Raw genomic sequence first — 144,179 nt, 5'->3', positions numbered from 1 at the left:
TGAAACTTTAATATGACATTCCTTATAGTCATTTGTACTTTTGTGTGTATGTTATTATAATAGCATAAAATCTAATGTTATATATATTGATACCGTTCATTTCAGAACTCTACGTGTTACATAACATTTCATTAAAATTATAGATAAATTATTATTTAATCAAATCGAAGTCATCATAATGTTAGTCGATAATACTTAATACAATCATAACTAAAACAAGATTTATAGTTTCACTGAAAGTGATTGATTTATAATTTTTCTACCCCATAAATATTCTTAATGTTGTTTCAAAATAAAATAGTCAATTCTCTAATAAAGGAAAGTAAATGACTTATCTTAAACATTTATTATGTCAACTATTATTATAATTTTTGTTCTAAATTTAATTTTATGTATTAACTTAAAAAATTTTTATATAAAAACTAACATTAATAAAATACATGAATTTTCAATTGAGTTTTAATGAAATCCATAAAAAATTCATGTGTCATAAGCTATAACATTCCAATTGACACTCATAAAAAATTCACAGTTTTAATAATGTAACATACAATAATATTATTTTATATTAAATTCATATACAATATTTTTATTGTAGTGTAACTTTGTCGCAACAATGAATGATCATACACATATAAAAGAAGAAGTATAAAACACACAAATTTAAAACTGTTATTTACAACTCTTTAATCATAATATGAGATGACATGCCTTTTCAAAATATATTCTTCATTTGGTATGTAAGACCGGCAAGCATATTTTAATGTTATTTCTTTTTTTAAGAAAAAAATATTTTTCAGAACTTTATTTGTGTTCTTTAGAAAGAATAGTCACTTAGAACTGCTTCAATATCCTTTATTTTCTTGATAACGTACAAATTCACGCTTTTATAATTAATTCAATTATAAGTCGGTATCAAATTTTAATGAGAATATTATATAGGTGAATCAAGTAAGCTCGGAATCATCATTAAAATTTTATACTATATGGGTGATCAAGTATGCTCGGAATCATCATTGAAGTTTCATACTACATGTTGAATCTATAGATCATGAAGAATTAGGATAAGATTTTTGTTATTAAAATGAATGTACAATCATACTCAATATAGTATTTAGTTGGATTTCAACACATCAAACTAAATATGATTATGACCAAATTAATGTATGTATTTAGCATGAGTATTATAGACAATTATGAAGGCATAGGTCTAAAGATAATGATTAAAAAATCATGTAAAACAATGTAGTATTAGGTCATTATAGATCATTTTCTAGTCTCATATCCCGTCATGGTATGAGATGGTTTAAATGATCAAAAGAGTTATTCATGTTAATTTAAGGCCTCATAGATTGATCACTCCGGCAATAGTTAATTTAGGACTTTTTTGATTTTTTCCCTACTTTATTAGACCCTTAAGGTACGTCATTTAGACCCTAAATCATGAGGTTTTAGTCAGTTTATGTCTAGAAACATAACTAGAACTTAGCTAAGTCAAATCATTAATTTCGACATAGAAAATTAAAAGTGACAGAGGAGAAAAAGTGGGTTTGTTTATCCTTCCAGTTTCGAGTGTCTTCTTGGATAGTTATAGCGTCCCATAGGCGCGAGATGTACCTTGTGGGGGGGGGGGGGGGGCTCGAGATGAGACGACAAATGCTGCGAGATGAACATCAAGAACTCTAGTACGAGAACGCAACAATGTATGTGGGATTTCACTAGTGGTTCCTTTCACCAATTGGGTCCCTAAATTTCATTCAAATTCTTGATTCCCTTATAATGATTAGACATAGGATTTCTAGAACTTCAGCAGATTATCATGAATTAGTTAGTTATATGTTTCAAATCATATTACCATGTTATTACTCAGTTTATTGCATGAATTTCAGAACTTTAGCTATGTATTTCTTTAGTTCCCGAATTACATATGCTAGGTCAGATATATCAGTCGTTCAGTTATACATGCCTCTGTTATTAATGCATCATTATCAGATTAATTATTGCATTCTCAGTTTGCATATTCAATTTGAGCTATCTAGTATTTACCAAAACTCTGTCATAATCGGTTAACCACTTAATTCATTGGGAGTAGTATAATACTGAGTTGGACTAGAATTCAGCGTACCCAAATAGTCCGAGAATTACTAGCCAAGTAGGTTGTAAGTCCCCATTATGGGCATCATTTTAGTGATCACGCATCATGCCTTTATTCCTCGATGAGGCGTATACATCGGACTCTCAAAATTATACTTGCTCTTATGTTTTTAGAACATACTGATTCTGTGGTTTGAGATTAGTGCTCAAAACTTAATCATAGTTTCCCTGCTTGCTTCATTACACAAAGCTATTACTTCTGTCCGAAAACTAGCCGAAGGCTCTTTACTTGTTTAAATGTGAAAACATTTGTAACTTTTAGGGATTACTTAGTTCCCTTATAACTTTTGAGATTGAACTCAACCCTTTACTCTTGCTTAAGTTGTAACTCGAGTCTTAAAACAACGTTAAAAAGGTTTGTTTAAGAAATCACTTTGACTTGCTTCTTAAATATTAGACTTGACTCTTAACTTATTTGACTTTGATCTTAACTTTCCTTGAATGGGAATATAAAAGAGATAACCTTGCTAGGATAAGAACCACTAACACTTTTACACTCAACCCTCGAAACACCAAGCATTGCTAAAGTCACAGTCTTAGCATTACAATCAAGGACAACGTGATAGGAAGAAAGCCAATCCATACTCTGAGCTGTCAACAGTCTATACTGAATCAATACGAACTTGCTCCATTGAATCTCTAAGCAAATCTGTATCAAAAGAGTCCATCTCCGCCGAATCGAACCAACCAATCGGAGATCTACACCTTTTGCCATACAACGCCTTAAATGGGGCCATCTGGATACTAGAGTGATAACTGTTATTGTAGGCAAACTCTGATAAGGATAAATGCCGATCCCATCTAGCACCAAAATCAATCACACAGACTCGAATCATATCTTCCAATACCTGAATGGTCCGCTAAGATTGCCCATCGGTCTGAGGGTAAAATGCTATACTCATATCTAACTGAGTACCCAGACCATGTTGTAATGCCTTCCAGAAGTGAGAAGTAAATAGTGAACCTCGATCTGATATGATAGAAATAGGAACTCTGTGTAGTCGCACAATCCGAGTGATATATAGCTCGACTAACTTTTCTGTCGTATACTTCACCCGAACCGGAATGAAGTGGTCAGACTTGGTCAGCCTATCAACAACAACCCAAATAAAGTCATAACCACCCACTATGGTAGGCAAACCCATAACAAAGTCCATAGTAATTCGCTCCCACTTCCAAGTAGGAATAGGCATCCTCTGAGATACACCCCCGGGCCACTGGTGCTCACACTTGACCTGCTGGCAAATCAAACACCTTGAAACAAAGTCTGTAATATCTCTCTTTATCCCACACCATCAGTAATGCTGACTCAGATCATGATACATCTTCGCCGCTCCCGGATGGATGGAATACCGAGAATAATGGGCCTCTTCAAGAATCAATCTAATAAAATCGCCTATCTTGAGCACACAAATCCTGCCTCCGATCCTCAAGACACCATCAGAATCAAGGACAACCTCCTTATCTTTCCCTCTCAATACTTTGTCTCGAATGAGACATGTTTTCATCATTAAACTGGTGTACACGGATCTGCTCGACTAAAGAAGACCGAGCCTCAATGAAAGCAATCATCCCATCATTCTCTTATGAAATCTCCAATCGGAAAAGACTGTTAGCTAACATCTGAACATCTCTAGCCAATGGTCTCTCCACAATACTAAGAGATGCAAGACTCCCAATGCTAGAAGTCTTCCTACTCAAAGTATAGGCCACAACATTGGCTTTCCCCGGATGATACAAAATGGTCACATCATAGTCCTTCAGCAACTCAAGCCATCTCCGCTGCCTCAAGTTCAAATCCCTCTGACTAAAGATATACTGAAGAATCCGATGATTAGTGAAGATCTCACAATGCACTCCATACAAATAATGATTTCATAACTTAAGTACAAATACCACAGCCGCCAACTCCAAGTCATAAGTAGGGTAGTTCTTCTTATGGGGCTTCAATTGCCTAGAAGCATAAGCAATCACTTGTTATTCTTACAATAACTTGTATTTATGAAGTTAATGAACAGAAACAGAAACAAGATGAAGTAGAAAAAATTTAAAATAGAAGAATTAATCCGAGTCCACAGAAACTACTGTGTGTCCTTAAGAAATTTAATCCCCTCACTGTACCCAAGGTTATTGATTAATTTCTCCCAAGATAAAACGGATTAAACCTGTTAAAGAAATAGCGGTACCTCAAACTTCTTTAACTTCAACGAACTGAAGAACAATAACAAGTCACACAGACTCAATCGATCGACAACTTTGATTTTATTTGAGAGAAAAATAAATGCAGAGAAAGAAAAAATTTTCAATGATTAAAAAAAAATAAAAAATTGACTTCCTTTTATATCCATTTTCAGCAAGGAACATGTCTGTTCAGTGAAATCTGTTCAGACCTATTTTATCCAGAAAGTTGTGTCTTTTGGAAAAAATAACAACTTTTCGAAAAATTGTGTCTGTTAGGAAAATAACTACTTTTTGAAAAGTAACGACTTTTCGAAAAGTAACGACTTTTCGGAAAGAGTAACAACTTTTCGAAATGTTACCGTTACCTGCAAATTTATAAGAAATGACTTTTCATTTGCACTTTGCAAATGTCTTTTCATTTTCTCTCCAAAGTAGTTCCCTCACTTTTGATATTTTCTCTTTTCTTTTCCCATTCACACTTGCTAAAACCCAACAATCCCCCACATGAATGGGGAAGGCTATTGTTAAAACATATGCACGAAAAAACTTGTGTGTCTTGTAGGTAAAGGTTAATCGCATCTGGATAAGTAGGTTTCCCTTTAAACTTTCCGTAGTGAACATATATCGGATATACTCGGTCAATCGGTAGATTTGATATCTTTGAACCGTCGAGCTTTGGTGTATACCTAGACAACATATGTCACACAATCAACCCTTGAACTGTTCTTAGTTCTCATTGTTTTGTTCGTTTCAGCCATGAACACATCTTGGATAGTAAGTGCTTAAAGAACTGGCCTTACCGGATTCTCCTTGAAGCGGCTTACACTTCACACTTACATAGGTGATTTCTAAATGTGTTATCCCATAGATACACCATTTGATATTCCTTGTATCAAACTTAGAAACCATTAAAAAGTCCTTATGTCTTTATCCTAGTTACTAAACATTGTCTCATCATGAGAATGGACCATAAAATGATAATAATATTTTATTTTATTTTTCCTTTGACAATGTTGAACCTTCATCAATGACTTTGTTTTATCTCCTTGAACCTAGATCTTGGGATCTCCAGTCTTCTTGGTAGAGTTACCGCCACGATGACTTGTTCTCGGCCATAGTCCCATTCCCGTCGATGATTTCTCAACTCCCTCTCTATTTAGGCCTTTTGTAAGTGGATCCGACACATTATCTTTTGACTTTACATAGTCAATTGTGATAATTCCACTAGAGAGTAGTTGTCTCACAGAGTTATGTCTTCGTCTTATGTGACGAGACTTGCCGTTATACATAATGCTTCCAGCCCTTCCTATTGCAGCTTGACTATCACAATGTATGCATATAGGGCCATTGGTTTGGGCCAAAATGGAATATCTTCTAAGAAATTCCGGAGCCATTCAACTTCTTCACCTGCCTTGTCTAAAGCAATGAATTCAGACTCCATTGTAGAGCGAGCTATACATGTTTGTTTGGATGATTTCCAAGATATTGCTCCTTCACCAACAGTAAAAACGTATCCACTTGTGGATTTTGTTTCAGTTGACCCAGTAATCGAATTTGCATCACTATATCCTTCAAGAACGGCTGGATATCTATTGTAATGTAAAGCATAGTTTTGAGTGTCATCTAAGTATCCCAAAACTCTCTTCATTGCTAACCGATGATTATGATTAGGATTACTTGTGTATCGAATCAGTTTACTGATAGCGCAAGCTATGTCTGGTCGTGTACAATTCATGACATACATTAAGCTTCCCAATATGCTAGCATAGTCCAATTGAGACTGACTTTCACCTTTATTCTTTGCAAGATGAAGATTTACATCAATTGGAGTCTTTGCCCTTTTAAAATTCAAAAATTTTAATTTTTCAAGTATCTTTTTAATATAATGAGTTTGAGACAATGCTAGACCGTTAGGAGCTTTAAGAATTTTAATTCCTAATATCACATCAGCAACTCCTAAATCTTTCATATCAAACTTACTAGCAAGCATACGCTTTGTAGCTTTTATATTAGCAATGTCTTTGCTCATTATAAGCATATCATCTACATATAGGCATAAAATAACTTCCTGATTTGGAGTATCTTTAATGTAAACACATTTATCACATTCATTGATCTTAAATCCATTTGACTACATGGTTTGATCAAACTTTGCATGCCATTGTTTTGGTGCTTGTTTTAGCCCATAAAGTGACTTAATAAGTTTGCACACTTTCTTTTCTTTACCAGGAACTACAAAACCCTCAGGTTGTTCTATGTAAATTTCCTCTTCAAGCTCTCCATTTAAGAAGGCTGTTTTCACATCCATTTGATGAATTTCAAGACCGTATACTGCAGCTAGTGCAATTAACATCCTAATTGATGTAATCCTAGTCACTGGCGAATATGTGTCAAAATAATCAAGACCTTATTTTTGTCTAAAACCTTTGACAACAAGTCTTGCTTTATATTTGTCAATAGTTCCGTCGTCTTTCATCTTCCTTTTAAAGATCCATTTTGAACCCAAGGGTTTGTTCCCTGGAGGAAGATCAACCAACTCCCAAGTATGATTGCTTAAGATTGATTCAATTTCACTATTAACAGCCTCCTTCCAAGAGGTTGAGTCGCTAGACAACATTGCTTCCTTGAATGTTTGAGGCTCACTTTCAAGAAGAAATGTTACAAAATCTGATCCAAATGAAGTAGATGTCTTTTGACGTTTACTGCGTCTTGGACTTTCTTCATTTTGTTCATTCTCTTTTGGTTCTTCTCTGGGTTGTTTAGATCCCCCACTAGATGACTCAAGTCTAGTTTTATACGGATAGATATGTTTAAAAAATTCAGCACTATCTGATTCCATTACCGTATTATCATGAATATCCGGATGTTCGGACTTATGAACCAAAAAACGACATGCCTTACTGTTTGTGGCATATCCAATGAATACACAATCCACAGTCTTAGGTCCTATTTTTACCCTCTTAGGTATAGGAACTTGGACTTTGGCTAGACACCCCCACACTTTGAAATATTTCAAATTGGGTTTTCTACCATTCCATTTTTCATATGGAATTACATTTGTCTTTGAGTGAGGCACTCTGTTAAGTATCTGATTTGCTGTAAGGATAGCTTCCCCCCACAAGTTCTGTGGTAAACCTGAACTTATAAGCAATGCATTCATCATTTCTTTTAAAGTTCGATTATTTCTTTCTGCAATTCCATTAGACTGAGGAGTGTAGGGAGCAGTAGTTTGATGGATTATTCCATTTTCTAAACATATTTCTGCAAATGGAGATTCATATTCTCCACCTTTATCACTTCTGATCATTTTGATCTTTTTATCTAACTGATTTTCAACTTCAGTTTTATATTGCCTAAATGCATCTATTGCTTCATCCTTACTATTTAGCAAGTAGACATATCAATATCTAGTGTAATCATCAATAAAAGTTATGAAATACTTTTTCCAACCACGTGATGGTGTTGATTTCATGTCACAAATATTAGTGTGAATCAATTCTAAAGGATTTGAATTCCTTTCAACAGATTTATAAGAATGCTTAGCATACTTAGATTCAACACAAATTTGACATTTTGATTTATTGCACTCAAATTTTGGCAAAATATTTAAGTTAATCAGTTTTCGCAAGGTTTTGTTATTAACGAGTCCCAAACGTTCATGCCATAAACATTTAGAATCAAGCAAGTAAGAAGAAGCAAAATCTTTATTCATATCAACTGCAATTACATTGAGTTTGAAAAGGCCATCACTAAGGTAGCCTTTTCCTACATACATATCATTTTTGCTTACTACTACTTTATCAGAAACAAATACACATTTAAATCCATTCTTGGTCAGAACTGGAATTGAAACTAAATTCTTTCTCAATTCTGGAACATATGAGACCCTATTCAAAGTCACCACCTTGCCTGATGTCATCTTTAATAGGACTTTGCCAGTTCTTTCCACCTTTGCAACAGCGAAATTTGCCATAAACAATTTTTCATCTGTAAGTGCTGGAGTATATGATGAAAATAATTCTTTGTTGACACAAACATGGCATGAGGCACCAGAATCTATCCACCATTCTCTTGGATTTCCAACCAAGTTACATTCTGAAAGCATTGCACAGAGATCGTCCATTTCTCCTTTGGATTCAGCCAAGTTTGCTTGATCCTTCTTTTTCTTTTCCTTCTTAGGACCCCGACATTCATTAGCCCTATGACCATGTTTACCACAATTAAAACAGTTTCCATTGAATTTCTTCTTAGGAGGATTGCTTTTTGGACCATATGCTTTCTTTCTTTTCTTTAATTTTGTGGAATCTTCTTCAACAAAATTTACTCCAGATATTGCTGAATTACCACGTGACCTCTTTTCTGCAGCCTTATTATCCTCTTCGATTCTCAACCTTACTATGAGATCTTCAACAGTCATCTCCTTGCGTTTGTGTTTCAAGTAGTTTTTAAAGTCCTTCCACAATGGAGGTAACTTTTCAATAATTGCAGCCACTTGAAAAGCATCATTCACAATCAATCCTTCAGCAAGGAGATCATGGATTATGACCTGCAATTCTTGAACTTGGGTGACGACAGACTTACTGTCTATCATCTTAAAGTCCAAAAATTTTGCCACAATGAATTTCTTCATTCCGGCATCTTCTGTTTTGTACTTCTTTTCTAAAGCATCCCAGAGTTCTTTTGAGGTTTTTGCATTGTTGTACACATTGTAAAGATCATCTTGCAGACCACTCAAAATATAATTTTTACACAAAAAATCAGAGTGTGTCCATGCTTCTGTTACCAAGAATCGTTCATCAGCCGGAGTTTTATCTGACATAACCGGAACATTCTCATTGATGAACTTCTACAGACTCAACGTAGTGAGATAGAAGAACATCTTTTGCTGCCATCTCTTAAAGTCGACTCCAGAAAACTTTGCAGGTTTCTCAGCCGGTGCTAAGGCAGCATTTGAACGATTATGTGCAACCGTTGTTGTTGCAGCACTTACTGTTCCAGCATTTGTTTGACTTGAATTAGTCATTTTTTTCTGTCACAAATGACAGATAAATTAAGTATTTAAAATACTAACAGTAAAGAACAAATCTTTACACAAACTGTTTCTGATTTAACGATAAAGTTTTTATATTCTTTTAATCGTTAATCGAATGAATTTTACAAATTCAAGCAGAGTAGAAAACCATAAAGGTTTTAATCTCCAGAAACCTCAAATACAGAAACTGTCTAAATTTCTTAAGATTGTTATCCTTACAATAACTTGTATTTATGAAGTTAATGAACAGAAACAGAAACAAGATGAAGCAGAAAAAATTTAAAATAGAAGAATTAATCCGAGTCCACAGAAACTACTGTGTGTCCTTAAGAAATTTAATCCCCTCACTGTACCCAAGGTTATGGATTAATTTCTCCCAAGATAAAACGGATTAAACCTGTTAAAGAAATAGCGGTACCTCAAACTTCTTTAACTTCAACGAACTGAAGAACAATAACAAGTCACACAGACTCAGTCGATCGACACTTTGATTTTATTTGAGAGAAAAATAAATGCAGAGAAAGAAAAAATTTTCAATGATTAAAAAAATCAAAAATTGACTTCCTTTTATAGCCATTTTCAGCAAGGAACATGTCTGTTCAGTGAAATCTGTTCAGACCCATTTTATCCAGAAAGTTGTGTCTTTTGTAAAAAATAACAACTTCTCGAAAAATTGTGTCTGTTAGGAAAATAACTACTTTTTGGAAAGTAACGACTTTTCGAAAAGTAACGACTTTTCGGAAAGAGTAACAACTTTTCGAAATGTTACCGTTACCTGCAAATTTATAAGAAATGACTTTTCATTTGCACTTTGCAAATGTCTTTTCATTTTCTCTCCAAAGTAGTTCCCTCACTTTTGATATTTTCTCTTTTCTTTTCCCATTCACACTTGCCAAAACCCAACATCACTCTCCCCTTCTGCATCAACACACCACCCAATCCATCTCCTGAAGCATCACAATACACTGTAAAGTCTACACCCTCCTCAGGTAGAGTCAACACAGGAGCTGAAGTCAACAAAGTCTTGAGTTTTTGAAACCTCTGCTCACACTAATCAGACCACTGAAAACGCACATCATGTCGAGTCAATTTAGTTAATGGAGCTGCAATAGTAGAGAAACTTTGAACAAATCGTCGATAATAGCCTGTTAATCCAACAAAACTCCGAATCTCAGTAGGTGAAGTAGGTTGCGTATAGCCTCTAACTGCCTCAATCTTGGCCGGATTTACTCTAATACCCTCCTTGGACACCACGAGTCCCAAGAATGCCACAGAAGTAAGGCTTAGTGCCCGACTCTAAATCAATAGCAAAATCGATATCCCTATCGAGAGGAACACCTGAAAGATCAGAAGGAAATACATCGAGAAACTTCTGAACCACGGGAACAGAATCCATGGGAGGTGGTTCAACACTAGTATACCGACTAAACGGTAAGTAAGACAAACACTCCCTCTCCACCAATATCTGAGCACGGATAAAAGAGATAACCTTGCTAGGATAAGAACCACTAACACTTTTCCACTCAACCCTCGGAACACTAGGCATTGCTAAAGTCACAGTCTTAGCATTACAATCAAAGACAACGTGATAAGGAGAGATCCAATGCATACCCAAGATAACATCAAAGTCTACCATCTCCAGAATGATTAAGTCTACCCAAGTGTCATAACCAGCCAAAGAAACAAGACAGGATCGATACACTCGATCCACCACTAAGGGATTATCCACGGGTGTAGAAACACGAATAGGTACATTCATGATATCACATATCATAGCAAATTCAGCAGCAAAATACGTAGACACATAAGAGAATGTAGAACCTGGATCAAACAACACAGACGCAGGTCGATGACATACTGGGATGATACCTGTAATAACAGCATCAGAGGTCTCTGCCTCAAGTCTCCCTGGGAATCATAGCAGTGGCATCCTCGTCCGCCTCCAGCTTGGGTGATACCTCTACCCCCACTCAGCTGAGCTGCAACACCACTACTAGAAACTCTATCACCTCTATCGAGCCTAATATATTTATTATGATGTAAATTTGTATTATTTTTATGTATTGAGTGTTTAAATTTTTTATTAAATTAAAACATTAATCAATTGAAAAAAATATTTTGATGGTATGCATCGCACACCTCATTCTTTTGCACATGATATACGTTATGTCATTATGATTCATCACTGTATATTCTATAAGAAAATTGTGAATGCTAAATTTATTCCTTAGTTCATTCATATTTTAAGTTGAATCGTCAACTTCTCATGTAGAATTAACTTCATTTTATTTCAGTTTTCTTTTGCATATGATTTAGTATTACTTTTTTTGGTATTCATATACAATAGATATTGTATAATTATTTGGATATATCATACGATTCATCTTGTTCACTCGAACTTTATTTATTTGTTATGATATTCACATTTATCTAGTTATTGATGTTATGCCTTGCGAAATATTGATTTAATAACAAATGATGATTTTTCTTGGTGGATAGATGTTTGATTGGTTTTGTAGGCATTTTTAGTTATACAAATTTGGATCAAGATAAAAAAAAAAAAAAACTTAGAAAGAAAATAGGGATGACGCATAAACTAGACGTGTAGGTACTCATGGAGGCACACACTTCGGGAGTTGAGGTGACTATTGCTATACTTTTCTAGGTTGAAAATAGGTTAAGGCTTGAGATACAATTATCACATTTACTATTTTGATTTTTATTGACACAATGTTATTTTATTTAATTCAGCATCTACTTATCTTATGTATCTACATATTTTGCTACGTACCTGGATATGATGTGTGATTCCTTAGTAGTGCCTATACATGTTTCTACTCATGTATATGATTTATTAGTGGTGTATTGATATAGTGTTATTATTTTGTTGGAGATGATACATGGGTGGACCTTATCATTCTTGATATGGTGACATTTGATGTGATTTTAGGTATGATATCATTTTTAGAGCAAGGAGGACGGTAGAGAAGGAGTGTTTGACTTACTTAATGGAACACATTCGGATACTAGTGTAGCGGAGTAAGATGATGTCTTTTAGAAGAAAAATGACTTAAATTCACCTCATAACTTGTTCTGAAAAGTCAGTTATACGCTTAAGCTGTTATGACAATTTATTAGACACTCAATCTTGTATAAAGTGAAATTAATACCCCCTTCCGAAATAATACCAATTTGTGTGTGAAAAATGTGTTATACATATATTTTGACATGTACATAAGATTATTTTAATTTTTTAAAATCATTTCTCTTAATATTTTCTTAGACTTTTGCAAAAAAAATAAAAACCTAGACTTTCTTCCTCTTCTCACCTTACATTTCTTTCTTGTTAAAATTTGTTCTTCTTTCTTCTTCGTTATTCATAAATTTAAGGTAAAATAAGAAACTTTAAGAGATAATATGACACAATAAGATGATGATGAAATTTAGTGATATTGGTAGCGGCGATAGGCGATGGGCAACACTATTGTTTCCGGCAAAACAAACAAAACTTTTGGATTTGTAAAATTTCTTTTGAAAATTTTGATAATTATAGATGAAAATCAAACATTTCATTAGTGTTCTTTGTGTGTAAAATCAAATATGCTATTGATGGCTTGAGACAAAAATCAAAGATTTTAGAAAATTATTTTCTTCCGTGAATTTTTGAGAAATATAGGCAATGAATCATGAATTTTACGCATAAATGTCATAGGATTTTTAATAGAAGTCATTGATTTCTCATAATTTTTCCAGCAAATCCTTCGGCAAATTCAAATAAAAATCATGAACCTTAAGTTAAAATAATTAACTTTCCAATGAACATAAACATCTTCCCCAATATTGTTTTTCTTCTTTTAAAAGTTTTTTTTTTTAAAGATAGTGTGATGGATATTTGAAGAAATCATCAATGGTAACAAAGAATTTGTAAAGAAGAAGAACTTTTGAGGTCATCAATAAAAATATTTTAAAAAATGACATAATTGATATATTTGAAATTATAGTACTTAATTATATAATGACCAATAAAATAGTGCCACGTGTTAAAACGTGTCATTTTAACATAGATTTTGTTCTTCTCACGCACTTTAAAAAAAGTGAAGAAACTTTTTTTTCATGCCATCTTCTAAGGTGGTATTAGTATCACCTTGAATAAGATTAGGTGTGTAATATGTCATCACAATAGTTTAAGCGTGTAACTTATTTTTCGTAACAAATTCAAGGCTGAATTTATGTTTTTCCCCTTTTTACTTTATCACGAGTTCATTTATTTTGATAGGTACATTTTCAAGAATTAAAAAACTTACAATCTAACTATAATTTACAATTATCCCTTATTGGAGGAATATTAAATGAATTGACATGAGTATTTACTATAAAACTATTGTGATAAACTAATTCGAAATTTATATAGGTTGAAAGGTACACCTTTGTTAAAAAAAAGGTACAACTAATTACTGTAATAATATCATTTCCTATTAACTCATAATATATTACTTTATTATTGTTTCGTAATTAACATAAAAACTTAAAACCACATTAAATTTATACAAACAAAAATTTTAGAACATAGAAGTCAAGCTTCATTTATTAGCTAATAATTAATTATTTGATTATTGTTTTACATAAATGATAAAAGGAAAAATTGTAGGAACTAGAATAAATAGTTCAATAGAAATAAATATATAAAAAATTATTAAAAAATAATTTTAGTTTGTTAGTGCTAATTGTCTTTCGAGAAATGAAAATTTAAAAAAGAAAGAAAATATTCCCACAATATTTAGATTTTTATTATAAATTAACTAATATAAATAAATTGGAGAATATCTGTAATAACCAAAAAAAAAAGTATAATTAATAAGTAAAACAAAGCAATAACTCTCATATTTAATTGTCAAGTTTCACTTCATCAAAGTTGATAATAGATGTGAAATCTGTAAAGCTGCCTCAAGCCTATAAAATCCTTCTATAGTCTTGACAATTCATAAGAATAATTCAGTTTTATCTCTCAAACTGAAAAAAAAAACAGGTGAAGTTGTCATTTTTTGGGTAAAATGTTTATGTTTTTTTACCTTAACTACTAATATTTTTGTATTGTTTTATTTTTTATTTTTGTTCTTCAGGATGTCGACTCATCTGGAACAGATCGAGTGTCCTATATGTAAGGAAACTGTTCGTGGCTATCAAGAGTTGATGATTCATGTGAATTCTCATTCAGACACTGAAATGGAGGAAAATGTTGTAAATGGTTCAAACAACTTAGGTGAACCATTATCAAGATCTTCAGAATCAGTCCAACATGTAAGAACCTTGAAAGATAAAGAAATTAATTGACAATCAAAATAACCACCGTTATTTACTTGTCTTTGATGTGTTAGAGATTTTAATACTAATATAAATATGCTTTTAAATCAACAGGAATTATTGCTGCTACCGACATTGATGGAACCACCACCATCATTCTCATATAATACTCGTTTTATTAGAGGTAACGATGATGACAAAGGTGTGCATATAAATCAACAACTACTATCACTGTCCTTATATGACACCAGCCCAATTAGAGTTAGCAATGAAGACGGAGATGTCAATACTAAACAACAACTACTATCATCATCACCTTCATCATCATATCATCTTCTCTCAGTTAACGATAATAACATACGCGTGGAAAAAAATAAATTGCAACAAATGATTCAATCGACAAGAAAGACTGATGCAGGAGATTTAAGTTCAATAGTTATTGGCCCAAATGAAACCCCTCCAAAATTTGAAGGATCATATAAAAAGGAGGTAGATTTTCCCATTTTGGATAAATCTGATCCATTAGAGTTGGAATTCAAGCCTCGACTAATTTGTGATAATGAATCTAGTGAGGTGGATCTAAGTTTAAAGCTTTAAGGCCAAGAGTATCATTACCTAAATCATTTGCTTCCTTTTTTATTATCGTAAGTTGTCTCAACCGTCAGTTATTTGGATATTTTTGTTCAGGTTTTTAATCATTTACAAACTTGTATTGCTCTTGAAACTTTAATATAACATTCCTTATAGTCATTTGTACTTTTGTGTGTATGTTATTTTAATAGCATAAAATCTAATGTTATATATATTGATACCGTTCATTTCACAACTCTATGTGTAACATAACATTTCATTAAAATTATAGATAAATTATTATTTAATCAAATCAAAGCCATCATAATGTTAGTCGATGATACTTAATACAATCATAACTAAAACAAGATTTATAGTTTCACTGAAAGTGATTGATTTATAATTTTTCTACCCCATAAATATTCTTAATGTTGTTTCAAAATAAAATAGTCAATTCTCTAATAAAGGAAAGTAAATGACTTATCTTAAACATTTATTATGTCAACTATTATTATATTTTTTGTTTTAAATTTAATTTTATGTATTAACTTAAACAAATTATTATATAAAAACTAAACATTAATAAAATATATGAATTTTCAATTGAGTTTTAATGAAATCCATAAAAAATTCATGTGTCATAAGCTATAACATTCCAATTGACACTCATAAAAAATTCACAGTTTTAATAATGTAACATACAATAATATTATTTTGTATTAAATTCATATACAATATTTTTATTGTAGTGTAACTTTGTCGCAACAATGAATGATCATACACATATAAAAGAAGAAGTATAAAACACACACAAATTTAAAAATGTTATTTACAACTCTTTAATCATAATATGAGATGACATGCCTTTTCAAAATATATTCTTCATTTGGTATGTAAGACCGGTGAGCATATTTTAGTGTTATTTCTATTTTTAAGAAAAAATTATTTTTCAGAACTTTATTTGTGTTCTTTATAAAGATTGGTCACTTAGAACTGCTTCAATATCCTTTATTTTCTTGATAACGTACAAATTCACGCTTTTATAATTAATTCAATTATAAGTCGGTATCAAATTTTAATGAGAATATTATATAGGTGAATCAAGTAAGCTCGGAATCATCATTAAAATTTTATACTATATAGATGATCAAGTAAGCTCGGAATCATCATTAAAGTTTCATACGACATGTTGAATCTATAGATCATGAAGAATTAGGATGAGATATTTGATATTAAAATGAATGTACAGTCATACTCAATATAGTATTTAGTTGGATTTCAACACATCAAACTAAATATGATTATGACCAAATTAATGTATGTATTTAGCATGAGTATTATAGACAATTATAAAGGCATAGGTCTAAATATAATGATTAAAAAATCATGTAAAACAATGTAGTATTAGGTCATTATAGATCATTTTCTAGTCTCATATCCCCTCATGGTATGAGATGGTTTAAATGATCAAAAGAGTTATTCATGATAAGTTAAGGCCTCATAGATTGATCAAGTCTAATATATTTACTTATGATGTAAACTTAGATTATTTTTTATATATCGAGTGTTTAAGTTTTTTATTACATAAAAAAATTGATCAATTGAAAAAAAAAAGTTATGATGGTATGCATTGCAACTCCTCATTCTTTTGCATATGAAAAAAGTGTTGATGGTATGCATTGCAACACCTGTCTTAAACTCTTTATCTAGTTATTGATGTTATGCATTTTGAAATGAGGATTTAATGAAAATGGATATATTTACTCACCGATCAGGTAAATTTTCAATTGTTTGTCTTATATACATATTTGAATCGTGATAAAAAGAATTAGAGATGAAAATAAGATGTGAAAAGTATCTTTTATGTAAGGATTATTCATGATATAAAAATAATTAATTTATTAGGATTGAGAATTTTTACTTTGAAAAAATAAATGAATTTAGAAAACGTCGAGTAAGATATTCTTTTAGTATACTATGATTTTATTTCTTTAGGTAGGTATATTTTTTAAAATTAAAAAGCTTGCGATATTATTTTGATCTTCATAATTACTCATAATGAAATAATAATAAAAGATTTGCCATAATAAAATTATTGTGGTAATCTAATTCCAAATTCATCTAGACGGAAAGGTTTTAAAAAATAGAAAGTAAAAAAAATGAGAAAATATTTATCACATAGTTGTTAGAAATATTTTTAACAAGTTAACTAATATATATAAATTGAATAGTATATCTAAAAGAGAAAAAATATCAATAATTTTTAAATTTTGATTATTGAACTCTCACTTTAATAAACTTACTATTATAAGATATATGAAATATAGCAGTCTGAAGGTGAGTAGTGCACTCGTCTATAAATTCTCCATACTACCTCTAGAGTTGACATGCACAATTCATTCTCATCTCCTTGTTCAGGACAAATTATATAGATGAAGCTCACTGCTTTTTAGGTAAAAAATTATATTACTTGACCTCAAATATTAATATGTTTATATTTTGTTCTTTACAATGTCAACTCATCTATCATTACTCCAATATCAATTTTCTGATCAAATTGTTTATAGTTATCAAGAACTATTGAAACAAGTTGAATCTCATATAACACACCAATATATGGAGATATACACTATGGAAGATTCAAACATACATAGTTTACCGTTATCTAAACCTACATTATAACACCCCGTATCCAAAAATAGACTAGATTTCATCTTTTCAGAAATTGATGGTGCAATCTACAGTCGCCACCTATGGACCGTAGTCTGACCTACGACCCGTACTATGGGTCCGTAGTTCACCATTGTAGCTCCTACCAAAACCAAACTCAGAAAATTGGCTAAGTCTCATCCCACGGTCCGTGTCCGTCGATCAAGACCCCAATACCCAGCCTCTGACATGAACCATGATCAACCAGTATAGTCTATAGATGGACCTAAAAATCGTAAGTCTGACCGTACGTGATGGTTAGCAGTTAGTTTGGGGGAAATTGATGATTTGGTCAACTTCAAATAGTCATAACTCTAAGTCCACTGAGTTCTCTAAAATCTGACCACCAAGTAAAAAGTTATGCTCATTTTTAGTGAAGGTCTATCGAGCAGACCTGATCGACAGACCCAACTTAAGGACCGTTCATCGATCAATCCGACAATAGTTAATTCAGGATTTTTTTTGTCTTTTCCTACTTTATTGGACCCTTAAGGTACGTCATTCAGACCCTAAATCATGAGGTTTTAGTCAGTTTAAGCCTAGAAACATAACTAGAACTTAGATAAATCAAATCATTAATTTCGGCATAGAAAATTAAAAGCGACAGAGGAGGAAAAGGTCAAGAACTCTAGTTCAAGAACGCAACAAGGTATGTCGGATTTCACTAGTGGTTCCTTTCACCAATTGGGTCCCTAGATTTCATTCAAATTCTTGATTCCTTTATAATGATTAGACATAGGGTTTCTAGAACTTCAGCAGATTATCATGAATTAGTTAGTTATATGTTCCAAATCATATTACCATGTTATTACTCAGTTTATTGCATGAATTTCAGAACTTTACCTATGTATTTCTTTAGTTCCCGAATTTCATATGCTAGGTCAGATATATCAGTCGTTTAGTTATACATGCCTCTGTTACTAATGCATCATTATCAGATTAATCATTGCACTCTCAGTTTGCATATTCAATTTGAGCTATCTAGTATTTACCAAAACTCAGTCATAATTAGTTAACCACTTAATTCATTGGGAGTAGAATAATACTGAGTTGGACTAGAATTCAGCGTGCCCAAATAGTCCGAGAATTACTAGCCAAGTAGGTTGTAAGTCCCCTTTGTGGGCATTATTTTAGTGATCACTCCATCATGCCTTTATTCCTCGATGAGGCGTATACATTGGACTCCACATTTAGCTCATGTGGTTTTATTCTCGGTTATTAGTAGCTTCCACAGTTTAATCAGACTCTATTGCATTGACCATATTTACAGTTTAATTAGTATTCAGTCTCAGCATGTTATAAATTTGTTCATTTCATCCAGTGAGCTCAACATTCGGTATATCATGTTCAGAATATTAAACTTGCTTTTGTGTTTGTTCAGTTATGGATTATTCCAGCTTTATACTCTATCCTACATATTTAGTACCTTTCAAGTACTAACACATACGTGCACTTTATCTTCTCATGATGTAGGTTAAGGTTCTCAGCATTCAGATCATGCTTAGATCGATTCCTGATCTCCAATTCAGCAGAATTAGTGGTGAGTCATCATTCTCCGAGGACAATAGTCATGAGTTTATTTTTAGTATTTTTAGTCGTTTAGTTTCAATTTCGCTAGACTTAGTTGGGGTCTGTCCCATAATTTCTAGTCAGTTAGAGGCTATTTTCAGACATAGTTAGTTTCAGCTTAGTATTGAGTTAATATCTTCTTTGTATTGAACTGATCAGTTTACATATATCTCTGTTATAGTATATGGATATTCCTCATCTTTTCATTTTAATTATGATTTAACGGATGCATCAGTTTATTATCTTTAGTATGTTTATGATCATGCTAGCAGGGTTAGCTTGGGATCACTTGTGGTCCTAGGTCCCAAGTCCCGTGTCCGCGTCTCGGGGGTAGCTTTGAGCGTGACAAACTTGGTAAGAGCGTTAGGTTTAAGTGTCCTAGGATGCCTGAAAAGCCGCACTAAGTAGAGTCACTTTCATGGGTGTGAAGTGCACCACATCTAATGAGAAGGAGACTACAAAGTGTTTTAAGAAAATCCCCACTTTTTTTTACTTTTATCGTGCGTATGATATGATCTAATTCCATTCTAACTCGACGTTCTACATTTCATATCATGTCTCCTCGTAGAGCTAACACCAGGATGCAAACGCAGCTCCTCCAGTCCCTGACAGGAAGTCTCCAATGCTGAGTTCAGGAACGCCATTCAGATGTTGGCTCAGAGTGTGGCCAACAAGATCAATAAGATTCAAGCTCCTATAAATGCTAATGGTGGATCAGCAGGAAGGGTTCGTGACTTTTTTGGGATGAAGCTGCGTGAGTTCTTAGGATCGCAGACTAGTGAGGATCCTCAAAAGTTCTTGGATGAGATCAAGAAGATCCTTGGTGGTGATGCAGGTAACTAGGAATGATCGGGTTGAATTGGCATCATATCAGTTGAAAGATATAGCTCACATATGGTACACTCATTGGAAGGAGAATAGGGGTACATACTATCACACCCCGAGCCTACACTCTAGGCGTAGCCGGCAACTCATGACCATTTCTGGTCTTGATGGAACCGTTGATGTCGCTTACTTAACTCAGTTGAAGACTCAAACATAAGATATAACTTAAGAGTAGCTTTTAAAATAGTACTTATCCAACATGACAACTTCAAGTCTATGCAAATGAATGAAAAGAAAACCAAACTAACACAATCTATCTATCAAGCCTCTAAAATTACTAAGATAAATGTTGGGATAATCCCCACAACATATGATAACCAAAAATATCTGAAAAAACAATAAAAATGAGTCCTACGGATGCAAGGAGGCTTACCACTGACTCTGAGTTGCTCACTGGATCAACGGCACCCCAGTCATTGATCCTAGTTATATGCATCTACATCATAATACGATGCAGGCGAACTGAAATCAGTACATTGAATGTATGAGTATGTGAGTTGGAAAGCTAAAACAAACTTAAAGTAGAAAAGGAGTAAGAAGGAACACTTATCTTGGCTATGTTCAACTCTTGAATAACTATTCATTGTAATATAATGTAATTTAAAAGTAAACACAATATAAAGAAAAGTTGACTGAAAATATGTTGTAAACTCTGTATGTATATATGGAGACAATAAATCTCTGAGATATATGCAAAAATACAAATAACTGATGTATATGAAAATACAATAACTTCTGTGGGAACTTCTCTAGACAACAACCCTCACTTAAGAGCTATAGTGATGATACAGTGCTACTCAACCCTTGCTGCTCGGCCATCCTAACCTTGCCAGAGTATAGGATCTAAACTGCCTAATGGATCCACTAGTAAACTGCGAAAAGGGTTCATCAAAAAAGTATGACCCTTTTCTACCCATGATGTCTACATGGTTTTCATGGAGACTTAAGTTAATCTGAAACTCGCACCCCACATAGATGCTAAATACTACTCCCAAAATTATACTGGTTCTTACGTTTTTAGAACATACTAATTCTGTGATTTGAGATTAGTGCTCAAAACTTAATCACAGTTTCCCTGTTTGCTTCATTTCATAAAGCTATTACTTCTGTCAGAAAACTAGCCGAAGGCTCTTTACTTGTTTAAATGTGAAAACATTTGTAACCTTTAGGGATAATTTAGTCCCCTTATAACTTTTGAGATTGAAATCAACACTGTACTTTTGATTAACTTTTAACTCGAGTCTTAAAACAAAGTTAAAAAGGTTTGTTTAAGAACTCACTTTGACTTGCTTCTTAAATTTTAGACTTGACTCTCAACTTCTTTGACTTTGATCTTAACTTTCGTTGAATGAGATTATAGATTCAAGGATCATGATCTCATGTTTATGATTGATTTCATGACGTGTAGATATACGTTAGAGTGTTTGAATCAACTAGGAATTATAGGTACATCACTTAGAAACTCGTACGAGAAGATAAGGGAAAATATGAGATCACCATGTGACCTTAGCGCTTTGAGAGGTGCGGAACGCTAGAGACTGATGAACAGACACTGTCCTCAGGCACTCTGGCTGGCACGGCGTACCTGAGTCTATCCTGAGGGGCTCTGGTTGGCGCAGCGCCCCAGGGCCTTTTTGATGGGATTTTCGATTTTTCTTCATTGATTTTCATCTCTAAACCTTCTAAACTTCCCACAAATCTTTCCCCAAACACTTAGGATCACTAAATTCTAAATCCCAATAGTTTAGACTCATAATACAACCCGAAAACACAAATCAAACAACCAAAGTTATATTACAACTCAGCCAAAAAATAATTCAACAGTTTTTCATCAAGAACTTCAATGTTCATCATTCAATCTACTCTAATTTCGGTAAATTAAACATATTGTTGTGTGGGTGGAAGAATCCAACAGAGAAAGATCTCAAAAAGCTCGATAGGTATCACCCCCCACGAATTCCACTCGTGAAACCTTAACGTTCTTGAAGGATTCTTGATCTTCCTCTTCTCTTCTCTTCTCTTTTCTCCAAAGCCTAAGCGTATTCAACTTTTCTAAAAATTAATTAAGCTTAGTTTTACCCCTAATAAACTCTTTGAACAAATTAGGAAATTGTATACTGAAAAGACCACTTTACCCTTACTAAAATCCGGATTGGACTTTTCTCAGTCCAACAGCCCGACTTCCGAAAGGCATATCTCCCTCATACGGTATCAAAAAAGCACAAACTCGGCGGGATTGGAAAGTTATCTCCAAGGGATTTCCAACCATTTAAAGAACCGACTCTAACTCATCTTGAGCTAAAAGTTATTGCCGTTTGAAAATGACCAAAATCACTTTTTAAACTTAGGAAATTTTCTAGATTTTATCTATTCTTTCAAAAAATAACTATTTTTAGTTTCTTTGTTTAATCCCAGATATTTCAAGTTACGAGATGTTACAATATCTCTCCCTTGGGAATATTCGTCCTTGATTGAGAACTATTTCTCTAAGCTAAAGGAGTAACGTCATTTCATCTCTTCAACAAACAAAAGCAAGTAATGACATGCTTACACATACTCATATATAATTCTAAGAAGAGAATTTAGTACCTTGATTTGCATTCTCTCCGAATTCAAAGAGATGTGGATATCTCTTCTTCAAATCCTCTTCAGCTTCCCAAGTTCCTTCTTCAACAAATTAGTTCCTCCAAAGGATCTTGACTGATGCAAGTTCCCTTGTTCAACTAAGTTTCTCCTTCTTACCAAACTTCAGTGATGAATATTTGAAGAAATCATCAATGTTAACAAAGAATTTGTAAAGAAGAAGAACTTTTCAAAAAAATGTAAAAGCTTTAAAGAAAATGAGGTCACCAATAAAAATATTAAAAAATGACATAATTGATATATTTGAAATTATAATACTTAATTATATAATGACTAATAAAATAGTGTCACTTGTTTAAACTTGTCATTTTAACATAGATTTTCTTCTTCTCACACACCTTAAGGAAGGTGAAGACACTTTTTGTGTCATGCCATCTTCTAAGGTGGTATTAATATCACCTTGAATAAGATTAGGTTTGTAATAGGTCATCATAATACTTTAAGCGTGTAACTAATTTTTCATAACAAATTCAGGGATGAATTTATGTGTTTTCCCTTTTTGGTATATCACGAATTCATTTATTTTGATAGGTACATTTTCAAGAATTAAAAAACTTACAATATAGCTATAATTTACAATTATCTCTTATTGGAGGAATATTAAATGACTTGACATGAGTATTTACTATGAAACTGTTGTGATAAACTAATTCGAAATTTATATAGTTTGAAAGGTACAGCTTTGTAAAAAAAAAAAAGGTACAACTAATTACTGTGATAATATTAATTTCTATTAAAGCATAATATATTATTCTTATTTTTATTTCGTAATTAACATAAAAAATTAAAACCACATTAAATTTTATACAAACAAAAATTTTAGAACTCAGAAGTCAAGCTTCATTTATTAGCTAATATATTTAATTATTTTTACATAAATGATAAAAGGAAAAATGGTAGGAATTAGAATAAATAGTGCAATAGAAATAAATATATAAAAAAATATTAAAAAAATAATTTTCGATTGTTAGTGCTTGTTATCCTTCGAAAAATGAAATTCAAAAGAAAAAATATTTCAACAATATTTAGATTTTTATTATAAATTAACTAATATAAATAAAATGGAGAATATATGTAATAACCAAAGAAAAATAGTATATTTAATAAGTAAAACAAAGCAATAACTCTCATATTTAATTGTCAAGTTTCACTTCATCAAAGTTATTAATGGATGTAAAATCTTTAAAGCTGCCTCAAGCCAATAAAATCCTTCTATAGTCCCAACAATTCATAAGAAAAAATTAGTTTTATCTCTCGTTCTGAAAAAATAAATAGGTGAAGTTGTCCTCTTTTAGGCAAAATATTTATGTTCATTTACCTTAAATATTAATAATTTTGTATTGTTTTCTTTTTTTTCCAGGATGTCGATTCATCTAGAACTGATCGAATGTCGTATATGTAAGGAAATTGTTCGTGGCTATCAAGAGTTGATGATTCATGTGAATTCTCATTCAGACGCTGAAATGGAGGAAAACATTGTAGATGGTCAAAGTACCTAGGTGAACCATTATCAAGATCCTCAGAATCAGTCTAACATGTAAGAACCTTGAAAGACAAAAAAAATAATTCACAATCAAAATAACCTCCATTATTTATTTGTATTTGATGTGTTACAGATTTTCATACTAATACAAATGTGTTGTAAATCAATAGGAATCATTGATGCTACCGACATTGATGGAACCACCACCATCATTCTCATATAATACTCGTTTTATTAGAGTAACGATGATGACAAGGGTGTGCATATAAATCAACAACTACTATCACTATCCTTATATGAAACCAACTCAATTAGAGTTAGCAATGAAGGCGGAGATGTCAATACAAACCAACAACTATTATCACCATCACTTTCATCATCATATTGTCTTCTCTCAATTAACAATAACAACATACGCGTGGAAGAAAATCAATTGCAATAAATGATTCAATCGACAAGAAAAACTTATGCACGAGATTTAAGTTCAGTAGTTGTTGACCCAAATGAAACATCTTTAGAATTTGAAGGACCATATAAAAAGGAGGTAGATTTTTCCATTTTAGATAAATCCGATCTATTACAATTGGAATTCAAGCCTAGACTCATTTTTTATAACGAAACTAGTGAGGTGGATCTAAGTTTAAAGCTTTAAGGTCAAGAGTATCATTACCTAAAACATTTGCTTCCTTTTTTATTATCGTAAATTGTCTCAACAGTCAGTTATTTGAATATTTTTACTGAGGCTTTTAATCATTTACAAACTTGTATTGCTCTTGAAACTTTAATATGACATTCCTTGGAGTCATTGGTTCTTTTGTATATATATTATTACAATAACATAAAATCTAATGTTATATATATTGATACCATTCATTCCAGAACTCTATGTGTTACATAACATTTCATTAAAATTATAGATAAATTATTATTTAATCAAATTGAAGCCATCATAATGTTAGGCAATGATACTTAATACAATCATAACTAAAACAAGATTTGTAGTTTCACTAAAAGTGATTGATTTATTATTTTTCCACCCCATAAATATTCTTAATGTTGTTCCAAAATAAAATAGTCAATTCTCTGATAAAGGAAAATAAATGACTTATCCTAAACATTTATTATGTCAACTATTATTATAATTTTTGTTCTATATTTAATTTTATGTATTAACTTACACAAATTATTAAATAAAAACTAACATTAATAAAATACATGAATTTTCAATTGAGTTTTAATGAAATCCATAAAAAATTCATGTGTCAAAAGCTTTAGCATTACAATTGACACTCACAAAAAATTCACAGTTTTAATAATGTTGTAACATTCTAGAAAATGTACTTGTCTAATTACGAGTCTATTAGGTTTTAAGAATATGTATTGGGATACATTGGCATTCCAATGGTTACTACTGAGTATATTGGGCATGTTAGAGAATGTTGGCTTAAGGGTATTAACCAATTTTTATGTATCAAGTAACTGAAGATATACTTTGATGTTGAAATGCACCAATCCAAGCTTGTTCAGGAATTGTACCTGCAATGAAGACCCTAAGCTAAAAAAATTTATTTCATAACTTGCACACATTAGGTACGAGGCATCCAAGTGTCAAGTCTATGTACCATAATACATGATCATTTAAAATGATTATTTAGATTTAGCAGTACCCAAGGACATCGTGAGGATCCTAGGGACAAGAAGGGAACTTTCTAAGTGCAACTATAGAGTGCACCACTAGGAAAGTGCACGGCAACACATGTGCAAGCACATGTGATACCACCCCAGAGACCAAGCGACCAAGCCCAACGGATTTGGTTAGGGCAGTGAGGCGGTTAGCGCGAGTCGGGTCAAGCCACGTGGGGCCGAGCTTCCTAACCAATCCTAGGATCTAACTAATTTACCTAACTAGCTAACTAACCTAATACTAACTAAAATGATTTAACTAGTGTTCCCGAAAATATAAGACCTAACCGGGTGACATTAGCAGAGTAGCTAACTAAAGAAACATCCTAGTACCTAACCTAGGATGGTCCAAAAGGGTTGGTTATGGTCCTAGTGACTTAGGGGTATTTTAGTAATCACCCTAGGTTACTTAATTAATTAAATTAGCAACTCAATTAATTAATTTAAATTCATGGTCAAACTCGAGATACTTAGAAAATTTTTAGAATTTTGCTAAGTCAGATGCTCTCCTATTTTTAGTCAATTTAGAAAGGGCGTTTTAGTAATTAGCTATTGATTTATTTAATTAAGTTATTTATCCTAATTTGAATTAATCAATATTCAGTTCCTAAGACTTAGACTCACATTTATCTAGTAGAAACCCATGACTGAAAAACAGTGAACAAACGTGAGAAAAACAGAAAAATACTCTCGGTTCTCCTTCGGCAATTTCAAGGCAATTCTTCAAGATTTTCGTGCAAAGTACAGGGTGATCTTCGTAGATTCAATTCAACAATAAGGTATGGATTTTATCTCTTGTATTTATTTCCCCGAGATGTTTTCAAACGTTTTGAATTCAAGAAACCGAAACTAGGGTTGTTCCCAATGAAATTGTCGAATGTTTATCTCCCTAGTTCTCCCTATTCCCAATTCTAGTAGTATGTATGATGCAAATCTCGAGCATGTTGTTGGTATGTTGTGCTAACTGATCATTATGTGCAGGTTTCTGTGATTTGATAATATCGAATGAGACCTATAGGTTAGATATGTATGATTAGAGTATCATTTACAAGAGATAAGAATGTTGTAATGCCTAATTGTGTTCGAGAAGATGAAATTGTTATAAGTCGTTTATGAAATTCAGTTTACTTTTGAAAGGAATGAAGGTTTAGATTACTATCTGTGTTTACAGTAGATATGTTTGTAAGTGTTTGGAATGCAGTGTCTCCAAAAAGAATAAGAATGATAATCAAAGCTAGTTAATGAATCTTCAATGCCAAATCAACTTTATAGCTTGGCCAATCTAAGCACTGAATTTTTCTTATGATCTAATCAAATATTAAAAGTTGGCTTGCTTAAAATGATGATATTACTATAGTATGTACATAAAGTTAATTGACTTGGATAGTTATAATATCATGACAAGCATTTAGTGAAAGTTTGGTTTATGCCAATAAATTGGCCAACAACATTGTTTCCAAAATATGTAATAGAATTGGCCAATGACTAAGTCATACCAATCTTATATGGACAATGTAAATTATGATGTTTCTTGTAAGGCCAAATACATGTTAAATATTGACTTGACAAGATGTAGCTCAATGAACTCATATCCTAGGGTATGCCAATGATTGGGACAAGTCCCAAAATACCCTATCTCTATGAACTTGTGAACATAGTATCACATTGAATAAGTCCTTATAACTTTCATAAACATTGGTACAAGACTACCTAATAACATTGAACAAGATAAGGTGAGTAATGAAAGAACTAAAAGCTTATGAGTTATGAATTGACCTAGAATGGGGTGTTAAAGGAAGTGAGACAATTCTCATTTGCACCTAAACAGTTATGTTAAAGATACTCACATAAGACGGTGTTAGAAATCATGAGACAAGTCTCATTCACATCATAATGATAATGTATGATTTAAGTTCACATTAATCAAGTGTAGAAATAAATGACAGGTCATCCATTGAGCTAAAGCATACCTCATACTAGAAGAAAGCTTCCATAGTGTTTGAGTCAAATCTAATAGTTTTAAAGTATAATAAATTTAGATAAGCACTGATAGACTAGTAATGAGCTTGTGCAAGCACATGTAATCCTCATGAGATGAGACTACCACCAAGATAGATAAGGGTCTCCAAATTCTCTTAGTCTTTGAACTATGTCGCTAGTACAGGTTACTAGCTAGTGGATCCACCTAAGAAAGCTAGGAAGTTTCGGTTTCACTTTGGACGCTGAACCACCTCTTTTCAGTGTAGGGAAGACACTGGATTTCATGTTAGACTAAGTAATGATGTAAATCATTCTTAGTCATTGCACAGAAAGATCCCAATCGAAGTCTAAAAATAATATCCTAATTCAACATAGCATGTTCGAAGTGAACATGAGATCAAAAAAGAAGAAATGTAAGTTCAAAGTGAACTAAGTTAGCAAAAGCATAAGTATATTAAATCATCAGTGTTTGATAAGAATGAAGTTTTAACAGTTATTGACTTGTGCCAATAAAGGGAGCAACATAATGATTCATCAACTGGAGTATAAATATATGCCCCAACATCTTTATATTATGCAAATGATCAAATAATGGGCATAGCCAATAAAGATTGGATTATATAGACTTCATGCCCAATTTAACAAGAATAGAAAGAATAACTTATGAGTATGGTAGTCAAATCATTTCCTTAGTCTTTTTGATTACTTACCTGGTTCATTGTAGCAATGGGACTACGATGAATCATTGCACTCGTAATTAAAACATAGGATCAAAGGAGATCATTGAAATAAATAACAAAAAGAAGATAAGACTAAAAAATAAACTAAGTTTGGGAAAGGGAGCTCTCGGACTAAGGGGAGCAAAAATATTAAATTTTGCTTGAGTTGTTCTAAAATTATGTTCATGATTCCAAGGTCTTATATTCATATAGAAAATGAGTTGTGTTATTTAAATGCATGAAAATATGTCATATTCATAGCATAATTCATAAATAACGAATTAGGAAAGTGAAGTGACTTCACTTTCAAAAAATGGCATGTTGTTATAGGAAGAGCTTTCCTTGATCATTCATAGTCCTTATGTTTTATGTGCATACACCCATACTTAGTACAAGTGTGTACTAACCCATATACAATTACTATTTTTATAAGTGTAGGTCCTTGAAGAAGATTGAAGATTAGTTGAAGTTGTTTGGACTAGTACCTCCGACTTTGGTAGGTCCATTGAGTTTGAGGATGCCTACGCTTTATTTTCTAGCTTTAGTAGATTATACATAGCTAGTGGATGTTGTCCCTAGTGTTCCCTTCCAAACATTTTTTCAAGCTTTTGTATTTTAAGGCCGGTTTGGCAACTATTAATGATATTATGAGTTATCCATTTCAATTGGTCCATTGTTATTTTGAGTTGTTAGTATATCACTTTTATGCAAGAATTATATGAAGTCTACGTACACTTCATTGAATTTAAAAAGTTTTGAATTTTTTGGCTAAATTTAACTGTATGATTGTGATGAAAGCTAAGAAGAGGCTTGTTTGCGACCTCTGGGAGGTTAACGACGCCAGTCTCATCTAGGGTCTAGGAACTGAGTGTGACGAAATTGATATCAGAGCATGAGTTTAAATTAACTAGAAACTAAGGATCAAAACAACCACGTTGCGTAGTTTCTAGCTTACGGTTGTGAAGTGCACCATAACCATGACTTAGAGACTTAGTGATGTTAAAAAGTCTCCCTTCTTCTACTCTTTATTGTGTTGTGTAGAGCTTTGACATTTGTGTCATTATAGCATATAACTTCCTTTTTGTATGTGCGTGTAGAAAAATGAACAGAAGAAGAAATGCAGGCAGGAGAGTTGCAGAAGCAGCTGGTGGGGGATCCTCCAGTCTACTTCGGGTTCTGAACCAATGAGGATCCCTGGAGTTTGTGGATGAGGTCCAAAAGATTCTCTGTGCTGTGGGTGTTAATGAAGAGGAGAAGGTTGAGTTTGCTGCATACCAGCTCAAGGATGTGGCTCAGGTATGGTACAAGATGTGGGTAGATGGTCGAGCACCAAGAGAAGTCCCCATCACTTGGAACATTCTGAAGACTGCATTCCTGAGAGGTTATTTCCCAGAGAGAAGAGAGAGGCTAGGGTTGAGGAGTTCATCAACCTACATCAGGGAGGTATGTCAGTAAAGGAATACTCCTTGAAGTTTGTTAAACTTTCCAAATATGCTTTTTCCTTGGTGTCCGGTAGCAGGGATGAGATGAGAAGGTTTATGACTGGTGTATCGGAGGATCTGGAGGGGGAATTTCAGGCAGCCATCTTGAATGATAACATGGACCTTGCTAGGTTGATGGTACATGCACAACAGATGGAGGAGAGTCGTCAGAGGAAGAGAGGCCGAGAAGGCAAGAAGCCTAGGCCCTCGGATCAGGCTGGTTCTAGCACTGGTAAGAGTTCATTTAGAGTCCAGGACAGGCCTAAGTTCAAGAAGGGGAACCAGAACTTAGGTAATCCTACTCCTTCCAGGAACACTAATGCCAAATGGTACAAGTCTGGCCCCAAGAAAGGCAATGATAGAAATGCCAGCGTGACAGAAATTTGTGTGGTAAGTGTGGTCGTTTTCATGGAGGTGAGTGTATGATAGGTTGTAATGCCTGATATGAGTGAGGCAAGAGTGGGCATATGATCAGGGACTACCCACATGTGAAGAATCAGGCCAAAGCAGATACTCAGCCTCGGCTTAATCCTACTGCTGCAGCCGATCCTGCCAAGAGGAATAGGTTCTATGCTTTGAAAGTTAAAGAGGAGCAAGAGAAATTAGATGATGTGGTCATTGGTACATTGTATGTCTTTTCTTTTCCCGTGTATGCATTGTTTGATCCAGGATCCACCTTGTCTTTTGTTACTCCTTTAGTAGCTAGTAAATTTAACTTGCTTCCTGAGATCTTGCATGAACCTTTTTTAGTTAGTACTCCCATAGGAGACAGCATTAGAGCTGAAAGAGTATATAGAGATTACCCCATAACTGTTCTTGATAGAGATACCTATGCTGACCTAATAGAATTAATCATGCTTGAATTTGATATAATTTTGGGTATGGATTGGCTCCATAAATGATATGCTACTATAGACTGTCGAAACGGGGTAGTAAGCTTTAAGTTTCCTAATGAATTAGATCTGGAACGAGAAGGGCGTAGTTCAAATCCAACAGGCCAAATAGTTTCTCATCTTAAAGACAATAAGATGTTATCTAAGGGGTATTTATACCACTTAGTCATAGTCAATGACTTAGAACATGAAGTTCCTTCCATAGACTCTGTGTCCATAATGAATGAATTTCAAGATGTCTTTCCGGAGGATTTACCAGGAATCCCTCCTGAACGCGAAATTGACTTTGGTATTGACATAGATCTCAGCACCAAACCAATTCTCATTCCTCCCTATAGAATGGCTCCAGCTGAACTCAAAGAGTTGAAGTTGCAGTTAAAAGATCTACTTGATAAGGGCTTCATCCAGCCGAGCATATCCCCATGGGGTGCTCCAGTGTTGTTCGTTAAGAAAAAGAATGAAACCCTTAGAATGTGTATCGATTATCGGCAACTCAACAAAGTCACTATAAAGAACAAATACCTCTTCCCAGAAATGATGATCTATTTGATCAGCTCCAAGGTTCAAGTTTCTTTTCTAAAATAGATCTTCGGTCAGGGTATCACCATCTTAGAGTGAGAAAAGAGGACGTTCCTAAGACTGCCTTCCGTACTAGGTATGGTCATTCCGAGTTTCTTATCATGTCATTTGGTCTCATAATGCACCAGTCGCGTTTATGGACCTTATGAATAGGGTCTTTCGTGAATACATTGATTCTTTTGTCATAGTATTCATAGATGACATCCTCATATACTCTAATACCAAATAAGAGCATGAAAAACATTTGAGAATGACATTGCAAGTACTCAGGGAATATATTTTGTATGCAAAATTTAGCAAATGTGAGTTTTGGCTGAGTTCAGTGACCTTCCTTGGTCATGTGGTGTCCGACCATGGTGTAGAGGTTGATCCAAAAAAAATTGAGTCAGTAAAGAATTGGCCGAGACCCCTCACTCCTACAGACATCCAAAGTTTCTTGGGTTTGGCTAATTACTATCGCAGGTTTGTTAAGGGTTTTTTCGATATTGTTGCTCCATTGACAACTTTAACAAAGAAGAAGGCAAAGTTTGAGTGGTCTAAAACTTGTGAAAAGAACTTCCAAGAGCTCAAAGACCGACTCACTTCAGCCCCAATTCTCACATTGTCCAGGAGTGTTGAAGGGTATGTGGTGTACTGTGATGCTTCCCGAGTAGGTTTAGGATGTGTTCTTATGCAGGATGGAAAGGTGATTGCATATGCATCAAGACAGTTGAAAATTCACGAGAAGAATCACCCTACCCATGATCTTGAGTTAGCTGTTGTGGTATTTGAGTTATAACTTTGGAGACATTACTTTTACGGTGTGCATGTTAATGTATTTACTGACCATAAAAGTCTTCAATATGTTTTTACACAGAGAAAATTGAATCTTTGTCAGATAAGATGGCTAGAGCTGCTAAAGATTATGACATTAGTGTCCACTATCACCCAAGTAAAGCCAATGTAGTGGCTGATGCTTTGAGCCGATTAAGCATGGGCGGTGTGTCTCATATTGATGATGAGAAGAAGGATTTGGTTAAGGAGCTACGCCAATTGGCCAGGTTAGGTGTATGGCTGGTAGATACACCAAGTGAGGATGTTTCAGTTCATTCCAGTTTTGAATCCTCATTTGTTGTAGATGTTAAAGCTAAGTAACATCTCGACCCAAAACTCGTGGAGTTGAAAGACACAGTGTTGAGTAAGCTGAATGAATCATTCTCCCTAAGGGGGATGGTATGCTTAGATACTAAGGCAGACTGTGTGTGCCCAATATTAATAATCTGAAACCTAATATTACTGCAGAGGCTCATGGCTCCAGGTATTCCATTCATCCAGGTTCCACCAAGATGTATCATGATCTCAAGGAGATCTATTGGTGGGAAGGTTTGAAGCGAGATATTCCTAAGTTTGTGGTGGAGTTCCTCAATTGCCAACAGGTTAATGGCAAACACCTTAAGCTTGGAGGTCTTACCCAGTCGATTGAGATCCCAACATGGAAGTGGGAGGCTATTAATATGGACTTTGTGGTTGGTCTGCCGAGGACCAGGAAACTACATTATTCTATTTGGGTCATTTTTGATAGGATGACTAAGACTGCTCACTTCATCCCTTGAAGTCTACTTACAGGGCTGAAGATTATGCCAAGCTGTATATTGATGAGATAGTGAGGTGGCATGGGATCCTTATATCTATCATTACGGATAGGGGAGCCTAATTCACTTCTCACTTTTTGAGATCATTCCAAAAGAGCTTGGGTACACAGGTGAAGCTCAGTACTTCTTTTCATCCTCAAATAGATGGACAAGCAGAGTATACCATTCATACCCTTGAAGACTTCAAGGGAGTTGGGATGATCACTTGCCACTGATTGAGTTCTCTTATAATATTAGCTACCATTCTAGTATTGGGATAGCACCTTTTGAAGCACTGTATGGCAGGAGATGTAGGTCCCCAGTTGGGTAGTTTGAGGTAGGAGAGTCTTCCATCTTTGGCCCTGAGACCATACATGAAGCTATGGTAAAGGTGAGAATGATCAGGGATAGATTGGCTACTACTTACAGTCATCAAAAATCATATGCTGATAATAGGAAGAGGGATCTTGAATTCGAGATAAGTGATTAAGTCTACCTGAAGATATCACCCATGAAAGGGGTGATGAGGTTTGGTAAGAAAGGGAAGTTCAGTCCGAGGTATGTAGTCCTTATGAGGTCTTAAAGCGAGTAGAGAATGTTGCCGATGAATTGAAGTTACCAAATGACTTGGCTTCTGTTTATCCAGTGTTTCATGTTTTGATGCTTAAAAATTGTCTAGGTGATCCAGCATCCATCCTGTCTGTTGAGGGGTTAGGAGTTGATGAGAACCTTTCTTATGAAGAGGGTCCACTTGATATTTTAGATCGCCAAGTGAAGTAGCTGAGGAACAAGTAGGTTGCCACCGTAAAGGTGTTATGGAGTAACCACCTTGTTCAGGGAGCAACATGGGAGGCCGAGGCCGACATGAGATCCCGTTACCCATACTTGTTCAGTTCTTGAGGTTAGATATACTCTTCCTAAGTCTGATTTTGTTTATGAAACTCTAAATTTTAGTGCATTAGTCAGTTTTTGTGTTTTAAGTCCATAATTGTGTGTTTTATACTTGCACTATATGAGTTAATATAAGTTCATTTTTGCATTCATGTTGCTGTTTTTATAAAGCGTTGACATGATTATTGTGTCGCTTGAGTTGTGATGTGCATTGAGTTAAAGTGAGATTGAGATGGAAGTTCCTCAATCTCAGATATGAAGCTTCAGATAAGCTTTGAGTGATGTGCATCATCCAGAGTAAGTTGTGAATCAAATATTCACAAGGAGTAAAGTTTCAAGTATGTTAATGTGTTTTTGGAAAATACCCTCTTGATTCAAATTGATGTGTAGTGTCATTCGGAGACGAATGTTCCTAAGGGGGGGGATAATGTAACATTCCAGAAAATATACTTGTCTAGTGAATAGTCTATTAGGTTTTAATAATATGTATTGGGATACATAGGCATCACAATGCCCAATATTGAGTAATATTGGGCATGTTATAAAATATTGGCTTAAGGGTGTTAGCGAATTTTTATGTATTAACAAGTATCTTAAGATATACTTTGATGTTCAAATGCTCCAATCCAAGATTGTTTAGGAATTGTACCTGCAATGAAGACCCTAATCTAAAATTTTTGATTTCATAGCTTACACACACTAGGTACGAGGTATCCAAGTGTCAAGCCTAGGTACCATAACACATGATCATTTTAGATTAAGAAGTGCCCAAGGACATAGTGAGGATCCTTGGGACAAGAAGTTAACTTTCCAAGTGAAACTACAGAGTGCACGGCAACACATGTGCAAACACATGTGCTACTGACCGAGAGACCAAGCGACCAAGCACAACCGATTCGGTTAGGGCGGTTAGGGGGCCGACATGCGTTGGGTCAAGCCACGTGACGCCGAGCTTCCTAACCAATCCTAGGATCTAATTAACTTACCTAACTATCTAACTAACCTAGGACTAACTAAAATGAACTAACTAGTGTGCCCGAAATCCTAAGACCTAACCGGGTGACACTAGCCGAGTAGCTAACTAAAGAAACATCCTAGTAGCTAACCTAGGATGGTCCAAAAGGGTTGGTTATGGTCCTAGTGACTTAGGGGGTATTTTAGTAATTACCCTAGGTCACTTAATTAATTAAATTAGCAACTTCATTAATTAAATTAAATTCACGGTCAAACCCCAGACCCTTAGCAAATTTTCAAAATGTGGCTAAGTGAAATGCTCTCCTATTTTTAGTCAATTTAGGAGGGGCATTTTTGTAATTAGCTAATTGATTTATTTAATTAAGTTATTTAGCCTAAGTTGATTTAGTCAATATTCAGATCCTAAGATTTACACTCACATTTATCTAGTAGAAATCCACGACTGAAAAAAATAATGAACAAATGTGAGAAAAACAGAAAAATACTTTCGATTCTTCTTAAATGATTTCAAGGCAATTCTTTAAGATTTTCGTGCAAAGTACAGGGTGATCTTTGTAGATTAAATTCTACAGTAAGGTATGGGTTTTCTCTCTTGGATTCCTTTTCGCGGGAGGCTTTTCAAATGTTTTGAATTCAAGAAACCGAAACTAGGGTTGTTCCCAATGAAATTATCGAATGTTCATCTCCCTAGTTCTCCCTATTTCCAATTGTAGTAGTATGTATAACACAAATCTTGAGCATGTTATTGGTATGTGGTGCTAACTGATCATTATGTGTAGGTTTCTATGATTTGATAATGTCGAATGAGACCTATAGGTTAGATCTGTTTAAGTTGAGTATCATTTGAGATAAGCAATGTTGTAATGCCTAATTTTGTTCGAGAAGATGAAATTGTTATAAGTCGTTTATGAAATTCAGTTTACTCTGGAAAGGAATGAAGGTTTAGATTACGTTTGTATTTACAATCGGTATGTTTGTAAGTGTTTAGAATGCAATGTTTCCAAGAAGAAATAAGAATGAGAATCAAATCTAGTTAATGGATCTTCAATGCCAAATCAACTTTATAGCTTGGCCAAACTAAGCACTGAATTGTTCTTATGATCTAATCAAATATTAAAAGTTGGCTTGCTTAAAATTATGATATTACTATAGTATATACATAAAGTTAATTGACTTGGATAGTTATAATATCATGACAAGTATTTAGTGAAAGTTGGGTTTATGCCAAAAAAATTGGCCAACAACATTGTTTCAAAAATATGTAATAGAATTGGCCAACGACTAAGTCATACCAATATTATATGGCCAATGTAAATTATGATGTTTCTTGTAAGTCCAAATACATGTTAAAGATTGACTTGACAAGATGTAGCTCAATGAACTCATAACCTAGGGTATGCCAATGATTGGAACAAGTCCCAACATACCCTATCTAAATGAACTTGTGAACATAGTAGCACATTGAATAAGTCCTTATAACTTTCATTAACAATGGTACAAGACTACCAAATAAAATTGAACAAGATAAGGAGAGTAATGAAAGAACTAAAAGCTTATGATTTATGAAATTGACCTAGAATGGGGCGTTAAAGGAAGTGAGACAAGTCTCACTTGCACCTAAACAATTGTGTTAAAGATACTCACATAAGAGGGTGTTAGAAATCGTGAGACAAATTTCATTCACACCATAATGATAATGTAAGATTTAAGTTCACATTCATCAAGTACAGAAAAGGATGCCAAGTCATCCATTGAGTTAAGCATACCTCATACTAGAATAAAGCTTCCATAATGTATGACTCAACTCTAAAAGTTGTAAAGTATAGTAGATTGAGCTAAGCACCAATAGACTTGTAATGACATTGTGCAAGCACATGTAAGCCTCATAAGATGAGACTACCACCGAGGTGGATAAGGATCTCCAAATTCTCCTAGTCTTTGAACTATATCGCTAGCATAGGTTACTGGCTAGTGGATCCACCTAAGAAAGCTAGGAAGTATTCGGTTTCACTTTGGCCGGTGAACCACCTCTTTTCAGTTTGGGGAAGACACTGGATTTCATGTTGGCTCACATGATCTATGTCGTTTAAATGCTAAAGATTTCTCTAAGAAAGTAAGAAAGAAAGAAATAAAGATCTAGGAAGATGAGGGGTGTTCGAATAGGATGACCAAAGGGTGAGGTTAGACTAAGTAATGATCTAAGTCATTCTTTGTCATTGCACAGAAAGACCCCAATGGAAGTCTTAAAAGAATATCCTAAGTAACCTAGCATGTTCAAAGTGAACATGAGATCAACGAAGAAGAAATGTAAGTTCAAAGTGAACTAAAGCATAAGTATATCAAATCACCAGTGTTTGATAAGAATGAAGTTTTAACAGTTATTGACTTTATGCTAATAAAGGGGGCAAAACATAATGACTCATCAATTGGAGTATGAATATATGCCCCAACATCTTTATATTATGCAAATGATCAAATAATGGGCATATCCAATAAAGATTGGATTATATAGACTTCATGCCCAATTTAACAAGAATAGAAAGAATAACCTATGAGTACGGTAGTCAAATCACTTTCTTAGTCTTTTGGATTACTTACCTGGTTCATTGTAGCAATGGGACTACAATGAATCATCGCACTCGTAATTAAAACATAGGATCAAAGGAGATCATTGAAATACATAACAAAAAGAAGAAAAGACTAAAAAATAAACTAAGTTTGGGAGAGGGAGCTTTTGGCCTAAGGGGAGCAAAAATATTAAATTTTGCTTGAGTTGTTCTAAATTTATGTTCATCATTCCAAGGACTTATGCTCATATAGAAAATGAGTTGTGTGATTTAAATGCATGAAAATATCTCATATTCATAGCATGATTAATAAATAACGAATTAGGAAAGAAGTGACTTCACTTTCTAAAAATGACATGTTGCTATAGGAAGAACTTTCCTTGATCATGCATAGTCCTTATGTGTTTATGTGCACACACCCATACTTGGTAAAAGTTTGTACTAACCCATATACAATTACTATTTTTATAGGTACAGGTCCTTAAAGAAGATTGAAGATTAGTTGGAGTTGTTTGGACTAGTACCTCCAGACTTTGGTAGGTCCTCTTGAGTTCGAGGATGCCTACGCTTTATTTTCTAGCTTTAGTAGATTAGACGTAGCTAGTGGATGTTGTCCCTAGTGTTTCCTTTCAAACATTTGTTCATGCTTTTGTATTAAGACCGTTTTGGAAACTATTAATGATATTATAAATTCTTCATTTCAATTGTTCAATCTGTTAATAGATGGTTGTTTATTTTGAGCTGTTAGTATATCACTCTTATGCAAGAATTATATGAATTCTAAGTACACTTTAGTAAATTTAAAAAAAATTATATTTTTCCGCTAAATTTAACTATATGATTGTGATGAAAGCTAAGAACAGACTTGTGTGCGACCTCTGAGAGGTTAACAACGCTGGTCTCATCTAGGGTCTAGGACCCGGGTGTGACAAATGTAACATACAATAATATTATTTTGTATTAAATCATAGAAAATTATTTTTATTGTAGTGTTACTTTGTGGCAACAATAAATGATCATACACATATAAAAAAAGAAGAATAGAACAAAAATAAATGTACAAATGATATTTACAACTCTTTAATCATAATATGAGATAACATGCTTTTCCAAAGTATGTTATTCATTTGATAGGTAAGACTAGCGAGCATATTTTAGTGTTATTTCTTTTTTTAAGAATGAATATTTTTCAAAACATTATTTCTGTTCTTTAGAACGATTAGTCACTTAGAACTGCTTCAATATCCTTTATTTTCTTGATAACATTCAAATTCACACTTTAGAGAGAAAATTTGTATATGATTGTATAAAATATAATTAATTCAATTATAAGCATGTGTCAAATTTCAAAGAGAATATTATATAGGTGATCAAGTAAGCTCAGAATCATCATTAAAGTTTTATACTGTATAGGTGATCAAGTAAGCTCGGAATCATCACTAAAGTTTCATACTACATGTTAAATCTATAGATAATGAAGGATTAGGATGCGATATTTGATATTAAAATGAATGTACATGCATGCTCAATATAGTATTTATTTGGATTTCAACAGATCAAACTAAATATGGTTATGACCTAATTTATTTATGTCTTTAACATGAGTATAATAGACAATTATGAATCCATAGGTTTAAAGATAATGATTAAAAATCATGTAAATCAATGTAGTATTAGGTCATTATAGATCATTTGCTAGTCTCATATCTCGTCATGGTATGAGATGGTATAAATGATCAAAAGAGTTATTCAAGTTAAGTTAAGGCCTCAGAGATTGATCAAATCTAATATATTTACTTATGATGTAAACTTAGATTATTTTTATGTATCGAGTGTTTAACTTTTTTAGAATAAAAAAAATTGATCAATTAAAAAAATGTTATAATGGTATGCATTGCAACACCTCATTCTTTTGCATATGAAAAAAAGTGTTATAATGGTATGCATTGCAAAACCTCTCTCAGACTCTTTATCTACTTATTGATGTTATGCATTTTGAAATGATGATTTAATGAAAATGGATATATTTACTCACTGATCAACTAAATTTTCAATTGTTTGTCTTAGTTACTCATATTTGAATCGCGATAAAAAGAATTAGAGATGTAAATAAGATGTGAAAAGTATATTTTATATACGGAACATTCATGGTATAAAAATAATTAATTTATTAGGGTTGAGAATTTCTACTTTGAAAAGATAAATGAATTTACAAAACGTCGAGTAAGATATTCTTTTAGCATACCATGATTTTATTTCTTTATGTAGGTATATTCTTTAAAATTAAAAAGCTTGAAATATTATTTTGATCTTCATAATTACTCATAATGAAATAATAATAAAGATTTACCACAGTAATATTATTGTGGTAATCTAATCCTAAATTCGTCTAGATGGAAAGGTTTTTAAAAATAAAAGGTCAAAAAAGGAGAAAATATTTATCACATAGTTATTAGAAATATTTTTAACAAGTTAACTAATATATATAAATTGAATAGTATATCTAAAAGAGAAAAAATATCAATAATTTTTAAATTTTGATTACTGAACTCTCACTTTAATAAATTTACTATTATAAGATATATGAAATATAGCAGTCCTAAGGTGAGTAGCACTCGTCTATAAATTCTCCATACAACCTCTAGAGTTGACATGCACAATTCAATCTCATCTCCTTGTTCAGAACAAATTATATAGATGAAGTTCACTGCTTTTAAGGTAAAAGTTTATATTACTTGACCTCAAATATTAATATTTTTTTATATTTCGTTCTTTACAATGTCAACTCATCTATCCTGCTTTTAAGTTCACTGATTGTGAATTTTATGATCAAATAGTTTGTAGTTATCAAGAACTATTCAAACAGGTTAAATCTTATAAAACACACCAATATATGGAGATATACACTATGGAAGATTCAAACATACTTAGTTTACCGTTATCAAAACCTATATTGTAACACCCCGTATCCAAAAATAGACCAGATTTCAGGTTTTCAAAAATTGCAAGCGCAATCTACAGTCGCCACCTAGGACAGTAATTTGACCTACGGCCCCTACTGTGGGTTCGTGGTTCACTATTGTATCCCCTCCCAAAACCCAGCTAAGAAAATTGGCTAAGTCTCATCCCACGGTCTGTGGTCTGTGTCCGTGGATAAAGACCCCATTACCCAGCCTCTGACATGAACCACGATCGACTAGTATAGTCTGTAGATGGACCTACAAACTATAAGTATGACTGTAGGTGATGGTTAGCAGTTACTTAGGGAGGAATTGATGATTGGTTCAACTTCAAATGGTCATAACTCTAGGTCCACCGAGTTTGCTAAAATTCGACCTCCAAGTAAAATGTTATGCTCATTTTAGTGAAGGTCTATCAAGCAGACTTGATCGACAGACCCAACCTATGGACCGTCCATCGATCACTGCGACAATAGTTAATTCAGGGGTTTTTGGTCTTTTCCTACTTTATTAGACCCTTAAGGTACGTCATTTAGACCCTAAATCATGAGGTTTTAGACAATTTAAGCGTAAAAACATAACTAGAACTTAGCTAAGTCAAATCATTAATTTCGATATAGAAAATTAGAAGCGAGAAAGGAGAAAAAGGTCAAGAACCCTAGTTCAAGAACTCAACAAGGTATGTGGGATTTCACTAGTGGTTCCTTTCACCAATTGGGTTCCTAGATTTCATTCAGATTCTTGATTTCCTTATAATGATTAGAAATAGGGTTTCTAGAAATTCAGCAGATTATCATGAATTAGTTAGTTATATGTTCCAAATCATATTACCATGTTATTACTCAACTTATTGCATGAATTTCAGAACTCTATCTATGTATTTCTTTAGTTACCGAATTACACATGCTAGGTCAAATATAACGGTCATTCAGTTATACATGCCTCAATTATTAATGCATCATTATCAGATTAATTATTGCATTCTCAGTTTGCATATTTAGTTTGAGCTATCAAATATTTATAAAAACTCAGTCATAATTAGTTAATCACTTAATTCATTGGGAGTAGAATAATACCGAGTTGGACTAGGATTCAGCGTACCCAAATAGTCCTAGAACTACTAGCTAAGTAAGTTGTAAGTCCCCTTTGTGGGCATCAGTTTAGTGATCACGCCAGCATGCCTTTATCCCTCGATGAGGCGTATACATCGGACTCCACATTTAGATCATGTGGTTTTATTATCGGTTATTAGTTGCTTCCACAGTTTAGTCAGACTCTATTGCATTGACCATATTTATAGTTTAGTTAGTATTCAGTCTCAGCATGTTATAAATTTGTTCATTGCATCCAGTGAGCTCAACATTCGGTATATCATGTTCAGAATATTAAACTTGCTTTTGTGTTTGTTCAATTATGTATTATTTCAGCTTTACTCTATCATACATATTCAGTACATTTCCAGTACTAACACATACGTGCACTTTAATTTCTCATGATGTAGGTTCAGGTTCTAAGCATTCAGATCATGCTTAGATCGATTCCCAAGCTCCAATTCAGAAGAATCAGTGGTGAGTCCTCATTCTCCGGGGACAATAGTCATGAGTTTATTTTCTTTAATTTTAGTCCTTTAGTTTCAGTTTTGCTAGACTTAGTTGGGGTCTGTCCCAGAATTTCTAGTCAGTTAGAGACTATTCTCACAAATAGTTAGTTTCACCTTAGTATTGAGTTAGTATTTTCTTTGTATTATACTGATCAGTTTACATATATTTCTGTTATAGTATATGGGTATTCCTTTTCTTTTCATTTTAATTATGATTTAGCTTCTACATCAGTTTATTATCTTTAGTATGCTCATGATCATACCAGCAGGGCTAGTTTGGGATCACTTATGGTCCCAGGTCCCAAGTCTCGTGTCCGCGTCTCGGGGGTAGCTCAGAGCATCACAAACTTGGTATCAGAGTGCTAGGTTTAAGTGTACTAGGATGACTGAAAAGCCGCACTAAGTAGAGTCCCTTTCATGAGTGTGAAGTGCACCACATCTAATGATAAGGAGACTACAAAATGTTTTAGGAAAATCCTCACTTTCTTGTTACTCTTATCGTGCATATGATATGATCTAATTCCATTCTAAATCGACGTTCTACGTCTCAGATCATGCCTCTTCGTGGAGAACGCAGCTCCTCCAGTCCAAGATCAGCAAGTCTCCAATGTTGAGTTCAAGAACACCATTCAGATGTTGGCTCAGGTGTGTCCAACAAGAAAAATAAGATTCAAGCTCCTACGAATGTTATAGGGGATCAGTAGTAGGAACAGTTCATGACATTGTTAGGATGAATCTGCCTGAGTTCTTAGGATCGCAGACTAGTGAGGATCCTCAAAATTTCTTGGATGAGATCAAGAAGATCCTTTGAGGTGATGCAGGTCACTGGAAATGATCGGGTTGAATTGGCATCATATCAGTTGCAAAATATGGCTCATATATGGTACACTTAGTGGAAGGAGAATAGGGGTACAGATTGTCAGAGCCCGAGCCTACACCCTAGGCATGGCCAACACCCAATGATCATTTCTGGTCTTAAGGGAACCCTTGGTCTGGCTTACTTAACTCAGTTGAAGACTCAAACATAAGATATAACTTAAGAGTAGATTTTAAAATAGCACTTATCCAACATGGCAACTTCAAGTCTTTGCAAATGAATGAAAAGAAAACCAAAACTAACACAATTTGTCTATGAAACCTCTAAAAGTACTAAGATTAATGTTGGGATAAGACTTACAACATTAAATAACCAAAAATGTCTAAAAAAACCATAAAAATGAGTCCTTCGGATGCGAGGAAGCTTACCACTGACTCTGAGCTGCTCACTGGATCAACAGCACGCCAATTGTTAATCCTAGTTACATGCGTCTACATTATAATACAATGCAGGCGAACTGACATCAGTACATTGAATGTATGAGTACGCGAGTTGGAAAGCTAAAACAAACTTATGATGGAAAAGGAGTAACAATGAACACGGCTAAGTTCAACTCATGAATACTACCATTTCAATATAATGCAATTTGAAAGTAACAATAAATCTATGAGATGTTTGTAAAAATACAAATAAATGATGTATATAAAAATACAATAACTTATGTGGGAACTTCTCTAGTCAACAACCCTCACTTAAGAGCTATAGTGATGATACGGCATTACTCAGCCCTTGCTGCCCGGCCATCCTAACCTTGCCGGAGTATAAGACCTAAACTACCTAATGGATCCACTAATAAATTGCGAAAAGGGTTCATCAAAAAAGTATGACCCCTTTCTACCTATGATGGCTACATGGTTTTCATGGAGACTTAAGTTAATCTGAAACTCGCACCCCACATCAATGCTCAATACTACTCCCCAAATTATACTGGCTCTTATGTTTTTAAAACATATTGATTCTATGGTTTGACATTAGTTCTCAAAACTTAGCTTTAATAGTTCTCTTGGAAATCATAGTTCCTCTGCTTGCTTCATTTCATAAAGCTATTACTTCTGTTTGAAAACTAGTCGAAGGCTCTTTACTTGTTTAAATGTGAAAATATTTGTAAATTTTATGGATTACTAAGACCCTTTATAACTTTTGAGATTGAACTCAACCATTTACTCTTGCTTAACTTGTAACTCCAGTCTTAAAACAAAGTTAAAAAGGTGTGTTAAAGACTCTTGGAAACTTTAAGAACTCACTTTGACTTGCTTCTTAACTTTTAGACTTGACTCTTAACTTCTTTGACTTTGATCTTAACTTTCCTGGAATAGGATTATGGATTCAAGGATCATGATCTCATGTATATGGATGATTTCATGATGTTTAGATGTACTTTAGAGTGTTGAAATCAACTAGAAATTATAGGTAAATCACTTAGGAACTCGTACGAAAAGATGGGGGGATATATGAGATCTCCATGTGACCCTGGCACTCTGAGAGGCGCAAAACGCCAGAGCCTGAAGAACAGACACTGTCCTCAGGCGCTCTAGCTGGCGCGGCACACCAGGTTCTGTCCTGAAGGGCGACCCAGGGCCTTTCCGGTGGAATTTTCGATTTTTCTTCTCCAATTTTCATCTCTAAACCTTCTAAACTCCCACATATCTTTCCCCAAACACTTAGCATCACTAAAATTCTCAATACCCAATAGTTTAGACTCGTAATACAACCCGGAAACACAAATCAAACAACCAAAGGTATATTACAGCTCAACCAAAAAGAATTTAATGGTTTTTCATCAAGAACTTCAATATTAATCATTCAATCTACTCTAATTTTGGTGAATTAAACAAATTATTATGTGGGTTGAACAACCCAACACAGAAAGATCTCACATACATCGATAGGGATCACCCCTGACGAATTTCGCTCATGAAACCTTAGAATTCTTGAAGGATTATTGATCTTCCTCTTCTCTTCTCTTTTCTCCCAAGTCCTAAGCATATTCAACTTTTCTAAAACTTATTAAGCTTAGTTTTACCCCTAATAAACCCTTAAAAAGAATTAGGAAATTGTACGGTGAAAAGATCACTTTACCCTTACTAAAATTCGAATTGGACTTTCCTTAGTCCAACAGCCCAACTTTCAAAAGACATATCTCCCTCATACGGTATCAAAAATGCCCAAACTCGGCGGGATTGGAAGTTATTTCCAAGGGATTTCCAACCATTTAGAGAACTGACTTTAACTCATCTTGAGCTAAAATTTATTGTCGTTTGAAAATGACCAACATCAATTTTAAACTTGGGAAATTTCCCAGATTTTATCTATTCTTTCCAAAAATAACTATTAGTAGTTTCTTTGTTCTAGATATTTAAAGTTACGAGATGTTACAATATCTCCCCCTTGGGAATATTCGTCCGTGATTGAGAACTATTTCTCTAAGCTAAGGGTAGTAACGTCATTTTATCTCTTCAACAAACAAAATCAAGTAATGACATGCTTACACATAGTCTTATATAATGCTAAGAAGAGAATTTTTAGTGCCTTGATTTGCATTCTCTTCGAATTCAAAGCGATGTAGATATATCTTCTTCATATCCTCTTTAGCTTCCCAAGTTCCTTCTTCAACAAATTAGTTCCTCCAAAGGACCTTGACCGATGCAAGTTCCCTTGTTCTCAACTAAGTTTCTCCTTCTTACCAAACCTCAGTGATGGATATTTGAAGAAATCATTCATGGTAACAAAGAATTTTGTAAAGAAGAAGAACTTTTCAAAAAAATGTAAAAGCTTTAAAGAAATTGAGGTCAACAATAAAAATATTTAAAAATGATATAATTGATATATTTGAAATTATAATACTTATTTACATAATGACTAATAAAATAGTGTCACGTGTTTAAGCTTGTCATTTTAACATAGATTTTCTTCTTCTCACACACCTTAAGGAAGGTGAAGACACTTTTTATGTCATGCAATCTTCTAAGGGGGTATTAATAACCTTGAATAAGATTAGGTGTGTAATAGGTCATCACAATAGTTTAAGCGTGTAACTGATTTTTCATAACAAATTAAAGGTTGAATTTATGTCTTTTCCCTTTTTGGTATATGAGTTCATTATTTTGATAAGCACATTTTCAAGAATAAAAAACTTGCAATATATCTATAATTTACAAATATCTCTTATTGGAGGAATATTAAATGACTTGACATGAGTATTTACTATGAAACTGTTTGTGATAAACTAATTCGAAATTTATAGAGGTTAAAAGGTATTCCTTTGTAAAAAAAAAAAAGGTACAACTAATTACTGTGATAATATTATTTTCTATTAAATCATGATATATTATTCTTATTATTGTTTGGTAATTAACATAAAAAATTAAAACCACATTAAATTTATACAAAAAAAAATTTTGGAACTCAGAAGTCAAGCTTCATTTATTAGCTAATAATTAATTATTTTGATAGATTATTTTTACATAAATGATAAAAGGGAAAATGGTAGGAATTAGAATAAATAGTGCAATCGAAATAAATATATAAAAAAAATATTGAAAAATAATTTTAGTTTGTTAGTGCTAGTTGTCTTTCGAAAAATAAAAATTCAAAAAAGAAAGAAAATATTCCAACAATATTTAGATTTTTATTACAAATTAACTAATGTAAATAAATTGAAGAATATATGTAATAACCAAGGAAAATAGTATATTTAATAAGTAAAACAAAGAAATAACTCTCATATTTAATTGTCAAGTTTCACTTCATCAAACTTATTGATAGATCTAAAATCTGTAAAGCTACCTCAAGACTATAAAATCATTCTATAGTCTAACAATTCATAAGAATAATTCAGTTCTATCTCTCGTTCTGAAAAAATAAATAGGTGAAGTTGTCCTTCTTTGGGTAAAATATTTATGTTCTTTTACCTTAAATATTAATATTCTTGTATTGTTTTCTTTTTTATATTTGTTTTTCAAGATGTCGACTCATCTAGAACTGATCGAGTGTCCTATATGTAAAGAAACTGTTCGTGGCTATCAAGAGTTGATGATTCATATGAATTCTCATTCAGACGCTGAAATGGAGAAACGCGTTGTAGATGGTTTAATCAACTAGGTGAACCATTATCAAGATCTTTAGACTTAGTCCAACATGTAAGCACCTTGAAAGACAAAAAAAAAATTAATTCACAATCAAAATAACCACCATTGTTTATTTGTATTTGATGTGTTAGAGATTTTAATACTACTACAAATGTGCTTATAAATCAATAGGAATCATTGCTGCTACCGAGATTGATGGCACCACCACCATCATTCTCATATAATACTACTATTATAAGAGGTAATGATGATGACAAAGGTGTACGTATAAATCAACAACTACTATCACTGTCCTTATATGACACCAGTTCAATTAGAGTTAGCAATGAAGGCGGAGATGTCAATACAAATCAACAAATACTATCACCATCACCTTCATCATCATATCGTCTTCTCTCAGTAAACAATAATAACATACGCGTGGAAGAAAATCAATCGCAACAAATTATTCAATTCAGAAGAAAGACTTATCCACGAGATTTAAGTTCAATAGTTATTGAGACAAAAGAAACCCCTCTAGAATTTGAAGGACCACATAAAAAGGAGGTAGATTTTTCCATATTGGATAAACCTGATCCATTACAGTTTGAATTCAAGCCTCGACTCATTTGTGTAACGAAACTAGTGAGGTGGATCTAAGTTTAAAGCTTTAAGCCCAAGAGTATCATTACCTAAAACATTTGCTTCCTTTTTATTATCGTAAATTGTCTCAACCGCCAGTTATTTGGATATTTTTTCAGGTTTTTAATCATTTACAAACTTGTATTGCTCTTGAAACTTTAATATGACATTCTTGGAGTCATTGGTTCTTTTGTGTGTATGTTATTACAATAGCATAAAATCTAATGTTATATATGTTGATATCATTCATTCCAGAACTCTATTTTGTTACATAACATTTCATTAAAATTATAGATAAATTATTATTTAATCAAATAGAACTCATCATAATGTTAGTCAATGATACTTAATACAATCATAATTAAAACAAGATTTCTAGTTTCATTGAAAGTGATTGATTTATAACTTTTCCACCCCATAAATATTCTTAATGTAATTTCAAAATGAAATAGTCAATTCTCTAATAAAGAAAAATAAATGACTTATCCTAAGCATTTATTATGTCAACTATTAGTATAATCTTAGTTCTAAATTTAATTTTATGTATTAACTTACACAAATTATTATATTAAAACTAACATTAATTAAATACATGGATTTTCAATTGAGTTATAATGAAATCCATAAAAAAAATTATTGTGTCGGAAACTATCACATTCCAATTGACACTCTGCAAAAATTCACAATTTTGATAATGTAACATACAATATTTTTATATTGTATTAAATTTATAGACAATTATTTTTATTATAGTGTAACTTTGTCGCAACAATGAATGATCATACACACATAAAAGAAAAAAAATAAAACACAAATAAATTTACAAATGTTATTTACACTCTATAAACTTAATATGAGATGACATGCTTTTCGCAATTCTTCACTTAGTCTATAAGACCGGCGAGCATAACTTAGTGTTATTTTTTTTTAAGAAAAAATTATTTTTCAGAACTTTATTTTGTTCTTTAGAACTATTAGTCACTTGGAAGTGCTTCAATCTCCTTTATCTTATTGATAACGTAGAAATTCACACTTCAAAAAGAAAAAGTGTATATTATTGTATGTAATATGATTAATTCAATTATAATTCGATGTCAAATTTCAAAGAGAATAATATATAGGTGATCAAGTAAGCTCGGGGTCGATGGTAGGAATGAAAAACTGAAATTTTGAAGTTGAAAATATTTTTTTTAAAACAAACTTAAAATTAATATTTGGGGGTGGGGTGGGGTTGGTGGGGCTATAGGGAAGTGAGGTTGGGGTAAGGGGTGGGGGTTTGAGGTTAGGGGTGAAAAATGGAATTTTTAAGTTTAAAATATTTTCTAAAAATAAACTTAAATTTCTTCTTCTTCTTCTTCTTCTTTTTTCGGGAGGGGGGTCGAGGGTAGGGGTAAAAATGTTTTGCTTCATAACATACATACCCTAAAACATAGTTAATGCACTTTAAGCAATTTCAATACTAGTGCATGATTCGCTTATTTATACTACTATTTATTATCCAATATAAAATTAAACAAGTAAAAAATATAATTATAATTAAAGTCATCAATATTGTCTAGGCCCGTTGGGCTGGACTGGCCTAATCCAGGATTTAACTGAATGTTTTTCAGAGCCCATTTAAGAAAAAAAATTTCTATCTCACCTAGATAAACCTACTGATTTGTGGGGCTTGAGAAATATAGGTAGGGGCGGCCAGAGGCGGATTTAAATTCAACCAAGGGGGTTCATCCGAACCCCCATCGTCGAAAAATTACACTAAATATACACGATTAAATTTTAAATATATGTATATATATATGTCATGACCAGAATCTACACCCCAGACGAGACCGGCGTCGTTGACCTCTCAGATGTCGCAGACAAACCTACTTACGTCATTCTTACTTTACATACGTTAATTAGCGGAATATTTGACACTTTTTGTTTCTTAACATACTTATAAAACATTCTCATTAATATGTAATTGTTAACCATCAACCACCTAACATTAAGAGATAAGCAACTAAAAGAAATAGTTCAATTCTTATTAAGTGTAAAATTCTCAAAATGGCACCAATACATAGTCTGAATAAAAACAGGAAAGAAACGCTAGTGGAACATGCTCCACTAGCTCAACTCTAAAACTAATCTAGAATATAAAACATCAGCATCCTCGAAAGCATGAGGACCTACCAAAATCGGGATGTCCGGATAACTGCAGCGATGATCCTGTAGCTCTATCGCCCACCTGTGCCTGCACCTAAAATAGTAGAGTTTGTAAATGGTTAGTACATACTTGTACTAAGTAAGGGTATATGCAAGCACACACCAAGGACATGCATAAGAAAGAATAGCTCTTTCCTAACAACATGATTTTTGGAAGTCAAGTCATCGGACTTGCCAAATTGAGATTAGGAAAGTTTCCAAATTCGGATTAGAAAAATTAATGAGCTTTACGAATTTGGAATAGGAAAGTCAAATACCTTTCCAGATTTGGAATAGGAAAGTTATGCCATGAGAATAACATGCATCATCATACTTATCTTATTGCACACAACAAATAACATCTTACACTTAGCACATATCATATTGCATGTAGAACATAACATCTTTCATATCATTCATTCATATGCCATGAGACCTTGGAATCATGAACTTAACATTAAGACTTCCCAGAAATGAGGGCTCAACATATGGGACCTCAACTAGGCAGTCTGCTTTAGCAAACAAAGAGTCTGCTTCGTTCATTTATACGTACTCCATTTCATTTCATTCATAGGACAGTGTAAACACCAGCTATACCTAGGATCTAGTTTAATACTTTCATCGGGTTCATTGTGCAATGACCAAGAATGACCTAATTTCATTACTTGAGTCTAACTCACCTTTTGATTATCCGATCCTAAAACCTTTGGTATCATTCATTTCATTATGTGCATCATTTGAGGCTAGCCTCATTCATTTATTGAGAACTTTTACTTTAACCGGCATAGATCATGTGAGCATCATGAAATCCAGTGTCTCCCCCACACCGAAAAGAGGTGGAATCACCGGCCAAAGTGACCCAATAACATGCTAGCGTACATGGGAATTGAACCCCGCCAGATCCCTATATTGGCAGTATAGGTTTGAAGACTAGGAGATATAAGGAGACTCAGCCCGGCAAGTCAGACAGTCTCATCTCATTAGAGTTACGTGAACCTCCGTCCTTCCCGAAAGAAGGCATCACCATTCATATCTAGTCTATCGGTTCTCAGTATAAAGTTCCATTACATTCATCTCATACATCATAGAAGCTGGCTTCTGGTATGAGGACATCATAGCTCATTAGACGATTTCTCATCTCATCATTCGTATTAAGTTGTTAAGCTCAATACTCTCATTAGAGTGTTCATAGAGACTGGTCTCTTTATTATCTTACACTCTCATAGGTGAGTACGTATTGGTAACATTTACTTAGGCTCATTTGAGATTGCTCTCATCATTTACATTAGCCTCTTATCATGTTCTTACCACATTCATCATCATTAGCACCTTTGCTTTTCATAGTTACTCACCTCTTATTATGCGAATTGTTCATTCATATGCCAACGCACTTGCCAATTTGGTGTATCTTACACTCATCCTTAACCCTTCTAGGGTTCATCATTTCATTACATACATCTTAGGTTCACTTACTTTTGAAAGTATGTTAGACTTATGTGTCTATATCAAGCAATAGGGCTTCATTCATAGTTCGTTAAGTGATTCTTACATTCCTAAGATTATGTAGTACAAGACTTATGCATCTTTTATATATGCCAAGATCTTGATTTTGATCTAAGTAGGTGGCATTATTCTTGGATATTTTGTTCACGTATGACTTATGTATCAATACGGAAGTTTGGGAAAGGGAACCCAATTTCGAATCACTTGGATATCATTTACATTTTTCATTGATTATTATTTTTTATATCCATAACATTATAGCTCTATATTTAATCCCAACATTAACATCATATAAATAATTTTCTAATTGGTCTTCCTCTTAAGTTGGGCGAAGGGTTGTGGGTTCGAACCCCTACAACCTCTTTTTATTTTTCATTAATATTTTATTGCTCATTTTCTCCCAAACCAAGAGGTTGTGGGATCAAACCCCCACAGCCCCTTGTATTTTTGTTATTTATTTCGCTGGAATAAGGAGGTTGTGGGTTCGAACCCCCACATCATCCTTATTTCAACTAAATTTGCTAGAGGCTTGGGATCCTATCTTATTTTTCATTAAATCTTCCTTAACTAGGCACCTTGGCAGTGAGGTTGTGGGATCGAATCCCGACAGCCTAACTTTGTTTCTTAATTAATTTAGCCTTCTCCTTTTCCAACCTTGAGGTCGTGGATTCGAACCCCGCGCCTCAAGTTTTCTTTTCTTTATTTTTCACCCCTTTCACGCGTGCGTGGAGGTCGTGGATTCGAATCTCATGCCTTCCATTTATTTGTTTAATTTATTTTTCTCCTGTTTCTCCTCCTGTTCGCGAGTTCAATTACTCCAGCCCTGTTTTTCGTTTTCTTTTCTCGCGAAACCAGTAGCTAAAGGGTTCAATTCCCCTTAACCCCCTTCACGTTTTTAGACTCCTTAACATGTGAGTTCTTGGGTTCAATTCCCCTTGACCTCAATTATTTTATTTTCATGTTAAAACCCCATATTTTTAACCTCATTGTTGACCGAAACTAGAGTACACAAATCTGGAAATTTAATCCCAACTTTAGCTTCCTTTCATCAACCTTTTTATGTTAGTTTCTTAGGGTATTTGATAAAGCTTTTAGTGTATATGTAGGTGTAGTTCAGTAGTTACTTTCATCAAGAGTTTTTCTCTCAAAATCAATAACTTAACACCCCATAGGAACATAACAATTTGCCCAATCTTAGCACATAAAATACAAGAAATAACATGCCTTACACGTCTCTAAAACAGTGGCCAAAACACACTGCCAAACGTGCACACACACACTTCCTTTTTTCGATCACACCTTGATTTTCATCTTCGTGATTTTAAGCACATAAACATATTCACATTCAATACAAAAACATCATACATGCCTAAATATACCAGCACACAATACTAACCTATGAAATCATTGGGAGTTAGTGAAAAGGACATGCAACGGGGAATAACCTTAGTTTCGGAGTGAATATCTTGAATCATAAGGGGTCTCTTGGAAAATGGACCAAGAGAGAAGAAACCCATACATTAAGTTGCTTCTTCAAACGTGAAGTTCTTGAAGTTGTTTTTGCAGAAGCCAATGTGAGAGAGAGAATGATGAACGTGAGAGAGGTCGTGAGAGAGAGAGATTAGTAAAATAATAGGAGTTTTAGTTTGGGAATTAGTCAAACTCGGACTCCTTATTAATTTAAATAAAAACCAGATTAAATTAGCTTAGTGAAAGGACCATTTTCCCTTAAAATCTCAGATTTTAAATAATAAATAAATCACCTTAAGTATTTATCATGTTCATTTTCTTGGGGGGGTGTTACAATATATAACGTTGAACCCCTTGAACATACACCAAAGGCGTATCTCAGTGGTGTTGGGGGTTCAGGAATCAGCATTGAGCCTCGCAAGGTCGCAAGTTCGAATTATAATGGAGGCATTTTTTTATCAGCTTATATTTTAGGTGTTTTAATTGTTTTATTAAATAATAATGGAATCAGAAAAATGATTTTAGTTCCAAAAAGTTAAAATCCCGATAGGAAATTTGGGTTTATTAGTTTAATTACTAATTACAAAGTTAAATATTAAAAACTTTTTTCTTCTTTTAGGATTTTTCCACATTTTATTTTTCATCCTCTTGTCTTCCTTACCGTTGCTCGTTGGGCGCTGGACCTACTTGTTGCTTCTATTGTATCAGTCGTTATTAAAAACTTGATCTATTTATGTTTTTAGATGTACTAATTTTTTTATCCGACCCATTTATATCCTTTAGACCCATTTATTTGTGGGTATTATTTATATGATTAATTTTTTTTGAACCCCCTTGATGAAAATCCTCCCTCCGCCACTAGGATCGGCCCGTAGGCCGATAAAAAATTAATTAAAAATATGATATAATATTAAAATTTAAAATTAAAGATAGTCCAAATTCAAAACAATTAGGTTAATATTTCTATTTAGATATTTATATTTTGCTTGAAAAAAAAACTTAATGAATATTATAAAGATAATTTTATTTGTGAATTTGATTAACAAATAGTAACATAAAGATCATGTAATATTTTTTTGTCGATATTTATGATGATATTTGTAAATTATAATTTATAATTTAATTTAATAATTATAAAAAAATAAGTTGGCCCGACAAGCCTGTAGCATAGGTATTTGTGGGTTGGGCCGACCATTTTCTGGCTCACACCAAAATGGGCTAGCCTGGCCTGACCCGTAAAATGTCAAAACTTGTATGCATTAGCCCGGATGGGGTGTCTAGCCCATATTGACAGCTCTAATTATAATTAACAAAAAATGTACTTTTGAAATAGATTATTTTGGAAGGCCAAAAACTTCACATTTTCAATTATAGAGAAAAATAATTAGTTTCATAGAAAAACATAAAAAGGAAGAGAGGTTACAATATATTTGGTAATATCATGAATTTTGAGTGAATAAATGTTAGAAACTTAACTCATTTGGCTAATTCATATTTTACGCGTATTACCCATATTTTATGGATTGTCCGACCATGGTGTAGAGGTTGATCCGCAAAAAATAGAGTCAGTAAAGAACTGGCTGAGACCCCTCACTCCTACAGACATTCGGAGTTTCTTGGGTTTGGCTAATTAGTATCGCAGGTTTGTTAAGGGTTTTTCGATATTGTTGCTCCATTGACAGCTTTAACAAAGAAGAAGGCAAAGTTTGAGTGGTCTAAAACTTATGAAAAGAGCTTCCAAGAGCTCAAAGACCGACTCACTTCAGCCCCAATTCTCACATTGTCCAGGAGTGTTGAAGGGTGTGTGGTGTACTGTGATACTTCCCGAGTAGGTTTAGGATGTGTTCTTATGCAGGATGGAAAAGTGATTGCATATGCATCAAGACAGTTGAAAATTCATGAGAAGAATCACCCTACCCATGATCTTGAGTTAGCTGTTGTGGTATTTGTGTTATAACTTTGGAGACATTACTTGTATGGTGTACATGTTAATGTATTTACTGACCATAAAAGTCTTCAGTATGTTTTTACACAGAGAAAATTGAACCTTTGTCAGATAAGATGGCTAGAGCTGCTCAAAGATTATGACATTAGTGTCCACTATCACCCAGGTAAGGCCAATGTAGTCGCCGATGCTTTGAGCCGATTGAGCATGGGCAGTGTGTCTCATATTGATTATGAGTAGAAGGATTTGGTTAAGGAGCTACACCAATTGGCTAGGTTAGGTGTACGACTGGTAGATACACCAAGTGGGGATGTTTCAGTTCATTCCAGTTTTGAATCCTCATTTGTTGTAGATGTTAAAGCTAAGTAACATCTCGACCCAGAACTCTTGGAGTTGAAAGACACAGTGTTGAGTAATCTGAATGAATCATTCTCCCTAGGGGGGATGGTGTGCTTAGATACTAGAGCAGACTTTGTGTGCCCAGTATTGATAATCTGAGACCTAATATTACTGCAGAGGCTCATGTCTCCAGGTATTCCATTCATCCAGGTTCCACCAAGATGTATCATGATCTCAAGGAGATCTATTGGTGGGAAGGTTTAAAGTGAGATATTCCTAAGTTTGTGGAGGAGTTCCTCAATTGCCAACGGGTTAAGGCCGAACACCTTAAGCCTGGAGGTCTTACCCAGTCGATTGAGATCCCAACATGGAAGTGGGAGGCTATTAATATGGACTTTGTGGTTGGTCTGCCCGGGACAAGGAAACTGCATTATTCTATTTGGGTCATTGTTGATAGGATGACTAAGACTGCTCACTTCATCCCTTGAAGTCTACTATGACTGCTCACTTCATCCCTTGAAGTCTACTTACTGTCTGTTGAGGGGTTAGGAGTTGATGAGAACCTTTCTTATAAAGAGGGCCCACTTGAGATTTTAGATCGCCAAGTGAAGCAGCTAAGGAACAAGTAGGTTGCCACCGTAAAGGTGTTATGGAGGAACCACCTTGTTCAGGGAGCAACATGGGAGGCCAAGGCCGACATGAGATCTCGTTACCCATACTTGTTCAGTTCTTGAGGTTAGATATACTCTTCCTAAGTCTGATTTTGTTTATGAAACTCTAAATTTTAGTGCATTAGTAAGTTTTGGTGTTTTAAGTCCATAATTGTGTGTTTTATACTTGCACTATATGAGTTAATATGAGTTCATGCTTGCATTCATGTTGCTGTTTTTATAAACCGTTGACAAGATTATTGTGTCGCATGAGTTGTGATGTGCATTTAATTAAAGTGCGATTGAGATGGAAGTTCCTCAATCTCATATATGAAGCTTCAGATAAGCTTTGAGTGATTTGCATCATCCAGAGTAAGTTGTGAATCAGATATTCACAAGGAGTAAAGTTTCAAGTATGTTAATGTGTTTTTGGAAAATACCCTCTTGATTCAAATTGATGTGTAGTGCCATTCCGAGACGAATGTTCCTAAGGGGGGATAATGTAACATTCCAGAAAATATACTTGTCTAGTGAAGAGTCTATTAGGTTTTAATAATATGTATTGAGATACAGAGGCATCCCAATGCCCAATATTGAGTAATACTGGGCATGTTATAAAATATTGGCTTAAGGGTGTTAGCCAATTTCTATGTATTAACAAGTATCTTTAGATATACTTTGATGTTAAAATGCTCCAATACAAGATTGTTTAGGAATTATACCTACAATGAAGACCCTAATCTAAAAAATTTTATTTCACAACTTACACACACTAGGTACGAGGCATCCAAGTGTCAAGCCTAGGTACCCTAACACACGATCATTTTAGATTAAGCAGTGCCCAAGGACATAGTGAGGATCCTTGGGACAAGAAGTGAACTTTCCAAGTGAAACTACAGAGTGCACGGCAACACATGTACAACCACATGTGCTATTGGCCGAGAGACCAAGCGACCAAGCCCAACCGATTTGGTTAAGGCGGTTAGGGGGCCGGCATGCATTGGGTCAAGCCACGTGGGGCCGAGCTTCCTAACCAATCCTAGGCTCTAATTAACTTACCTAACTAGCTAACAAACCTAGGACTAACTAAAATGAACTAACTAGTGTGCCCGAAATCCTAAGACCTAACCGGGTTACACTAGCCGAGTAGCTAACTAAAGAAACATCCTAGTAGCTAACCTAGGATGGTCCAAAAGGGTTGGTTACGGTCCTAGTGACTTAGGGGGTATTTTAGTAATTACCCTAGGTCACTTAATTAATTGAATTAGCAACTTCATTAATTAATTTAAATTCACGGTCAAACCCGAGACCTTTAGCAAATTTTCAAAATGGCTAAGTTAAATGCTCTCCTATTATTAGTCAATTTAGGAGAGGCATTTTTGTAATTAGCTAATTGATTTATTTAATTAAGTTATTTAGCCTAAGTTGATTTAGTCAATATTCAAATCCTAAGACTTACACTCACATTTATCCAGTAGAAATCCACAACTGAAAAAACAATGAACAAATGTGAGAAAAACAGAAAAATACTTTCGATTCTTCTTAAGTGATTTCAAGGCAATTCTTTAAGATTTTCGTGCAAACTACAGGGTGATCTTTGTAGATTCAACTCTACAGTAAGGTATGGGTTTTCTCTCTTGGATTCCTTTTCGCGGGAGGCTTTTTAAATGTTTTGAATTTAAGAAACCGAAACTAGGGTTGTTCCCAATGAAATTGTCGAATGTCATCTCCCTAGTTCTCCCTATTTTCGATTCTAGTAGTATGTATAACGCAAATCTAGAGCATGTTATTGGTATATGGTGCTAACTGATCATTATGTGTAGGTTTCTATGATTTGATAATGTCGAATGAGACCTATAGGTTAGATCCGTTTGGCTAGAGTATCATTTGAGATAAGCAATGTTCTAATGCCTAATTTTGTTTGAGAAGATGAAATTGTTATAAGTCGTTTATGAAATTCATTTTACTCTGGAAAGGAATGAAGGTTCAGATTACGTTTGTATTTACAATCGGTATGTTTGTAAGTGTTTAGAATGTAATGTTTCCAAGATGAAATAAGAATGAGCATCAAATCTAGTTAATGGATCTTCAATGCCAAATCAACTTTATAGCTTGGCCAAACTAAGCACTGAATTGTTCTTATGATCTAATCAAATATTAAAAGTTGGCTTGCCTAAAATTATGATATTACTATAGTATGTACATAAAGTTAATTGACTTGGATAGTTATAATATCATGAGAAGTATTTAGTGAAAGTTGGGTTTATGCCAAAAAAATTGGCCAACAACATTGTTTCCAAAATATGTAATAGAATTGGCCAATGACTAAGTCATACCAATATTATATGGCCAATGTAAATTATGATGTTTATTGTAAGTCCAAATACATGTTAAAGATTGACTTGAATAGATGTAGCTCAGTGAACTCATAACCTAGGGTATGCCAATGATTGGAACAAGTCCCAACATACCCTATCTAAATGAACTTGTGAACATAGTAGCACATTGAATAAGTCCTTATAACTTTCATAAACAATGGTACAAGACTACCAAATAACATTTAACAAGATAAGGTGGGTATTGAAAGAACTAAAAGCTTATGATTTATGAAATTGACCTAGAATGGGGTGTTAAAGGAAGTGAGACAAGTCTCACTTGCACCTAAACAATTATGTTAAAGATACTCACATAAGTGGGTGTTAGAAATCGTGAGACAAATCTCATTCACACCATAATGATAATGTAAGATTTAAGTTCACATTCATCAAGTATAGAAAGGGATGCCAAGTCATCCATTGAGCTAAGCATACCTCATAGTAGAATAAAGCTTCCATAATGTATGAGTCAACTCTAAAAGTTGTAAAGTATAATAAATTGAGCTAAGCACCGATAGACTAGTAATGAGATTGTGCAAGCACATGTAAGCCTCATGAGATGAGACTACCACCAAGGTGGATAAGGATCTCCAAATTCTCCTAGTCTTTGAACTATATCGCCAGCATAGGTTATTGGCTAGTGGATCCACCTAAGAAAGCTAGGAAGTATTCGGTTTCACTTTGGCCGGTGAACCACCTCTTTTCAGTTTGGGGAAGACACTGGATTTCATGTTGGCTCACATGATCTATGTCGTTTAAATGCTAATGATTTCTCTAAGAAAGTAAGAAAGAAAGAAATAAAGAACTAGGAAGATGAGGGGTGTTCGAATAGGAAGACCAAAGGGTGGGGTTAGACTAAGTAATGATCTAAGTCACTTAGTCATTGCACAGAAAGATCCCAATGGAAGTCTTAAAAGAATATCCTAAGTAACCTAGCATTTTCAAAGTGAACATGAGATCAACGAATAAGAAATGTAAGTTCAAAGTGAACTAAGTAAGCAAAAGCATAAGTATATCAAATCACCAGTGTTTGATAAGAATGAAGTTTTAACAGTTATTGACTTTATGCCAATAAAGGGAGCAAAACATAATGACTCATTAATTGGAGTATGAATATATGCCCCAACATCTTTATATTATGCAAATGATCAAATAATGGGCATAGCCAATAAAGATTGGATTATATAGACTTCATGCCCAATTTAACAAGAATGGAAAGAATAACTTATGAGTACGGTAGTCAAATTATTTCCTTAGTCTTTTGGATTACTTACCTGGTTCGTTGTAGCAATGGGACTATGATGAATCATTGCACTCGTAATTAAAACATAGGATCAAAGGAGATCATTGAAATACATAACAAAAAGAAGAAAAGACTAAAAAATAAACTAAGTTTGGGAGAGGGAGCTTTTGGCCTAAGGGGAGCAAAAATATTAAATTTTGCTTGAGTTGTTCTAAATTTATGTTCATGATTCCAAGGTCTTATGTTCATATAGAAAATGAGTTGTGTGATTTAAATGCATGAAAATATCTTATATTCATAGCATGATTAATAAATAACGAATTAGGAAAGTGAAGTGATTTCACTTTCTAAAAATGACATGTTGCTATAGGAAGAACTTTCCTTGATCATGCATAGTCCTTATATGTTTATGTGCACACACCCATACTTAGTAAAAATTTGTACTAACCCATATACAATTACTATTTTTATAGGTACATGTCCTTAAAGAAGATTGAAGATTAGTTGAAGTTGTTTGGACTAGTACCTCCAGACTTTGGTAGGTCCTCTTGAGTTCGAGGATGCCTACGTTTTATTTTCTAGTTTAGTAGATTAGACATAGCTAGTGGATGTTGTCCCTAGTGTTTCCTTTCAAACATTTGTTCATGCTTTTGTATTAAGGCCGTTTTGGAAACTATTAATGATATTATGAATTCTTCATTTCAATTGTTCAATCTGTTAATAGATGGTTGTTTATTTTGAGCTGTTAGTATATCACTCTTATGCAAGAATTATATGAAATCTAAGTACACTTTAGTAAATTTAAATTTTTTTATATTTTTCCACTAAATTTAACTGTATGATTGTGATGAAAGCTAAGAACAGACTTGTGTGCGACCTCTGAGAGGTTAACAACGCTGGTCTCATCTAGGGTCTAGGACCTGGGTGTGACAAATGTAACATACAATAATATTATTTTGTATTAAACTCATAGAAAATTATTTTTATTGTAGTGTAAGTCTGTGGCAACAATAAATGATCATACACACATAAAAGAAGAAGAATAGAACACAAATAAATGTACAAATGTTATTTACAACTCTTTAATCATAATATGAGATAACATGCTTTTCCAAAGAATGTTATTCATTTGATAGGTAAGACTGGCGAGCATATTTTAGTGTTATTTCTTTTTTTGAGAATATTTTTCAAAACTTTATTTTTGTTCTTTAGAACGATTAGTCACTTAGAACTGCTTCAATATCCTTTATTTTTTTGATAACATTCAAATTCACACTTTAGAGAGAAAATTTGTATATGATTGTATAAAATATAATTAATTCAATTATAAGCCGGTGTCAAATTTCAAAGAGAATATTATATAGATGATCAAGTAAGCTCAGAATCATCACTAAAGTTTCATATTGTATAGGTGATCAAGTAAGCTCGGAATCATCACTAAAGTTTCATACTACATGTTAAATCTATAGATAATGAAGGATTAGGATGAGATATTTGATATTAAAATGAATGTACATGCATGCTCAATATAGTATTTATTTGGATTTCAACATATCAAACTAAATATGGTTATGACCTAATTTATGTATGTCTTTAACATGAGTATAATAGACAATTATGAAGCCATAGGTTTAAAGATAATGATTAAAAATCATGCAAATCAATGTAGTATTAGGTGATTATAGATCATTTGCTAGTCTCATATCTCGTCATGGTATGAGATGGTTTAAATGATCAAAAGAGTTATTCAAGTTAGGTTAAGGCCTCAGAGATTGATCAAGTCTAATATATTTACTAATGATGTAAACTTAGATTATTTTTATGTATCGAGTGTTTAATTTTCTTAGAATAAAAAAATGATCAATTAAAAAAATGTTATGATGGTATGCATTGCAACACCTCATTCTTTTGCATATGAAAAAAAGTGTTATAATGGTATGCATTGCAACACCTCTCTCAAACTCTTTATCTACTTATTGATGTTATGCATTTTTAAATGATGATTTCATGAAAATGGATATATTTACTCACTGATCAACTAAATTTTCAATTGTTTGTCTTAGTTACACATATTTGAATCGCGATAAAAAGAATTAGAGATGTAAATAAGATGTGAAAAGTATATTTTATATATAGAACATTCATGGTATAAAAATAATTAATTTATTAGGGTTGAGAATTTCTACTTTAAAAAAATAAATGAATTCAGAAAACGTCGAGTAAGATATTCTTTTAGCATACCATGATTTTATTTCTTTATGTAGGTATATTCTTTAAAATTAAAAAGCTTGCAATATTATTTTGATCTTCATAATTACTCATAATGAAATAATAATAAAAGATTTACCACAATAAAATTATTGTGGTAATCTAATCCTAAATTCGTCTAGATGGAAAGGTTTTAAAAAATAAAAAGTCATAAAAAGAGAAAATATCATAGTTATTAAAAATATTTTTAACAAGTTAACTAATATATATATAAATTGAATAGTATATCTGAAAGAGAAAAATATTAATAATTTTTAAATTTTGATTACTGAACTCTCACTTTAATAAATTTACTATTATAAGATATATGAAATATAGCAGTCCGAAGGTGAGTAGCACTCGTCTATAAATTCTCCATACAACCTCTAGAGTTGATATGCACAATTCAATCTCATCTCCTTGTTCAGAACAAATTATATAGATGAAGTTCACTGCTTTTAAGGTAAAAATTTATATTACTTGACCTCAAATATTAATATTTTTTTATATTTTGTTCTTTACAATGTCAACTCATCTATCCTTACTCCATTGTGAATTTTATGATCAAATAGTTTGTAGTTATCAAGAACTATTGAAACCGGTTAAATCTCATGAAACACACCAATATATAGAGATATACACTATGGAAGATTCAAACATACTTAGTTTACCGTTATCAAAACCTACATTGTAACACCCTGTATCCAAAAATAGACCAGATTTCATGTTTTCAAAAATTGCAAGCGCAATCTACAGTCGCCACCTACGGACAGTAATCTGACCTACGGCCCCTACTGTGGGTCCGTGTTTCACTATTGTATCCCCTCCCAAAACCCAGCTAAGAAAATGGGCTAAGTCTCATCCCACGGTCTGTGGTCTGTGTCCGTGGATCAAGACCCCCTTACCCAGCCTCTGACATGAAGCACGATCGACCAGTACAGTCTGTAGATGGACCTACAAACTGTAAGTCTGACCGTAGGTGATGGTTAGCAGTTACTTAGGGGGAAATTGATGATTGGTTCAACTTCAAATGGTCATAACTCTAGGTCCACCGAGTTTGCTAAAATCCGACCTCCAAGTAAAATGTTATGCTCATTTTAGTGAAGGTCTATCAAGCAGACTTGATCGACAGACCCAACCTACGGACCGTCCATCGATCACTACGACAATAGTTAATTCAGGGGTTTTTTGGTCTTTTCCTACTTTATTGGACCCTTAAGGTAAGTCATTTAGACCCTAAATCATGAGGTTTTAGTCAATTTAAGCATAAAAACATAACTAGAACTTAGCTAAGTCAAATCATTAATTTCGACATAGAAAATTAGAAGCGAGAGAGGAGAAAAAGGTCAAGAACCCTAGTTCAAGAACGCAACAAGGTATGTGGGATTTCACTAGTGGTTCCTTTCACCAATTGGGTTCCTAGATTTCATTCAGATTCTTAATTTCCTTATAATGATTAGACATAGGGTTTCTAGAAATTCAGCAGATTATCATAAATTAGTTAGTTATATGTTCCAAATTGTATTACCATGTTATTACTCAACTTATTGCATGAATTTCATAACTCTATCTATGTATTTCTTTAGTTCCCGAATTACACATGCTAGGTCAAATATATCGGTCATTCAGTTATACATGCCTCAGTTATTAATGCATCATTATCAGATTAATTATTGCATTCTCAGTTTTCATATTTAGTTTGAGCTATACAATATTTATAAAAACTCATTCATAATCAGTTAATCACTTAATTCATTGGGAGTAGAATAATACCGGGTTGGACTAGGATTCAGCGTACCCAAATAGTGTGAGAACTACTAGCTAAGTAAGTTGTAAGTCCCCTTTGTGGACATCAGTTTAGTGATCACGCCAGCATGCCTTTATTCCTCGACGAGGCGTATACATCGGACTCCAGATTTAGCTCTTGGTATTTTATTATCGGTTATTAGTTGCTTCCACAGTTTAGTCAGACTCTACTGCATTGACCATATTTACAATTTATTTAGTATTCAGTCTCAGCATGTTATAAATTTGTTCATTGCATCCAGTGAGCTCAGCATTCGGTATATCATGTTCAGAATATTAAACTTGCTTTTGTGTTTGTTCAATTATGTATTATTTTAGCTTTACTCTATCCTACATATTCAGTACATTTCCAGTACAAACACATACGTGCACTTTAATTTCTCATGATGTAGGTTCAGGTTCTAAGCATTCAGATCATGCTTAGATCGATTCCCGATCTCCAATTCAGTAGAATCAGTGGTGAGTCCTCATTCTCCGAGGACAATAGTCATGAGTTTATTTTCTTTATTTTTAGTCCTTTAGTTTCAGTTTTGCTAGACTCAGTTGGGGTCTGTCCCAGAATTTCTAGACAGTTAGAGACTATTCTCAGAAATAGTTAGTTTCACCTTAGTATTGAGTTAATATTTTCTTTGTATTATACTGATCAGTTTACATATATTTTTGTTATAGTATATGGGTATTTCCCATCTTTTCATTTTAATTATGATTTAGCTTCTGCATCAGTTTATTATCTTTAGTATGCTCATGATCATACCAGCAGGGCTAGTTTGGGATCACTTATGGTCCCAGGTCCCAAGTCTCGTGTTCGCGTCTTGGGGGCAGCTCAGAGCAGTTTAAGTGTACTAGGATGCCTGAAAAGCCGCACTAAGTAGAGTCCTTTCATGAGTGTGAAGTGCACCACATCTAATGATAAGGAGACTACAAAATGTTTTAGGAAAATCCTCACTTTCTTGTTACTCTTATCGTGCGTACGATATGATCTAATTCCATTCTAACTCGACGTTCTACGTCTCAGATCATGCCTCTTCGTAGAGAACGCAGCTCCTCCAGTCCAAGATCAGCAAGTCTCCAATGTTGAGTTCAAGAACACCATTCAGATGTTGGCCCAGGTGTGTCCAACAAGAAAAATAAGATTCAACCTCCTACGAATGTTATAGGGGATCAGTAGCAGGAACGGTTCATGACATTGTTAGGATGAATCTGCCTTAGTTCTTAGGATTGCAGACTAGTGAGGATCCTCAAAATTTCTTGGATGAGATCAAGAAGATCTTTTGAGGAGAATAGGGATACAGATTGTCACAGCCCGAGCCTACACCCTAGGCATAGCCAACACCCAATGATCATTTCTGGTCTTAAGGGAACCCTTGGTCTGGCTTACTTAACTCAGTTGAAGACTCAAACATAAGATATAACTTAAGAGTAGATTTTAAAATAGCACTTATCCAACATGGCAACTTCAAGTCTTTGCAAATGAATGAAAAGAAAACCAAAACTAACACAATTTGTCTATGAAGCCTCTAAAAGTACTAAGATTAATGTTGGGATAAGCCTTACAACATTAAATAACCAAAAATGTCTGAAAAAACAATAAAAATGAGTCCTTTGGATGCGAGGAGGCTTACCACTGACTCTGAGCTGCTCACTGGATCAACAGCACGCCAATTGTTGATCCTAGTTACATGCGTCTACATTATAATACAATGCAGGTAAACTGACATCAATACATTGAATGTATGAGTACGCGAGTTGGAAAGCTAAAACAAACTTAAGCTGGAAAAGGAGTAACAATGAACACTTATCTTGGCTAAGTTCAACTCATGAATACTACTCATTTCAATATAATGCAATTTGAAAGTAACAATAAATCTATGAGATGTATGTAAAAATACAAATAAATGATGTATTAAAAATACAATAACTTATGTGGGAACTTCTCTAGTCGATAACCCTCACTTAAGAGCCATAACGATGATACGGTATTACTCAGCCCTTGCTGCCCGGCCATCCTAACCTTGTCGGAGTATAAGACCTAAACTACCTAATGGATTCACTAATAAATTGCGAAAAGGGTTCATCAAAAAAGTATGACCCCTTTCTACCTATGATGGATACATGGTTTTCATGGAGACTTAAGTTAATCTGAAACTCGCACCCCACATCGATGCTCAATACTACTCCCCAAATTATACTGGCTCTTATGTTTTTAAAACATATTGATTTTATGGTTTCATATTAGTTCTCAAAACTTAGCTTTAATAGTTCTCTTGGAAATCATAGTTTCCCTGCTTGCTTCATTTCATAAAGCTATTACTTCTGTCTGAAAACTAGCTGAAGGCTTTTTACTTGTTTAAATGTGAAAATATTTGTAACTTTTATGGATTACTAAGACCCTTTATAACTTTTGAGATTGAACTCAACCATTTACTCTTGCTTAACTTGTAACTCGAGTCTTAAAACAAAGTTAAAAAGGTTTGCGAAAGACTCTTGGAAACTTTAAGAACTCACTTTGACTTGCTTCTTAACTTTTAGACTTGACTCTTAACTTCTTTGATTTTGATCTTAACTTTCCTTGAATAGAATTATGTATTCAAGGATTATGATCTCATGTATATGAATGATTTCATGATGTTTAGATGTACTTTAGAGTGTTGGAATCAACTAGAAATTATAGGTAAATCACTTAGCAACTTATACGAAAAGATGGGGGGAAATATGAGATCTCCATGTGACCCTGGCGCTCTGAGAGGTGCAGAACGCCAGAGCCTGAAGAACAGACACTGTCCTCAGGCGCTCTAGCTGGCGCGGCACACCAGGTTCTGTCCTGAAGGGCTCTGGTTTGCGCGGCGCCCCAGGGCCTTTCCGGTGGAATTTTCAATTTTTCTTCTCCAATTTTCATCTCTAAACCTTCTAAACTCGCACAGATCTTTCCTTAAACACTTAGCATCACTAAAATTCTCAATACCCAATAGTTTAGACTCGTAATACAACCCAGAAACACAAATCAAACAACCAAAGGTATATTACAACTCAACCAAAAAGAATTTAATGGTTTTTCATCAAGAACTTCAATATTCATCATTCAATCTACTCTAATTTCGGTGAATTAAACAAATTATTATGTGGGTGAACCCAACACAGAAAGATCTCACATACATCGATAGGGATCACCCCTGACGAATTTCGCTCATGAAACCTTAGAATTCTTGAAGGATTATTGATCTTCTTCTTCTCTTCTCTTTTCTCCCAAGTCCTAAGCATATTCAACTTTTCTAAAACTTAATTAAGCTTAGTTTTACCCCTAATAGACCCTTAAAAAGAATTAGGAAATTGTACAGAGAAAAGACCACTTTACCCTTACTAAAATTTGAATTGGACTTTCCTTAGTCCAACAGCCCAACTTTCAAAAGACATATCTCCCTCATACGGTATCGAAAATGCCCAAACTCGGCGGGATTGGAAAGTTATTTCCAAGGGATTTCCAACCATTTAAAGAACTGACTTTAACTCATCTTGAGCTAAAATTTATTGTCGTTTGAAAATGACCAACATCAACTTTAAACTTGGGAAATTTTCCAGATTTTATCTATTCTTTCCAAAAATAACTATTAGTAGTTTCTTTGTTCTAGATATTTCAAGTTAAGAGATGTTACAATATCTCCCCCTTGGGAATATTCGTCCGTGATTGAGAACTATTTCTCTAAGCTAAGGGTAGTAACGTCATTTCATCTCTTCAACAAACAAAATCAAGTAATGACATGCTTACACATAGTCTTATATAATGCTAAGAAGAGAATTTAGTACCTTGATTTGCATTCTCTTCGAATTCAAAGCGATGTAGATATATCTTCTTCATATCCTCTTCAGTTTCCCAAGTTCCTTCTTCAACAAATTGGTTCCTCCAAAGGACCTTGACCGATGCAAGTTCCCTTGTTCTCAACTAAGTTTCTCCTTCTTACCAAACCTCAGTGATGGATATTTGAAGAAATCATTCATGGTAACAAAGAATTTTGTAAAGAAGAAGAACTTTTCAAAAAAATGTAAAAGCTTTAAAGAAATTGAGGTCAACAATAAAAATATTTTAAAATGATATAATTGTTATATTTGAAATTATAATACTTATTTACATAATGACTAATAAAATAGTGTCACGTGTTTAAGCTTGTCATTTTAACATAGATTTTCTTCTTCTCACACACCTTAAGGAAGGTGAAGACACTTTTCATGTCATGCAATCTTCTAAGGGGGTATTAATAACCTTGAATAAGATTAGGTGTGTAATAGGTCATCACAATAGTTTAAGCGTGTAACTGATTTTTCATAACAAATTAAAGGTTGAATTTATGTCTTTTCCCTTTTTGGTATATGAGTTCATTATTTTGATAAGCACATTTTCAAGAATAAAAAACTTGCAATATATCTATAATTTACAAATATCTCTTATTGGAGGAATATTAAATGACTTGACATGAGTATTTACTATGAAACTGTTGTGATAAACTAATTCGAAATTTATATAGGTTAAAAGGTATTCCTTTGTAAAAAAAAAAGGTACAACTAATTACTGTGATAATATTATTTTCTATTAAATCATGATATATTATTCTTATTATTGTTTGGTAATTAACATAAAAAATTAAAACCACATTAAATTTATACAAACAAAAATTTTGGAACTCAAAAGTCTTCATTTATTAGCTAATAATTAATTATTTTGATAGATTATTTTTACATAATTGATAAAAGGGAAAATGGTAGGAATTAGAATAAATAGTTCAATCGAAATAAATATATAAAAAAATATTGAAAAATAATTTTAGTTTGTTACTGCTAGTTGTCTTTCAAAAAATAAAAATTCAAAAAAGAAAGAAAATATACCAACAATATTTAGATTTTTATTATAAATTAACTAATATAAATAAATTGAATAATATATGTAATAACCAAGGAAAATAGTATATTTAATAAGTAAAACAAAGAAATAACTCTCATATTTAATTGTCAAGTTTCACTTCATCAAACTTATTGATAGATCTAAAATCTGTAAAGCTGCCTCAAGCCTATAAAATCATTCTATAGTCTAACAATTCATAAGAATAATTCAGTTCTATCTCTCGTTCTGAAAAAATAAATAGGTGAAGTTGTCCTTCTTTGGGTAAAATATTTATGTTCTTTTACCTTAAATATTAATATTCTTGTATTGTTTTCTTTTTTATATTTGTTTTTCAGGATGTCGACTCATCTAGAACTGATAGAGTGTCCTATATGTAAAGAAACTCTTCGTGGCTATCAAGAGTTGATGATTCATGTGAATTCTCATTCAAACGCTGAAATGGAGAAACGCGTTGTAGATGGTTTAATCAACTAGGTGAACCATTGTCAAGATCTTTAGACTCAGTCCTCTAGAATTTGAAGGACCACATAAAAAGGAGGTAGATTTATCCATATTGGATAAACCTGATCCATTACAGTTCGAATTCAAGCCTCGACTCATTTGTGTAACGAAACTAGTGAGGTGGATCTAAGTTTAAAGCTTTAAGCCCAAGAGTATCATTACCTAAAACATTTGCTTCCTTTTTTATTATCGTAAATTGTCTCAACCGCCAGTTATTTGGATATTTTTTTCAGGTTTTTAATCATTTACAAATTTGTATTGCTCTTGAAACTTTAATATGACATTCCTTGGAGTCATTGGTTCTTTTGTGTGTATGTTATTACAATAGCATAAAATCCAATGTTATATATATTGATATCATTCATTCCAGAACTCTATTTGTTACATAACATTTCATTAAAATTATAGATAAATTATTATTTAATCAAATAGAACTCATCATAATGTTACAATCATAATTAAAACAAGATTTGTAGTTTCATTGAAAGTGATTGATTTATAACTTTTCCACCCCATAAATATTCTTAATATTATTTCAAAATAAAATAGTCAATTCTCTAATAAAGAAAAATAAATGACTTATCCTAAGCATTTATTATGTCAACTATTATTATAATCTTAGTTCTAAATTTAATTTTATGTATTAACTTACACAAATTATTATATTAAAACTAACATTAATTAAATACATGGATTTTCAATTGAGTTATAATGGAATCCATAAAAAAAATTATTGTGTCGGAAACTATCACATTCCAATTGACACTCAGCAAAAAATCACAATTTTAATAATGCAACATACAATATTTTTATTTTGTATTAAATTCATAGACAATTATTTTTATTGTAGTGTAACTTTGTCGCAACAATGAATAATCATACACACATAAAAGAAAAAAAATAAAACACAAATAAATTTACAAATGTTATTTACACTCTATAAACTTAATATGAGATGACATGCTTTTTGCAATTCTTCATTTAGTCTATAAGACTGGCGAGCATAACTTAGTGTTATTTTTTTTTAAGAAAAAATTATTTTTCAGAACTTTATTTTGTTCTTTAGAACTATTAGTCACTTGGAAGTGCTTCAATATCCTTTATCTTATTGATAACGTAGAAATTCACACTTCAAAAAGAAAAAGTGTTTATGATTGTATGTAATATAATTAATTCAATTATAATTTGATGTCAAATTTCAAAGAGAATAATATATAGGTGATCAAGTAAGCTCGGAATCATCATCAAAGTTTCATACTACATGTTGAATCTATTGTGATAAAAGATTGGTCATAAGTATTTACGAAGAATCTATTGTGATAATATAATTCTTAATTCGGAATGACTCATTAGTTTGGAAAGTAGTTATCCACATGTGATGGCGGTAAATGGGTGGGTTGAAAATGGGTCAACATAAAATGGGTAATAGATCAATCCTCGCATTTTGATATAGATAAAAATGAATTGGGTAACAAATGGGTTGGGTAAAATATTATTTTACCAATATTTCAAGAAAATAATTTTAAAAATAAACTTAAATTTTTTTGGGGGGGAGGGGGGCTGATGAAGGGGGTAGGTGAGGGTGAGGGTGCGGGGTCGATGGTAGGAATGAAAAATTGAAATTTTGAAGTTGAAAATATTTTTTAGAAACAAACTTAAAATTAATTTTTGGGGGTGGGGTGGGGTTGGTGGGGCTATAGGGAAGTGAGGTTGGGGTAAGGGGTGGGAGTTTGAGGTTAGGGGTGAAAAATGAAATTTTTAAGTTTAAAATATTTTCTAAAAATAAACTTAAATTTCTTCGTCTTCTTTTTTTTTTTTTTTTTGGGGGGGGGGGGGGGGGGAGGGGGGGTCGAGGGTAGGGGTAAAAATGTTTTGCTTCATAACAAACATATCCTAAAACATACTTAATGCACTTTAAGCAATTTCAATACTAGTGCATGATTTGCTTATTTACACTATTATTTATTATCCAATATAAAATTAAACAAGTAAAAAATATAATTATAATTAAAATCATCAATATTGTCTAGGCCCGTTGGGCTGGACTGGCCTAATCCGGGATTTAACTAAATGTTTTTCAGAGCCCATTTAAGAAAAAAAATTCTATCTCGCCTAGATAAACCTATTGATTTGTGGGGCTTGAGAAATATAGGTAGGGGCGGTCAGGGGCGGATTTAAATTCAACCAAGGGGGTTCATCCGAACCCCCATCGTCAAAAAATTACACTAAATATACACGATTAAATTTTAAATATATGTGTATATATATGTCATGACCAGAATCTACACCCCAGACGAGACCGGCGTCGTTGACCTCTCAGAGGTCGCAGACAAGCCTACTTATGTCATTCTTACTTTACATACGTTAATTTAGCGGAATATTTGAAACTTTTTGTTTCTTAACATACTTATAAAACATTCTCATTAATACGTAATTGTTCACCATCAACCATCTAACATTAAGAGATAAGCAACTAAAAGAAATAGTTCAATTCTTATTAAGTGTAAAATTCTCAAAATGGCACCAATACATAGTCTGGATAAAAACAGGAAAGAAACGCTAGTGGAACATGCTCCACTAGCTCAACTCTAAAACTAATCTAGAATATAAAACAGCAGCATCCTCGAAAGCATGAGGACCTACCAAAATCGGGACGTTTAAATAACTGCAGCGATGATCCTGTAGCTCTATGGTCCACCTGTGCCTACACCTAAAATAGTAGAGCTTGTATAGGGTTAGTACATACTTGTACTAAGTATGGGTATATGCAAGCGCACAAACCAAGGACATGCATGAGAAAAAATAGCTCTTTCCTAACAACATGATTTTTGGAAGTCAAGTCAGTGGACTTTCCAAATTGAGATTAGGAAAGTTTCCAAATTTGGATTAGGAAAATTAATGAGATTTACGAATTAGGAATAGGAAAGTCAAAGACCTTTCCAGATTTGGAATAGGAAAGTTATGCCGTGAGAATAACATGCATCATCATACTTATCATATTGCACACAGCAAATAACATCTTACACTAAGCACATATCATATTGCATGTAGAACATAACATCTTTCATATCATTCATTCAAATGCCATGAGACCTTGGAATCATGAACTTAACATTAAGACTTCCCAGAAATGAGGGCTCAACATATGGGACCTCAACTAGGCAGTCTGCTTTAGCAAACAAAGAGTCTGCTTCGTTCATTTATACATACTCCATTTTATTTCATTCATAGGACAGTGTAAACACCAGCTATACCTAGGATGTAGTTTAATACTTTCATCGGGTTAATTGTGCAATGACCAAGAATGACCTAATGTCATTACTTGAGTCTAACTCGCCTTTTGATTATCCTATCCTAACACCTTTGGTATCATTCATTTTATTATGTGCATCATTTGAGGCTGGCCTCATTCATTTATTGAGAACTTTTACTATAACCGACATAGATCATGTGAGCATCATGAAATCCAGTGTCTCCCCCACACCGAAAAGAGGTGGAATCACCGGCCAAAGTGACCCAATAACATGCTAGCATGCATGGGAATTGAACCCCGCCAGATCCCTATATTGGCAGTATAGGTTTGAAGACTAGGAGATATTAGGAGACCCAGCCCGGCAAGTCAGACAGTCTAATCTCATGAGAGTTACGTGAACCTCCGCCCTTCCCGAAAGAAGGCATCACCATTCATATCTAATCTATCGGTTCTCAGTATAAAGTTCCATTGCATTCATCTCATACATCATAGAAGTTGGCTTCTAGTATGAGGACATCATAGCTCATTAGACGATTTCTCATCTCATCATTCGTATTGAGTTGTTAAGCTCAATAATCTCATTAGAGTGTTCATAGAGACTGGTCTCTTCATTATCTTACACTCTCATAGGTGAGTACGTATTGGTAACAATTACATAGGCTCATTTGAGATTTCTCTCATCATTTACATTAGCCTCTTATCATGTTGTTACCACATTCATCATCATTAGCACCTTTGCTTTTCATGCGAATGTTCATTTCATCATATGCCAATTCACTTGCCCATTTGGTGTATCTTACACTCATCCTTAACCCTTCTAGGGTTCATCATTTCATTACATACATCTTAGGTTCACTTACTTTTGAACGTATGTTAGACTTATGTGTCTATACATTCAAGCCATGGGGCTTCATTCATAGTTCGTTAAGGGATTCTTACATTCCTAAGATTATGTAGTACAAGACTTATTCATCTTGTATACATGCCAAGATCTTGATTTTGATCTAAGTAGGTGGCATTATTCTTGGATATTTTGTTCACGTATGACTTATGTATCAATACGGAAGTTTGGGAAAGGGAACAATTTCGAATCACTTGGATATCATTTACATTTTTCATTAATTATTATTTTTGATATCCATAACATTATAGCTCTATATTTAATCCCAACATTAACATCGTATAACTAATTTTCTAACTGGTCTTGCTCTTAAGTTGGGCAAAGGGTTGTGGGTTCAAACCCCCACAACCTCTTTTTATTTTTCATTTATATTTCATTGCTCATTTTCTCCCAAACCAAGAGGTTGTGGGATCAAACCCCTACAGCCCCTTGTATTTTTGTTATTTATTTCGCTGGAATAGGGAGGTTGTGGGTTCGAATCCCCACAACATCCTTGTTTCAACTAAATTTGCTAGAGGCTTGGAAGGTTGTGGGTTCCCACAGCCTCCTATCTTATTTTTAATTAAATCTTCCTTAACTAGGCACCTTGGCAGTGAGGTTTAGGGAGGTTGTGGGTTCGAACCCCACGCCTCACGTTTTCTTTTCTTTATTTTTCTCCCTTTTCACGCGTGCGTGGAGGTCGTGGGTTCGAATCTCATGCCTTCCATTTATTTGTTTAATTTATTTTTCTCCTCTAGTTCGCGAGTTCAATACCACCAGCCCCCTTTTTCCTTTTCTTTTCTCGCGAAACCAGTAGCTAAAGGGTTCAATTCCCCTTAACCCCCTTCACGTTTTTAGCCTCCTTAACATGTGAGGTCTTGGGTTCGATTCCCCTTGACCTCACTTATTTTATTTTCATGTTAAAAACCCATATTTTTAACCTCATTGTTGACCGAAACTAGAGTACACAAATCTGGAAATTTAATCCCAACTTTAGCTTCCTTTCATTAACCTTTTTATGTTAGTTTATTAGGGTATTTCATAAAGCTTTTAGTGTATAGGTAGGTGTAGTTCAGTAGTTACTTCCATTAAGAGTTTTTCTCTCAAAATCAATAACTTCACACCCCATAGGAACATCACAATTTGCACAACCTTAGCACATAAAATACAAGAAATAACATACCTTACACGTCTCTAAAACAGTGGCCAAAACACACTGCCAAATGTGCACACACACACACTTCCTTTTTTTGATCACACGTTGATTGTCATCTTCGTGATTTTAAGCACACAAACATATTCACATTCAATACAAAAACACCATACATGCCTAAATATACTAGCACACAATACCCAACCTACGAAATCATTGGGAGTTAGTGATAAGGACATGCAACGGGGAATAACCTTAGTTTCGAAGTGAATATCTTGAATCATAAGGGGTCTCTTGGAAAATGGACCAAGAGATAAGAAACCCATACCTTAATTTGCTTCTTCAAACGTGAAGTTGCTGCCCAAATCCTTCTCCAAAACCACGTACAACTCACCTAAAGTTTCACCACCAACTTAGCGGAATCTTCTCTTTGCCTTAACGTTTTGGTTACTTTGTTTTTCTTAAAATTTCATGTGAGTTCTTTAAGAGTAAAGAACTCTAGATGTATTTTCAGTTCTTGAAGTTGTTTTTGCACAGAAGCCAACGTGAGAGAGAGAATGATGAACGTGAGAGAGATCGTGAGAGAGAGAGATTAGTAAAATAATAGGAGTTTTAGTTTGGGAATTAGTCAAACTAGGACTCCTTATTAATTTAAATAAAAACCTGATTTAATTAGCTTAGTGAAAGGACCATTTTGCCCTTAAAATCTCATATTTTAAATAATAAATAAATCACCTTAAGTATTCATCCTGTTCATTTTTTTGGGGGGTGTTACAATATATAACGTTGAACCCCTTGAACATACACCAAAGGCATATCTCAGTGGTGTTTGGGGGTTCAGGAATCAGCGCTGAGCCTCACAAGGTCGCAAGTTCGAATTGAAATGGAGGCATTTTTTTATCAGCTTATATTTTAGGCATTTTAATTGTTTTTTAAAATAATAATGGAATCAGAATTTGCTTTTTTAAAATAATAATGGAATCAGAAAAATGATTTTATTTCCAAAAAGTTAAAACCCCGATAGGAAATTTGGGTTTATTAGTTTAATTCCTAATTACAAAGTTAAATATTAAAAACCTTTTTCTTCTTTTAGGATTTTTCCACGTTTTATTTTTCATCCTCTAGTCTTCCTTGCCGTTGCTCGTTGGGCGTTGGACGCTACTTGTTGCTTCTATTGTATCAGTCATTATTAAAAACTTGATCTATTTATGTTTTTAGATATATTAATTTTTTTATCCGACCCATTTATATCTTTTCGACCCATTTATTTGTGGGTATTATTTATATGATTAATTTTTTTTGAACCCCCTTGATGAAAATCCTCCCTCCGCCACTAGGGTCGGCCCGTAGGCTGATAAAAAATTAATTAAAAATATGATATAATATTAAAATTTAAAATTAACGATAGTCCAAATTCAAAACAATTAGGTTAATATTTCTATTTAGATATTTATATTTTGCTTGAAAAAGAAACTTAATGAATATTATAAAGATAATTTTATTTGTGAATTTGATTAACATAAAGATCATGTAATATTTTTTTGTTGATATTTATGATAATATTTGTAAATTATATTTTATAATTTAATTTAATAATTATAAAAAAAATAAGTTGGCCCGACTAGCCTGTAGCATAGGTGTTTGTGGGTTGGGCCGACCATTTTCTGGCTCACACCAAAATGGGCTAGTTTGGCCTGACCCGTAAAATGTCAAAACCTGTATGATTAGCCCGGATGGGGTGGCTAGCCCATATTGACAGCTCTAATTATAATTAACAAAAAATATACTTTTGAAATAGATCATTTTGGAGGGCCAAAAACCTCACATTTTCAATTATAGAGAAAAATAATTAGTTTCATAGAAGAACATAAAAAGGAAGAGAGGTTACAATATATTTGGTAATATCATGAATTTTGAGTGAATAAATGTTAGAAACTTAACTCATTTGGCTAATTCATATTTTACGCGTATTACCCATATTTTATGGATTGAAAATGGGTATCAACCTATATCTTACCCATGTAAAAAGGCACTCACCCAACCCATTAAATATGAGTCAGTTATCAAAATATGCTCATTTTGCCGGAGCTATCCACATGGATGACCCACGATTGACACTTCCTCAATGTCTTTTGAGTCAAGCAAATGCAAATTATCTGGGATTCTAAAAAATAATATATAATTCTTAATTCATGTAGATTAGAAGTTAGTATTCATGAAAAAATATGTAAAGTTGACCTCTTTTCAAGTAATTTTTTATGTTATTTAACCTCAATTATTATCTGTATTTTTCTTCAAAATTATTTCCACTTGTTCATCACAACTACATTGTCTTTTATTATATGTCACCAAATTGTTGCCGGCTATCAAGAATTAATGAGTCATGTTTAATTTCATGTAATACAAAAACAAGAGGAGATATACATTCTACAAGCTAAGGTTAAAATACATTTAGTGTACCATTAACAAAATGTTTAGAATGGTTCAACATGTAAGAATCATGAGAACAATAGAACTAGCTTACATGGATACCTACTATTGCTAATACTCCAACTTCTCATGATGTTACTCATCTTTATCCTTCAGTTATACTATTTTAGTTGCTATTCGAGTTCAAGTTAATAAGATTTCTTTGATACCTCAACATATGCATCAGGTTTACAAACACTTGTATGCATTAGTATTATAATAGAAGAGCAATGTATAATCAAAGATGTGTTGAATTTTGTTATTTGATAGGGATTAGCTATCTTTGTCCCCAAGTATCCCTAAATTCAGTTACTATGTACTAATTTTAGTACATAATGATATATTTGTGTACTATTTTTGTTGATTATGTAACACCCTTAAGAATTCTTAGCTAAGATCCGAATCATTATTGAATTTTGTATAAGGTCGTACTCAATAATTCTTGATTGTTCTTAGATGCTAAGATTGATTGTCTAGTGTGAAAATTATAGTGGATATCAATTAAGGTCACTAGAATCTCCTATCACAAAGTTGAGGTGAAAGCTTTCTTATCGATTAAGTTTCGACGTAAGATTCTAGTTAGTTCAACTTCAAACGATCATATCTCTCAGCACATATTGAATTAGGTGGCCTGTAATCTATCAAATTAAAGTTCTTTGAGTCCTCTTTTCAATGCCACCAAATTTGTCTCATTTTGGAGTAAAAAGTTATGTCTGTTTTAATAAGGCCTTGTCGGACAAATGAAGGTTCACGGATGGCTCATATGGCTCGTGAATACTTAAATGGTATGTGAAACCTTCTTATTAAGGCACTACGTCAGTTTTTAAGTTGAGGTCATTTTGGTCTTTATCATATGTCATTAACCTGATTCTAAGTCATTTTTAAGTGTTTTAACTTAGTATATCATTCAACTAACTAGTTTTGATCAATTAAAACATTCAAGTAACTAGTTCCTCTTCTTCAACAAGAACTCTAAAACCTTTAAGTTAAAAAATCCAAGATACAAAGAGAATCATTTCATCCAAGGGTTTTCCATGTTTTTTCATTCTAAGAACTTCATATAAGAGTTTCTTTTATCAAGAGCAAACATCAAGATTCAAAGATCAAAAGTTTCCTCCAAAAAGCTAATGTTCCTCATCTAGATCAAGATAAAATCAAATCTCCACAAAAAATTTCAATCCAATAGCTTCATCATCATGTATGTAAGGTTGTCATAGTGATGTACCACTTCTTCCTCACGCCCTACATCTACTTTTAGATCAGTAAAAGATTAATCTAGGGTTCTATCATTAGATTTGAGTATACTTGAGATGAGTTGATGAGTTTTGAGTTATTCAGTTTTGAGTATTAAGTATTTCTATATTGTTATTGAGATCCTTGAGTTGATTCGCTCATGTCTATATTTCAACATAAACCTTATTTTGAGTTATAAATTTTGAGAATCTTTTAAAGTCAACATTTGTGTTCTAAAGTGAGTTTTTGAGGAAGTAAAGAGGAGTTTGAGAAAGTGTATAAGGGAACTAAGTATTTCTCATTTGTTCCATTTTTACATGAAAAAAGAGAATATCATTTTGGAGAAAAGTAAAAGAGTTTTCTAAAAGATTGATTACATAGTAGATACCTTTTAAAAAGGTCTTTTTGAGTAATTATCACAACCCAGATAAAATATATTCACATTTAGAAAAAAGAAAAATTGTTTTCTAAATGAGTAATGAGTTTAGAGATATTTTAGAGAAATTACCTCTTTTAAAATGATAGTTTGAACGATTATCTCAAACCAGAGAAAGATTATGTTTTATATATTTGGGTATGAGTATATATATTATTGGGAGTAGTATTGAGCATTGATATGGAGGAGAGTTTAGAGAACTCACAACCCCCATAAACTATGTCTTGTCAACATGGGTACAGGATCATACTTTTTATATAAATCCTTATTGCTAGTAGATCCACTTAGGTGAGAGTTTCTATATCCCGACACGAGCATGACAAGACGATTATTATCACGTAGCTCATAGTAATAGTTGTGGATTAGAGAATCTCCCAAATGCATTTAGAAATGCATTTTCCTTATAGTACTTATTATATTAAATTCATAGATGAGTAAGTATTTTGTAAAACTTTAACTGATTTAAATCATTTATTTCTTTACATTTATCTTGAGTATATTTTATCTATTTAGTCCTGTCATTCAGTTATTTTTCTTCGGTTATATTACATACTCGCACATTCAATTTATTGATGTCATTCGACTTATATCTTTTTACTATGCTGATACATGTGTTTAGGATTATCAATAAGCACTTCTTTGAGTTCACTTAACACTTCAGATAGCTTGAGTGTGCCTCCTTGCATTTTGGGGGGACTTCACATTTATTTTTTAGTCAGTTGTCTTGAGATGGTGTGGGTCTTATCCTGACATCCATCTTGAGTAACATAGGCTTCATAGATTGATAAAATTAAAGAGTCTCTCAATATACTATAGACTTCACATTATAATTATGTTGTTGAGTACTTTTACAGAGAGTTTCAGCTGAATATTTAATTAGAGTTTCAATATTCAAAAATTTTGTTTTAAGCCTTTTATCGCTTGAGTAAATCTTCTGCTAAGCATTCAGTCAGGCCAAGGGTTTGCTTAGGAACCAAAAATAATTATTGAGTGTAGGCCACGCCTTGAATTTTTGGGGCGTGACATATTCTATATTAATGTATGACATAATAGCAATGCTAAAGAACATAGATATCACAAAGAGAATCGTCTAGGCTTAAATGGCTTATTAAGTTTTGTTGTATCCTAAGTATTGGTGATTTTATTACTCGAAATAATCCTTATACACATCATTCCCTACTTTCTTTGTTATAGATGATTTATATACCATCAATTATTTATTTTTCAATTGAGATAACTCTTGTTGATGCCTCGTCTTTCCCTGAATTTTATTCCAAATTCACCGACATTTTTTCAACCCCTGAAGTGTAGTTAGTTTTATCCATAGATTCTGTTTGTATAACTTAGTATTAGTGGTCTAATTACTCAAACTAATCATTATACACATCATCCCCTAATTTCTTTTCTTTAGATGATCTATATACCATCAGTTCTTCATTTTGCAATTAACATGACTCTTGTTGACACTTTGCCAGAGCCCTAGAAATCTTATCTCAAATTAATCAAAATTGTTGCCAGGTAGCTCCATAACTTGACCCAAAAATTCCTCCATTGTTACCCACTTCATAGGGTTGAAGTCTTTAATTTCTATGCTTGTGTAGTAAATGCAGTTCGATTTTGCTTTGATCATTCATAATTTATTTTATGAAGGTTTATTGTAACGATTTCTTTCCATCAATATAGAAACACCAATGGTATAAAGTTGGAGCCCAAAAAAATCGTAGTATTTGGATTTTCCCAGCCTTGTCCGGAATTGGAGGAAATCAGTCATTGGAGTGTAGAGAAATTTGGTAGAAATTGGGTGAATAGTTAATAATTTTGATTGCATGTGTAGTTAGATAAATCGTTAACGAATTTGTACGACTCTACGGAATTATATTAAACATGTAGAGCTCCACGAATTGAACTTAGCGTACAGGGTATTTTCTGAGTGTTATGGGTTAGAGATGTGTTGTGAAATGGGGTTTTGGAAATACTTAAGGGAGTTCACTGGTCCAAGAAAGCCTCCCTGTCAGGGGATTCTACCATCCTGGCACCGCCGTATGGCGGGATGGGTGTCGTTGTGGCAGGCAGGACACAAATTAAAGGCGTTAATAAATAGGCCCCTAAATGACCACATTATGCACTTTTCGACTTTTAGAGCTAAGGAACGACCTTCATGAGATTTCTACTCGTTTTTTACCATTCTTGAGGCTAAAAGGTAAGTTTTTCACTCCCTGAATTCATTTTTAATCCGAATGACATAATAGAATGGGTGAATAATGTTGGGGGAAGGGTTTTGTTATGGATTCTATGGTGGAGATAACCCTAAATTTGTTAGTTGGGATCATGGGTTTGATATAGGGTTCATAGAATTGCCATAATTTTGAGAAATTAGTGATTGTTTGTTGATTTTCATATTATTGTGATTATTTGTAGACCAAGAACAAGCGAAACAAATCCGAAAAATGGAAGGATCAAGTTTCTTAGGCGTTCAAGCTTGTTTCGAGGTAGATTATGGTTGTGATTCTATGTTTGTGTGATGTTTGCATGTTCTTGCTTCATTGTGATACTTGAATATGTATGAATTTTGCAATATTGATCACACGTGTTGTAAATGAGATAGATGAATAATATTTCTAAAAAAAATAATGTTAATGTATGATCTTAATGATATAAATGTGGCTGTGATTGTGATTGTGGTATGTGAATGGGGATCGAATTGCCACATTTTGACAAGCTTACTGAATCGGTTGTTACATTCCGGCATAACTTTGGATCGGGTTTTCACATTTCAGCACAATATTGGATCGGATTGCCATGTTCCAGCATAACTATAGGATCAAATTTCCACCTTCCGGCAAGCTAACTGTTTAGGTTTGGGCTCGTTGAGAGGACCAACGATGTGATAAGCTTGTGAAATGTGTTGTTGAATTGTAATGTTGATATGATGTATACGTTGATATATATATACATGTGAATATAATGTTGTTTGACTTGTTTATATTGCAATAGTGGGATTGTCATGTGATTATACCAATACAAGGTGGTTGTGTACTGATTCTGCATTTGCTCTTATTTTTGTTGAGTACAGGGCATCTTCCGACACTATTCACAGACCTAGATTAGGAAATTAAATATCGTCATATCAAATTCAAGGGTGAGTCAATCTTATGGGCTGCCATGAGATTCTCTTTCGTCTATGTTCACCATTTTTGGAATTAGACCTTTTCTTTAGAATAGTGGATTAGCTTATAAGAATTCTTGTTTAGACTTGAATTTTTGTTAGATGTTTTGGTAAATTACTTTCAAATTCTCGGTTTATCTTCCTCATTGTTAGTAGTTAGATCAGTTGTTGAAGTTTATAACAACTTCGGTTTAATTCCTATTTTGTTCCTATGTTAAATGCTTTAATCTTAGATTATTTGATTCAGTTGGATAATAGTAGTGGTTCTACCATCGAAAAGTTAGTATGGGTGTCAATCACGACGATCAGGATCACACATTAATTAACTTTGAAGCGCGTATTTTGAATTGCTTGGCTTTAATGTAGTTTGATTCTTCTTTGATAATCTGAACATTCACTACTATTTCAAGCATATAGATTAATTACAATATAGTAACAGAGCTGCAATTTAACTTTAATTTTGAATTACATTAGAATCGGTAACACCATCCAAACAAATTAATTTTGATAGTTTTTATTTCATTATTCATAGAATATATAATTTAAAATAAAGTTTAGTAACTTTTAACTATAGGTTTTGTTTGTAACATCTCGCTAATTGAAAGAACTTGGAAGAATTTAAGAAGTTGAAATGATCATTTTCGGGAAGAATTGAAATCTGGAAAAAAATTGTTAAGTATGTTATGTTAAGTTTTTGGCTAACTTCAAATGATCATAACTCCTAGATCTGGGTGATTTAGGTGTGTTTCCAAATATTGTTGGGAAGATCGTTGAATTATCTTTTCAACGCCGCCAAGTTTGTGCGATTCCGAGTTCGTATAAGTGAGATATGCCCTTTAGAAATTGGTTGTTTGGATAAATAAAGTCCAATCCGAATTTTGGAAGGGTAGCTTAGTATTTTCCTTAAAATATTATTCTAATTTCATTTTTGGTAATTATCTAAGGGTGTAAACTGAAATTGGTCAGTTTACGCTTTTGAAATTATAGTTAGGGTTTTTGGAGAAAGAACGCAAGAGGAGAGAAATGAGAAAAAAAACAGAGATTGTCGTTCGTAAGGTTTTAACTTGTGGATTTCGTCAAGGGATGATCCCTACAAGGTATGTGACATTACATAGCGTTGGGTTAGTTCACTCATGTGCCAATCATGATTCAATTAAGCAAAGTATAACTGATTTAATGTAAATCCTATGACTTCTTGATGAAATTCATTTGAATTCTTGTGGGTTTGTGTTGTGAAGTTTTCTTGAGTTCTATTCATTTTTTTGTCGTGATATTGAGTTGAATCTTGTATATATTGAGGGTATAATCGATTCTAAGTGTTTAAGGAAAGAACTAAGTTGAAATAGGGGGTTTAGAGTTTAAAAAACGAAGGAGAAAAGTTAGAGGGTACCTGCGCAGGGGTCTGGGGTGCTGCCCCTCACCGAGCCCACGAAGGGGTTTCTGAATTTTAACCTATGGGGACACGCACCAGCTAGAGTGCCCCAAGTTGAATTTCAAGGGCTGGAGCTCGACACCTCTCAGAGCGCTAGAGACACCGGTTCTTCCAATTTCTTTCCCATCTTTCCGTACTATTTCCTTAGCAACGTACCAATGTTTCAAAATTGATTCCAACACTTTAAGGTACGTCTGAAAATCATGATCCATAAACAATGAGATCATAAACCTTGAATCCATAATTCAATTCAAGGAGTTAAGAGTCTACTCTAGAAGTTAACAATCAAGTCAAGAGAAGTTCCTGAAGTTTACAAAAGTCTTTTACAAACACTTTAACTTTGTTTTAATACTTAATAAAAGTTGACTTCAGTTCTCCAAAAGTTATAAAAAGAATTAAGTATTCCCATGAGTTAAAAATGTTTTCGTATTTGAACAAGAAAGGGAAACACCGATTTTCAAGAGAGCTTTTAAGCTAAGTTTTGAGTAATTATTTCAAACCAAAAAAAGTTTTGTTTTAAAACATATGAGCTATGTATATTTTGGTAGTAGTATTGATCGCCGATTAGGGATGCAAGTTCATATTAACTCAAGTCTTCATAAACTATGTAGTCATTATGGATAGTAAAGGATCATACTTTTTACATGACTCATTAAGTGCTTTTTAGCATAGATTAGTGAATCCACTTAGTTAAGGCATAATATAAGACAAAAAAGGTATATGACAATTCTGTGTGTTGTGCGGAATTTGAGATAATACGAGAAAATATAAACGCGAAAAACAAGACAACAGATTTACGTGGTTCACCAATAAATTGGCTACGTCCACGGGAAGAGAGGGAGCAGTTTTATTATGGAGAGGCAAAAACAGAATTACAGAATAGGGTTTCCCATAGCGTCTATATATAGTGCTAAGCTACGCCCTAACAGGCTTGGGCCCAACATACTGAATCAACAGAAAATTAAGGGCCCAATACAACAACATTGTATACCGTCGGGCCGGGGGCGTCTCCGCCCCCCCGGACCCCCAGGCCAGGGGGCGCGTCGCCCCCCTGGACCCCCCGACTCGCTGACCGGGCAGCGAGACCCCCGTCCTTTCTGTTTGTAGCGGGTCCGATTCAAGGCATTCAACACTGTGTAGGCAAGACGTTGTATCACCATTACTCTCATAGTGGTGGTTGTCAGTTAGAAAGTCTCCCAAAGAAACTATATTACTTTATTATATGAGTAAAATTGAGTTTGCTATTGCATTTGCTTTAACGAACTGAGTTACTTTCTACTATTTTATAAAGCTTCCTTTATATTGCATGTGTTTTATTGCTTTATATTGAGTTAAGTTATTTATGATTTGAGTAAAGTCAAGGTAAGTGTTTCTTTTAGATTCCTTTCAAGCTTATGTTATGTTTAGTATTCCCCTCGCATACTAGTACATTTAATATACTGATGTCAGATGGCCTGCATCATTTTATGTTCCAGACACAAATAACCAGGATCATCATCGTTAACCCAGTTGAGCACTCAAAGTCTGTTGGTGAGCCTTCTTGCTTTCTGCAGGGCTCCTTTTTACATTGCTTTCTAGTTTCAGTTGTTAGGATGATCGGAGTTCTTGTCCCTAAATCCCTCTTTCTTTTTAGAGGTTTCGATAATTATAGTTCTTTAGTCTTATTTTTTTCAGATGTGTACGTTTAAGACTTGAGTTGCCATTTTGGCTAAGTTATTATCTATTAAGTTATTGCAAGAGCTATGTTTCTTATGTTTAAGTCTTCCACTGAGTAAATAAGTCAGACCAGGAATTCGCTTGGGGACCAACAATAGTTTTCGAGTGTCAGTCCCGCCCAGGATGTAGGTTAGGGGCATGACATTGTTTTTATAGCTACATATTAGCGGTCTGATTATTGAAATTATAACTTATACACCTCATCCCTTACTTCCTTTGTTTTAGATGATGTATACCATGGATTTTATATTTTCCAATTGAGATTTCTCATGTTGATTCCTTGTCAGTTGTTGCATTTCATACGAGACTCAACATCATTGTTTCTAATTTCTTAATCGTAGTTTGTTTTATCTAAATGTTCTATTTGTATAGGTGAGTATAGTGGTATGTATGATTATTGGAACTAGTCCTTGCATACCTCATCTCAGATTAATCACCATTGTCATCAGCATTGTTAGAAGGATACGTTAATTCACATTGAAACAAAGATTTCAAATTTATGATTTAGCCAGATTGAGTGAACTTAAGGCATGAAATACATGCAATGATTTAGTAATCTTGATTCAACCTGCCTTAATTAAATAAAGACCTAGAAAGAACTTCCAATTAAAATCTCCTCAGGAGATTCAAGTGTCTTCGGATCTCTGAGGATTTTTGTATGATATACAATTTCTATATCATGTTGTTTTTATCAATTGGATTTCACATTTTGACACTTTTATATTATTATTCAGGTCATACAATATACGAAATACCTCAGATGGCGAATCATTGTGACAATTCTTTGAAGACATTATTTATTTGATTGATTTATATAATGATATTGTATATTGTGTACAAACAATATACGTTTAATATTTAAGTTGTGATACTATGGTTTGAATTAATATTTTTTTCTCTTTAGATTTGACGAGATATATTATATTTAATGAATAATAATATATATTATTTAGTATTTGACAAACTTCATCGCCTCTAATAGGCTCTATTTTTATTATAGTTTTGTTGGATTTACTAGTTATATAAGCTTATTAGTAGAAGTGTGAATTAGCTAATTTCATGAATGGATGTAGTCATTATTAATGGTGGTGACTAACCAGTTGCTAGTTAAAGTTTGTGACTTTCAACGTCAAACTAAGTGAATTTACTAGTCATAAAATTGGATGTTCAATGAGCAAAATTACAATGTTTTCAAAAGGATATTCTAGCCTTTATAATTGCCACAAAGCTATTGTCGTTAAAGATATGAACTTTTAACGACAATATTATTGAATGAATGCTATATGATCAGATTAGACATTTCGGATTTGATCAAACAACTATTTCCGCTAGAACTTTAGCGACAATTTAGTTGAATTTACCGGCTATAAAAATGAACATTACACAAGCATAACCAACTATTTTGGATTAATTTAACAATCATCTAAATTGTTGCTACCAATAGCTGCTAGAACAAATGTGTTTTAATGACAATCTATTCGGTTTTATTGGCTATAATAATGGACGCTACATGAGCATAACTAATCGCTTTAGATTGGATTTAGCAACCTTTTAAATTATCGCTAAATTGAATGACTTTTAGAGGAAAAAGAGCTTGGTTTTACCAGTTTTTGTCTAGATGTCCGCAAAAGCCATTATCGATCCCTGATATATAGATCAAAGTGCATAGGCCGGTAAAGGTTATAGCTGCTATAGTTATGGCCGCTAATACCATTTTTAATGACCACTAAATCTCCTTTTTGTTGTAGTTAGATCATGACAAATTAGTATCAAAGTATTAGATTCACAAGTCTTCCAGGGTCTTAGGCAATGCCTTAGTATAACCTTGTTTATGAATATGCAAAGCTCCATCGGTGAAAATTCAATAAACGTCCGGAACCCTAGATTTTGTCCTCTAAAAACCTTGTTTCAATGACTTGAAATGATAATAAACATAAAAGATTGACTAACATTGTTTTAACCCTTAGCATAGAGTCAAAAGTTAGGTTTTAGGTGTAGAATAAGTGGAAAAAGTCTAAAATATCCTTCTTAAAAAGGTGATGAAAATCTTTCGCAGGGCGATCTACGGTTTGTGATTTGTTCTACGCACCGTAGGTACCATCCCTAAAATTTATATTGAATTTTAAGGTTCAAAATTTCATTCTGTGGGTCCAAATTACGACCAATAGAAAATTCTACGATCTGTAGATGGATCCGTAGAAATGGGACCCTAAAAGCTGACTTCTTCAAAGTTTTGATTGTACGGGTCATAGAGATTTCTACTGCCCGTAGAAAGGATTAGTAGGAATGAACTTAGAAAACTCTATTGCGATAGTCTTTGGTAAAATTGTTATAAATTTTTGCTTCAAACTTAAAATGAGACAGACTTGGTAGCATAAACCTTCAATTAGATAGGTCATGAGCTACCTAATTCATTATGTGCGATTATTTGAAATTGACCTAAGTAGAATCTTATGTCAAAACTTAATGGGTAAGGAAGTTTTCAACTCAACTTTGTGTTAGGCGATTCTTGTGGCCTATATATATTCATTCAAATGCTAAAGAATTGACCTCCTTAAGATCATCTCCAACCCTACTCTATTTTACACTTCATTCTCTATATTTTGAGAGTAAAATAGAGAATGTCCTCTGCAACCACTCTCTATATTACCCTCTACTCTCCAATTATAGGGAGTTGAATAGTAGTTCTCCAAATTTGTAGAACTACTATTCATACTCTCGATTTCACTTTTTGACTATTATATTATTATTTCTACTTTTTTGTAATTAAAATTTTATTTTTTATATAAGGCAATTAATTAAATCTCTAATATATGCAATTCTTTTTAAATTTAATATAACATTTTTAAAAATATTTTATTTTATATATATTACTTTCATCTCGAATTAATAATATTTTAAATACTTTTTGTCACTTTGTAATACAATTTAATGTTGTATTAATTTCCACTATGAAGAATGCACAGAATTTAAAGGATAAGATGAAAATTTTAATTTAAAAATATAATACATAACATAATAATTTTAAGGAAAAATTGTATATAATGCAAACTAATAAATCAAATTAAATGCTATAATCACACTTTAATTTAATTGTACCCTGTAGCAAACTATTTGTTAGTCACCTCTTTCCCTCAAACTCTCGCTCGCCACTCTCCTTCTCTCGCTCGCTTCCTCTCACTTTTATACAAACACAAGTGTATAAAATGTGTTTTTATTATATAAAGCGAGAAAAAATTGTATATATACATATATTTTCGTTCTCCTCTCCCAGATCTCGCTTGTCACTCTCCTAGATCTCGCTCGCCACCCTCACCTCTATCGCTTATACAAACAGAAATGAAATATATAAATTATGTTACTATTTGTATAAAGTGAGAGAAAATTGTATATAAACTTGCAAATACATATATCTTCGTTCTATACACTTATAATTATATAATACAGGTTTTCCCATGCCCAATTTTCTTTTGTCTTTCTCTCTTTCTCGTTTTATACATACACAAATCATACAATTGATTAGTATACAATTGTTTTCTTTTGTATATATATAGCGAATTATACATTTGGTTTCTTTGTATATGTATAGCGAATTATACAAATTAATGTTTGCTATGAAGCGCAATTATGCAAACTTTGCAATAAATACAAATATGAATTTTATGTTTGTTATATGTGAAAGTTGCTATAATTTAAATATAAGATAACAATTGATACAATGCATAACATAATAATTTTAAAAATCACAACAATAATTTAGTAATCGGTAAGTCGTTTTTAGATATAACGATATTCGAAAAAGGAATTAGTGTATGACTTAAAGAAATTGTAATTATGATTGTGGATATGCTTGTTGATTTCTTTTTTCAATTACACATAGTTGTTCTTTAGAAATTTAGAATAATATATAATTTAATATTAAATAAAAAAATTAAGATTTTATATTACATCAAATTATATAAAATGATTATTCATAAAAAAAGGATTTATATTATAGAATAAGAAAATAAAAAGGAAATAGAAATAATAATATAATATTGAAGAGAGAGAAAAAAAAAAAATCTTTTTTAGAGAGTAAAATAGAGAATTGGGTTGAAGTTGGTTATCTGAAAAAATAGAGAACTCTATATTTAGAGAGTAAAATAGAGTATAGGATTGGAGATGACCAATCCCTAAGAACAATTTAAGAATCATATGTTACAACCTTACACACAAATAAAGAATGTTATGGCTTTCGCTTAGAATTTTTTTGGGGTGTTACATTGCATATAACATAAAATTGCATTATATATATATATATATATATATATATATATAATGAATCTAGGCTAAAGGTGACACAAATGGTAATTTATCTGGACCGAATGGACATAAAGAAAGGACGAGTAATTATTTTGTTTTTGAGAAAATTTCATAAATAGCAAAGATATTAAACGTAATAAGCCTTCTTAGATATGATTTGTCTAATTATGTTTCATAGTTATAGTTTTGTTTGTTATAGGTATTTTTGTTTGTATATTTCGCTTGTTAATATACAAACAGGATAATTATGTACAAATTCTGTATTTATACATTTAAGAATTTTTCATAACTCTATTTATATATCTAGCTTGCTAATATATATACATATTAATTTATTATGAACTTTTCATAATTTATACGAAATAAATGTATCAACAAATCATATACAAATAGCTAGAATAAATATATATAATTTTTGAATTATACATCAGAAATCGAATCATACAAATTCAATAGAAAGACTTTAAAAATTGTATCCACAAATCATAAATATTAAAAATTGTAACTAAATTAAATAATAAAGTGGAGATGTTTGTTATTTTGCGTAATTTTTCCTTGTGTTTTGTGTTATAAGTGTAGTTTTTGCTAAAAATTAAAGCTTGAAAGGGGAATACTTTTTGGGCCTAAACAGAAGCAGCCCAAACGATTCATACCAAAAACCACAGTAAATCCATCACTTTTCTTCTTCTTCAAGTCTCGGCTATTTTCTCTCCCGATTCCCAACTTTGCTTTTATCAGTTCATCATTCATCTGCAACAAGTAAGTCTCTGCTAACAATCTTAGTTTTAAGACTCTTAACTATTCACAGTTCACTAATCTACACTTTGTTTTCAATTTTTGCTATCTGTGTAGGTTTAATTTGGAGGTAAAATGGCAACAATCGATGTTCCCCAAAAGGGTGGGTTTAGTTTTGATTTGTGTAGAAGAAATGAGATGTTGGTCAGCAAAGGACTTCGTTCTCCCTCTTTTCTCAAGACTGGTACTACCATCGTCGGCTTAATTTTTAAGGTATATTTCCCCTTTTGTGCTTGCTGCTAATTCATTCTGTTAAAATTCGATTTGGGTTTAGTTGTATTTGTGTTCTCTCGGATTGTTTATGGATTGCATACGTTAAAGGTTCTTACTTTGGACTTTCTGCAAAGAATGAAAAACTGCAAGCAATTTTTTTAGTATTAGGGTTATAGCTCCAGGGGCCTCTAGCTGAGCCATATTCCTGATTTTCATCCAGATCAAGCAGTCAGCTAAGCCTCATCTCTAAATTAGTAGGGGTCGGCTAATGAATCTACTATCGGTTCTACTTTTTTGGTTCACTCCATTCTAACACCACATCATTTTCCTTTAAAGATACAATAGGACACGAGGATTCTTAAATCTCATACTATTTTCATGTAGGCGTCTGTATATGATTTATAGGGGTTTTATTATTTTTCTGTTTGATTATAGAGGATAAAATGTGGAAGCAAAATTGTAATGGGAAAACCCTAGATCAAAGAGTAAATAGAGAGAAGAAAGGAGAGATGTTAATTAGAATGAAAATTGAATCTGATCTGATTCTGGATCCTTTTGATTCAATTTTTCATTAAATCTGATCTGATTCTGGATCCTTTTGATTCAATTATCCACGAGTCACAACTTTACACTGATGGATTGATTACAAGCAATAAAAATTAGTTACAAATGTAAAAGTTGCGATGTGAATAAGACAAACAAAAACTAATACTATGTGGACCTATGTTATGAGTTGTTGCACAACATATGGGCCTCCGTTAACACCTCCCTCATGCTGGAGGGGATAACACACTAAGCTCGCCCAAGAACGAACTGATGAAGTGAACTGGCCAGGGCCTTGATAAAAATATTAGCCAATTGATCCGAGCTATTGATAAAACGAAAGGAAACCAACACAGAATGCAAAAATCCTTGACATAGTGGCAATCAATCTCAACGTGCTTTGTGTGCTCGTAAAAAGCTGGGTTCTCTAGTAGTATGCATAGTAGCTTGGCTATCACAAAAATAGGGGATATGTAAGACCATCAACTGACCATTCATTATCTATATTTCCCCCAAGCTACACAAAATAATAAACATTGATGACTTATGATCATTAATATACTTTATGCTAATTCCATGTCAATTGTTGGGAATACAACTATTTGATTTTGTTAATTAAGTATTTCTTTTAAAACTAGTACTGATATATTCCTCAGCATCAAGGATATGCTGGCTGCCTTCAAAAAGTGTTACAAAAGAGAGTTAGTATAAATCCAGATTCACAGTCACGTAAGAATTCGACAAGATCATTTACCTGCTCTGTACAGTTCTCTTTACTCCAACAAAATAGGGAAACTATGTAATTCCATTTCACATCGTGAGGACTTAATTTATAAACAAAGCATCTACCATTTCTCTCCTTTCATGCTGCCCATCATATGCAGGAAGGTATTATCCTCAAATTTTTCTGACTCTTGCTACCCCTCTTCTAATCCAGCAGCTCATCAGATCTACAGTATGTGCATTGTCCACTTGATCTCTGTGAGACTAAAGAACAGGTTCCAAAGTTGAGCTGTAAATTTTCAATGAAGGAATAAGTGGTTGTTTGTTTCGCCTGTTTCATTCTACTTTGGAACTTCTTGTGTGAGGAAAAACCCTCTTAGGCATTCACATCTATTGGTGCCAAACTTTTTCAGATATTCTTCCACATCCTTGTTGCCTCCTTTGCTCTACACTGTTTTCCTTCTTGTAGATCTTCCTAACCGGAAAAATTCCATCCAAGGTGTGCCACCATCTCAAAGAGGCTGATTCAGTATCGGTGTCCTCTCTCACAACAATATGGTTTCAGTCATGGTATCATAACCCTTAGGTTTTGTAGTTGGATCTCTCAAGAAATAATACATTGCTTCATCCAACTTGCCCAATAACATGGCCACTTTTCTCCTGTCCATTTTGTGTCTGTGAGAGTGAAAAAAAAAATTCCACAACTGTGCAGTGAATTTACAATGCAAGAAAAGATGACTATTTGACTCATTTATTTCCCCACAAAGTCAGCGTAGGGATACTACAATTCTCCTCTTTTTCTTCAAAACCTTGTGTCAGACGAACTTTTCTGACAACCAACCATGTGAAACATCAACCAACAAAAGTAAGATATTTCACATGAAAGCTTGTTTGGCGTAGAAGGTTTTGAAGAAAAGGAGGAGAATTTTAGTGTATCCAGATGTCAACTTTGTGGGGAAATCAGTGTTGTGGACGGCGAGAGGCGACAAAAGGCGACAAGGGCGTGCCTCGCCACGCGGCGAGGCGAGCAGCGAGGCGCTTGCCTTTTTGAATAAAGGCGCCAATTAATACCAAAAATTAAAAATATTTAACTGCATATTTTATCCAAAATCTTAATAGCAATAACACATATTAGCAAATATTCAATTCAAAAACTAATAGTAGATACTAAAATGTCTAAAACTTTAAAGACCAAACAATTCAAAATACAATAAACCAAAACTTTAAAAGTCTATTCTTCTTCAAAATTATCCAACCCTTGAGTGTCATAATTCCATCCAATGTCCCTCTTTTGCTAGCAACCACCATTGATTATTAAATTCAATTAATTCGCTGTTTAGGAATATTGGAATAAATAATTAGGAAAATGGAAAGATTTTTTTTTTTAATTAACTGCCTATAATTAAAAAAAGTAAATTACACAAAGCAGTAAGCAACTAAGCACTGCTTACAGCCTTGCACCAAAAAAACACAACTGAAAAAAAAAACTGAAGAAGAAGAACAGAAAGAAATTGTTGAAGAAGAAGAGAGAAAACGACATACCTGGAGAACAGAGAGTCGCGAGGGAAAAGAATCGTGAGCCGGCGGCCTGCGAGGGAGAAAGAGAACAGAATCCGACAGCGAGGGAGAACTTGAGAGAGGCTCGCGATGGAGAAGCTGACAGCGATGGAGGGCGAGGGAGAAGAGACAGCGATGGAGAAGAGAAGAGAACTGGAGAAGAGAGTCAATCGAGAGAGAGAGTCGCGATGGAGTTTCAGAAATTTCAGAAGTAAAAAAAAAAACCCTAATTTTGACTAATATTATTAAGTCAAATATTTTTAATTAAAAAGGCAGCGCCTTTTCTGTCGCCATTGTAGCGCCACACCTCGCCACTCCTCGCCTTTTTGCTATCGCCTCGCCTCGGCAGAGAATGGCGAGGACCCATCGCCTCGCCTCGCCTCTCGCCAAAGGCGATGAGGCGCTCGCCTTTTGTAACACTGGGGGAAATACTGAAAAAAATAGTTATCTTTTGTTGCATTGTAAATTCACTGCTCAGTTGTGGAATTTATTTCTTTCTCTCATAGACACAAAAATGGACCATGCCTGAGCACACTGCAGATCTGCTCAGCTGCTGGATTAGAAGAGGTGGAAGCAAGAGCCAGAAGAGATGGTGGAAAATCGTTCCACACTGCATCTGGTGAAGAGAGAGAAATAGCAGATGTTTCGATGAAACGTCCAATCCCATTCGTAGAGTTAAATGGGACTGTATCGTATCTTTATTTTTTTGGTAAACAAACAAATATAGAGGAATTAGATCTTGTAAATATATTAGGCTCTCGGTAAGAAGTTTCTCCCTTAATTCTCTTTTTTTGTGTTCCTCTTTTGAAAGTCTCCAGCATATCCTTAATGCTGAGAAATGTAACATTACCAATTTTTAAAAAAAAGTATGTGTGAGGGAAAGTCTCAATATCTTTTAGAAGACTAGCTACCCTCTCCACTTCCCAGTCATTCAAATGCCTCTTGAATGAGAGATTCCATCCTTGAGCATACCAACACTCATGGATAGTAGCATCAGTCCTGTTGCATAGCACCAATTGATCAGGAAAAGAGTCCTATACTAGTGGACCTTGTTAGAGCTCTGATTGATCTCCAGACTCCCACTTCATATGTGGTCTTAACCTCGTTAGAGTACCAAGGACTGCTTCAGCCATATTTATGCTGGATAACCTCCCTCTATAAAGCTGATTCCTCTTCATGGAACCTCCATAGCCACTTCATCTAGAGACAATTATTTTGTATCTTTAAGTTTCTGATGCCAAGCCCATCCTGCCTTTTGTATAAATAGGTTCAGCATTTAATGTCACAGTACAGACTTGACCATAGATCAAGAGGTAATTTACATCTTTTCCTGTGTCTTACATAAGAAATATTAATTAAAATGAATCATTTTCCATGTCCCAAATTTTTTTAAAACCAAATAGCTCTGCTGGTTAGACAAAAAAAAGGGAAGTTCACTCTCTTGGGTGTTTTTAATTAACCATACCTTAAAGCTTGAAAGTCCCTGTCCTCTCCTTTCAATGGCTATTGTAGATGATTTAATAGAGACCTGTCAGCAGGAGTGGTTCTCCCCTATTGATGAGTCCTCAGTTCCATGTAGGAGTCCTATGGCTTGTCTCTTTCCTCCCGTACTATGCCTGTTGAGAGTTCTTTCCAGCAAGGTCATCAACTCCCCATCTCTTTCCTCTTCTAAACTTGCAATGCAAGTCTCTTTTGAATTGCAAGTGTTGGAGACATCGTCGTTCCATTTTGCTACATCCCACACTGTTGCAAAAACATTTAATGTGTTTTTAGCTCTCCGTCCTCCCCTTTCCATTCAATCAAATGTTTTCAGTTCAACTTGTTCTTTTTCTAAATATGGTATGTTATGTTTATCTGAAGTAGCAATATGTCGACAGCCTAAGCCATGTATTTAAAAAAAAATAATGGAAAAAAAGTGAGATGTAGGCCTCAAGGCTTTCTAGGACTTCTTTTCTCTTAACATACTAAAAAAAACCAAACGGTCAATGATACAAAAAAAAAAGGAAAAAGAAAATAGAAGCTACATTGATGAAGATTTTGTGGTCAAAAGGGAAAGAGAAGCTGGCATGAGAGAGGAGAGGAGGGCTGTTGGTGTTCATAGATTGGGACTTTTTTCATGCTTTTTGCTTTTCTTTAAACACATATGTTAATAAAGAATCTGAATGGTCCTAGACTGAAACACCTTTGTAATCGTCTTAGGACAAAAATAAGTAAAATTTGAAGGTCTCACTTTAATCCGGGTACTCCTTTTGTTGAAGAACTTTTTTTTATGAACTCCTTGAAACAAGATGTAAAAGCATCGGACTAAAACTTAACAGGTGAAAACCTCACTCAAGAAAGCGAAGTACTCAGCATAGTTTCACTGCTGCCACTCATCGGACTTTTTCCATGTGTACTTTTCTGCTTGAAAATGCAGGATATGGAGGAATAACTATTGAGATCATAAGTAGAATTTGGTCTTTAAAGATATAGAAAGGAAGGGCATCATACTTGTCGAGAAAAGGGAAGGGGGGGGGGGGATATAATATAGGTCATTGTAATGGAGTCGGGACTATTTAGTTTCTACTTTGTGATATTAACTTCTTTTAACTGACTTTACTTCTCCATTTAGTTTCACGATCTTTAAATACAATTAGTCTGTCTTCCAGTGAATGAAATGAAAAATGGGCTGATAAAAAACTGAATGAAGAGGTTTTTGCATTTTGATGGATAGTACTTTGCAAAGATTGCTGCTCCTTCACATTTCTTTCTTTTCCCTTCTTTCACCAAATCTCTATTTATGCATCATTTTTTTGGACAATGTGATTCTATTGCTAGTGCTCTGGTCGATTTTCCATGAGCTCTTCCCTTGCAATTATGAATTTACAGGCTCCAGAAATAATGCTTAATTGACTTACTATAACATGCTTGTTAGAAATGTGACTGTTTCTGGGTGCTTTATGTATTCAATTCTGCACAAATCACACAACCCGGAGATGATGCTTTTATAATCAACTTCTTAAGCGTGATTCTTTTTCAGGATGGTGTTATCCTTGGAGCAGACACACGGGCAACTGAAGGACCTATTGTCGCGGATAAAAACTGTGAGAAAATTCATTACATGGCTCCTAATATATATTGCTGTGGAGCTGGGACAGCTGCTGATACAGAGGCTGTGACTGGTAATGAGTTTTTTATCCATATTCTAGCACTTTTTGCCTTTTTGGAAATTGTTTGCAATATAACTTCTCCCTTTAAGTTTTAAATCATGTGTGTGTGGTTGTGTATAATTATCTATCTATCAATGTCATCTCTTAATTAGCAACTATTATTTTTTAGACATGGTCAGTTCCCAGTTAAAGCTTCACAGGTATCACACTGGTCGTGAATCCAGGGTTGTGACATCTCTTACTCTTTTGAAGTCCCACCTTTTCAGGTATGTTTCTGGTGTTAATATTATTTAGAGGCATAGTAGTATTTTCGAGTTCATTAGATGTCAATCCAACAAGCCTAACTAAGTTCTCTCAACCAGCTACCAAGGCCACGTCTCTGCTGCTTTGGTCCTTGGTGGTGTTGATGTCACAGGGCCACATCTGCATACTGTAAGTAGTTCACATTTGTATTTGAGTATGTGTGTGTGTATTTTTGGGCAATGTCATTGAAGTTCTGACTGTTTGATCAATGGATTGCCTCTCAGATTTATCCACATGGATCAACTGACACTCTACCATATGCTACAATGGGCTCTGGTTCCCTCGCGGCAATGGCTATGTTTGAGTCGAAATACCGGGAGGGAATGAGCGTAAGTTTGTTTCTTTTGGCTACAGTAGTTTGCTTTATATGACTGGTAAATGTTTTGTGAATCCTGAAATTTGATGGGAATTCTGTTGCAGAAAGATGAAGGTATAAAGCTAGTAGCAGACGCCATTTTGTCTGGAGTGTTCAATGACCTTGGTAGTGGCAGCAATGTCGATATCTGTGTGATAACAAAGGTCAGCTCTTCTTTTTAAGCGAACCTAATTGGAAAAACAATGCTCTTGATAATGACAGAATTTTCAGCATGCATAACACCATTTTTCTGTTTTTGATAGCATATGGCTTCTAAACTCCTTATCTTGTTGATTATTAGGGAAACACGGAGTACTTACGAAATCATTTATCGCCCAATCCCCGCACCTATCCACAAAAGGGTTACTCGTTCTCTAAAAAGACTGGTTAGTGTTCTCAGACTTGTCAACCTTCAAAGTAATTAAGCAAGTTTCATGGTTATCAGGATTCTGAATAGAATTTTGCTTATACGATCTGCTGGAACTGTTTGTGCTTGCAGAGGTTCTCCTTACAAAGATTACACCACTGAGAGAAATTGTGCAAGTGATTGAAGGTGGAGACGCCATGGAAGAATGACTTTTACTGCAATGATAGAATCCATGTGGATTTCCTTTAAACATTATATTGTCAAACATTTCCATGAGTATTTTAGTGTTGAAGTTTAAATTGCAAGTCTTAAGTGAACTATTCTATGTTATCAGATGTAGCTTCCAAAGAAATTCCTCGCTAGAAATTGAATGATTGGTTTGATTTGAAGAAAGGATTTTGTAATTTTTGTTGTCCTTGTGCTGTCAATTATTTTGAACCACTGGCTTCCAGGATCACATGTAGTATCGTTTGTGTTCAGACACTTGCATGTTTGTGTGACAATAACATTGTTAGGATCAACATCCAAGCAAACACTAGTAGCATCTTGTAGCTTAGAAGACAGGTGCATCTTAGAGTCTGAGATGATATCCCATTTTGAGCTATCATCACTGCATATCATACTAAGTTTTGCTGGCTGCCCGAGCTTATCATCTGCTTGCAGGCAAAAGTAAGTTCCTAATACAATCAGTGCTTTTGCTGGAGCATAGCTCCATGCTTCAGCCTCAGAGCATGGACCTAGCTCCAATGGCTGCAGCAATGAAGTTCTTTGAACACACAGCCCTGTCATAGGATGGAAAATTACTTTATGTGGACGAGTCTCGGCATATCCAGGTCCTGCATTTGTACCAAGGTAAGCACTTAGTTCTTATTCTCACAAAATTTCTGAGAATTATGTTCTCAGTTCAGTGTATACCTTGGAATGGTGTGCGGATGACTGAAATCCTTTGCAGAAAGCTTGAATTCCTGATATCGAACCAGTTCCAATCTAAAATTCCATAGTACTCATTGAGTCCCACAATACCATCTCTCAAATAATAGCTCCCAACTAGTGTCCACAACGCCCAATCAAAGTCAAGTTCAGCTGCCAGTCCAAGAAAGCAATTGAAATACATGTTGTCATTCACATTGGTGCCTCTCTGATCCACTCCAAACTCACTCACAAACAATGGGTAGCCTTGTTCTAAAACAAAAGCTCCTCTGCTCACCATGTCATTCAACACTTCTCCACACGCTTGGTTTGCATTGTCTGCTGACCAAGTGTCTCCATCTGTGAAACTATATCGATGAATCTCAAAAACTAGCTTGCCGCTGAATGTCAAGTTCACCGGTCTTTGCTTCAAGAAAGAAAGATCCTTGTCGAAACTTAGTCCAGATAGAATGATGAGAACATCAGAGTTAGCTGCATGCACTGCTTCAGCTCCTTTCTGCATGTACCTAAGCTCAAACAGTAGTTAGTACCATGCTAAAAACCACGAGCACTGGGTTTCTAAATCAAGGTGGGGTTGAAGAATGTGAGGAAACGACTAGTACCTATACCAATCATCAACATTTTGTAAAGGTCCACGAAGTTCATTTCTTAAGCTCATGCCTACAACATTGGTAGTGGCCTTGAAAGTGGTGGCTACTTTTGTAAGGCCTTGGATCCAAAGGTGAGGGTCAAAGTACTCATCTCCAAAGAAGCCATTGCCATCAAATCTGCTACAGCACCACCCTGGCTTGCTTATGTGATTGTCTAATATGATCATCACATTGTTCTTTGCAAGGCTAGCCACCACTGCCTGTCATACAAGTATTACACGTACAAATTATAGACACTAATACAATAAGATTCACTCTCTATAGACAAATTTAGAGTTTAAGCTCCCAAGTAAGATCAGTACAACCCAGATTCCTAGTTAGATGAACAATTCAATATTAATGGAATAAATTTTCAAGGAATTTTATTTTTTACAATTTTTTTTTTTTTTTAGCTATGAAAAGTTGTAGTTTATAGTACATGGTATATTATTTCTAAATATGTAGTAAATATTTTTTTATTCGATTAGAGAAAAATATCAAATACATAGATCAATATTGAACTTAAATGTGTAGTCTCTTATCTATTTTTCGTTGGTGTTCAACGTCCACATTAGAGCCTCAAATTCATTCGAATCACACACTGAAAGGCTCACTTAGAGGTGACGGTCCGAATTCGAGACCTTTAATTGAGAACGAAATAGTCTACTTATACTCTATGTAGATCTAATTACTTTACGGGAATTGATGAGATGAACCTTGTCTTTATTTTATTTTATAAAGAAACCAAAAAAGGAAAATACTTGTTTGGGGAGGGGGATAGTCACCATCAGTACATCGTCATTAGCTATAAATTAATTAAGGGGTACTTAGTTTCTTATAGTTAGAAAAAACAATAAATTAAACCGGCCAGGATATTATAATACAATTTTTAAGAATTCCAAACAATAGCCTATTTGATTCTTTTCCAAAAGTGGACACGTCAAGTTCTTAAAAAAAAAAAGAATTGCAAAGCTGCACAAATTGTACCCCACTTTTTTCATTTTAGTTAAAGAATATTTTTCGATTCTTTTTTTAAAATATGAGTTCTGTAATTTCAACAATAAAATATATCACTCACTATAATGAAATGTCATAATATATAATGAAACTTCAAAAAAATACTTTAATAAAGCAATATTTGCATAACATGATGTTTACTCCATTATAATCTAGCATTTCTTGTTTATAAATACAAAAGATCGCACTGGCTCTCTATTTCTATGTTCTAATGGTGGGGCATCACAAAATTATTTCGTATTTTTATATAAATAAATATGCAATAGAATATGGATGCCATTTGGGGAAAAGTGAATGTGGACAATTATTATAGGCGTGGAATGAATATAATATAACAACCACACATTGTTGATAACTTTTATAAGCGGAAAAAATTTATCGCCTCGGATATTTATATCAAGTCAAAGTAATTTTTATTATTATGTAATTTAATAAAGTAAAATACATGTAAATTAATTATAATTAAATAAAATAAACTATAAATATAAACACATGGCAGGATGTATATATATATATTGACTTGATGTAACATCCTATACTGGTGTAACACCCGATACAAATATGTTTTACCTATTTATAACTACTAGATTTTTCCTTCCCATCTATCCTCTTATTTCTCATTTCTTGTTTGACCAATACAACAACAAAAAAAATCACATATAAGTCACTATATACTATATTATTCTACATCGATACGATAGTATGTTGTTGATAGTATGTTATTATTAGTTATTATATGTCTATATATAAGTTAAATTTGGAAATAAACTTGTTACCTTGTAAGCATCAAGGACAGAGAGATCAACAATTGAAGGATTATTAGCTTGAAGACCAAGGATAGAGCTAAAAAGTCCAAGATTCTTGAAAGATTGTCTAACACTTATAGAACTCAAAGACTCATTTGTAAACAAATAAAGAGGCCAAGTAAGTCTAACACAATTAAATCCCATATTGATAATGGATTTAGAAATTGCATCAATTGGCTGATGATTTAATCCTTCTGCTAACATAACATCCATATGTGACACCCAATTTACACATGTTAATTTCACTCTTTGCCCTTTTGAGTTCACAATCCATCTTGAATTTGTGTAAAGTGGTTGTGATGAAACTATAACAACAACAACATGTTGGTTGATGATTAAAAGAAGTAGAAATAAATGGATGATGAAGAAGGAGATGTTAAGGGGATAGGAAGAAGATGATGATGATGATGGTGACTTCCACATATTCAATTTTTTACTAAGAAGTTTTGCTTTTTTTTTTAGGACTCAAGGGCCATTTGTCTATGGAGAGATGATTATTTATAGTTAGGTTCAAAGTATTGAAAAACAAAAATTGACCCTTTCAAATCAATTACATAGTGTTATGAGATACATTGTACGTGGATGTTCAATATAGACATTAATAGCTTGTTTAACTAAATTTTTATAATCAGCTTATTTTGAAGAAAAAAAATTCAAAAAATGTTTTGCAAAAATAATTTTACGTTTTTAGTGTAAAATTAATTTGTGTTTGACTAATAAATTTTAAAATAATTTGAACACGAATTCATCTTTAACCAAGCTTTTTAATAGTGTTTTCTTTTCAAAAATATTTTCAAAAAAAGTGCTTTAGGAGAAAACTATTTATATTTTTATTAGTTTTTGAACCATCACTTTTGCTACTAAGAAGAAACTTATTTTCTCGTAAAACTTGGTCAAATACAAGAACGGCTTAAGTAGGGAAACTTTTCGTATAGCCACTTAAAAATAATTAATTACTCTTCATAGCTATAGTTTGATAATTATGATTTGTAGCTACATCTTATATGGAGGAGAGAGGCGAGCGAGACTGGGAAAGAGAGGAGAGAGTTGAGAGAGGGGGGGAAAAGAGTGGGAGAAAGGTGAATTGTATATGTATATTGGTTAGATAATTGTATATTATACATATGAGTTTGTATATATGACAAGAGAGATTGGGAGATGAAGGAAAGAGGCGAGCGAGATCGAGAGAGTGAGGAGAGAGGTGAGCGAGAGAGGCAGAGAGTGGAAAAGAGGTCAATTGTAAATGTATATAATTGTATATTATACATATGCATTTGTATATATGACAAGTGAGATTGGGAGAGGGAGGAGAGAGGCGAGCGAGATTGAAATAGGGAGGAGAGAGGCGAGTAAGAGAGGGCAGAGGGTGGAACAGAGGTGAATTTTATATGTATATAGGTTAAATAATTGTATATTATCCATATGTATTGGTATATCCTGGCGAATTATACATATAAAAATGTGACTAATTATACAAACTCGAAGTCAACCCACGTAATTAATGTATAATGTTAGTTGCGAGTAGTAATTATAGCAAAATATATGTGATGAGTAATTAAATAGTATAAATTTGATAAGTAATGAATATATATATATATATATATATATATATAACGAAATATATCAAATAATACTTAAAACCTACTAGTCGCTAAAACTAAAATACTATATTATCTTATATAAAAGATTAATAATGTAAAGAAAAATGAACATTATTACATCTTATCATTTATCCATAATAATATAAACATAAATTAATGATTGTAAAAGATACATACCAAGATCTGTAACATAAGCAATAGTGTCACTAAGCCACTCAACATGAATAAAATATACGAATATTTCATTGCAAAGAAGAAGAGGAGAAGGAGGTTAAAATTTTTCCTTGTTTTAAAATGAGAGGAAATCTCACTATTTATAGAAAACAAATTGTAGTGTAAACAAATATTTATATGTCTTAACGTAAAGGTTATAACTATTTGGAAAAGTTGCAACCCTTCGAAAGGTTACAACCTTTCATAAAACTCATAATTTTTTATAAAAATTGCAACTCCTTCATTAAAGTCGCATCTCTTTATAAAACCGCAACTTTTCATAAAAGTCGCAATATTTCATAAGAGTAATAACTTTTCATAAGAGTCACAACTCTTCATTAAAGTCGCACATTTTCATTAAAGTCGCATATTTTCATAAAAGTCACAACTTTTAATGAAAGTGTAAGGCTAGTATTGAAAATAAATAAATTAAAAGTAAATTATGATTTATAGTGGCCCCATATAGGCGGGCTTAAAATTTTCTTTTATATATTCATATGATTATATAATTAGATCATGATGTTTTCCATCTTTAATATTATCAGAGTATGCATATACCTACAAGGAGGAGCATGAAAAACCTGTTCAATTACTACTTTATATATATACTCCCTCTGTCCCTTTTTACTTGTCCACTTTTGAATTGACACACTTATTAAGAAAATAATTAATAACGTATTGAATTTACCATGTTACCCCTATTAATTATGACGTGACATTTTCAAATATAATTAGTCATTTAATTGATGATATAATAGATAAAAAAATACTTTCTTGATTTATCAATTCAAAAGTAATTAGAGACGAGAAAATATATTCAAACAGTAAACGGTAGTTACAAGCATGAGTGTGAAAGTAAGTAGCCACTCGTAGAGTAGCTTTCTTTAGTTAAGTGTTCTTTTACTTCCAATTGACCCATGGGATCGATCCGTAACCCGATCTCTCACCGCACCTCCTCCGTCTCTCCACCACCCAATTCCTCTAAAACACCACCGGCTCCACACCTTTCTCTCCCTCTCTTCCCCCTTCGTTGAAACCGAGACCATCCGGGTCCCCTCTCCTCTTCTCCAACACAAGTCTACGACAATGAGGACACTCCTAGAATCAGGCTTGAGAGGGTTATAGGTCGAGTTCCACAACTTCACCTGTTTCTCTGTTGAGCTTCGAGGTTTCGACTTCTCAAATTTATTCCAGGTATCATTTTTCTTTGGTTTGTGTTACCATTTGCTACTGGTGTCATTTTAGTGTTAAGTTTTGGTTAATACTCACCCACACAGCCATATTCCCCTGTGCTTGTAGCTCTAAACGAAAATCTCCAAGTTCTGACGATGTGAATGATTTTTGATAGATTGAAATCATTGCATGCTTCTTTAGCTCGATTCTATGCAGCCTGCTAATTGTTGATTATGGTAGTTGGAATTTTTTTTTTGTTTATATGAAGTTGGTACTGATTAGTTTAGACTTTAATAGATGCAAAAAGTTTGATTTATTTTCATACTCAATCAATTTGGTTTCCTTCTCTTCTGCATCATCAACTTCAATTTTGTTATCTTCCTCTAAAACGGTTACATGCTAAAACTACTTTGATCCTCTTTCTAAAGGGAAAAGATTTACTGAGTAAGTACTTGATTGATTTTTAGTCGCTTGATGTGAGTTTTTTTTTCTAGAATCAATTTCGAAAGTTATTCAGTAGTGTATCTGTTACTTTTGCTTCTTTCTCTATTTAATTATATAGTAAGTAAAAATGCTTTACTTGGACTAATTTCCTTGTAATTATGTGTCAACTTCTGTATTTACTATTAGTTATGGTGGAACAAATTTCAACCCAATTACAGAAATAGTAGTAATACTTAAACTGAAAACTCAAGAAGAAAAATTACAGAAAGGAAATCTGGTAGTTCAACTCTCAAAAGAAAAACAATTACAATAGGAAAAATACTAAAACAGTAAGATAGAAGAGGGTGAGAAAACTGAGAAGAAATACGATGAGAATTCAGAGAATGTTGCTATCACTTATGTCTTCTTCGCTACTCTGCAGTACTCTTGCATATAACAACTTTTCTCACTCATATGCTTCTCACATGCTTGTCTTTCCTTTAGCCTAGGATATAGTCTTGTAGCTTTTTGTTGGTTGTTTGATTCATTGGCTTTTCCTAATTGTCATGAGCCCACTCTCATTTTCCTTACTAACTTGGGTTGGCTTATCTATATCAATGCTTCCCTCCCAATAAAGAACCTTGTCCTCAAGGTTCGGTTGATGTTGATCTTCGACAGGAACTTTAATCAAGGGTGTGAATTGTTCAACATGGGTTCTCACACATTTCTTGAGCTTAGAAATATGAAAGACGAGATGAATTTATGCATCAACTGGATGATCAAGTTTGTATGCAACATACCCTATTCGTTCAGCACTTGATAAGGACCAAAGTACTTCTGGTGGAGTTTGTGGTGGTGCTGCAAACTGAGGGAAATTTGCCTGTAAGGCTTGAGCTTCACGAATTCCCGATCCCCAACTTCCAACTGCGAATCTGTTCGACAAGCGTCAACATATAATTTCATACTGTTTGAGCCTTGAACAAGTTGTTCTGAAGTAGCACCAAAACTTCATCTCTCTCCAGCTTGTACTTCTCGACTAAATCATTTGCAGCACTGCCAAACACGGAACGAGAAATAGTAGAAGGCTCACGCCTATACAATACCTGAAAAGGTATCACTTCGGCAAACGAATAAAAGGTGGTGTTGTACCGAAATTCGACCCAAGGTAGCATTGGTACCCACTCGTGAGGACTCTCCAAAATAAAACACCTCATATATAGTTCAATGCACTTATTCGAGGCTTCAGATTGACCATCAGTTTGTGGGTGATATGTTGTACTCATAGCTAGAGTAGTGCCTTGGAGTCAATTAATTTCCTGCCAAATAGAGTGAAGAAATCTTGGATCCCTGTCATCTACTATAACTCGTGGAGGTCCATGTAGTTTAATGATATTAGCAACAAAAGCTAAGTCAACATAATGTGTTGTGAATGTGGATGACAATGGAATAAAATGCCCATATTTTGACAAGCGGTCTAGAACAGTCATGAATGTGGCCTTCCCCTTAGAACTCGGAAGGCAAGTGATTAAGTCCATAGCAATTTTCTCAAACACCACATTGGGTATGGGCAGTGATTGCAGAATTAAAGCATGCAGGGCTGCAATTAAAGTCCTTCATTTGTTGACACACTTGATAAACTGTCATAAAAGTTGTACCTCTCGCCCCATATGGTGTCAATAAAAATTAGATGAGAGATGGCGAAAAGTACAAGCGATCCAAGCGTGCCCGCCAATAGGGGAAGAATGAAATTATTTTAATAAACGGATGCATACCGGGGTATCATATGGTATAACCAATATTCCTTTGAAAAATAATAACCCTTCTCGAAAGACATAATCAGAGTAGGTAGCAGTTTGGTGCTCAATGTCATGCTTAATGGTAAACATTTCAGTATGGGATTCGGGGCCATTCAAATTTTTATCAATTCAGTCAAAAGTTCAAATAGGTAAGGCATTTATAGTCCTCTCAACAGGTCGAGAGAGTGCATCAACGGCCTTGTTAAGCTTCCTAGGGTGATACACAATATGAAAATCAAACCCAACCAACTTCCCTAACCATTGTTGTTGCTCAGGCGTCTAAATAACTTGATCATTCAGATTTTTGAGTGGTTGTTGGTCAGTAACAATTGTGGAACACCGTCCTAGTAAATATTGCCTCTATTTACCAACTGCTTGAGTAATGGCATACATCTTACAATGTTAGGTCGAAGTTTTATGCATTATAGAACACAACTTCTAGCTATAAAATGCGATGGGATGACCTCTCTGGGATAAGATAGCCCCCACACAGACACCAGAAACTTCCGTCTCCATGTGAAATTCTTATGTGAAGTCTGGTAACACCAAGACTGGAGTGCAACTTCGCTTGTCCTTCAAAGTCTCACATGTCAGTTGTGCGGCATCCCCCCACTTGAAAGGCTTTTTTTTTAGTAAATCAATCAAAGGACTAGCAATTGTGCCATAGTGCTTAACAACAAAACCTAAGAAACTTCGTACCCTCTTAACATTTCTTGGAATTGGCCACAACTGATCGCTGATATTTTAGAAGGGTCAACTGCTAAACCTTTGCTGGAAATGACATGACCGAGATAGTCAACTTGAGGTGCCCAAATAAGCATTTAAAACGCTTAGCCACCAATTTGTGCTCATGAAGAATTTGGAAAACCTAAGTTAAGTGCTGCAAATGATGTCCCCAAGTCTGACTGTAGACCAGAATATCGTAAAAGAATATACTAAAATACAATGAAGAAGTAATGGCCAAAAAATGGAATTCACTGTAGCGTATTAGACAAGCAAAATTTAGTTGACACTTTCTTTCCCCAGTAAACAATGTGGATAATTTTTTTGGATTTTGTTAGTTCCCTATCTTTAGCTAAGTAGAATATTCAGGAAATCTTTTGGCTGTTTCACAGGTTTAAGCCTAAGTTTGCTTCATGTTTTGTTCTCTTGTAACCTTAAATCTTCTTGATGCTTTTCTAATATGATTTAATTATTTTACCAAAAAAAGTAGCTACCTAGTTGTGGACTAGTGACTTATCTTTGCTTCGGTTACCGTATTGTTATTACTGGTCTCCTTTCTTTTATTTTTAGCATGGGTTCTTCACTATTGTATTTTCTTTGCGTGCTTGATTTTAATATGTTTTACTTGAACCGAGTCTATCAGAAACAACTTCTTTACCTTCACAAAGTAGAGGTAAGGCTACGTACACACCACCTTTGTGAGATTACACTTGTATCTTGTTGTTGGAAACTCTTATTTGAAATCAATGTCTCCTTTTTCCTTCTTAAGCTCCTCCCAATATTACTACTAAGCCGGCATATGCATCACCCTTTCTAGATCCCACTTGTGGGATTATATTGGTTATGTTGTTGTTGGAAACCTTTTTCTAAATCAGTGCCACCTCATTCCCTTTTAAGGTCCCTCAATCCATGCTCTAGTCTGCATTACTTATTAGGGGATATCCAAACCTATACTCTATTTTACTCTCCAAATATAAAGTTCTCTATTTTTCTAGACAACCAACTCCAACCCCATTCTCTATTTTACTCTCTAAATAAAATCTTTTTCTCTCTCTTTAATATTATATAATTATTTCTATTTCATTCTTACTTTCCTATTTCATAATATAAATCATCTATTTTTTTATCGATAATTATTTATATAATTCTCATGTGATACAAAATTTTATTTTTTCAAATTTTTATTTAATAGAAGTAATATTTTATTCTAAATTTTTAAATACCATAAAATTGAACGAATATATCATATAAATTATGGAAGAGATTCAAATAAAAGTAAAATACAATTACATAAACATTACATAAATGCTCAATTTTTGAAATTATTACGTTACTCCAATAAATGATCTATCAATACATTAAGGATTTCAAATTGACCATTTTTGTCCTTAATTTTGTTATGTCTAGCTAAAAATTGTTCAAATCGGAGATTTTCATCTACCACCATTTCAGTCGTTGCAATTGAAGCCTCTACGACATCTTGATCGGTGCATTAAGATCATGTCCTCAATTATCACGCTGTGTAGTATAATGCATGTAGCTTCTTTTTTTTTTTTGAAGTAATTAGTACTATTGTAGACATCAAGTAGATGGATAATAGTTACAAAAGCTTAGTAGCAAAAGGTCAGCTCTCCTTTACATTGTTAATTGAGAAATGAATCAAGGCAATCTAGAGGGGGTAAATAAACCCAACTATACAAAAAAAATGAGGCAGTTAGCTTTTAAAGATTGGTAGGTAGTTGATATTCCATCAAAACATCTTCTAATCCTTTTGTTCCAGATACTCCAAAAAATGTTGCAGGTCATCTTCCAGATTCTTTTGATGGTGCTATCAACTTTCCAGCAACCCCAACTTATTATAACATCCCTGGTATTCTGAGGCATGACCCATTTGAGGCCAAAAAGAGCTAAAAACATACTCCACAAGTTTGTTGCTATTTGACATTGTATAAATACGTGGTTGTGTGGTTATGTTTCCTTCTTGCAGATATAACATCTGATAGCCATCTGAAACTTCCTTTGGGTCAGGTTGTCTTGGGTCACGCAAGCTCCATGGAGTGCAGTCCAGTTGAAGCAACTAACCTTAGGAGGCAATTTGATATCCCATACATGTAGTCATTATATCATGTAGCACTTTCTTTATTCAAAAAATATGACGGTCTTGCAATAATTGTAAAGCTTCGAATGCATGTTTCACATCTTTTCGACGTTATTTTTGTTTCATCGCGAATTAATTATTGTGTTATGTATTGTATTTTATCTTGTATTTAAATTATTATGTCATATATTTTATTGTTATCTTGTATTTAAATTAATTTTTCTATCTTACCATTTTAATTTTGTGTATTCTTTATAAGGAAAATTAATAATAAAATTTTATTATTGATGAAAATTATGAAAAAAAATATATGACTTTGAAATTAAAATGGTATATATTAAATAATATATTTTTAAAAATATTATACCACATTTATAAAAGAAGTATAAATATTAAATATTTAATTAATCACATTATCCGTAAAATAATAGGTTAATTAGAAAGTAATAGAAATAATAATAAAATAGTCAAAAAAAAAAAAAAAAAAGGGGGAGGAAAATAGAGAGGGTGAGATGGTCTTAGGGTTTAGTTTTCAGATTCCCCTTATGCGTGTTCCTGTTATAATCTTTACATTTTCTGCCTTTTCAATTGTAACAGGTAATTAATTAATTTTATTTTAATTTCAAGACTAGTTTTGGGAAGAACTAGTTTATTCAAAAAAAAAAAAAATGTAAGTTACTATTTGTTCGTGTATCCATTTTTTCTTCGTTTGTAATACTCCAGGAAAATGTTGATGCTAGGGTTCATGTGTTAATTTTAGTGATAACAAGTTCATATTTTCAGTTTGTGACACTAGAACATTTTAAGTAATTGTTTGGTTTATCTTGATTTATGGTTATGGTTCACAGGGGTGCTGTTAAACTGCAACTCCCGTTGCCTAAAAGTGTTGATGGAGTCACCCTGGATCCAAATCCTGATTGGACCTTTGATGCTTTATTGGTTGAGCTCAATTCGATTGAGAAGAAGCTCAATCCATCATCAAAATTTCCAATACCTTTTACGAAAACAGAATCTCGGTATGTACTTCTTTGTTTCATCTGCAAAGCAAATGTTATTCTACTTTGTTCTAATCTGTCTTTGCTCAGACAACTCTCGGCTTCGAAGGATAATTCTCGGAGAGGCTTTGTTATGCAAGTGTCTGATGACGACGTGGAGGATATGGACAGAGATACTAAGCATGAAGTTGGTGATCATTTACTTATGGGAGGAAAACGGTTTGCCTGTCACGAAATCTATCTGAGGTAACTACTCAATAATTGCAAATAGTAAAAGACTCTAAGAATGAGAGGATGTCCATTGAAACAGAGAAACAAGGTGTAAATTATGTTGCATGAATGCCCTTACCCATGTTACACGTCTCACAGTTACTTCGCCATATGCCTGTTGAAGCCGCTACATGTTTATAGCAGTTGCTTACTGAGCCAACAGTTTAGGCATACTCTTCCAATCAGGAGGAGAGGTGTGTGTGGCGGTGGTCGTGGGCACTTAATATCACCTCATAAACTCATTATGTTTTTAAAAATAAATTACATCCATTGCATCTTATTTCTTCCAGCATAAACTTACATTTAGTCATATACTTCCTTAAATTCAGGACTTCATGTTGTACAAAAAGTCATAAGCCACCGCATTGCATGTGCGTTTTATTTATTCTTGATTAAGGCTTAGTGCAGCAATTTTAACGTTGTTTCAGTGATAGCGACCAATCTGAAGAAGGCCTAAACATCGAACTTCAAGATGATCTAATGGATAAAGTGGGATTAGTGGAAAGTGCTTTATCTGAGTTAGCTCATGACCATCAGCTTACTATTGCGGTTGGTAACTTAAGTTATATGCTTCGTTAACTTTCTCTGACCATGCCCCAGCCTTGCTTCACGTAGGAAACAAATAAAATATTAAACCCAATCTCTTTCTATTGCTATGTTACAACAGGAGGAAATGAGAGATCAACTATCAGTACTTGAAGCCGAGTTGACGGATGAAAGTGAGAAGCTTGCCTCCATACTAGAACGAGTTGAGAGAAACACTGAAGCTCAAAGGGAAATGAACAGAAAATTCGACATGCAGTACCAACGTAAAATGTAAGGTGTATTATTCTTATTTTGCAAGTGAAGGCTTGTTTCTGCATTAAGCTTTATTCATCATGGTTAAACATTTTTCTCAATGTTCAATGATGTATAAGGTATAGATGTTTCTCAGTGGGTTTAATTCAATGTCAATAGATGAATAAGCAGGAAGCTTGGCTGACTACAAAAGGTGTCACTTTGATGGCAAGTGGTTATTATTTATACTAACTACATGCACACCCTTGTTAGCAGTTGAGGAATGCACTCTCAGTACGATACGATACTTTGTGACCGATAACCATTAACTTTTTCGTTTAAGTTTCTTGTTCACTCTATACTCCTTAGGAGTACTCAGCGTTTGAAGTTAAATCACCATTTACATATTCTTACATTTTAAGTTTAGTGGGGATGTACTTTTGACTTAATTATATTAGTATAGTGCAGAAGCCCTTGATGATCACCTAACTACGGTACAAAGGGATCACGAACACAGATCCCAAATTGAAGAAAGGAGAATAAGAGATGATGCAGCTCGTGAAGAGGCCAAGAGGAAAGAAAAAGCTCTTCATGAAGAAAAAGCCCGGCAAGAAAGGATCAGAACAGAAACCAAGGTTTGTGTTTTTGACTATTATCCAATTGCATTTCTGTCACCTGCCGTCTTGTGATTTCTTGAGATTTTACAAAGTTAAATATTTGTGAGAATTATCACTAAACAAGGAAGTAATAGTGCTTGTGTTGATTTAATAAGTTAATACTTATTGATATTGTTTTTTTCCCGTGGCATACTGCTGTAATTGCTAATGCTCACATTCCCCTGGTTCTAGCATCCCTGGCTTTCTTGTATAGTCTGGCTGCTTATTTGTCTCCCCATCATGCTGCATCTGTTGCCTAATGCAGTTGTCTGAACTATCAACTCCCACTTGTTTATAATGATTCTGGAAAGAATTGAAGCAGTTTTGTAATTTAATTTTCTCCTTTTGGGTAATGATAAGTTCCATTCCATTAGGTGCAAGCTAGGCTGGAAGCTGAAAGAGTTGAAAAGGAAAAAGCTGCTGCGCTGGAAGCTGAAAGAGTTGAAAAGGAAAAAGCTGCTGCGCTGGAAGCTGAGAGAAAAGCAGCAAAAGAAGCTGCAGCTGCGTCAGATAAGAAGTCATCTGAGTCAGTGATGACTGCTTCTCCAGAGGCTAGCAAGGTTTCAAGGGATGTCACTAGTCAGCCTGCGAGACCCATATCTGATGGGCAGAAACATTCAACAGGTATTTGACCGTCCTCCTACTCTTCTTCTTTTTATTTTTTCTCAATCATTTCAAATAAATAATTACTTGAACAAAATGCTCTATGCATAATCTGAGAGGAGAAACCTAATCAGTGGTTTAACTATAAGCCATATGGGTAAATTTATTTGGATCCCTTATATATAGAGTTGGACATAAATAGTCCTTTAACTTTGTAGAAAATGAGAACTTTTGATCCAGGCTTGATTGGAGGCTATTCACTGATGTAAAAGATAACTGAATTTAAAAGCTGGGAATTAGGCTAATGGAAAAGAGTAACTGAAGATAAAAGTCCAAAAACTCTCCAGAAAATATACTAATGAAATGTTCTACCTGGGATTGTCTGTCTCAACTGTTCACACCATGCTTTTGGACATTAAGCAGGTGACCGATCAGTATATACATGTCTGATGAACATTCTCAAAAAAACAATTATATGTTTCTGACAAACCAGTGTCATTTCACAAGTCACCTTGAAGCTGTGAAACTTCTCTGTGGCCAAGGGCCATGCAATTACATTTTGCCAGTTTATGAGAACCAATGCGGATGGAGTGCATGATGAGGCAGAGATCGTTTGTATTGTTCGTCAGCAAGTCTATTGATCTGTTTGAAGGGAGAAACATGGATATGAAGATATCATCTCACTGACCTTGCCTTCCTTTCTGTTATATCATCTCATAAGAGAAAAATGTCAATCTTTATTCTGGATAGTGTTCTGTAATTGCTACTGCTGACTGAATAAAATGGACTTCCTTTATTTTCATAGGAGTAGTCTAGCTTAAAAGTATCCAAAAAAAAAAAAATCTTTTTACCAGTATGGCCACAGAAAAAAGGGAAAACAAAGAGACTGATAGAGGGCACTCCTTCTGAGATCATTATGGACAACAACTGAATCAAAAACAAAAGAGTAGTCCAGAAAAACTCAAGTGAAGGGTGAGAAAAAGAAAAAGTAAAACATTGACGGCCATATGTGTTGGATGTGTGACATGTACACTAACACATATTTTGACTTGATTTTATATAGAAAAAAATAAAAAAGAACCTTTAGTGAAAGAAATATCAAGAAATCAGCTTCAATAGTTTCCTCCTCTTGGAATCGAGTATCTGTGCATTCAAATTTGATTTGGTAAGAGTTCATCTCTCTCTTTGTTTGATGTTTCTTTTCAGCTGGAGCAGTTTAACCCCTATATCTAATGTTATTCCTCTATTAGATTTCATTAGCTCCCTGTCTTTGGATAAACAACCAGATTTTTTTCTCATTTAGGGAATGGCTCAATGCTCTATCTGTAGATTTTGTATCTAGGAGCTTTCCCTAATTACTCTGTACTGTTTTCTGCATCTTCTTGATGCCAATCAATGTAACAATTACTTCATCAAAATAATAATAATAGTAATACTAGTAATATCGATCTATCTTTACCTTTATCAAAAAACAGTATTACTAATAGCAAAACAAACGATTAAGTATGCATGCACTCGCCATCAGTCATAATTTGCTAATACATATGCTGTGTTTAGAATAGATATCTTTTGGTTAGATAGCGCGGAGAAACATGATTCTCTAATTTGATAATCTCAGCAACTGTTGAGTGAACTTTTTTCTAACCCTGGGCTTCTATTAAGGGATGCTCCTTTGCAGTGTTGTCTTTTTACCATTAGTTCCATTAGTCCCATTAATTCTTTATTTCTTTTAGCATTAGCCTTTGGGTGTTATCTTTTCTGGTAATGTCTCTTAAGAGTATTATATATGAAGGACCAAATTAGATCTACCCTAATTTTAAGGTTATTTTGGGCTTTTTCACCATAGTCTACTATGAAAAGTTATTGGCAAAACTTTTGTTACTGGTTGAGTAAACTGGATTATATCCTTTAACAGGTAGTGTATGGTACCCTAACCTCTAACTGCCAAGATGAAACATGTACTGTTATTTTTCTCTGTTTCTAGTTCTTGTAAATATATGCCTTGATTTCAACTTTCCAATTTCCAATAAGCAGGAAATACAATCAGGGTGACAGAAAATGCTCAAAAACTGGAGGAGAAAAGATTGTCCGTTTACAATGAAATAGCTGCGCAGAATGACGCACTGGGATTGGGTTCAAACAAGGTAACCTTGCGAATCAATATTTGAAATTTCATCCAGATTTATTGGACTGTTGTGTTTCTTGCTGCATAAAGTGAAGTGTTCTTTGCAGAGGCTTGCGAATGGGGGTTCCTAAACAGTTGGGCATCAACTAAGTGTACTAGTCAAGAAAGCCCTTTTTACTAATCTCTATTGTAATTTCCCTTATGGGATATCCCAAAATATGTGACACCATTCTATTCATAATGTTACTGTATTCTACTTTCACAATTTTAAAAACCATTTAACTATTAGAATTACATGGATGTGATTTGCTGTATCAGACTAAGTTTTCAACTACTGGTTTGGTATTTTCTTTCACTGCTCCGAATATTTGTCTAAAGAAAAAGTCAAATTAACATTTTAAATTCCATGGTCAGTGAAAAAGTGTCATATTTCATGTATGATGTAACAGAGCAAGTATTCACTTTGAAAGTTAACTCTTCCCTGCTAACATAATCATTAACCAATCCAATTGTGCCCTGGGAGTGGTTGGTCCAAGTTCTTAGAACTTCTTACATTTAATTATGCGATCCTTGCATGTTTGGGAAACTAATTGAGAGATTTTGACAAGTGCATTTGAATCTTCATATAGCTGAAATAACAAAACAGAGAGAAATGGTGGTGTGCTGGTCACTGTAGGTTTTGGAGACCTCTATCCTCCATTGTGCACCTCCTCCCACGTGCATCCACTGTGAGCTCATTGTTGAGAAGTTATTTCCAATTGGTTCTCACTCTTCTAGGTCTGTAGGAGAACTTCTTTCTAGAAATTGATTGAAACGTTACTAGATGTGTCATGTTGTTGCTTGACGTGTTTGATAATGCTGTTTAACTTTGGCAATTTGATTTTTGACTGTAATGATCAAAAACTTGCTTCTTTAGTTGGAATCTGATCAGATGCATTTTTCTGTTGCTTGATGTGTGGAAATATGATGTTCCATCCTAGTATACTGAGCTTTGGGCTGGACTTCTATTTATGATCCTAAGGATGTTAATTTGGGTCAAGTAATTTCTGATATTCTACCGTTTACAACAAAAATTCTCTGTTCTTAACAGGCTTACCGAAAGTTTGAAATGGAAATAGCCAGACGAATCAGAACTATCACTGGTTCAAAAGAAAATGTCAGGTATCTGGATACTTATTTCTTGGATTATTAACCTCATCTCCTTAGATTTTTTTTTTTTTTAAATCATTATCTATCTTCCATATTTAAGTCACACTTTTGGTTGCTCTGACGTGCATTTTTAAACCATTTTTGGGTATAAACTTCAAAGAGGTGGAAGCTCTATATTGCTCTTTGATACATATATACTACTTTTACCTATGCAGAGTGAAAGCAGATGAATTAATTAAGCTAATTAGTGGTTCAACATGTCCACAATCCATCAGCATTGCAATGTTCGCACAGAAGGTAAAATCCTAAATTAGGTCTTTAACTGGGGTTTCGTCTTTCGGTGTCTCTTGTGATGCTCTTTTACTTCTTTTTCATTATTCTTTCCTCTTTTCGGGAGGGGCCGGGGATGATGGTGGGGATCTGTGGTTTGCATGTGCTTATGCTTGTAGAAAATTGTAGGTTCTTGATGTGGCGGTTGAGTTGTGTATATTGAATATATTTTACTGTTGGAGTTTTGTGTAAAACATTTAAGGTATTTACTGTGATTCTGGTTTTCGCTGTTATAGGTGGTGTCCCTGTGTGTGAAGCCTACAGGAAGCTTTAACAGTGCAGTCTATGCTTATGGTCGTGTAATTGTCCATGTTACATCAAAGGTAATTATGTTATTGTTCTTAGTCTTCTTGCTATCGTAGGCCCATGTTAGTTCTCGTCTTATAAGTAGGAGGTTGACATCAATAACTGCAAAGAAAGCAATAGAAGTTCTTTTGTTCCTTCATTGACAAGGTGTAAAACACCAACATGCTCCCTCGAAAATCAATCTTGCCTTTATCGTAGATTGAATATCATATGACTTCAGATTGTTGGTGCTTTTTTTTCATTGTAACTTTCTACATTAAACAATGTTCTCCTGAACCAAAACAAATTTGGGGCAACGGATTGTCAAGCAAACTGCCCTTCTAGTACATTGATTGGTTAATTGCTGTCACATTCTCCAGTTTGCACTTAATGCTCTGTTTCTTTTTTTATTCCACAATGTTTTCAAGGGATTGTAATTTTCACCCATTTGAAGGCTTCTAAACCTCTTGGGGCTTATTTGGTTGGTGAACAAGTTATCACAAGATTAGTCATTTCAGGATTGTAATCCCACCCTCACTGTGGGATAAAAATAATACTACAATCCTGGGATAATTAAACCCGGTATAAGTTATCCCACAATTTTATCCCAACCAAACATGGGATAAACTCATCCTAAAATTAATATTGGGATTAGTTATCCCCCTGTCCCTCGTACCAAAGGAGCCCTTGGGAATTTGATGATTTCTTATACCAAAAAACAAATTTAAACTCAAACCCGGAAGCGAAATTTCCTTAAACCACCAAAAAAAAGAAATTCTTTTCTATCCAAAGACAATATTCATACCTGAGCTCAAAAGGTGAACTGCGGAAAATACAGGGAAATATTTTCGAATTTAAAATAAAGTCAGAAATTTCTAGCCGAAGGATATTTGGATGCTGTACTGTGTCTTGGTACTAGCTTCGTACTGAACCTTTATTAACAAAATGCCTTTACTTATTTAAAAAAGCCGAAGGAAATTGAGAGGTAGTATTGATTCCATGGGAAGGTCTCTAGGAATGTTAAACAACATAAAAATGTTTAATTTTGGACAGAGAACTTAGTGTTTGAAAAGAGATCACGAGTGCGGATCAGAAAGTACTAACTATGTATAGATTACCATCCTTACGTATTGGTTTGCTTTTCATCACAGGTCCCTCTTGCCATGGAAATTCTCATAGCTGAGTTGAACAAAGTTTGCATTTACACAGTTCCTAAGTACATTATGTACTCAGAGGTAATCAACCTTGGTATTTACCTTAGTATTACCTGTTTGACATCAACACATCCCACTTTTGTCCTTTCTGGGATTTTTCTTACTTGATTGTCTTGGAGCATGACTTTGCTTTCTGTAAGTGCTGAAAACAGATCTTGTCTCAGACATTAGTTAACTTTCTTCATCCCATGGTTCACATCATATTTTGCTACCTCTATGTAAATAGCTTTGATTTGTTCTTTCACTTCAGGCAGCCTTCCAGACTAAAGAAGCTTACTACAAAGCTATTGGCTATGCAGAGGAAGATGGGAAGATAGAAAGTACTGATAGTTATGTGGATCGCTTAAGTGCATGCATGAAATTATATGGTGCACTTGTTCAGGTCAGTTGCTTAGACATTTGTTACTTTATCCCCAACGCTTATGTTGCTCGCTCTTATGTATCTTACTCCTTTAGGGAAAATAGCGGTTTTGGTCTGAGTTATTGCTTATTCCGGTATTAGGCCCTGGATTATTCGTGTGAGCATATCTGACAAATGAAATAAAATGTGCTATTTTTGTCCAGTCACTCATTAGAACTAACAAATGTTATCTTCTACTAACGGACATGTATATATTTTTTTCATCACTAAAGACCATATTTGGGTTCTGTAGTTTCTCTAACAACTTAGCCATTCTTCCTACTTCAGTCAGCAGCGACATCAGCAGTTTCTACGCGTCGATGCTTTCAAGTTGATGATAAAGGGAATACCAAATATACATATAATCATCATAATTCGTGCCCATCATCTTTTAGGGTGTGTTTGGTATAAAGGAAGATGTTTTCGATGGAAAATGTTTTCGTAGAAAATGTTTTCTTGGAAAATAAGTGGATTTTTAAGAAAATATTTTTTAATGTTTGGTTGGTGAATGAGAAACACTTCCTAGGAAATATCTTTTATTCTTGGCTTGAGACAAGAAAATATTCTTTAGGAAAATAATTTCTGACCCGATAATTGATCTAGGACACGACCCCGACGACCGTTTCAATTGAAATCATCCTGTTATACAACAATATTCCAAATGGTTATAGAAAGTTTATTATCTGAATCATTGGTCACAAACACAACAAACTTCATCAGAGCAGGAAACATATTCGACATAAGATGCCTTTTTTTTAAATACTAAGTACCAATACTACAGGTTATGAGCAGAGATGTATGCTGCCAGAAATGATCAAAGCTATTTGGTTGAGCTTAGTGAAACTAATATCTGCATATTACGTATAGTAATTTTGTTAAGGGAGTTCTTGGTGCAGAACTTCTTTTGCCTGAGGTTTGATGGAAATGACAGAATCCCAAATTAGTTTCCTTTAGTTGAATATGAAATCCTGTTAAATTTATTTGGTGATGGGACTAAAAGTGCTCAGTTTGTTTAATTGGAGGTCAGATGTGCTCAGGCCAATAGTACAAGGACAAAAACTCTCACAATATTTCAGGGACCAAAATTGTTCTTTTTTCCCTTAATCATTTCATATAGTAACTGATTTAGTAGTAAACTGCATTTTATGGCAGACTGAAGTTGACGGCTGCCAAAACTTGCATGGGATCAGAGAAGGTTGGGCATGGATAGCCAGATTCTTAAATGTTTTTCCTGCAAATTTATACACCGCAGCTGCATTGCAGGCTTTTCTTGAAGTAAGTTGAAAAAGCTCTTTATTAGCTCCTCTTAAGTTGATGAAATGTGGGTGGGATTTAAAAAGAAAATGTCTTGGTTACCAGATGGCAGGTTTTGCTCTACACAAAAGATATAAGACACAATTCAGAAAGCTGCTGGATATTATTACTAGAGATTTTCTAACTGCATTGAAAGATCGAGGTGATGCAAAGTTGGTCAAAGTGATTGTGAGTCTCCGGAGTTATATAGAGTCAAATCAGTTCCTGAATGAACCTGAGGGCTGGCGCCTCAGGAGTTCCTTGGAATCACACAATTTCGCTCCAGATTCAGATCATGATCAACAGTATCATTACCAACAGAATAGATTCTATTAGACTATTACTAGATCTACAAAGAAGGAATCGATTCTTTTTTCCTTCAGTTACTGGAAATTTTATTCAAATCAGCTGATATCAATGAGATGCTTTCTTCTCAGAATCTGAATATGTAACTGCAACTGTATTAGTTGTATACCGTTAATTATGATAAAAGGAAATATGTAATTGCTCTTGTATCAGTTTTTGGTTGATTCTGAACCAGATTACATATGGATTCTTGTAACTTGGAAAAGGCCAGTGTTGTCAATTTCAATGGACCTTGCCTGCAAAGTGTAAGCCAGCCTTATTCATGTTGCTTTTCAGTTAGTTAATTTAATTTGTTTTATGGTTGGCTAATCATCTGTTTTGCTAAGCATCATATTGAAATGATTGTTTTATTTTTATTCTTGTATTTTCCCTTGCTGTTACAGCTTTTACTGGTTTAAAAGGTTTTAAATTACACCAAAAAGGTAATGGCAGATTTTAGCATTGCATGACTGTATCATCTGCAGAGGTGAGAAATTTTACAGACTATTTCTCAGTATCTTTGAGATTCTTATTTCTTAAGTTGGTAGAAAGGATTTGACCAATCAATTGTGGTTGTTTTAGTTCTCAAGTGTGTCTCTGATGATTTCTTTCTTAGCTTGAAATGATTTTTGTTTTGTACTTGAATTCCCTTACAGGAAATGGGAATTAGCTGGTTTTGAACATTCATAATTTTGATACTGGGAAACTAGATCCATTCATTTACTCATGCAGTCACATATCTTGTTGTTTCTTCTCTCATTGTCTAGATGGAGCCAAAATGACTTACAACCAAACATCTAATCATCCATTGTTAATGCTTCCCCATAAGAGTAGGAAGATTGGGTTCAAGAAAAGCTGATGCAGTCTTTAGCCCCTATCTGTATTAGCTTACAAAAGGATGATCATAATGGGTCTTTTGATGATGTATTAGGGGAGAAGTATATACTTAGTAGTCATGGTATTATTTAATCATTTGTTTGGGAGAATTTTCCACCCATGTTTAGCTAATACATGTATTATTAGTGATACACTTCAATAGTAATACATGAATAAGAATGGTTAAAGTCAGAAGTCCATAATACACTAAATTAATCCTTTGGTTGGTAGGGTTTTCAGCTTATTCATAGGTAATACATATGTATTAGGCATACACTCTATTCAGCAGTGTTATGGAGGTGTATAACCAACACATTGTGAACTACAATATTAGCAATATAAGGGTTATTAATACATAAATAAGTATGGTGAAAGACATAATTGTTTTTAATAGATCAAACTAATTTAACTCTGCATAAGATTAAACAATCTTGCATATTAATTTCAGTACTATTCTTATCCACTCTAATCTCATCAAACGAAATGTATTTGAGTGCGGATAAAAGATGCTGAAGATGAGCGTGAATAATGGATGGTATAAATATGACTAATGTATAGTTAGCATTTTGCAATACAACAAATCAAACATATAACTTCATATATACAAACACAATGTACACTTGCATCTCTTCTGGTATTAAGTTTTTAAATATATTTTATCCGTTCACTTTTGTTTATTTTCTTCTTACAAAATAATAAAGTGATTAATTTATAATAGTATTTGTGTATAATTTCACTTGATTTAAAAAATAATTTGAAAAATAAATATTTAATATTAAGATTAAAATAAATAAATAAAATTATTCTCATGATATACTTAAGTGAAAATATAAAATTAAAATATATTTTTAGTATGATGCTGTAAAAGTAAATAGAGGGAGTGCAAAATTATTAAAGAAAAAATGAAATTATTAATAACTTTTTTACATATTTTTCTATGAAATTCTTTTAACAAAATTAAACATTTTTATTTTCACTTTTGATTAAAAAGAGAGTAAATGCTTTTTTGAAACTCGTATCTCTAGAAACTCTATGATAAAAATAAATAAATAAATAAAAAATAACCATAAATTATTTAAGAAGATATAACAATTAATTGAATTATTGAGATATTTTTTATTTTTTAAAATTAATTTAATTCTTCAATTTTCAAGATTATTTTTAGAATTTTCTTTGAATCTTATTCTTCATTAATCAGTATTGAAATTAAATTTTTAATTAATATTTAATTATTTTAATCATAAACTTGATGATGATGATGATAATAATAATAATAATAATAATGATGATAATAATCATAATAATGAGGGTAAAATTAGAATATTATGTCTAATTTATGTTTTAATCTTCTTTTCTAAAAAAAGAATATGAAGCATCTCAACAATTTAATTAATTTAAAATGGAAGGAGTAATAATTTTTATGCGCTTTAAAAATAACAATTAAGTATAATATTTTATTTATAAGAAAAATATTGTTTTTTTAAAATCATGTAACAAAAATATTTTCGTTGGGACAAAAGAGAGAATTATAAGCAATCAGTAAATTGGGTGAATTTTTAAAGCTTAAGAACAGTTTTTCTAACCAAAAAAAGAAAAAAAAAGTGAAATTGGTGGCAAAATTGAACCCTTGAAAAGAGTAAAAACAAAAATCATCTGAGTTATTAGGCAGAATATTAATGTCTATTCTAAAATCAAGAGTCAAAATAAATTACTTGAGTAATCCATCAGAATATTATTGTCTACTATAAAATGAAGAATTAAATAAAAATTAGTACTTGAGTAATCAATAATTACAAGTTAAATATATTTTATTTTTTTACATCTGTTAATGGATTACAAGTCAAACATTTTATTTATATCGTTCAACTGTTAAATTGTTTGTTATGATAGTGCTGCACTTTGCTAGTGGATAAAACTCTCGTAAGATGCCACTCAAGAAATAAATTTGAAATATCTTTAATTTAGACCTTTTAAAATCTGACATGTCACTTATTATCTTTAGTTGATAGTGTATTTATTTATTTTATTTTTACTTAGATAATAGTGTAGTATGTAAAAAAAAAAAAACAAGTAGATTTTTTCTAAAAAACTTGGGAGGCATTGATTCAAGGGGGTTCATCCAAATTTTCTTAGACGAAAAATTATATCATTTATACATGATTAAAATAATATTTCATGTACATATAATAAATTATGTAGTCCAATACTTCGCCATAGCTTTCGCCAAGCCAATGAAATAGCTAAGCTGACATGGTCCTCTCAAACTATTATCATGCTAACTCCTAACCCCGTAATCCCATTAATAAAGAAAGATCCCAACACATAATACTGAAAAGAGTGAAAGGGAAATTATTAAATTTTTATTTATTTATTTATAATTTCTTAAAAGGTATGTAAAAGAAAGAAAAAATGAATATGAGACCAATGGAGTGAAGCTTTTCTGCAACTTATATATCTAATAGTAGAGTCCGAAACTGAATGGGTATAAAAATTTTACAAAAATTCCAAAATGCTATATAAAATTTTATATTAACCAAAACGGTAAAATCGCTGCCCCTGCAGCGACTCACAAAGTAAAATCGCTGCTGAGGCAGCGATTTTGCGAAATTCTTTTTTTTTTTAATAAAAAAATGAAATCGCTGCCCAAGCAGCGATTTCAAAAATTTTCTATTTTTTTTTAATTCGCTGCCAGTGCAGCGATATATAAAAAAAAATTATATAAATCGCTGCCCTAGCAGCGATTTATAAATATTTTTTTTTTATATATATAAGTCGCTGCTGAGGCAGCGACTTATACTTAACTATTTTATATTATGGACACAGTTTGCATGTGATCCTCTTATATATACATAACATTTTAAAAAAGAATATAAAAAAAATCTTCGTAGCGATTTAATATATAAAAAAAATTATAATATTTTTTAAAATTTATGTATATAACTTATAAGAAAATATACATTATTTTTAAAAAATTAAAAATAATTAAAGTAATAAATATATTTTCTTTCTAAAAAAAGATATTATATTAAATTTAAATAATATTTGAATTCAAATAATTAATTTTTTTAAATAAAAAATTAAAGGAAAAAAATTATTGAATTTTTTTTTAAAACAAAATGATATATATATATATATATATATATATATATATATATATATAAGAGGATCACATGCAAACTGTGTCCATAATAACTTGGATCATGCAAAATAGTTAAGTATAAGTCGCTGCCCCAGCAGCGACTTATATAAAAAAAAAAAAAATTTATAAATCGCTGCTAGGGCAGCGATTTATATAATTTTTTTTTATATATCGCTGCACTGGCAGCGATTTAAAAAAAATAAATAGAAAATTTTTGAAATCGCTGCTTGGGCAGCGATTTCATTTTTTTATAATAAAAAAATGAATTTCGCAAAATACTTTGTAAGTCGCTGCAGGGGCAGCGATTTTACCGTTTTGGTTAATATAAAATTTTATATACCGTTTTGGAATTTTTGTAAAATTTTTTATACCCATTCAGTTTCGGACTCTCTAATAGTATGCTTTTTTTTCTTCTTCTTTAACTTGCATGAGCTGAACAAATCCCACCGCAAAACAATTTTTCGAAGACCATTTACTCAAATATTAGTGGTACTATTTTAAACTATAATCCTCCACCTTTTCTATCAAAAGATAACTAAACATTATGCATTCTAAATTTTCTGCTAAAGATTACATAATATACCACTAACAACAAAGGTACGTTTTGAACTAAGTTTATTGTTCAAAACTTCAAAATTTGGGCATTCCAGAACGGGGTGTTATTGAGGGTAACAACAAATACCAAACGCTCATGCTCATAACCAAAAAAGGCCTCTCAACAGAGCCAGTTTTACTTGTGTACAAGCCAAGAAGGCTTATTTAACTTTGAACAATCAATGTATTGTCCAATTACTTTTCTTACAAAGATCACAAAAAATATACAGCGGGTGGAATGCAGAGGAAATAATATAAAATGAATTACAAGAAAAGAAGAAACAAAAATGCCAGGGCGGAGATTACTATTATTATCAAAAGAAAGAGAAGAGGAGGATGTCAAAGAAGGGGTTCAGAAAGTTCCATTTCATTGGCACCCTCTTGTTGTGTCTCTACACGTCTCATACCTACGGAATCTAAGCCAAGCCATTGCCATGGCCAGCACATGTATCTTGGCCTGTTTAGACCAGTTGTTGATGTTTCCCTGCCATCTAGCTCTTCAAGCTGACGGGTGAGCTCTTCCACTTTATCCCTCAGCCTCGATGCTCTTAAATCTGCCAGTCTCAATGATTTCTCAGCCGCATCCCTTGCAGCCATGGCTGCATCAGCTGTTTCTTCTTTGAATTTTAGCTTCTTTTCGAACTCTAGTACAGCCTCCTTTGCTGCCTCAAGCTCCTGCCGTACAGCAACAAACTACAAGAACCATCGGAAGAGAGTCTCTTAGTGATATGCAGCAGTTTGTTTACAAGAAATTGTTCCAGGATAGGGAAAAAATCACACGCATTAAACTAGAATCCCACTAAATTTTCGTAACTTTTTGGTTTATAGATGATTTAAGTACTAAATATCTCTAAACCATGATACACAGACAATTCCATAGGCTGAGTCTAAGATGTAAACCTAATTATCTAAGTGCATGAATCCAATAAAAAGTGCTTCTCTGAGCTTCACTAGACTCGATTTTTTCTCTGATAAGGTCTATGAATTTCACTTCTGCCATTTGAGATTCAGAGATTCACATAAGATCTGCATTACAAATTGACACACAGGAGCTTTCTCTTCTGTCTATGGTCAGTGGTGCTTGGTTATTCATTCTGGTAGGTTTATCTTGTTAATGCAGTAAATAAATGTAACATTGTCTATGCATTGCTCCATGTGCATTATTTTTCTAGCAGAAGTTATACATTCAAATAAGTAACCTCAATATAGAAGTGTATTCCCGCGCTTTAGTAGATTCTGATTTTCCACAGAATTTGATACCAAAGACTTTAGTTTGCCATTTGAGAGATAAAGCTGGATAAAGGGACAATAACTTGTGGACATCAAACTCTGATATTGTGTCTTAGCTTAATGTAAGCATCTGACATGACATAGTTAATTGCAACCTAGTGCATAATCTCAAATATCTAAATGCTGTTCTTTTTAAAAAACAATTTCTGCACGCATATAAGTTTATACTACTTAGCAAGCAATCATATGTTACCTCATGAATCACTACTACTATGTTATTTCATAAGACACCAAAGTCTTCGTATGAAACACTTTGATTCTCTCCCGTTTTCTTTGTAGCCACAGTTGCTATGATATTCATATTCTAACCTACTTCTAGTCCTTATTAAATCAACTATAGAGAGACAAAGAGGAGAGTGTATCATAGAACAAAACAGCTCTAAAGTATAAACCATAAGACTTGCATACTTCCGCATGTTGCTCAGGCAAACGACGACTGTTCTATTTTATTTTAGAAAAACAAAATCAGGACAGGTGATAACAACACTTGCTTCTATTTCTATAGTGGACTTCTATATTTTTCCTTTTTTTCTCAGATTTATTATTCCTTTTATATTTTGTATAAATAACACTATAAAACAGGAAAACCCACAAGTTCCTTTTGCTAGAAGAAAACTCATTGGGTGTGAGTTTTACCTCGGATATATTGCCCAGACCAACTGGCATTTCATAAGAACAAACTCTTGACCAGGAGAATAAAAGGAAACTTGACAGCACAGAAATCTCGACAATCAAAGGACATTCTATCTAAAAAGAGCCAGCAGAGATATCATACCCCAATCCAAAATCTATCAATAAATCAACTAGGCCTCAATCCCCAATTGAGTCAATTATGGGGATCTGTTGTACCCATTAGGCTCTATATGGATTCATTTAATATATTGCAGTTTCCTAAAAACATAGATTAACATAAGGATGTCGAGCCCCCTGAGTCGATTTTTTTTTGACAAGGTTTGAAGTTGATCCTCTTTTTTTTTTTTTCCAAAAGAAAGTACTTTGAAGTTGACTATCTCATTTTGTTGTTCTTTTCTTTAACCTCATTAAGATATTGAAACAGGTTGCTAAGCAATTTGAGAACACTTTTGACACGACGTTTTCTAAAATTACCTCTTGCATTGAAATAATTAGCTATAAACTGTTATAACAGCACTGTACTCTAGGCTACATGGCATACTCTCAAATCCTAAATCTGAGATATCCCTTTTAAAAACTTATTAATGGCAGGATAGTACAAATTTAACGTAGAAATTTTGTTCCTCCGCATGCCAACAATTAAGCGATCAACACATCTTACAAGAACAAAAGAGAGATTCTATGAACTAAAATTTGAGAAACCTAAGCCAATAACCACCCCTACCACCCACTATCGCCCCGCCCCACTGAAAGAAGAAAAAGGGAAAGTGAAGAGCATTACTAAAACAATAAAGATCCTACTCTATTCATGAAGTATTAAATATATTTTATCGTTCCAAAGATATAAGAGACAAAGGAAACGAGGGTTACACTTGAAATCCATGAAAAAGTGTCTGGATGGAAGGAAAAAAATCAGCCAGAAGGAGATACTGCTCTTCACTCTAAAATATAATAGCTGATAAAGAAGTTGATTTTTTTTGGCAGGAGTGATGACAGAGACTGTTTTAGCCTGACAAATAAATCAGAAACTTGCTAACAGTTTCTTAGCAATTGAACAGCATGTGTTAGCTTGTATCTAATGGAAAACAGAAGAACAGAAAAACACATCCATAGACAAATATCTATAGATATTTAGTGGACTTCTCTTGAGCAAAAGCTAATGGGATCAATGAACCCGTAACTTATAAGTAGCTCTCCACTTGTTAAAAATGCATTTATGATTTTCAGAATCATGATTTAAATTACAATAAGGGTGTTTAAGAATTCAGTACCTGCGCTGCACACTCTTGCTCAACAGCTTTACCTGCAGCAGCTTCTTGCTGTGCAGCTACTTTCCATCGTGTAATTTCTTCTTCAGCAGCAGTTATGTCCAGCATAAGCCCTTCAACCTGCAATGAAATAGTTATTTCTAAGACTTCATTATATGACAAGAAGGATTAAATATGCATATTAGCTCTCCACAACTCTTGTAAGCAGATCTCCATGAATGACATTAAACTCTATGAACCAAATACTAATATCATGAAATACAGTTTTGAGATTAGGCATTGCATTACATTTTCATTTGCCACCCTCTCCTTCTCTTCAAGTTCCTCCACACGTTGCTTCCATTGACTGAGTTCCTTTGCTTGAGTTTCCACATGTTCCTCGAGTAAACTTGACTCTTCCCTTTGATTCAGTAAAGCAAAATGACAACACAACCATGTCAGGCTAAGAATAGGTTATGCTCATACTCTAGCATTTCTCGAGAGAGAAAAAAGACAAAAGGGCAATGCATTATCTGCTGGGTCAAGTAGAGTAGTATAACATAGAGAAGAAATGCAGCTAAGACTATAGATAAACCCATTATAAGCTTGACATGAGGTACCTTAGCTCTTCAACAGTATGTTTAAGGTCAATGATCTCAACCTGAGACTGCTTAATTATATTCTCTAATGCACCAGCCTACATCAACAACACCAATAAATTAATAACTAACAAGAAACTTTAAAGGCAAATTAGTATTTAAAAAGGACTTACCAAAGCATATACTTCATCCTCTTCAGTATTTGCTGCATGCATTTTATTATCAGAAGCAGTGATCTTACCATCATCAACGTAATTGTTGAACTTGTAATTTATCCCAGCTTCTCTCAATCCATTTTCTGCTATCTTAAACAATTCATTTGTTTTGGATGACAAATCCACTGAAATTCTCTTTGAAAGAGCACTTCTAAGTAAAGACCCAATTTGTTCTTTTTCTTTTACTAACTGAGAAACAGACTCATTTAGGCGTTTCACTTCATGGCTCTTCTCCTCTAGCAAATCCCTTGTTTTCTGCAGAACAAATTCACTCATTTCATATATAGATTCCAATCCTGCTAAAACTGCCCTTATATTCTCTTCCATGTCCATCTCTTGAGCAAGAAACAAGGATTCCGACAACTCAGATGCCTTTCTGGGATCAACAACCTTAACAGCATTATAAATCTGTTCGTGTATTTTTGTAACATATTTCAATTGCTCAGCAAGTAATGATCTTTGCATTTCCAGCTTTGATTCTGAACTGCTCAACTTACCTTCATATTCCTTAACCAAATCTCTCAATTCACCCACTTTACTCTCCAAAGTCTTTTGCTTTTCACACATCTCTTGTTCTAATTTAGACAATTTCTCATCTTTTTCACCTATAGATTTCTCTAAACTCTCAACAACAGAAGCTTTCTTTGCAACCTCATCTCTCAAACCACTAATCGTTGACTCTAACTGTGAAACTTCAATTGCAATTTCATAATTCCTATGGTCCATTTGTTCACGGGCTTCATTTCTTGACTTTGCTGTTGATTCAATCTGTCTCAATAACTCCTCTACAATGTCGTTCGTCCTTTTGATCACCCCATAAGCCACTGCTGGTAATCCTGTGTATTTCTGTGACCTAGGTAATCCACCAGCTACAAAATTCTTAAATTGACTAACTTTTCCAGATATCTTATCAATTCCACTAACTAACATTGAACCTGAAGTTTCCATCTCAGTTCTCATCGAATCTTTTGCCTTTTTCACTTCCTCTAACTCCTTACAAAATTCATCTCTCTGCTGAGTTACTTCCTTCAATTCCTCGGTTACCTTTTCAACTGTTGTCGAAGCTTCTTCCTTTTCCCTCAATGCTTCATCGCGTTGTCTCGAGTGCTCATCCCGCTTTTTGATCGCATCATGAGCGAGAACTCTCAATCTATTGAACGAAACTTGCAGCTGCGATTTAGAATCCTCAGCGGCTAATCGAGCTTGCCGCTCCCGATCCAGCTCGGCGAGAATCTCACGGAATTTCTCAATTGAGACATCTTCTGGTGAGGAAGAATTAATTATATCAATAGGTACCGGATCATCGGCCTCTACGTCGCTCAATACATCGTCGTTATCTTCTTCACCGGCGTTCGACATCGAAAAATTGACAATCTAGCTAATCACCTACACATTTCAAAACCCTAGGATTAAGAAAAAGGTGAAGTCAACTAAGTGTTGAAACAAAAGGAAAACGATTACGAAGATATGGTGATCGCCGGAGATTTCGTCGGAAGGAGCGGATTTTCTTAGCTTTTATGAATAATCGGAGAGAAATCAAGTGCCGGAAAACTTGGAGGGTTCAATTTCGGCACCAACTAGTCTCTTGTTCCTTGCGTGCTTTTTTTTTAAAAAAAAAAAGAAATTAATTTTAATTATTTGTTTTAGTTTTGGTTTTTAATTCGGTTTTATGTTTCCCGTAAACCGGAAGGAAAATTGGTTCTGATGTTTACCTTTTTGTTTTGTTTTGTTTTTTTTAGGATAATACATGAGTACTAAATACGATAACAAAATATACTGTTAATTTTTCGGGCAATTTTAACACATAGCAAACATAAAATATATACTTGTATAGCAAAGTTTGTATAATTACGCTTCATAGCAAACATATATATATATATAATTCACTATATATATACAATTGAAATAAATTGTATAAAACGAGAAAGAGAGAAATTATATACAATTTGAATTGTATAAAACGAGAAAGCGAGAAAGGCAAAATTGAATTGTATAAAACAAGAAAGAGAGAAATTATATACAATTTGAATTTGTATAAAACGAGAAAGAAAAAAATGCAAAAAGAAACTTGTGCAGGAAATATACAATTGAATCGTATCGTATAAAACGAGAAAGAGAGAAACTATATACAATTTGAATTTATATAAAACGAGAAAGGTAAAAGAGACTTGGGCAAAAAAATATTTGTATTGTATAATTCTAAATGTATAGGACAAAGATACATGTATTTGCATGCTTTTATACAATTTTCTCTCGCTTTATACAATTAGAAACACAACTTATGCAATTCTATTATATAAAACGAGAGAGGCGAGCGACAGGAAGCGGGCGAGAATATGAGGAAGAGAGGGACCGACAAACAGTTTGCTATGGAACACAAATAAATCAAAGGATAGCTACTATATTTATTTTATATTATTAGTTTGTCATTCTATACAATTATCCCTTCTTTAATTGACTCGATAAAATCAGTTTTAAAAAAGAAGATATCACACATTTCATGCTAAGTGTATGTCCTTATAATTCTTGTCAAAATTGACTCGTCAAGCTATAAAATTATCCTTTAAAATTCAGTTTTTTTTAAAAATTATTTTATTGGGTTTTAACAATCAAAAGTTTTGTTTGATTTCTTCATCTATAATACAACAACAAATATTTTTCAATTTGAAACTAATAATTCGATTAAGTTCTTCCTTTCTAATTATTCATTTGAAAAAAAAATTCAAATCGTGAACTCTGTAATATACAAATCAAAATGTATATAATTATCATGCACATATACAATCATATAAGATATACATACGACAAATGCATGAAAACTTTTTGTATATATATAACTGGTGCATATATACAAATAAGTAATTATATATTATTCCTAAAAACGTCAAATATATATATCATTTGGTATACAAACTAAAATGTATAGAAACATCATTAACAAATTCATTTGTATAATATATACAAATACTAACTGCTAAAAAATTATTAACAGATTTAATTGTATAAGAAATACAAATGATAAATGATAAACAACGTATATATATACAATTGACAACTTTTTGTATAATATACAAATATTATACATACATACATATACATACATACATATATATATATATATATATATGTGTGTGTGTGTGTGTATGCATATGTATATATATGTATAATTGTATATTATACATGGAAATATATAATAAAAACGATAAATACATATACCATTAATTCATTCCTGGTTTACTATCAAACTTTTTTCCGTCAAATTTTATGTGTCTATGTGTTGTTTGAAAAATAAATAAAAATTGTTGCATTTTAATTGTGTCAGTGCTTGGGTTCAAACTCTTCAATAGATTTAGCTTCTTTATTCTGTTTAGATTTAACAATAAATCTTGCAATATCTTAGAATACTTGAGTTAGACCCAACGAGAACGATGATGGATTATTGATGAATTTGACATGTAATAGTAATACCTCAAGTAATCCTCTTTGATAAAATTCCTTCATTCATTTTTTACAGAAAAAATCTGAAAATTTGAAGTGTGAGGAAAGATTTTTGAGAAAAAAAAAAAGAGATAAGCATAAATCATATACAAACGAAAAACTATACAAAGGGGTTGAAACACGTTTTGACGATTATCTTAAATTGTGATGCTATGATTAGGAGGAAGAAAGTAGACTTGAAATTCAAAATCAATGTGTATGAGTGATTTTAAGATAGAATTAAAGAATATAGAGAGGAGAGATAAAATTAGATTTATATAAATGAATATTCAAATAAGGGAAGGACTCTTTTTCTTTCATTATATCATTAATTTGTGGATCCCAAATTAATAACAAATTATCTTTTTTGTGTAAATTTGGTACATAGCATTATATATAGTAATATCCTCAAGTTATAACATTAGAGTTTGTATTTCAGTATATAACATTTAATATCTCAAGCTATAGCATATTATTACAAAATATAATGTTAATTTTAAATTATTAAAAAAATTGTTTTTAAAAAAAGGATAAACTAATATTGTAAAATGGGATCCTTTATTAATTAAACTAAATATAATTATTAATTGGTGTTACTTGATTAGCATGTTTTAAGAAATTTTAAAAAATATTCAGATTAGTTAGTTGCCTTAAATTTCTCCAATTAGTTTAAATGAGATTAAATTTTGATTTAATTCCTTTAAAAGCTCTACCAGATTGGCATCAACGTACAAGTTATTTTTTCCCCAATTTTCACGATTATTTTCAGATTTGCGGATTTCAGTTCATTTTTTTTAGTAATTGAATAAATTTTGGCTTTGAAAATAAATTGATTTGTTGTGATAGAGAACATTGAGTCGATATTAATTAAACATGGTGAAAAGTGGAATACATCAAGTTGGTTTTAATTATGATTTGTTGGTTTTAATTATGATTTGTTGTTTTTAACATGTAGAACATTGTTCGTTTTTTAATTATTGTAAGATCTGAGATATAGTTTTTATCTTCTTTTTTTTGGATGAAACAGTGTTATGTTACGTATATCGTATCTGAAAAACAATATGTAAATGTATGTGTTTGAGTTGTAATAAAATTGAAGATTCGCGTGTTACTTGATTTATGAACAAAATAGAAAAACGTACAGTCTGTTTAGTAACTAGTCAAAAAATAATTAGATATAATTCTGTGGACCGGTGAAGTATGAAAACTGTATTAATAGTGTCTGAAACTTAAATGAAACTTGTATTTGATGGTAAAGTTTGTTTAGAAACTAGTCAAAAAGTAATTAGATATAAGTCTGTGTACCGGTGAAGTATCAAAATTGTATTTAATAGTGTATGAAACTTATACGAAACTTGTATTAATTGTGTATGGAATTTTATTTTTTGTTGAACTTGGAGTATATGTTTCTGTTGAAATTAGAATATGTTTCTGTATGAAATTTCACTTTTTGTTGAACTTGGAGTATATGTTTCTGTTGAAATTATAATATATGTTTCTGTATGAAATTTGTATGAAAATTGTATTATTTTTATTTATGATATATACCTCCATCTTTGAATTTTAAGACGCGTTTATAATTAGTAGCTCCTTAAATCTTCTTCTCAATGTGTCCATTGCATAAGAGGCTATTTCTCTGTTTTTGTAATGGCAAGAACCAAATAAAATTCTAACTTCTTCCAAGAATTTTAATATCGACAATTGAGTGCTTCAACAATACAAGCATTGATACATGCCGCAATATTCGAAATCATATTTCTATCTCTATTTACTGTTGAATGAACTCTAAACCAATTCTCATACTCCACATCCTCAAGGTATTGTTTAACCCTGTAATCAACTTTATCAACTTTAGCCATCAATTTATCGAAATTCTTCTTTCTGTATGTCTTGGCCATAGAGTAGAATAGATCACTTAGGGTGTTTCTACTACTGTAGCTTCCACAGACATTCTTCTAAAGATGTCATATGCATGCATAATGAGGTACATTTGGGAACACAAACCTTGCACTCTTCATAATAGTCTCATTCCTATCTGATATAACACACATATCGTTTCGCTCGTCAAATGTATTTTTGAATTGCTCGAAAAATGGTGTTTACAAACAGTCATTTTCAGTGTCCATAACACCATATGTCAATGAAAATATGCAACGTGATTACAAAGGAACACATATTATCTTATTCGATACATACCATTTACAAACACATTACTACAACAAAAATACATATCTGACTCATTAAGTGTGCTTGTTGATACAAATGCCCCTTTGTAAGCTCCGCTAAGATGTGCACCATCGATAACAACTATTGGTCTGCAATATTTGAATCTCCTAATCAATGGTCTTAAGGCTATGAACATATACATAATAATTTAGTGTATTTTTTGTATTAGAGTCAAAAAAATAATTTATTCACGTATCACAATTTTTTGTAATGCATCATCTATATGATTGTTGAGACTAATTTAATGTTTCAACAATATTATATTAACATATAAAAAGTATTAACTCAATGTATCAACAATATCAACAAATAGATAAATAATAAATCATGTATTAAAAATATTTGAAATGTATCGACTACTAATTGTTGTGACAAAATTTTGTAATGTTTTAACAATATTATCTTAACATATCTACAATATTAACTTAATATATCAACAATTAATGTATCATTATCAGTCAACCAGAAATCATATTCAACAAACAAAACAAAATCAAAATCAAACTCAAAGACTTTCCAATTACTAATGTATCAAACATTACAACAAAATAATTGTTTTATAATTTATAGATCTAAAGAATCCAAACATTCACATATCTTTGTCTATCATATCTCTTTACTTTGCAATTGAAGTCTTTTTTATCTTATATTTTGCCATCACATCTATGAGTGTTGTTTATCCTTATATAACTGGTTCGTCTTCACCTCTAGACTATTTGAATCAATTATGTAATTTGTCACTTTCAGTTCTGAAATATAATAAGAACCACAAATTCTTCATTCAACCATCCCAAAAGCTTGTATCCTGTGTTGTGCCTTTTACACATGTAATTTCTCCGCATGTTCCATCAAAATTATGTACGTTACTACTAATCTTTTCAATTGTGTCAATGCATAATGGATACATTGCAAAATTCTGGCTCATTTTTTCACTTCTAAATATAGTTTAACATCCATGTCGTTCTTAATTTTCATCGGAGACAAGTTACCTTCTATGATATAACGAATCTCAATGTTTTCCCTTGATACATAAATACCTAACTCGACGAATTGATGTTTTGAGATTTAAAAACGAAATTGATTGTCCAACAACGATTCCGTCACTTTTTTAGCTTTTATATTTCACTTCGTTGACCCAAATTTCTGAATGCCTCAGTAAAATTAATATATTCATCATGTAGTAACAAAAATTCAGAGTTTTTTTTCGCGTCTCGCTTTTTCAATGGATGTTTACAAATTGTTCTTTCATGTAGAAGATATATTTTTGAAATTTGAATTTTGAAATATCTGAGTCAATTACCTATTAAAATATGAATTTTTTTGAAACTGTTAGGCGTTAATTAAACTGATTAAACTAACAGAATTGATTATTATGTTTTTTTCTTTTTTATCTCAACAGTAATTTATTTACCTTGTATAAGTTATAATGTATCGGACTGGTAGTCATGTATCATTCGCCTTCCTTTTAAAAGAATTTTTCGTAATATGTAAATTAGTTGGGATAGGTTGTAATTTATATCTTAGTCTATGAGATCCTTTTAATTTTTTCAAAAAAAAAATCAATTTTCCATAATTCTCGTAAGTAGTCTCACAAATGATATACATTTTTTATTATTAAGATATGAGGTTGATAGATTTTCCAGTACTAGATATTCACTTGACTATATTTTTAGGATGTATTTTTAAGCATATTCAAGCTGATTTCGAAATAATTTCAAAGTCAACTTGGAGAACTATCTTGAAATGAAGATGGAACCACTTCAAACTTTAGTGATTTAGGGCACATGAAAGACCTTATCACTGCAAATGATGATTTTGACGATTGTGCTGCCATCTTGAATAAAAAAGATCAGGTGATTGAAGACTACAAAACATGCACATAAACTCAAAAAGAAATAAATGATGATATTATTTAAAAATTGAAAGTTGAAATTATTAAATAATATAAGGAAAAAGATATGTCTACGAAAGATTAGACGAAAGTTTTACGTTGTAAGTTATCAACAACAACAATTCCGGACATAAAACACAAATTTCATTCGATGTATCAGAGTTATCGAATTTCGTAAATTCGAAAGACAATAACGTAATCAGTAAAAGTACTACAAGTCTTATTGATGTTGTCACAATTTATTTTTGAAAATATATTTAATTGATATTGTTACTAGCCTTGTGAATGATTAATTTAGGTTTAATATGTTTTTATATTATTATAGCATAATCGTTTTTTTGTATTTTCAGCTTGAAATTGAATTGCCATACTTATTTTTGTATCTGTTTAACAATATTTTCAGTTCTACTCCTTCGTTTTCTAATTTGATTCTTATTTTAATAAAAAGTGAAGTTTGATTATTGTTTAAAGTTGTGGAAATCGATTTTTAAAAACAATGTTAAGAGGTGATTTTCACTCTTATATAAGAAAGACAGAATAGAGTAAATAGACTTTCTCAAAAAGTAATATAAATAAACAATTAGACAAATAATTGAAATAACGTGATAATATTATATTATAATATTACTATATATTATAAAAGTGAGTGTTGAGGACCTAAGGGTCAACAAGTCAATTGACCGGTTTGGTCTTCTCTTCAGCTTCGTCTATTTATATTTCGTAATTTATGTATTTTATGGGTTTTTAATATTTTTCTTATTACATGTTATGCATTCACAAAATAGTAATAAAAAAATATTTTAAATTTGATTAACTTTCAAAATTTTACCTGTACTATATTAACAACATAAAATATTCGAAAACATATTAAAATGTGATTAACTTCAAAAATTTCACATGTGCTACATAAATTTAGATAAAGAAAGTAATATATATATTATTTGAAATTTATGTTAAAAGTACTATTAATTACAAGTTAAAGTATTTTAAAAGATATTAAAAATTTGAGTAACTTTCAAAAATTTCACATGTGCCACATAAATTGAGTTAGGGAAAATAACATATACTATTCAAAAACAACATTAATTAAGAATAGTATAAGTTAAAATAATTAACAATTCAAAATATTTTTAAAAAAACATACTATTAATTTGGTTGAGTTCAAAATTTCACACGTATCGCATAAGTTGGGACAAAATGAATAACATATATTATTTTAAGTTACATTAAAAATACAATAAATCATAAATCAAAATATTCAAAAATATATTTTTGAAATAAATAATTCTCAAATTTTCTTATGTGCCGCGTAATGGGACAGAGAAAAAAATATAATATCATTTTAAAACTTTATTAATTAAGAGTATATTAGTTTAATAATTAAAAAGACATACTGAAAAGTTTACTTTTATACTATTGAGTAGACGTTGAGGAGCTTAGGGTAGCTCGAGAATTAACCGATATAGATTGAAATTTGAAATTTACATTGTTGTGTGAAATAATTGATCTTATGCGCTGGAAACCAAAAGAAAAAGATTAGATGACTTTTTTTGAAATAAAAAATGTTTACTTATTATATTTTTGGTATATAGTTAAAGCTGTCAATATGGCTAAGTAAAAGTTATGACATTTTATAGTCAGACTGCTAGTCCATTTTTGCGTGGGCCAGAAAACGGCCAGCTCGATTCAGCCCACCTTTTTAAAAAATTGTATTTTTTTAATAATTATTAAATTAATTTATAAATTATAATTTAAAAATATTATCATAAATATTCACAAAACAATATTACATGATGTTAATGTTTATACTTGTTTACCAAACCACAAATAAAATTATCTTTATAATATTTATTAAGTTTTTTTTTTCAAGTAAAAGTATAAATATCTAAATAGAAATATTAACCTTATTGTTTTGAGTTTGGACTCTCTTTAATTTTAAATTTTAATATTATATTATATTTTTTAATTAATTTGTATTAATTCGCGAGTCTCAATATTTCTCAAGCCTCACAAATCAACAGACTTATTCATGTCGGGCTAAAAGTCTTTTTCTTAAATGAGCTCCAAAAATCTCAATCCATCTCTATTAAATTCTGAGTTATATCAGATCGATCCAACATATGTAGTCCATATTAACGACTCTACATATAGTGTTTTAAAAACTATATTAAAAAATTGGATTGAGCTATTAAGGATATAAAATTTATTCAATAATATTAATATTTGATATAATTTGTTTCTAATCAATTTTTACTCAAAACGTTGAATTCGCCGCAGAATAGAATATTTGGAATGGAAACACTTGAGATTTTTTTAAAAATAAAGGAAACACATTAAAAGGAAAGAGAAATAAATAAAAACGAAAAGAAAGAACCTATAAATAAAGTAACCACATAACCTAACCATGGTTAACTATTAAAGGTAATATTGCAATCCAACGGTGACCCATCGATCACATTGTCAATCAGACGCCGGTTGGAACTCCACACCATTAGCTTTTGCTGCTCCTTAGCTCACAAACAAATTGGGGATTAGGGTTTTCTCTCTTCATGTATACATCGATTTGATCGATGGAAATGGATTACGTAACGGAATATCCACATTCCTACATGGATCGTCGTCCTAAGAAACGTCCAAGACTAGATTGGGATCCTTCACATACTCCCAAGGTACATCTGTTTTTCCTTTCGTATTTTTGTTGTTATTGATTTTAACCTTTTCTTCCTTCGGAGAATGAAACTATTTGGCTCAATTTTTTTTATTGGAATTGAAGTCCTGGTTCAATGAATGTCTTGGCGTCATTTTGTGTTTTTTGATGAGATGTTGTTGGGGAAACTGAGAAAAAAATTGGTGGAATTTTGAGTGTTTTGATTATATTTGACGATAAAAGGTCTGTTGTTATTGATTTTTTGTTCTGTTTTGTGAGAGTTCGAAAAATGACACGAAAAGTGATAGTTCAATATTGAGTGTTTTGATTTCAATTGAAGTTCTTGTCCCATGAATGTTTTGCGAGCCAAAAACTGATGAATTAAGATAGAATATTAGAGGAGAAGTTGATGTTTAAATTATTGACTCGAAATCTGTAGTATAAAATGAATAGCTGTTAGAAAACTTTGTTTATTTGATTTGGATCTGATAATTTACTCCATTTGGGACTTTTACTTCGAGGGGAGAAAAACAGAAGTTTTTTTCACTCAAATCTGTAATTTTTTAAATAAAAATATAGCCTTTTCTAAAGGTTCTTTTGAGTGGCATTGTCATTTGAATTAGCATGATTTAAAGATGAATTGAATCATAATGAAAAAGGTACAAACCGATCCGAGTAGAATAGGAAGATTTATGCGATATAAACTGAAAGATGTAGTATTTGATATTGGTGAGATATTTGTAGCTGGACGAAGTTTTATTAAAAAAAAATCATGTCAATAATTTTGTAGTGATTTAATAGTTACGTCCAGCTTATTCAGTTTGTTGAGTTGGGAATTGTGTAAAAGTATTCATCTTGGTTGTTACTCTTTCAAAATTCAGTTTAGTGTTAAATATAGGGTAGGTTTTATGTTATATCTTTTTCAGAAGAATATGAACGAATGGTTGTCTGTAGGCTCAGTCAGGAATTTATTATGGGCAAGAGGTTGGCAATTCATCGAGCTATGTGCATTCAAGATTACTACCCGATCATGATAATTTATATGTAAAAGGACTGGCTCAAAAAGGCTCTCCTCCACGGCGAGAAGATGACAAAGATGGACATTACTTGTTTGAGCTTGGAGAGAATTTAACAACTCGCTGTAATTACTTTTTTTTCATCGCCATGTTATATATGTGTTAAGCTCTGCTTAATCAAAGTAAATGTTAGGTTCTTTCTGGTTGCTCTTATATCCAGTTCTTTCTGGAATTATGTGTTAGATTTGTGCTGAAGTCCATCGTTTTGTCCATAAGAAATTATGTAATTATGGTTTTCTAGTTAGCAAATAGAAACCACAATATGCGTAGAAAATAAGTTTTTCTTCCTGATCATTATGCGTGAAGTATATGGAAGTATCCCCTTTTTTATGCAAGATATTATCTTTACTAATTGAAGAAAGTCAGTAAAACAACAATAGGTGAGGATTACTTCTTCTTCTCAACAATCCATTTCTCTGCCCAGGCATAATAAATGACCATCATGGAAGTGTAAGAAATGAGGTTCCACATTGTTTTTCACATGTATTTGCTTGCATAAATATCAGGAGTCGACTTTCCTTCCCATCCTAGTGTGGGCCAAATCAAGGAGTGACATATCTCTTCTCACTGGCAGAATACTGCAAGCTTTTGAAATGTCAAAATTTATTTCTCACAATGTCTATGTTTGACTGGATATCTTTAACAGCTTTAGTTTTGTTGCATTCAAGTATAAGTCTGTTCCCTCGATAATGTTCTCACACAATTTCGTTCCTTTAATTGCAGATAAAATTCTCAAAAAGATCGGTGAAGGTCAGTCTATATTTTCTTTTCTTGATTTGTTATCTAAAATATCACACTTTTGTTTGGGCATGGATCTTTTTCTTCAATGTTTTATTATTCACCAGGTACCTTTGGTCAAGTTCTAGAATGCTGGGACAGAGAGCAGAAGGAATTTGTTGCCATTAAAATTATCCGAAGTATAAAGAAGTATCGTGAAGCAGCAATGGTAGAAATTGACGTGCTTCAGCTGCTAGGAAGATATGATAGGGGTGGAAGCCGGTATGTGTTGTCTATGTTGAATATACTAGCTCTTCATGTAAATGCAAGTTTGCATGTGATGGTTAAAGAAATTCCTTCTTTGCAGTTGTGTACAATTAAGGAACTGGTTTGATTATCGTAACCATATTTGCTTAGTAAGTACATTACTGATTTGTAGTAACCTGATATCCCCAACTTTGCAAATTCCATGGGGACTTAAGACTTGCAATGAATTTAATGGTCTTAACAGGTATTTGAGAAGCTTGGACCAAGTTTATTCGATTTTCTACGGAAAAACAGTTATCGCGCATTTCCAGTTGATCTAGTTCGTGAAATTGGGAGGCAATTGTTGGAATGTGTAGCATGTGTGTGGTCTATACTTCTTCATTTAACTTTTCTAGTATGAGATACTTGGGCAACTTTTTGTTCTCCTGCTCTCAAAGAGTTAACTATTGCATTTTACTTTTGCTATTTTGTTAATTAAGTTACTGCCTTTATATTGCCACCACTGTTTCGAAGACACTTCTTCATGGAGTGAATGCTTATTGTGTCCTTTGTTTGCAGTCATGCATGATATGCGTCTCATCCATACAGACCTTAAGCCTGAGAATATACTCTTTGTTTCTGCAGACTACATAAAAGTGCCCGACTACAAGGTATGTTAGGTTCAGTTTCTCAATCTCTTAAGATTGTGTTATACTCTTTTAACGACTAGAACTACTAGTCCTCTAGAAATCACGCCACATCATTTATATCTCTTTCTGCGTATGTTCCTTTACTTACTTTTGCAGGGTACACCATGGTCACACAGAGACAGATCATTTTATAAAAGGTTACCAAAGTCGAGTGCTATCAAAGTAATAGACTTCGGTAGCACTGCTTACGAACGACCAGATCACAACTATATTGTGTCCACACGACATTACCGTGCACCTGAAGTTATTCTTGGTGGGTTTAGATTTTCTTCCCCTCAGCAAATACTCACTAATTATATCATTGATCTCTAACTTGATTACTGAGCTTTATGATTGTTTCAGGCCTTGGATGGAGCTACCCGTGTGATTTATGGAGCGTGGGCTGCATCTTGGTAGAACTATGCTCGGTATTTGCTAGCATCTGATCTTATCATTAATCTGTTCTTTTGAAGTCAGATGTTTATATGTTGATGGAAAATGCAGTAGATACTAGGTATTCATGTGGGGTGCTTTTTGCAGGGTGAAGCTTTGTTCCAGACACACGAAAATTTAGAGCACCTGGCCATGATGGAAAGAGTATTGGGTACATTACCATCACAGATGTTAAATAAAGTGGAGTGAGTGTCATTTTATTATGTTCATGTCATCAGTTATCATCAGCAATCAACTTATTCCTTTTTTATTTGGATAGTCGACATGCAGAGAAATATGTAAGGAGGGGTCGATTAGACTGGCCTGAAGGCGCCACTTCCCGAGAGAGCATAAAGTCTGTGATAAAGTTGCCTCGTCTCCAGGTAGATCAACAATTGGTGTTCTCCTTTTCCACCTGTTTTTATTCACCAGAATCTTACATACGTTCTCTGGGCTTTGCTGCAGAATTTAGTGATGCAGCATGTTGATCATTCAGCTGGTGATCTTATAGACCTTTTGCAAGGTCTCCTTAGATTTGACCCGTCTATCAGAATGACGGCTCGTGATGCCCTAAGGCATCCCTTTTTCACTAGGGACCAATTCCGGAGGTTATAAGAGGATGCATTTTTGTTTGTCATCGCTCCTGCATCAGTTGTTCATACCTGTATTGTAATCTCAAGGTATCGAATTATTTGGCATTTCTATGAGAAGAGAATATAGTTAGTGAAGTCATGTGCCTCGTATGAGGGAGAACTTGTATGTATTATGCTCGAGAGAATGTCCACTTTCACCATCTCTCAAGAAATTCTATTGTTGTGGCAGTCCCAATTTTTGTTCAGAACCTTAGCCTTTTTGCAATAAGATAATTACATGATCTGTCTATTTACCCCTTGATAGTAAAACATTACATTGCATTTGAACTTGTCTTGCAACCTCTATGCATCTCTATGTAACCTTATGTGATTCCATGACCATGCAGGTATTGAAAAATTCATGTACTAGTGTTTTTGTTATCTGAATGTTGTGTTCTAGTTTGAACATTCAGCTAATAAGCTGTCATCTCAGGACTCAGTGCCCTTTTATTCTATGTAGTTGAGGAATAAAATAAAAACAATATAAAGCTCTTCCAATATATAAAGGTGTTGTGGGTAAAATTGACCGAGAAGTACAAAGAATGGTAAGAGGTTAAAAAGCCCCAAATCATATATTTTGACAGAAGATAGAAGATAGAACCAAAACATGAGTGAAAGAGCAGAGAGCACAGGTAACTGAAACCATTTCTTGAAGTCCAAATAATAAGCCCTGTTGACTGTTAGCGCTTCGTTGTGCACTTTCTGCCAATCAAGACACCAGTTGGAGGGCTGGTAACCACAATAGTACACTGGGCATACAACCAGTAGGAGTATTGAAGGAAACTCCCCAAGTTAGACCTTGCTCTAAACAATCCCTTCACTTCAAATTTCACTCTTCCATTATCCACTTCTTTCTTCAGTTGTTGGCTTTGTTCCAAAGAAAGTCTCACTTGACTGCTCACCAAGTGTACATCTTGAAACCTCGACTCATGGCTCATTGTCGAGAAAGGGTCCATGTAACTGGAAGCCAGTAGGTGTCCACCATGATAAAGATCTAGAATGGCATAATGGAAATCCACCCTGCCTTTCTTGTTTGGATTTGTGAAGTTTGCAAGTATAGTAATGTCAGCATTAAGGAGGTATCCCATGTCAAGATAGGCTGCGTTTAGTGTTGCACTAGTTATGTCAAACTTTGGATTTCTTGGACGAAATACAAGATAGATGATGAGGATTGCTAGGCCAGCCACTATTACCATGACCCAGAAAAGTGCACAAAAACCTGCAACTAGCCATGCAAATGGCCTAGTTTTACGCCTAGTGGGTACTCGCACTAGACCTGAACATAGTAGTCAAAAGTGAAAAGCTCAAAAAAGCATCAAAGTTTGTTGGTAAATTACAAATAATAATTGTATGTTCAAAAGAGTAGAAAACCGCAATGAATCATAAACATATTTACGCAGTTAAAATCATGTCAATAAGCTCAAAATGTATTGTTAGGTTTATATACATGGCCCGGCATGCTATACTAGATCCCTTATTTCTTGTTTTTAATTGATAAAAAGTTGAGTCATGACGTTTTCTTTGCCAACAATTGATGTATCACTTTGTTAACCAGATTCAGTGTCTAGTACTAGTGCTGTTAATGACTGAGCTCATCAGGGATGATGCCTTTTAGTACGCTAAAACAAGAATTAAGCCAAGTGAAGGGATTCACTGAGCTTCAGGGTTTACGTGAGCCTCTAGACAACATTTGGACTCACCTGAAGAGTGACGATGATGTTGGCTATGAGGTCGAGATCCTGAATGTTGCTGCTGCTGTCGTGGTGGAGGTACTGGTGTTGGTAAGTGAGAGTTATGACCAGTACTATGCGGTTGTGGTCCTGAATGAAGTTGTGGCTGGGAATGTCTCGTTGACACTGGCATCGTTGGACTTGGAAAATAAGAATCTCCAGGAGAATGTGGTTCATGTGGCGTTTGATTTTTTGCATTAGAGTGTGGAAATTGAGAAGAGAAAGGAGGATGTTGTGGTTCATGTGGCGTTTGATTTTTTGCATTAGAAGGTGGAAATTGAGAAGAGAAAGGAGGATGTTGTGGTTCATGTTGTTGTTCAAGTGGAGGAACATGTGGTGGAAGAAAATAAGGGTTGGTTTCGCGTTGACGGGACATTATGATCAAAATTTGGATATGGAAGACAAGATGAAAGCTTGAAAACAAATACAACAGAATTATTGTTGTTGTTGTGAAGAATATGGCTCCATGAAGACTTGTAGTAGAAAGTTGGATTGATGAAAAGGCAAAGAATAAGAATTAAGTGAAGCAAAGAAGGCAAGTAATCTTAATTTGATGCCTCCTCTTTTTATATCTTACTCCTACCACGTAAACTTTTTGGCACCTAAACATGATGTCCACTTGTTAATTTGTATGCTCTTAGTTATTGATTTTCACTAATGCTTGTGCATTGATATTAAAAGATCAGGTTATCAAGAGACATTATTGACTAAATTTTATACAA

At 33.2% G+C, this 144,179-nt stretch overlaps 7 protein-coding genes and 1 long non-coding RNA gene across 11 annotated transcripts; 5 read left to right on the top strand and 3 right to left on the bottom strand.

Moving 5' to 3' along the window:
* The first annotated feature begins 30,207 nt into the window (after window positions 1–30,207).
* LOC138348476 (uncharacterized) lies at window positions 30,208–31,292 on the top strand. Its single transcript, XM_069297674.1, has 2 exons — window positions 30,208–30,804; window positions 30,891–31,292. The coding sequence occupies exons 1-2, from the start codon at window positions 30,208–30,210 to the stop codon at window positions 31,290–31,292; spliced, it is 999 nt and encodes a 332-aa protein (XP_069153775.1).
* Window positions 31,293–89,789: 58,497 nt separating this feature from the next.
* On the top strand, window positions 89,790–97,654 carry LOC101248875 (proteasome subunit beta type-7-A). The gene is made up of 9 exons (XM_004239103.5): window positions 89,790–90,004; window positions 90,098–90,253; window positions 96,096–96,237; window positions 96,395–96,491; window positions 96,588–96,657; window positions 96,753–96,857; window positions 96,949–97,047; window positions 97,185–97,269; window positions 97,383–97,654. Exons 2-9 carry the CDS (start codon window positions 90,116–90,118, stop codon window positions 97,457–97,459), a joined length of 813 nt encoding a protein of 270 aa, XP_004239151.1. The 5' UTR covers window positions 89,790–90,004; window positions 90,098–90,115; the 3' UTR covers window positions 97,460–97,654.
* LOC101248575 (glycosyl hydrolase 5 family protein) lies at window positions 97,461–101,287 on the bottom strand. Its single transcript, XM_004239102.5, has 4 exons — window positions 100,603–101,287; window positions 98,783–99,030; window positions 98,166–98,686; window positions 97,461–98,086 (listed from the first exon to the last, which is right to left on the bottom strand). The coding sequence occupies exons 1-4, from the start codon at window positions 101,053–101,055 to the stop codon at window positions 97,581–97,583; spliced, it is 1,728 nt and encodes a 575-aa protein (XP_004239150.2). The 5' UTR covers window positions 101,056–101,287; the 3' UTR covers window positions 97,461–97,580.
* Window positions 101,288–102,837: 1,550 nt separating this feature from the next.
* LOC138348371 (uncharacterized) lies at window positions 102,838–108,773 on the top strand. The gene is made up of 2 exons (XR_011220964.1): window positions 102,838–103,640; window positions 108,590–108,773. It is a non-coding gene; the product is annotated as an uncharacterized lncRNA (long non-coding RNA).
* Window positions 108,774–109,124: 351 nt separating this feature from the next.
* On the top strand, window positions 109,125–119,385 carry LOC101248103 (mRNA export factor GLE1). 3 transcript variants are annotated; one of them, XM_010322647.4, is made up of 15 exons: window positions 109,125–109,256; window positions 109,508–109,675; window positions 109,745–109,900; window positions 110,353–110,473; window positions 110,592–110,740; window positions 111,165–111,336; window positions 111,732–111,981; window positions 113,995–114,104; window positions 115,176–115,246; window positions 115,450–115,531; window positions 115,801–115,887; window positions 117,001–117,084; window positions 117,314–117,445; window positions 118,616–118,738; window positions 118,823–119,385. In XM_010322647.4, the coding sequence occupies exons 3-15, from the start codon at window positions 109,788–109,790 to the stop codon at window positions 119,090–119,092; spliced, it is 1,764 nt and encodes a 587-aa protein (XP_010320949.2). In that variant the 5' UTR covers window positions 109,125–109,256; window positions 109,508–109,675; window positions 109,745–109,787; the 3' UTR covers window positions 119,093–119,385. The 3 variants fall into 3 exon arrangements, with proteins under 3 accessions (XP_010320949.2, XP_004239149.2, XP_069153995.1); XM_004239101.5 differs by having other exon boundaries at window positions 109,129–109,329; XM_069297894.1 differs by lacking the exon at window positions 109,125–109,256 and having other exon boundaries at window positions 109,332–109,675.
* A 4,410-nt stretch (window positions 119,386–123,795) lies between these two features.
* On the bottom strand, window positions 123,796–129,407 carry LOC101247822 (uncharacterized protein At3g49055). Its single transcript, XM_004239100.5, has 5 exons — window positions 127,653–129,407; window positions 127,501–127,577; window positions 127,190–127,301; window positions 126,905–127,021; window positions 123,796–124,403 (listed from the first exon to the last, which is right to left on the bottom strand). The coding sequence occupies exons 1-5, from the start codon at window positions 129,051–129,053 to the stop codon at window positions 124,050–124,052; spliced, it is 2,061 nt and encodes a 686-aa protein (XP_004239148.2). The 5' UTR covers window positions 129,054–129,407; the 3' UTR covers window positions 123,796–124,049.
* An 8,227-nt stretch (window positions 129,408–137,634) lies between these two features.
* On the top strand, window positions 137,635–141,981 carry LOC101247525 (serine/threonine-protein kinase AFC2). 2 transcript variants are annotated; one of them, XM_004239099.5, is made up of 12 exons: window positions 137,635–137,957; window positions 138,890–139,076; window positions 139,735–139,761; window positions 139,857–140,010; window positions 140,096–140,144; window positions 140,240–140,354; window positions 140,554–140,645; window positions 140,781–140,937; window positions 141,027–141,091; window positions 141,204–141,301; window positions 141,376–141,478; window positions 141,561–141,981. In XM_004239099.5, exons 1-12 carry the CDS (start codon window positions 137,859–137,861, stop codon window positions 141,708–141,710), a joined length of 1,296 nt encoding a protein of 431 aa, XP_004239147.1. In that variant the 5' UTR covers window positions 137,635–137,858; the 3' UTR covers window positions 141,711–141,981. The 2 variants fall into 2 exon arrangements, with proteins under 2 accessions (XP_004239147.1, XP_019069602.1); XM_019214057.3 differs by lacking the exon at window positions 138,890–139,076 and having other exon boundaries at window positions 137,701–137,957.
* A 219-nt stretch (window positions 141,982–142,200) lies between these two features.
* LOC101248577 (uncharacterized protein At1g08160) lies at window positions 142,201–143,977 on the bottom strand. Its single transcript, XM_010322644.4, has 2 exons — window positions 143,428–143,977; window positions 142,201–143,003 (listed from the first exon to the last, which is right to left on the bottom strand). Exons 1-2 carry the CDS (start codon window positions 143,831–143,833, stop codon window positions 142,408–142,410), a joined length of 1,002 nt encoding a protein of 333 aa, XP_010320946.1. The 5' UTR covers window positions 143,834–143,977; the 3' UTR covers window positions 142,201–142,407.
* Window positions 143,978–144,179: the final 202 nt, after the last annotated feature.

This window comes from Solanum lycopersicum, chromosome 5 (assembly GCF_036512215.1).
Source record: "Solanum lycopersicum chromosome 5, SLM_r2.1".
NCBI classification, from domain to species: domain Eukaryota; kingdom Viridiplantae; phylum Streptophyta; class Magnoliopsida; order Solanales; family Solanaceae; genus Solanum; species Solanum lycopersicum.
The sequence above is the reverse complement of the archived record's forward strand: the minus strand, read 5'-3'. Positions and strand labels throughout refer to the sequence as shown.

What these genes read in the sequence shown, in the direction of transcription:
- LOC101248875 (XM_004239103.5), top strand. Translation starts at nt 90,116, where the DNA reads ATGGCAACAATCGATGTTCCCCAAAAGGGTGGGTTTAGTTTTGATTTG. An exon ending in TCGTCGGCTTAATTTTTAAG is followed by an intron (nt 90,254 to 96,095) that starts GTATATTTCCCC and finishes ATTCTTTTTCAG; the next exon opens with GATGGTGTTATCCTTGGAGC. An exon ending in CAGGGCCACATCTGCATACT is followed by an intron (nt 96,658 to 96,752) that starts GTAAGTAGTTCA and finishes ATTGCCTCTCAG; the next exon opens with ATTTATCCACATGGATCAAC.
- LOC101248577 (XM_010322644.4), bottom strand. Translation starts at nt 143,833, where the DNA reads ATGTCCCGTCAACGCGAAACCAACCCTTATTTTCTTCCACCACATGTT. An exon ending in ACATCATCGTCACTCTTCAG is followed by an intron (nt 143,004 to 143,427) that starts GTGAGTCCAAAT and finishes TACTATGTTCAG; the next exon opens with GTCTAGTGCGAGTACCCACT.
- LOC138348476 (XM_069297674.1), top strand. Translation starts at nt 30,208, where the DNA reads ATGGTACAAGATGTGGGTAGATGGTCGAGCACCAAGAGAAGTCCCCAT. An exon ending in GTGTGGTCGTTTTCATGGAG is followed by an intron (nt 30,805 to 30,890) that starts GTGAGTGTATGA and finishes GTGAAGAATCAG; the next exon opens with GCCAAAGCAGATACTCAGCC.
- LOC101247525 (XM_004239099.5), top strand. Translation starts at nt 137,859, where the DNA reads ATGGAAATGGATTACGTAACGGAATATCCACATTCCTACATGGATCGT. An exon ending in ATCGTAACCATATTTGCTTA is followed by an intron (nt 140,145 to 140,239) that starts GTAAGTACATTA and finishes TGGTCTTAACAG; the next exon opens with GTATTTGAGAAGCTTGGACC. An exon ending in TAAAAGTGCCCGACTACAAG is followed by an intron (nt 140,646 to 140,780) that starts GTATGTTAGGTT and finishes TTACTTTTGCAG; the next exon opens with GGTACACCATGGTCACACAG.
- LOC101248103 (XM_069297894.1), top strand. Translation starts at nt 109,491, where the DNA reads ATGGTTATGGTTCACAGGGGTGCTGTTAAACTGCAACTCCCGTTGCCT. An exon ending in GGATCAGAACAGAAACCAAG is followed by an intron (nt 111,337 to 111,731) that starts GTTTGTGTTTTT and finishes CCATTCCATTAG; the next exon opens with GTGCAAGCTAGGCTGGAAGC. An exon ending in TATATGGTGCACTTGTTCAG is followed by an intron (nt 117,446 to 118,615) that starts GTCAGTTGCTTA and finishes ATTTTATGGCAG; the next exon opens with ACTGAAGTTGACGGCTGCCA.
- LOC101247822 (XM_004239100.5), bottom strand. Translation starts at nt 129,053, where the DNA reads ATGTCGAACGCCGGTGAAGAAGATAACGACGATGTATTGAGCGACGTA. An exon ending in CATACTGTTGAAGAGCTAAG is followed by an intron (nt 127,302 to 127,500) that starts GTACCTCATGTC and finishes ACTGAATCAAAG; the next exon opens with GGAAGAGTCAAGTTTACTCG. An exon ending in AGCAAGAGTGTGCAGCGCAG is followed by an intron (nt 124,404 to 126,904) that starts GTACTGAATTCT and finishes TGGTTCTTGTAG; the next exon opens with TTTGTTGCTGTACGGCAGGA.
- LOC101248575 (XM_004239102.5), bottom strand. Translation starts at nt 101,055, where the DNA reads ATGTGGAAGTCACCATCATCATCATCATCTTCTTCCTATCCCCTTAAC. An exon ending in CTGTCCTTGATGCTTACAAG is followed by an intron (nt 99,031 to 100,602) that starts GTAACAAGTTTA and finishes CTTGTATGACAG; the next exon opens with GCAGTGGTGGCTAGCCTTGC. An exon ending in AATGTTGATGATTGGTATAG is followed by an intron (nt 98,687 to 98,782) that starts GTACTAGTCGTT and finishes GTTTGAGCTTAG; the next exon opens with GTACATGCAGAAAGGAGCTG.